Source organism: Mastigoproctus giganteus, chromosome 8 (assembly GCF_048544385.1).
Source record: "Mastigoproctus giganteus isolate SK-2022 chromosome 8, ASM4854438v1, whole genome shotgun sequence".
Classification (NCBI taxonomy): domain Eukaryota; kingdom Metazoa; phylum Arthropoda; class Arachnida; order Uropygi; family Thelyphonidae; genus Mastigoproctus; species Mastigoproctus giganteus.
Window position 1 is genome coordinate 173,854,612 of NC_143582.1, and position 122,059 is coordinate 173,976,670.

Here is a 122,059-nt window from a genome sequence, read left to right on the forward strand (position 1 = left end):
TTCAGCATTAGAGTTAATATATTCAAGGCAACAATTAGTTTTGCCTTCCTAAGTCTTAAGATATTGATACTAACAATATATCAAATGAAGTTGTGCAATTTTTTATACAATAAATATTATAATATACAGCAATGTTCAAATATACAGAACACCCACTATCTTTCAACTTTATGCTGTAAAAATATATTAATTTGCTATTTAAAAAATAATAAAAGCTGTAAAATGAAATATCATAGGAAAAAACTTCACATCTATATAAACTTTATTATTTATTTTATGTTTCATGTACTATAAGGGAATAAACTATTAATTTTCAAATGGTTTTTAATTGTCAGATTGGTGCTGTAGGTATATGGAGTTAATGCTATTGTAATAGTTATCAATTAAACATTATATGCACATTGTTTTAATTAGGGCATAATCTTATTTATTTTTGAATCTGTTTTGCTGGTGTGTTTATAACTTAGATGGAAGGCATTTAAGGCATTAAGGACTATTGGTGCTGACTAGCAATTTGGTAGCAAGTTGTTGCTGACTGGCAATTTGAATAAGAAAAAAAAAAAAAGCAAACAGATTAGAAGTAGCCAGTTCACTTTTTCTTTTTTTTTTTATTAACATTAAATCCTAATTTTACTAGTTAAATACTAAATTTGAATTTGTATCATCTTATAGCTAAATAACCACATTGAAAAACAATAAAATAAAAAAATAATAGAGCAATTTGAAAAGGAATATAAAAGGATTAGGGAGGAAATGGAAAAATTACATTCATTCACTTAGCCATCGCTCCGCTACTTCATCAGGGGCTTTGAACTGTTTTAGTTTTATGGCGCATGGGCTTTGAACAGACATGTACATATAGTTACAGCAGTCACTACCATAAGACAAAGGTTTTATTGTATTACAAAACATGGTTAGAGAAATTGCCATTATACAGTGTATCAAATAGGCTCTATAGATCTATAACTACAAATAACACTATTTGTGCTTGTTTTCAGCAAGTATGTAGATAGTTGAAACTTCATGTTGAATGCAATTCTTTAAATTTAGACTTTATAAACAAACAGGGTTATTTCTGTAAACATAGCCTTTTGAATACCTACATAGCCAAAAAAATCTGCAGAGTCAAGGTTTGGACACCGTTGAGGCCAAGCACTGGGGATATTTGTACAAATTATTTTATGAAGTGTAAATATTTCACAAGAGTAGACAATGATTAAGCAACATGTGGCAGAACTCCATAATGCATGAAGGTTGTCTTGAAGGCATTGGTGCTCTTTTAAATGTGGCATAATCCTCTCCTAACAGGATTTTATGGTGTTGTTTTGTAATAGCTATGGTTTCTATTCCATCAGATGTGAGCCTTTCAAAAACGAATGGCCCAAGGATAGATAAAGTGGTAAAATCAAACATGTGACCACATTTGGAGAATAGAGAGGGGCTTCCTGAAACTAATATGGGCGATAGACAAATGCAAAAATTGCATTCACTATCTGTATTCAATGAAAAATTGTTTGTCAGTCCAAAACACATTTTCTAACCAAGATGGTTTGGTTTCCATTTTATTAAACAACCAGTGGGTAAAGGCTGCAATTTAAGTTTACCTGTATATAAGATTTGATAAGTCTATGGTTAATGAGGATTTGTCTTGAAAACGGAAGAACTACTGGCTTTGCTGCACACCTAGTACTTTGCTGGCTTCACCTAGTACAAAACGTAAAAGGATCTTTTCTCATTTTATATGTTTGTTGTACTGTCTGAATACAGCAACTCTGCCTCTCTGGTGGTAGAACATCAAACTTTTTTTTTTTTTTTTTTTTTCAAAAAAAAAAAAAAAAAGCGTTTTATGGTTTACAGTCTATTAAGTTTTTTTCTATGATGCTTTCTTTTACAGTTTTTATTGTTTACAAATAGCAAACAGTTCTATAACTAGCCCATAATTTAACCAAAACTAAGTACATGGAGTCTGAGACTGCACACACCCTTCAGCAACATCATGTTCTTTATCTTTGGTCTACACTGCTAGAAATTCCGATACCTTACGATGAAAGCATTTTCTTTGATTTTGCCACTGAAAATTCAAGAAATCTTTGTTATTGTGCAAAATGTAAAAATGCTATACCAAGTAAACCCTATTCTTGATAATTATATGTACAGACTGAAAAACAGGAATTTAAAATTAGCACACATCTCACATACAATTATTGAAGTACATGCCCTTTACACTTTATGCCAGTGTAGTCAGTTGTTACACACACTCTCTCACTTCTTCACATTGTGGAACAGTCTGGCTACCAGCCAATTGTTGAAGTGCAGGTTTTTTCTTAAACTAACATTTCACTCGCTGTTAGTGAAAGATAAGGAAGATAGTATTCAAATAAGAGAGGATAAAAAAAAAAAAGTGTACAGCATTACAGAGGTGTTTTATTTTCAAAGAATAATTTAAAATATGCTTTTAATATAAAAAATTGATTTTTACAGTTATGTTCATAAAAGATTAAAAGTAAAGGTGGCATCAAAAAGTGGATAGTTTAGAATTATTTCTTGCTGATTTTAACTCTCTGATGGGAACACCCCCGTATAAAGTATGCCTGAGTCATTTCTTTCTAATTTAAACAAAATCTATATAAGTGACTTAAATACCAATTTATGAAATTCCTCAAGTATTGTGCTTCTGATCTACATCAAGTAACTGTTTTGTTATTGAAGACGTTTTGTCTTTAAAAAAAAATAAAACCCAAGTGTTTTCTTAAACTTATTCATGCATATTAATTGTGATAAAAAACAAGAATTTAAAATTAGCTCCATCTTTCCTGTACAATTGCTGAAGAGCATTACAGTCAGAACCTTTGATTCACGTTCTTCCCAACAGAAATGATGGCTGGCTTTAGCTGTTGTTTATGCCTCGCAGTGACAGAACATAACTGTATGGCATGGAATATTCAATTTTAATTTCTTTTGAATTTCATTCACCAACAGTAAAGATAACCCCCAAATGGAGGCTTTTATTTTAATAAGTGATAAAAACATGTCTACAGTGCATTATAAAGGATGGAAAAGGAGGTTTATTTTATATGCTTTTGATAAAAAAAAAAAAATGGATTATTCGCAACTGTGTTCATAATTGATTGAAAATAAAAGGTGGTATGAAAAACTAAACAATTTTAAATTTCTTTATCCAATTTTAAGGTTACAAAATGATATACCTGATCCCAAGGTATGCCTTGTCAATGAAAGAAAATTTGTGCACCCATCAGAGGGCCAATGTTATAAATAGGATAACTTTTTAACCCATTTTTTAGTGTGTGTGTGTGTGTGTGTGTGTGTGTGTGTGTGTGTGTGTGTGTGTGTGTAAGGAAAAGAAGATCAATCATGAACCTTTATGGGGTTAAATGCCCAGCTGTACATAATTTATATATAATATCAATGCTCTCAGTATGTGAAAAAAAGTTAGCAAACGTAAAAGTTCTGAACACTGCATGTCATTGTGAGTGAAACTTATAGACCTATTTAAAAAAAAAAAAAATTAGTAATAACTGCAACTCTTATCTATAAAACTAACATCATAAATTCTTACATTTTCTTTGACAAAGAATTAACACTTAACAGAAATATGTTTAGGTTTCCCTATGAAATCTTAGTCTTTTCTTATAGTCCTTGATACAAATGCACTAGTCTTCATAGGGAAGTCTTCATGTTATCGATATTCAACAAAAAAAAAAAAAATTGTTGATTTTTTTTTTTGAAATTTTTTTTATGATTTTAACACCAATTAACAGTTTCTTTTTCTTTGTGACACAGCAAACTGTTTAGCTGAAACAACAAATCGCTGGGTTTTCTTTTTGTGGTGCAGCAATGACAGATGGCAGAACATTTTTAATAAATAAACATAGCAATCGGCATTTATACTAACTTCACAGAGCACAACTGGTGTGAAAAGCATGTACAAATACTGATTTGGCCTCCAATGCCTTGGAGACAATTTTTTTAATTAAATGAACAATTTTGATCATGTGATTTGTGGAGCAAAAAAAAAAAAAAAAAAAAAATTTTTTTTTTCTCTCTTTTTTAATTCACAATGTGACACACTGCTATTACTTGTGCCCACCATTTAACATTCCAACCTTTATGTTTAATGCACTACTGTCAGGTGTCATTTGATTTGTGTGGAATTTCAAAACTACTTTGTAACTCTGCTGGTCTGCTGCAACAATCTGACAACTGTTGATGGTATAATGCTTTTGTTGATTGATTGTGACCATTCTTGAGCTAAATTGTGACTAATGGATGGAAAGGTTAGTGATTTTCAGTGAAAGATGTTTTGCACTGGCATGCTCAATTGACAAAAATTCACCATTTGCAACTTTTTTTTGGTGATACTTTGTACTAAATATCTCAAAAAGATAAAATAAATTTTATGCATGAATATCTACTTCAACTTGTCTTTTAACAAAGTAAAACCTCAACAGTTTTTTTCATAAAAAAATTGATTTCCTATACACAGCTGTTAATTTCCTCTGCAACAAGTGCTATTTATATAGACAGGTTATAAGATGTAAAGTCATAATCACAGCAACTAAAGTGTAGTTTTAAAAATTTACCCACAAAGATAGATATTTAAAATATAAATCTTAAAAGTACATGAACTATTTTTTTTTTTACACACTGCTCCATAAGGCTATAAATGGGGTAATGCCAAATTCGAAAATTACAGGGTACAATGTGTTAAATGAAAGCTGTGAGAGCATACATATGCAAATCATTGGTAAACATAACTTCAATTCATTAGTTCACCTACACATGTGGAAGGCTATGCGGATGTAGTTGATTGTGTACTGTTTTCAGGTGTGTTTTCATATACAGTGAATGCCACTTATTATGATCACTCTGATACACAGCTTAACTGATAACAATAATTGATGAAACAAGAATGCAGCTGTTCAGCATTATTTATTGATGCAGGGTGGAAATGTGCACATAAAACAGTGGAAGAGGACAGAAAGAAAACATGAAAATCAATAAATATATAATAGTTTAGTCTGACTGTCCACTATTTCTTCAAGAAAGTCATCAATAAAAATGAAACTGTAATAAAATTTCTGAAAATCCACATAAACCGTTAAAAACAAATAAAGAGAATATTACAATCAAGAATTAGAAAAGGGTTAATACTCTACTATAAAACAGTCAGACTGGCAGGAGTAGAGTACAAATACAGTACTTTCTTTCACAGAGTAAAATCACAACCATATGAAATGTACAACGCAATAGCAGTAACTGGACATGCAATGTGTTGGAATTTAACAAAAAATCAGAATGCTATGTAATCATCCACTACACATGCAAAAACTGCATGAGGCAAAAAAAAAACCAAAGCACTGATTAGAATAAATGCTTTTTCTGTGTATTTATATATGTCTGATTAGGACTTCAGAAAACAAATAATATTATCTGTGATCACAATAAGCAGCATGCAGTTTGTGTGTGTGTGTACCCGCGTGCACAAACAAGTGCCTATTGGCTTCGCACATCCAGCTGTATGTGTCTACATGTAACAACTAGACTCCCAATGTACGGATTTTCATGAAATTTTATATTTAGTTCTTTTAGAAAGATTTGTTGAGTCATCTCAAATCTCATTAAAATTCAATAAACAGAAATCCAGCAATTATTTCTTTTTTTAAGACAAACTGTATGGGGAAAAAAATTCGTAGATTGAATGTGGTTTTAATGCAGTATTATTAGCATTAGACAGTCTGCGCACACTTTGAACATATTATGTAAGACTTGTGAAGAGATGTATAGAGAGAAGAGTAATAAATATCATATAGTTGTAATTAACTGAATAGCTCAGTTTGGGGAATGCAAAACTAGTTTATTAAGTGTTCTATAAAGTTATAATCTTAATAATTAAATACGGTAACTGCATTTACTTTTCACTTCTATTAATCACAGTAAAAGAAAATTCAATTAAGAAAAAAGCTCAAATATGCTTAAATGTAATGCACTGCATATATTACCAACAGCAAATTCAAAATGGGAAGCATTCAAGGAACTAATCTTGGAAGCTACCAGGCTTTACATACCAACCAAGAAATATTGTTCAAGGTTCAGGCCTAAATGGTTCTCAGATGAACTAATGAGACATATGGCAGAGAAGAAAAATGCATGGGATACATACAAATTAATGGGTGACATGGAAGCCTATGATAGATATAAGTTGGTCTGTAACCAAGTCACAAAGGAGATTAGGCAGGCAAAGGCAGATTACGAGAAATCCTTGGCAAAGGACGCAAAGAAAAACAGAAAAGAGTTCTTTACCTATTTAAACTCAAGAAGGAAAGGGATGAATCAGATTGGTCCACTGGATGTTGATGGTTCAACAGTTGAGGATCCAGCTCAGGTGGCTAACAATCTAAACGAATATTTTGCATCTACATTCACACATGAGGAGTTATTCAGGAAGGGGAATGTTGTAGGTGAAGTAAACATTGGCAGTGAGCTAGATGATTTTCTAATAACTGAGAGGAAAGTGGAGGAGAAATTGTTGAGGATAAACATAAAAAAGGCACCCGGGGTGGATGGGATCTATCCAGTTATATTAAAGGAGGCAGCAAAGGAAGTAAGCAAACCCCTAGCCATAATTATGAGAGCTTCTTTGGACTCAGGGGAGGTACCCAAAATTAACCCATGGACTGGAGATGTGCAAATGTAATCCCAATTCACAAAGGAGGATCAAAGGCTGACACAAGTAATTAGAGACCTGTTAGTTTAACTTTGGTTCCAGGAAAATTAATGGAGGCACTGGTTAAAGAAGCACTGCAGGATCATCTGGACAAGAATTCAGTTATAGCTCAGACACAGCATGGGTTTGTTAAGGGCAGGTCTTGTCTGACCAATTTGATTGGATACTATGATGTGGTCACAAAAGAACTGGATGCAGGGAATAACTTTGATATTATATATTTGGATCTTAGAAAGGCTTTTGATACTGTTGCGCATGGAAGACTGCTGCACAAATTGGAGAAGTGTGGCATTGGAGGCAAATTGCTGCTATGGATAAAGGGATGGTTGAGTGGCAGAAGACAGAGAGTGGTAATCAGTGGACACTGCTCAACGTGGACTAATGTTATTAGTGGAGTTCCTCAGGGTTCAGTGTTGGGTCCATTGTTGTTTTCTGTATTTATAAATGATATTGATGATGGTGTATCAGGCTTAATGTCCAAGTTTGCAGACGATACAAAGGTTGGCAGGGTTGTTAAGGACACTACTGATACTATGCTGCTGCAACAGGATCTGGAAAGGTTGAGCAGATGGACTGAGAGGTGGCAAATGAAGTTTAACACTGACAAATGTAAAGTACTACATATGGGAAACAGTAACCCCAGATCAACGTATCAACTCTGTGGTACTACGCTGACAGTGGTAGAGAATGAAAAGGACCTGGGGGTAATTGTGCAGGCAGATATGAAGTTCTCTGAGCAGTGCAGACGAGCTGCAAGAGTAGCTCATGGTGTCTTGTCAATGATATACAGGAATTTTTCTAGCAGGGACAGGGATGTGATTATTCCCTTGTATAAGGCATTGGTCAGGCCACACCTTGAGTACTGTATACAGGTCTGGAGGCCTCATTTCAAGAAGGATGTAGAGCTGCTGGAACGAGTACAGAGAAGGGCAACAAGATTAGTGAATGGAACAAAGGGTTGCTCTTACGAAGAAAGGCTTAAGTTTTGCAAATTACAGAGCCTGGAGACTAGGCATCGGCGAGGTGATCTGATAGAGGTGTATAAGGCTTTGAATGGCTTGAGCATGCTCAATGCCAATGGGATTCTTCCTCTTGCTCAGAATAATCACCTGAGAGGGCATAAATTCAAATTGAGGAAGGACGGATGTCGGATAGATGTGCGGAAATTTGCCTTTAGCCAGCGGGCAGTTGGTTTGTGGAATAGACTTCCATCGCTTGTTGTTGAAGTTGATAGCCTAAACAAATTTAAGGCTCAGCTGGACAGGTATTTCGAACGACTGGAGGGGTGAAATGGGAGTAGTGGTTGTTTTTTTGTTTTTTTTTTTTTTTTTGGCTGATGCTGAATAAGCTTGTTTTCTTGCATCATATGCCTCTACTAATGCTAATGCTAACTTGTTTTAGTTCGGACCATTCTAGATATGCTTCATTCAAAAAAGAAATTTTTTTTTAATGAAGAAACAAACATAAGTGTCTCCCATATTTATATCCATTTTAACAGCATATTTTGCATTTTCCTTTATATATACTACCTGCACTTATCTTTGAATTACCACTTAAAAGAGCAAGTGATTTAGAAGATTGTAGTGGTTTAAAATTGTGGAAAAGGCTGCAATGTTAGAGAAACTGTTAAAAGAATGGAACTTCAGTGAAGTGATTGTTGGTTCACCAAACCATGTATGATGTGACAAAGGGAAAGTGAAGTCATTTAAAAGCTTTGCAGAGTGAACAAAGAAAGAATGACAAATGTGCTGTGTATTACTTTTCACTTGATACAGAATACAGTCACAATAACATGTACAAAAACTGCAATTATTATTTTCTTCTTTTTATTATTAATTTGATTATTATTATTATTTTTTTTTTATGTAACGATGCTAACATGAACTCCAGAAATTTAGCAAATTTCAAGATCTGGTTCAAAACCGAGATCCAAAGGATGTCAATCAGAAGTTTAAATGTGTCAAGCATTTTTTATGCTCATCGCAAGTTTCGGCTGAGGTAGGATGTTTCCATATTTATTTTTAACTAGTCACATGTTTTGAAGTCCTTTCTAAGTTAAGTAGATAATAATTACAAAAAAGCACTAGCAAAGGGGCTAAGAATTGGGAGAGGAAGTTCTTCCCATATGTGAATACAAAAAAGAAGAAAGTGAATCAAATAGATTCCTTAACTGGTTACAGCTGAATGTCCATAGAAAGTCAGGCCCAGCCCAGCAGAAATGGCAAATAAGTTAAACAAATACTTCTCAACAATATTTACAGTCAAAAGTAAGCTTAAATCTCTGGGGAATATCAAGGAGTCAGATTGTTGTAAAATAAGTGATATAATGATCTCAGAGAAGCATTTGTTAGAAAATGCTACTGAGATTAAAGGAGAGAAGGGCTCCAGGGGAGGAAGGTATATGTATATATATATATATATATATATATTCAATTAATTAAAAAATCCACATGTGAGTGTATCAAACCATTGGACATGTTAATGCAAGTATCATTAGACTCCAGGAAGATCTCCTTAACCTGGAGAAGTGGTAACATCTCCCCAATCCACAAAGGTGCTAATGTTAAAGAGGATTTGGGCAATTATAGGCCAGTGAGTTTGACTTCTGTAGTAATCATAGAACATGGTAGTAATCATAGACTCCATGTTCTTAATCACAGAACATGGAGTCTATGATTAAGATTATGATTCAGGACCATCTCAACCAGCATGGTGTCTTAAATTGATCCCAGCCTGGGTTTGTTAAGGGGAGGTCATACCTGTTCAATCTGGTAAATTGCTATGATGTAGTCATTTAACAATTGGATTCAAGTAATAATTTTGGCATTATATATCTACACTTCAGTAAGTGGAAGAAGTTGGAATTACTGGTAAGATAAACTGGATTTCAAGCTGGCTAAAAGCCTTAAGGTTGAAATATGGTTTCTCTCTAAAGAAGAATTTTTGTAAAGCTTTTGTTAAAGAAGTGAAAGCATTTTATAAAAAACTTTGTTACAGTCAGTGATGAGCTGCCAAAATCTTAACAAGTTCCCTATAAACAGTTCTGATTTAAGAGATATAACACAGTATGTATTTTTTTTGTACCTTTCTGCATAAGTGGTAATGCATCAGGCCACTCAGAATCATACTTAACAATAACAATATAAAAAACAATTTCGCATGTTTATTACAACAGAAAAAGTATTATTTAATTAAACAAATTTAAAATACATACATTTTAAACAAAGAAGATATAAAGAAGAGACGTACGAGTAAGCAAACCACAATGTTTAAGAAAAAAATGGCTATCATTCCTGTATTATGAAAGATTACGGGAGCTATTTAGGGTTATTAAAAATAAAACATATAATATAATTATATTATAATTATATTATATGTTTTATTTTGTTTATAAGCAATAAACAATATTTTAAAGAATATCAACAACTCCTGTTAGTAAAAAAGTAGACATTTGTCTTGCATCAGGAAAAACTATAATAAAACCTGCAATAAATAAGTGCATGTGCATAGTAACACAACTCTTGACCTATCTGTTATAGAAATGGCTCTTTAACTACTAGAGATTCACACTCTTTTGCACCGTATTATTTTCTACACCATTTTATAAGATTATTCAGTTTTGAGATCATGATATAACAACCGTTTGCATAAAAATTTTTAACAAAACCAGCTCATCCATTTTTTTTGTTTTGTTATTTGGCTTTTAGGAGCATTAGCAACTAAGGCCATATTGCTCCGGAGATATGCGGTGGTCATTCCCTGACCTTTCCGCATCCTCCATATTTGGTGGTCACGGGCTCGAACCCCGGTCTAATCAAGAAGTGTGTGTTAAGCACTGCTGCTCCTGCCCACCTGGCTACGGAGGTGCCTCATCATCCCTGGTTATAGCACCATCATAGTTTACTGTTAATGGTTATCTCATGCATATACAGGGTGATTCAGGAGGAATAGTAAATAGTAAAAAAGTTCATATAAATGTGTCCAATTTTCAATGGATAAGGAGATACAGCTGTTTGAAACTGTGTTAAGAATGCCACACATCTTTATACATGCTGAATATGCCGATATGGTGTTTTTGTGGTGGAAGTGCTACTGCCGCTAGAGAATACTGTCGACGGTTTCCTAACTGCAGAATACCAGATTCAAGAGTGTTTACACCAAACTGCATACTAGTGTTTACACCAAACTGCATGAGATTGGTACAGTTACTGGTGCTCATATTTCTTCTGAACGTGCAAATGAACAAAATGTGAATGAAATAGAAAACATTCTTCAGTCGGTAGAACGTAGTCTACTATTAGCACACGAAGAATTTCTATGCGTATTAGTGTTCCACAGACAAGAGTATGGCAAACATTACGGCTTGTATCCATTTCACATACATAAAGTGCAAGACCTTCAACCAGGAGCGACGCCCAGCGATTGGAATTTTGTTGGTGGGTAAATGCTAATCACTGATTAATTCCATTAATGCAGTTCAGCGATGAAGCTACTTTCACCCATGATGGTATTCAACAACCACCAGTAACTCTCATAGGTGGTCAGACAAATCCACATGCACTGTAGAAACAAATTTTCAAAATTGTCTCTCTGTAAACATGTGGTGCAGTATCATTGACAATCAGCTAATTGGGCCTGATGTTACAAAATCATCTTACAGGGCCCATTTACCTAGAATTTCTGCAAAATGAACTTCCACTACTATTGGAGGATGTTCCCTTGGCTACAAGGATTGGTATGTACTTTCAGCGTGACGGAGCTCCTGCCCAATATACTCATCTGGTGATATAATATCTAAATCGAACTTTCCCTGAACGATGGATTGGCTGCAGTAGTCCCATTCATTGGCCACCAAGGTCTCTAAGACCTCACTGCGTTATATTTTTGTTTGTGGGGATGGATGAAAATTGCAGTATACAAAGAAAAGGTGAATACAAGAGATGAATTTCGCTCGCATTTTGGATACTGCTGCCCTCATAAAGGAATGGCAAAACGACCTCAGAAGAACAACACGTCATATTACCACAAGAGTTGCATAGTGTGTTGAGGTTGGTGGTGGGACGTTCGAACATTTATTGTCAACTGTAAAAAATTTGTCAATTATTTTTGTTTTGTATCATTCAAAAAGTCAATAAATACAAACAAGTCATTTATCGTTCTTTAATACCTCTCATAATGGCTTTGTGCACGCCAGTTTCAAACAGCTGTATTTCTGTATCCATTGAGAATTGGACACGTTTATATGAACTTTTTTACTCAGAATAATCGATACTATAACCTCCCAAAATATTTACTAATCCTCCTAAGTCACCTTGTATAAGCATTACAGGAAAAAAAAAAAAAAAAAGTTCATCTCAACTATTTATTCAATCACAATCTATATATAAAAAATATTTTGCTTTTTCATGTGCACACTTTTTTGCTTTCCGCAAGGCGGAAAGCAAAAAAGTGTGCACATGAAAAAGCAAAATATTCTTTTATAAAAAATAAAATCTTAAAATTATAAAGTATACTCATTAATATCTAAAATATCCTTATGGCTTCATTTGTAGGAGGTACATGCATGTACCCATCAATATGCTAATAATCATTTAATAACAGACTTACAAGAGGCTAGTTATATAATTAACAAGAGCTTATATATGAGATGTTAAGACAGTTGCATAACACAACTGAGCATGTCTTAACATGCTCAGCCAACCATCCAAAATCTAACAATAGGTTCATGTAAACATGACTAGGCAGAATCCCCCCCCCCCCCCGACGGCATGGAAAAACATTTTGACTAAAACATTTGCATTTAAAAATCTGCATTTTTAAGAATACGTTTGCTTAATACAATATAAGGGTGGAACAGTTGAATGTAATTAAGGTCATCATTTCCTGATAATGCTGGTGCCATGGAATGATTGTGGAAATTAGTTTCAAAAGAAAAATTGGATGAGAATTTCTTTTCTTTTTTTACTCTTTCCTTCTTTCTTCCATCTCATTCTTTTAATCTAACTAAATAATGTGATGAAACTTGCATAATCTGAGCATTTGTTTTATCTAAACTAGACATTATCCAGTACACTGAGATGTCTGAATCTTCACACTCAATGAAATGGGGCCTGAAATCTGCTTCCACACTGTTTAAATCACTGTCAAGGTTTTTCTCTTCTTCCATCATAAATTTAAAAATCAAAAAACAAATAATTTGTTTCCATTTTACCAAGTGATAGTAAATTAAACGCTACATGAAAAAAAGAAATTGCTGCAATACAGTTTTAATCAATTTAAAAAATGATATGACCAGTAGAGAACAATCTAGTCTGACTAATAATTCACTGATGGACCATTAAAACTGGAAGAATATAAAAAAATATATATTACCTTTTTCATTCAATAAAAGTTCTAGTGTTTTGCAAGAAATCTGCAGTATGCATTGTGTAGCTTAAATGCAACAGCATTTCTTAACTTAATGAGTACCAGGCCCAAAATGTTACTTGCTTCTCTGGCCTAGTGAAATTCTGAAGCGTTTGCACATGCAATGCTGTGAAAAAACTAAATAAAATAATAATAAACAATTCGAAAATTGTAGATCTCTTAAAGTACCATTTATAACTGACACAATATAATAGAGTAGCTTAATTTAATTTATTATGGTACTCACCTTTTTATAATCTGCAGGAAGTAGCAGTGCACGTCTTCGTCCTTGGTTGTCAAAGTTGAAATTGGAACAACTGAAGTTATATGGTTGAAAACAGAAGGCCAATAGCCATAACAAGTGGCTTTCATTTTACACGTCTTCAATTGGCAATAGTAGAATGAGAGTGAACGCGTATATTTAAGAAGACTAAGTTCCCATGATGCTCCTGGATACATGTGGGAATCTCAGGTGCATGAGATTCCAGACCGGTGCTATGTTATAGGGTAGTTTAGAATTTAATACTTGGAGAGTGGAATGGCAGCAAAACCATTCTATAATTAGGGCTTCGTACTGGAAAATTTTAAAACTGGATTTTAATTTGATAATAGGAATGGCTGAATCTACTAAGGGGGTGTGTAGTTGTGGGATTGAACATGTGTTGCTAATTCAGTATTGGGCTGTCCCATCCTAAAGCTATTGTAGTGGCAGTACGCACGTGTGTTTGATGTTTTGATAGAACCGTGTTTTGTGGTGGTGCTACCAATGTAGAAAGCATTACAGTTATGTTGTGAATGTAGATGAATCACGGCCGTCTACATGTGCATCGTTTACCTGGGGAAGTGATGGTGCCTGGATGCACCGTGGGACAATAAAAAGCCGGTGGTGGCGATGTCCTGCTTTGGGCAATGTTCTGCTGGAATACCCTGGGTCCAGTCATCCATGTGCTGGGCACTCTGATGTCTACCACCTACCTAAACATCATTGCCGACCAGATACACCCTTTCATGGCAATGGTCTTCCCCTCTGGCAGTGACATCTTGCAGCAGGATAATGAGCCATGCCACACTCCCCGGATTGTTCAAGACTAGTTCGCGGAACATGAGGAAGACTTCCAGGTATTGCCCTGGCCTCCAAATTCCTCAGACATCAATCCCATCGAGCATCTGTGGTTTGTGTTGGAACAACAACTCCAATCTGCGGCATCTCAACCGCAGACCTTACAGGAGTTAAAGAATCTGCTGGTTACGTGTTGGTACCAGATACCACAAGACACATTTAGAAACCTTGTAGCACCCATGCCTCGCCGAGTACAAGCTGTTTTGGCTGCACATGGAGGACCAACGTCATATTAGGTAGGTGGTCATAATGTTTTGGCTCATCAGTGTATTTCATAATCTAACCTTAAAGGTTCAGTTAGGAAATAATAGGAAAATAAAGAAAGATTCTTTATACATATACGTATCATAATATCAATGAATCACTTAGCACTATGATGTTATAATCTGTCACGCCTATGTGTCAATCAATATACATATATATATTGATTGACACATAGGTGTGACACATTATCAATATTGGCAGTAGAAGTAGAGTATACGACTTCTACTGCCGATACCGATAACACGCACCATCTGTTTACCGAGAATGCAGGGAGACACTGTGGTAGTGGCAAACCAGTTTGTCCAGTAAGTTTCTAGTGAGTTTGCCATGATTCTCGTGATGGCTTTCTTCACCTTTGCTAGATATAGTTTCAATGTTCAATCAGAATCAAATAGCTTAAACATAAAATGGGATGTCAGTTATGAGCGAACACTTGAATGGTCTTTAGCATAAAGCACATACTCTTCACATGCACTTCTATGCATATGAAGAGCATGTGTTGAACCTTTTTCTTTTTCAGAGCCTTAGCAATATTAAAGAATGTAACATCATTTTATACCTTAAATAGGACAGATACCTTTACATCACATCCAACTAAGAAAATTAATTAAGGGTCACAGAATCTTAGTCTCAGAATCAAGATTCTGGAATATATTTCTGACAGCCAGGAGGGCTTAAGTAGAAATAGCAGCAAATAAATATAAGATATCTCTGAATAAAAGTTTTACCTGTAATTTATTCCAAACAATCACTAGATGGGCGATGGGCTCATAATGATGCAGTACTAATTTAAATGCAACTAATTTAGAAATATTACAACCATGAACACAGCAACTAACTTCCACAGAATATATGAAGCCATAATTGCATATAATATCTGTAAAATAAAACACATGATATGCCAGCAACAGCTTGCACTTGTAATAATACAGTTCTAAGAATAACTTCCAAGAATAAGAAACACATAGAATAAAACTCTGAATTCTCCTGAAGCTGGATGAAGCTTTCAGAAGACTCCTTTTCAAGAAAAAAGTTCTGTACTGAGAGAAGGCTAGCAGACCAGTTACATTAATATACTAAAGAACACTTCCATTATTCTCTAGGGGTAGGGATATAGGTTATATCCCTACCCCTAGAGACCTTGCAAATTCCACAAGTCTGAAATTATGAATGACAAGCATCAACAGACTTTCTAAAGACCCTCATATATAGTGTCTGCAAAGTAAGTAGTTGGATGATGGTCGTGAACTGCATTTTCATCAAATTTGTGTGTGTGTGTGTGTGTGTGTTATGGAGGTTCATAAGCTTCTGGGGCTATAGTGCACCTACAAATTTGAATGTGTAACCAATGTTTGTGAGTACGATAATAATTCTGAAACACCTGTTCTTTTTGCATTCACAGTTTTTGTGAATGCTTTATCCTATTAGTAATGTGCATGGTGGAGCCTTGATTATGCAGAATCATGTTCGATACATTCAATATTATAAACAATGCTGTGACTATTCCATACACTGCATTATTCAAGCTAGTTAAATTAACAGAAAAACATTTTCCTAAATTTTGGGTGGGCCTGAATACTGAATACTAATGAAACATCAGTATCCCAAAAAATTGGTATGGAGTTTGGATTTCCAGGATGCTGCATATGGCATGCATGATTGTGAATTGAAAACCTGTTCATTTATTTCTTGATCCAGACACAATACCTAATCTCAGTGTACAGCTGGTTATAAGCAACAGCTCTTTTCTTTAGGACAACCTTATAACCTAGCTAATTTAGTAGTCACCATCTCAACTAAACAGATTTGGCCAAATCAAGTTTTTCAGCCCTCAAGAGAATAAAGATTTACCTTTGTACTTTGCTGTAGAGGAAAGACTGAGTTGCATGTGTGCACATGCATGTGTAATTAATAGAGAAACTGATAGTTGAAGACTTGAAAAAAAAAGCCAAACTTCTATATTCTGGTCACTTAAAAGTTCACAGCAATGGAGAGAGCAGCAGGGTTCTATTTTAAATAAGGTTGTATTTAAAAGCAGGGTTCTATTTTAAATAACAAATAAATATCAGGTAACAATTACAAGATATAATTTTCTATAGATGAGTACTGATATGTATTTCGATGTGTGTACCTAGTGAAAGAATTGATTTATCAGTTACATAACACAATAACAGTAATATTATTACATCACAATGCTCAGATATTATTATGTGGACACTGCTACTGAACATCTGATACACATGTGGGGATGGGAGATTCAATAATGCTGCATTTTTATATGATCTTACTTCCCAAACAGAATTTACCACTGGCCAGGACCATTTTCTGAAGAGATTACAACTTTATCACCATTTTCTTTATATATGTAGCATGACTTTATTGTCAAAAGGTAAAGACATGATAACAACGATGCCAGATAATGTCATTTAGATAAAACAAATTCTCAAATTATGCAACATTTAGGTAGACTGATTTTTCATGTTTGACTGTAGTATGTAGTGATGACACTGTTACTGCCATCTCAATATTTACAAAATACAAGCAATAAATAAATGATATTTATTTATTATTTAAAATGGAACCCTACTGTTCTGTCCACAGCTGTGAACTTTTTACTAACTAGAATACAGAAGTTAAGTTTTTTCTTCAAATCTTCAACTTGCAGATCACCAAAGTGCAGTCATGTGAGTAATTTTAAAAAAAAATTCTCAAAACAATTTATTTAATGTAACTGTTTTCAGCAAAAAATAATAATGATCCAAATATAAAAGGCTAAGGAACACAGAAAAGCTCAATGTTACTTCTTTCACTACCCTTGAATTACTAAAATTCCTTTTTAAATGTATGTTATTATTTTTTAAAGGAATTTTCACAATCTTCACATAGAAATTATGACGCCTCAAATTTATCAAAAGGCTTAAGTTGAAAAAATCTGTTCAAGTCAATTTTTTTGTTTTTTAATATTTTCCTAATTTCACTTCACCGGCTTCATCTGCCATAGACCATCATTCAGGTAATGAACATTTTCAACTCCAATTCCCTTATTCACTTTGGCTCTGGGAGGACAGAAAAAAATATATATATAAATTAAGTACATTTGACATATACTTTTGAAATTGAATAAATTTTAAATTAAAAATTCAATTGTGAAATTGAAGCATAATGTGATTTTATGGCAAAGGGAGATTTATATTTTCACTATGCAAATGTCACATAAGCAAGAATTTCCATATAACCCTGTTCTAAAAAGATACATTTGACTTCTTGTGTTCTTTAATTATATAATTATAAAAGGAAGTTAGTTATAACTAAAACAGATAGCAAGACAAACTACAAATGAAATTGCTTTTTCTTATTTTTCAATTTAATGATGTTCTAATAAAGCATGGGTAGAAAGCACAAACAGTACAAATGGGTAGAAGATGAAATTAAAATTAATAGAAATAAATACTGGAGCCTAAAACTGGCTAAAATAATCTCATACTTTAACCCTATGTGGGCCAGCATTATTTCTGCTGTTCCCATTCTGGTCCAGCTCAAAAATGAAAATAATAAATACTGAATATGAGCTCTTCAAAAATTATTTTTGAGTTTACATGAGTTATTATATAAAACTGATTGATAAAACATTATAAAAACATTTTAGACATTTTAAATATTTGTTTTTTATATTATTTTAGTGTGTCATATTTCTTGAAACATTTGCCAGAATACAATCCTAGTGCTCTGGAGCATGTCTCACAATACCAAACTGTTTCTTTTCTTGCACTTTCTTCCTTTATGGAAGTTTTTTTCATTTAGTCCCATGTTAATAATCACACCAAAAAAAAGCCTTTAGTTTGTTTATTGAAACCAAAATCAAATCAGACCATATGGAACAATCAGGAAATAGCTTATCTGAAAGAGTTTCATTGGCATAACTATTTGTTTCATTCAAAATTTCTTCAAACAATCAGTAAACAACTTATTTCAAAACAGCTGAAAATATTCAAGTTCAGGTTTTGGAATACTTCAATTACTCAAAAGAAATCCACAGTTAGAAACAGTAAAGAACATCATTTACCTTGCTTAGTTTTCAATCTTCCACACTCATATTGTTTGATTGGTTCTCATCAATTTTTTTCATTACTGCTACAAGATATATTGTCGAGATCAAAAATAACATTATCACAATTGGATAAAAGTAAATTAAATTCTGAATCAATGTTCTAACAATTTCTCAATTTCTTTATCAGAAAGGCCTTAACAAGACGTTGACACCATGACTAAACACTAAAAATTAAGAAAAACTACAGCCACCAACTGTTAAAAACTGAATGTAAACATTGAATTAGTTCATCAAATTGTTCATATGAAATATAAATAGAAAGCAGTTCAATAATTACACCAGAAGAGTGAGAAAATAAGCTATACAACTGGCAAAACAAAAAAGGCACATCAGACACGACAATGGACTGGAAGAAAAATTTTACATGTGAGACAGTTAAGAAATGTATCTTTTTTGTCCATGGTTTGTTGATAACAAAGACAACAAATTTTAATTTTTTCTGGTAACAGGCTCTTCAGCTCTCACTGCCTTGAAATCAAAGTACATTCCAGATGGAATTCAGAAAGTTACTGAGATCAGTCAGTCAGGAAATGCAACTACAGTTTGGAAAGCCTCTTTTCATTAAAACAAACTAATTCTTCTCAATGAATGTTGTTACTATCTGGGGATAAGTATTTAGATAGTTTACCGTATTCTTCATTAATTAACATACTACATTGTGTTTTACAAAGATATTAAATAGGTTTAAATAGGTTCTTATTTTAAATTTAACTAGTGATTTTTGGAAGTTACGACTCCTGGTGTTGGTGCCAATATTGTTGAACTAGCCACCATATTGTAATCGATAAGAAATAGCACAAAGTATATATCTTGAACTGATAGCGTAAGGTATAACGTAATATGAAGCTGTTGTGTTATTTGGTTTTTAGGAGCATTAGCAACTAAGGCCATATTGCTCCGGTGGGGTGGTCATTCCCTGACCTTTCCACATCCTCTGTATTTGGTGGCGACGGGCTCGAACCCCGGTCTAATCAAGAAGCGTGTGCTATGCACTGCTGCTCCTTCCCACCTGGCTACAGAGGCGCCTGTAATATGAAGCACTGTATTAGGAATCTGTTAGCTTAGTGTAATATTATCAATTAATCAAAAATATTTATTAATCTTATTAAATTCCATTGTTAATTAAACTGTATTTAAATGGAAATTATGACCCAGACCAGAGCTGCAAAGCAAAGATCACAGACTAGCGAGAGTGCTGTGACGCGGGGGGAGAAACGAAGGGGCTCATTCTCCAATGCGTCACAGTCTTAGAAAATGTGTGAAGTGTGAGATGTTTGCTGAACTTTCTAAAACAGGACATGATCTAGCCAAGCAGAATGTTGTAGTGTGTGCTAGATACCTAGAGTGTCGAGAAATTAGGCACCAGCTCAGCGTTCTCATGGGCATCTACGAGAGCTTGATGTGTAGGATAAATGCCCTCGAAGAAATTAACGAGTGGCCCATCAAGCTCTCAGCTGCTCAGCTCTGCCGTTGAGCTGAGCAGCTGAGAGCAACTCCTGTGCATCAGGCAACACAGAGGCAATCTCCAAGGCAGAATGCACTGGTCACAAAGGAACTAGTTACTGTTGGTGACTCTATTGTCAGGGAGACGGGAAATATACTATGCAAGAAGGACAGGTGTAACAGGACCAGGGTATGTCAGGCAGGGCAAAATTTGATGATGTTGTAGAGCAGATATCATCTTTTAAGGGCACAAAAGGTGATATTGTTATACATGTTAGAACTAATGACATTAAGAGTAAGAGATCTGCAAATTTACTCAACAAGTATAGGTCAATGTTGCAATAAAAGTCACGAGTTAGGACTAAATGTGAAAGTGTCGCAATTCTATCCAGACATGATAGGTGGGAGTATATGATGAGAGCCTTGTTGATCAATTTGGGCCTGGAGAGATTGTGCAAGGCTCAAGGGGTAGAATTTTTTTCAGCCTGGTCTGTGCTTGTTGACAGGAGAGACTGCTTCTACAGGGATGGGGTACACTTAAATAGAAAGGATGCAAGAATATTTGCTGATGCTATCAAGACAGGGTTATGTGGGTCGGAAAACTGCTAGCTTGAGGGGGGGGGGAAGATACACAGACTAAAAGGTTAACAGTGGCCGCAGACAGCGGCAAAAGTGATTCTTGCATTGCTTCTATTAGAATGAGCAGCAGCATGGAAAGCATGCAATGGAGACTTCCAGGACTGTTGGGAGTCATAGTGAAACAAATAAATACATGGGCTATGTTAGGGTAACTAAGAGTAGAAACAGGTCCCAACAATATCTGCATGTATACTTGCATATACATGCAGCAATGCCAGGAGTATAGTTAATAAATTTGATGAGCTTGAAATGCTAATCAAGACATCAAAGGCAGATATTGCTGGGATATCAGAGATGTGGTGTCACACAGATATAACCAGTGGAGAATTGGAATTTGGAGACTACAATGTGTACAGAAAGGATAGACAGGAGAGGAAGGGAGGAGGGGTTATGCTGTTAGTTAAGAAAAACATAAAAACTAAGGAAATGCATCCAACTGATGTTGGTGAACAATGCAATGTTGAATCTGTTTGGTGTGACATAAACACTGGGAATGGAAAAATGAGAGTAGGTGTGTGTTATAGGCGTAATGAATCTGATGAGTATAAGGAGCAATTGTGCAGAGAAATAGTGGGCCAGTAAATCAGAATGACTTATAATGGGAAATTTTAACTTAGATATTGACTGGAACTTAAGGTTGATCACTCGCACACTAGTAAGACCTTTTTGGATGACTTTTCTACAGCAGCATGTTCGACAGGCAACCAGAGGGAGTAATACTCTTGATCTGATTATCAGCAATGATTATTCATGCATTAAGAATTTGCAGATAAAGGAACCGCTAGGTGACAGTGATCACAATGTACTGATATGGGAATTACTTAAAGATGTAACTACCATCAAGGCTAAAGGAAAGGGCTTTTGCTTTCATAAAGGTGACAACAGGGGTTTCAGACAGTTTTAAAATTCTGTACAGTGGGATGAACTGATGATATTACCAACATTGAATTCTAAATGTTGCAATAAGGACTTAATCTTGGAGCCTACTAGGCTTTCCATTCCACCTAAGAAATACTGTTCAAGGTTCAGGCCTAAATGGATGTCAGATGAATTAATGAGGCTCTTGGCAGAGAAGAAAAATGTATGGCATGCATATAAATTATCAGGGGACACAGAAGCCTATGGTAGATATAAGCTTGATTGTAATCAAGTCACAAAGGAGGTTAGGCAGGCAAATTCAGATTACGAGAAATCTTTGGCAAAGGATGCAAAGAAAACCAGCAAAGAGTTTTTTTACTTATGTAAACTCTAGAAGGAAGGGGATGAATCATATTGGACCACTTAACAGATGGGTTGACTACTGACGATGATGCTCAGGTAGCTGACAAACTGAATGAGTATTTTGCATCTACATTCACACATGAAAAGTTATTCAATGAGGGGAATGCCAGAAGTTTAAGGGAGCTAAGCAATTTTGTAATAACTGAGAGAAAAGTGGAGGAGAAATTGTTGAAGTTAAACATAAGGAAGGCACCTGGGGTGAACAGGATCTATCCAGTTATATTAAAGGAGGCAGCAAAGGAAGTTAGCAAACCCTTAGCCATCATTATGAGAGCTTCCTTAGATTCAGGGGAGGTCCCCAAGGGCTGGAGGTGTGCAAATGTATCACCAATTCACAAAGGGGGTTCACAAAAGGTGACACCAGTAACTATAGACCTGTAAGTTTAACTTGTGTTCGGGGAAAATAATGGGGTCACTGGATAAAGAAGCATTGCAGGATCATCTAGACAAGACTGCAGAAATAGTTAAGACACAGCATGGGTTTGTTAAAGGGAGGTCTTGTCTGACCAATTTGATTGGATACTATAATGTGGTCACAAAGGAACTGAATGTCAAAATTAATTTTGATATCATATACTTGGATTTCAGGAAAGCTTTTGATACTGTTGCACATAGAAGACTGCTGCAAATTGGAGAGGTATGGCATTAAGGGTAAGCTGTTACAATGGATAAAGAGATGGTTGAGTGGGAGAAGACAGAGAGTGGTAATCAATGGACACTGCTCTTCGTGGACAAATGTTATTAGTGGAGTTACCCAGGGTTCGGTACTGGGCCCATTGTTGTTTTGTGTATTCATCAATGATACTGATGATACAAAGGTTGGCAGAGTTGTTAACGACAGTAAAGACAGTGTGCTCTCCAGTATGCTAACGACAGTAAAGACAGTATGCTAATTGGATCTAGACAAATTGGGCAAATGGGCTGAGAAGTGGCAACTGAAGTTTAACATTGACAAATGCAAAGTATTGCATATGGGTAGCAATAACTCAGAGAAATGGAAAGTGAAAAAGACCTGGGGATAATTGTGCAGTCAAATATGAAGTTTGCTGAGCAGTGCAGATGGGCTGTCAGGGCAGGTCATGGAGTCTTGTCAATGAAATATAGGAATTTTGCTAGCAGGGACAGGAAGATGATTATCACACTGTACAAGGCAATGGTCAGGCCACACCTAGAGTACTGTGTACAGATCTGAAGGCCTCATTTTAGGAAGGATGTAGAGTTGCTAGAATGAGTACAAAGAAGGGCAACAAGATTGATGAGGGAAACAAAGGGATGCGCTTATCAAGAAAGGCTTAATTTCTACAAATTGCAGCACCTGGAGAGTAGTCACCTGCAAGGTGATCTAACTGAAGTTTATAAGGCCTTGAATGGGTTGAGCAAGCCGAATGCTGATGGGATTCTTCGTTTTGCTCAGATTAAGAACCTGAGGGGACATAGATTCAAATTGAAGAAAGTCAATTGTAGAATATATGTGCGGAAGTTTGCCTTTAGCCAGCAGGTGGTTGATTGGTGGAACAGACTTCCATCTTTTGTTGTGGAAGTTGATAGCCTAAGTAAATTTAAGGCTGAGCTGGACAGTCATTTGGAACGAATGGAGGGTTGAAATGGGAGGGGTTTTTTTTTTGGCTTTTGGTGCATTAGCTTGCTTTCTTGCATCGTATACCTCTGCTAATGCTAGTTCCTGTAGTGTTTGCAATGTCTATTAGTCATTGCTATATCCAAGCATCTGTTTACACACTTTGGGGGATTTATTTTTTTGTACTCTCTTTCTTAAGGTAACTTAGTTGCTTTTGTATTGTTCTAAAGTTTCTAGTTAACATGAGAGAGAATGAAATATTTACAGAATTAACATTTTATTAGTTTGATAATTCCTTCCTTTTCACATTTAGGAAAAAGCAGTTTAAGCCACGGCAAATATCATTATATATTGAGAATTCAAGGTTGGGTGGTGAAAGTAGTGAAAAGGAGGATCAAAGGCTGACACAAGTAATTATAGACCTGTTAGTTTAACTTCTGTTCCAAGTAAATTAATGGAGGCACTGGTTAAAGAAGCACTGCAGGATCATCTAGACAAGAATTCAGTTATAGCTCAGACGCAGCATGGTTTTGTTAAGGGCAGGTCTTGTCTGACCAATTTGATTGGATACTATGATGTAGTCACAAAAGAACTAGATGCAGGGAATAACTTTGATATTATATATTTGGATCTTAGAAAGGCTTTTGATACTGTTGCACATGGAAGACTGCTGCACAAATTGGAGCAGTGTGGCATTGGAGGCAAATTGCTGCTATGGATACGGGGATGGTTGAGTGGCAGAAGACAGAGAGTGGTAATCAATGGACATTGCTCAACATGGACTAATGTTATTAGTGGAGTTCCTCAGGGTTCAGTGTTGGGTCCGTTGTTGTTTTCGGTGTTTATGAATGATATTGATGATGGGATATCAAGTTTAATGTCCAAGTTTGCAGATGATACAAAGGTTGGCAGGGTTGTTAAGGACACCACTGACGCTATGCTGCTGCAACAGGATCTGGAAAGGTTGAACAGATGGGCTGAGAGGTGGCAAATGAAGTTTAACATTGACAAATGTAAAGTACTACATATGGGAAACAGTAACCCCAGAGCAACGTATCAACTCTGCGGTACTACACTGACAGTGGTGGAGAATGAAAAGGACCTGGGGGTAATTGTGCAGGCAGATATGAAGTTCTCTGAGCAGTGCAGACGAGCTGCAAGAGTAGCTCATGGTGTCTTGTTAATGATATACAGGAATTTTTCTAGCAGGGATAAGGAGGTGATTATTCCCTTGTATAAGGCAATGGTTAGGCCACATCTTGAGTACTGTATACAGGTCTGGAGGCCTCATTTCAAGAAGGATGTAGAGCTGCTGGAACGGGTACAGAGAAGGGCAACAAGATTAGTGAATGGAACAAAGGGTTGCTCTTATGAAGAAAGGCTTAAGTTTTGCAAATTACAGAGTCTGGAGACTAGGCACTGGCGAGGTGATCTGATAGAGGTGTATAAGGCTTTGAATGGTTTGAGCATGCTCAATGCCAATGGGATTCTTCACCTTGCTCAGAATAATCAGTTCAGAGGGCATAAATTCAAATTGAGGAAGGACGGATGTCGGATAGATGTGCGGAAATTTGCCTTTGGCCAGCGGGTGGTTGGTTGGTGGAACCGACTTCCATCACTTGTTGTTGAAGTTGATAGCCTAAACAAATTTAAGACTCAACTGGACAGGTATTTCGAGCGAACGGAGGGGTGAAATGGGAGTGGTGTTTTTTTTTTTTTTTTGGCTGATGCTGAATAAGCTTGCTTTCTTGCATCATATGCCTCTACTAATGCTAATGCTAAAAGTTTAAGAAACATTGGCCCAATTCATAAATGGAAATTATTTTTATGATGTTTGTTAATGAATGAATTTATTTTAGAACACAAGCAGTTTATATACAATATACACAGAGCAACATGGCCTTAGTCACAGTTGCTCCTAATAAAAAAAAAAATTATAAAGATATGGTTACTGAAGACGTTCAAGAATTACTGGTGGAAAACGAGGCTGGCGAAGCGCATTTGGTAGAAATGGCATAGGAGGTAAACCAAATCAATTCTGAGGATGACAGAGCAGATGAAAATTCTGAACTTCCAAATTTTACACTAATAAGAAATATGGGAAGGCATAAAGTTAGCTGAGCAATTAGAATCTTTATTTTTTGAATGCAGATTCTTCGACTGAAAGGAGCCCAAAGTTCAAAAGGAAGCTTCAAAAATGCTTATTTGCATATGAATTTTTTTTTTTTTTTTTATGAAAACCCCAAACACGAGAGGTATTAGAACCTATAGTACTTAGTACCATGCTTGGGTTGGAGGTTGAGAAGACGAGAGAAGATATTTGTTGACATTAGACTTGAACTTCTGTAGACTGTAATTTTCAGGAAAGACATATGAAGGAAGGTTGTTCCAGAAAACTGCAGTTGAATGAATAAACAAGGAAGATAAAAAGTTGGTTCTGTGAGTTTGAAGTTGGACAATAAATGGATGTTGGCTGGTGGCAGCACATGCTTGGACTGTTTTGAAAGAGAGAGCGGGAATTATAGAAGCCAATTCAGAACAGTGCCTATGGAAGTATCTGTAGAAAAGGCATGCGGCAGAAACAGTACATCTATGATAGCTTGAATAAATTTAAGGAGGAACTGGACAGGCATTTGGAGGGAATGGTGTGATTTTTTTTTTTTTTTTTTTTGGCTGATGCTGCATAAGCTCATACATTTGCTTTCTTGCATCACATGCCACTACTACTACTACTACTATGAGACGAGTGGAGAGAGATATCAGAGACGAGTCATTAATTAACCTAACTAACTGTTTTCTTCTGAATGGAATCTAGAAGCCTGACAGAGGTTTTGGGGGCACTGCCCCAGATGTAGGAACAATATTCCATGGTAGGGTGGATTTGCGATTTATACAGAGTGAACAGCTGTTTGGAAGAAAAGTAACACTGAGAGCAAAACAGAAAACCAAATTTATTAGATGCAGAGGAAGCAATATTTGTAATGTGCTTGTGCCAAGAGAGATTAGAAATTAGGGTAATCCCAAAAAGAGATATATCAACTTGCCTAGAAATCAGAGTGTCACCAAAGATAAGCATAGGAGCAGAAGAATCCTTTTTGCAAGATATAAGACAAAACTGACTTTTAAAAGGATTGATATCAACTAAGTTGTCTTTGCCCCACTCAAGAATTACCTAAAGATCGGCATTTAAGGAATTGGTAGTGGATATTCGATAAGTTGAAGCTGATTGAGCAGGACAAGGTGTCTCAAAATGGAAAGTGGAATGCAATGTGCTATCATCGGCAAAGCTGTGGATAGGATTTCCAGTCAATGGAAGAAGGTCATTAATATACAAGAGGAAAAGAGTGGGGGAAAGAACTGAACCTTGGGGGACACTGGCATTAGTGAAGTTAGAAGACAGAGAGCCATCTACCATCACCTTCAGTGAGCGATCAGAGAGAAAATTGGATAACCAATTACTAAAAACAGTTGGCAAACCATAAGATGGAAGCTTGTTTAGAAGACCTTCATGCCAAACACGATCGAAAGCCTTTGAGATGCCAAGAGCAACTGCTTGTGTTTCACCAAACCTTTCCATTGAATTTGTCCATAGATGAGTAACATAAGCCAGAATATCACCAGTGGATTGACACTGACGGAATCCATACTTGCGATTGTTGATCAGACGGAAGGTTTCTAGGTAGTTTAAGAGTTGGCGGTTAATTGATTTCTCCATTACTTTAGAAAGAGTAGAAGCAATTGCAATGCGACGATAATTGGATGGGAGGGATTTGTCACCCTTTTTAGGAACTGGCTGGATATAAGCAAATTTCCAAGCAGAAGGGAAAACACCTTTGGAATAAGAAAGTAAAGAAAGGTGGCAAAGAACAGGAGTAAGTTCAGGCACACAAGTTTTGAGAACAAGTGAAGAAATACCATCAGGACCTGGAGCGTTCTTAGCATCAAGATTTACCAAAATCCTTCTGACATCCTTTTGATGAAAGACCACAGGAGGCATTGAATGCAGCATGTTGGGAATGGTGGGAGGCGTTTTACCGAGATCATTAATACATGAGTTGGAAATAAAATGTGATGCTAGCAGGTCAGCTTTATCCTTGGCCGAAGTGACAACAGAACCATCTAGTTTTGACAGAGGTGGGAGCAGAGATGGGCAAAAGGTGCAGCCAATAGCTTTGGCAAGAGACCAGAATGCTCGGCTACCATTAGGGCATAACTACTTAATTATTGCGAGCTTTGGTGTAGGCAGAAAATGAAAGCCTTTTAACACTTCAGTGGGGTGTTTTTGGATGTTTTCAATGGACTGAAAATGGGTTCCCTTAAGTACACTTTTTCATTTAGGGAAGAGAAAAGTCACAAGGAGCTAGGTCTGGAAAGTAGAGTGCACATTCACCCAGGGATTTTTTTAATCAGAAAGTGGCAAACAGAGAATGCATTGTTTTGATGGAGCATCCAACTATTCTTCCACGATTCAGGTCGTTTCCTTCAAATATTTCCACACAACCTTGTCAGGATTTCAATGTACAGCCAGGCCTCGCATAACGTGAGTTCGATTAACGCGATTTGAAAAATGATAGCACTTTTCACTTTACACAATCTTTTTTTTTTTAATGCAATAATTGAAAAAGATTTGAATTGCGCGTTAAGCTTACTGCGAGTCGTACGGTCAATAAATAAATGTTTGCCTGCTGCCCACCTCAGTGTGTTCCATCAACCATCGCAAGAAGACGTGTTTGTCTCCTGCTAATAAAGTCAATGCAGACTTGCATTTAAAAATTCAAATTTTTAAATGAGCCAGATGAAAATGTTACCGCGAAGGAGATAACGGTAAAAGAATTAGATGAAATCTTTCGTATCGCATAGAACCTCAAACAAAAGGTTTGATGTTCTCTGCGATATTTATTTCGCCAGGGCCCAGAAAAGATTGTTGTCGGCTATCGGAAATTGACTGATGAAAAGAGAAAGTCAACACTGTTCAAATATTTCCGCAACAGTCATTTTCTTCTTTGTGTATTTTATGTCAGAGGTTCCCAAAGTTTCTCGGTTCACGGTGTCTTTAATGTCTCAGTAATTTTTTCAAGGTGCACCCATACCAAAAGAAATACCTAACAGTTTTGTTTAGTAGTTAGGTCCAAACTACTTAATAAGAAATGCTGAAACTGTGAACTACCTCGAGCTAGTAGTTCGCACGGTGTCCGACAGATGTCGAGTATCGCTGTGTTTCCCTAGAAAATTTAAAATATTCCGCGGCGTACAGTTTAAGAACTGCTGTTTTATGCAATAAACATTTAATTCCATAGTTATTTTCATTATCTTTTACATTATATACAGTTAAAAAGTTATTTAAAAGGTATTTTTAAAATTCTTTATGGACATTCCAGAAGGTCAAGGACCAATTATAATTTTTCCTATTGGTTATTATATTCGATTAACGCGTTTCCGCTTTGCGCTCGCAGGATGAATTAATCGCGGCCCGCCTGTAGTATATTTGATTGATAGTCTGCTCAGATATATTCAGCCAAAGTAATTCCTTTAATACTGAAGAAAACAAGAGGCATGGTTTTCATTTTTGATTTTGACAGATTTTGGTCTTGGGGATTGTTTTGTTTTTCGTTGCACTGACTGTCCTTTAGTTTCTGGGTCATACTGCAACAGCCAACTTTCGTTGCAAGTAACTACAGTAATCAGAAAGTCTGGATTTTCAATTTTTTTTAAAAAATATCTTCACGAACTTGGAGTCTTCTCATTCTTTGATATTTATTCAAAATTTTTTGGCACCATCTTGACATACTTTTCTCATACCTAAATATTCAGTTAAAATTTGTTTCTCTGTCCATATGGAGTTCTGATGCAACCATTCTAATGCTTAAACAATGATTATTTCTAATGAATGTCCTTATCCAATCCACATTTTCATCAGCTTTCATGGATACCAGATGGCCTAGTTGTTCATCATCTTCCACATTTTCTCTCCCTTCTAAAAATCTTTGTCTTTCAAACATGCGAGCTCTTGACAGTATCTTCCCCATAAAACTGACATAACAATGAATCAACCTCAAAAATTTTAGGTTGATTCATTGTTTGTCATTTTTTACAGAAAATTGCAAAGCAAAAGGTAGTGAAAACCCATCTCACTGCAAAGCAAATGTTGAAATGTGACTTGGTAGGTAACTATACAAAGTTTCAAGGTCAACTGTTGTGCCTTTGTTTCACAGTTAGTGCTTGGTGTGTAGTGGCTGTGCACACAGTCTCATTATTTAATAGTCACACCTGATATTTACATTTCGCTTCTATTAATCGCAGAAAAAGAAAAAAATTCAATTTAAGAAAAACACTTAAACATGGCCGAAATGTAATGTACTGCATACGTTAACTAATTCATTTTACTAATAATGTGGCCTGATATTAAATAAATTTTAAATATGAAAACAGTTCATACAAAAAAAAAATCATAAAAATACTTACATATCATCTGTACTCAGTGATGTTATTCCCACTGCTAGAGCATGCTGTTTGCCTTCTGCCATAATAGCCTTTGTAATAAATTAAGAACCAGAACTTCAGAATAAATATATACACTTATGAGCCAAAACATAAGGACCACCATTCTTCATGATTGAACATATCCCACATTACTGACTGGTAGCATATACAGTGATGGCATGGGTAGTGCCTGTCAGTCAGTACAAAGCTTGTGCAATGGAGAAAGAGAAGGACCTGGAGTTTGAATGGGGAATGATTTGCAGCACTAGGAATGCAGGGACCAACATCTCAACAACTGCAAGCATTGTCAGCTGTTTGAGAGCCACTGTACTGAAGGTGTGATGGGAATGGTCTCAAGAAGGCCACACAACTGCGCAACGTGCCAGAACAAGAAGACCAACAGACATATTACAATCCCTCAATTAATGGCAGACTAAAATCAGGGCGCGCGCGCACACACACACGCACACACACACACACACACACACACACACACACACACACACACACACACACACACACACACACACACAAATATTTCTGAGCACACTATCCAGCAGACACTCTTGAGGATAGGCCTATAGAGCAGGCAACCTGTTCATGTGCCTGTGTTGACTGCTGTCATCAACACCTCTGCCTGCTGCAGGCAAAGGAGCACCATTCATGGTCATTGGAAGACTAGAAAAAGAATTACTTAGCCTGATGAATATAGGTTCCAGCTGCATCATGCAGATGGATAGGTGCATATTCGTCACAGAGTATGTGAACAGCTGCAACTGGACAGCATGGTTGAACAAAAACAGGCCAGTGGCATCATGGTTTTGGGAATGCATTCATGGATATTACTGGGTCCCCTCATCCACATTGAACAGCCCCACTGCCAAATCTTACCTTGGCATTGTTTCAGACCCAAGTTTTGCCTATGTGGCGACTGTATATCCAGATGGCACTAGACTTTTTCTACAAGACAATGTCTCACATCACAAGGCCCACGTGCTGGGAATGGTTCAAGGATCGTGTAGCTGCATTTCGTGTGCTCCTCTGGCCGCCGAATTTCTCCCACATCAATGCCACCAAACATTTATGGGATGCAGTGGTATATAGCATTTGCCAGTTCATGACAGTGCCTCACTCAGTTGCTGAACACCAGGGCATCCTTCTGTCCAGCTGGTCCAGGATACCTGAATAGCCCTTACATGGTCCTGTGCAGTCAATGTTACGCTGAGTGCAAGCAAGTATCACAGCAAGAGGGGAGGGGCCCAACACATTATTAGGTAGGTGATCATAATGGTTTGGTTCATGAGTGTAAAAATAATAATAAATAAAAAGAAAAATTAAATTTAAAAAAACTGAATTGGCACTTTTTATTATGTGCTTTCCCCGGCAGTGTTCTCCCAAGAAAATTTTACCAGCCGGGTGGGGAAGTGTAATACTTCACAATATTATAAAATTTTCTGTTATTTATAAATGTGACTTAAGCAAACCAGAGCAAAAATTAATTGCATAATTTAACATTATATGCTCCTGTCGTATTGATCTTGATCAAATAGTATGTTCGCATAGTAATATTGATCAAGATCAATGAGCAGTACCACGTGGTACAGCGAGAATCGCTTAAATTTTAGCCGGGCAGTCAGTTAAATTCACTGGGCAGTGCACCCATTCGATAGGTCCTATGGAGAACTCTTGCTGGGAAAAGGTTTCAATGGAATAAATATTATTACATTTTCCATGCTTCTGGAATTTCATCCAAAATGAATTTACCAATGCAACCTTTTTAATTTTGTTTGTTTCATTTTGACCCAATGCAGCAATACATTGCATTTCATTCATTTTTAGATGATTATAATTTTAAGGCAGGATTAAAAAGTTATCAAAAATCCAGGATGGAATTTGATAATATCTGTATATCACAAATAAAGAAAAACAAAAAACAAAGTTTTTTGGTTTTCTGTATCTGTGTCAAACTATTTTTATTTGTTGCTGATGGTATGCAATTTTGTATCACTGTTTTTTTGGAAGTTGCATTTGAACAAATATCTAAATAAAATTTCCTTTTTTGAAGACATTAGTCCAAGAGACTGTAGAAATGATTGTTTAAGCATACAGTGAAAACATTTTATCAAGGTACAGGATATCTGAATGGTACAAGTGCTTCAAAGAGGAATGTGATATCGCTAAAGATGATACAATAGAGAAACCTTGTACATCAGTTGTTTCCCACATTTAAGCTAAATGTCAAATAAGTATTGAAGCCTGGGCTCTCAAACTGGAATATTTTCATATCTAATAACCATCAGATATTTTAACCTCCAGTATATAAATTTTTTTTTTCACCAAATAGTTACATACTTGGAAAAAGAGACCCAATTTTATAACCTTAAAAATCAGCAAGAAATAATCAAAACTGTTTGCTTTTTCGATCTATTACGAACACTAACTATGAAAAATCCATTTTTTTAAATATATTAAAAGTGTATTTAAGTGTTTTTAATTAATTTTCTAAAATGCCCAACCATGGGCAGAGTGCATGATTTACACATGCACTCTGCCAATGTTTTTTTTTTTTTTTAATTTAATCCACATTCGGGCATAATCTTCATTGTGATTATGTGGAGAAGAACATTTTGCTAAATGTAAACTATGAAAACAAAAACCCTGTATGCTTCAATAACTGAATGCCAAGCCAGATGCTATAGTAAAATGTGAACCCAGTGCACTTCAATAATGGGATGCAAGAAATGCTGCCAATTTAAATTCTCATTTTACAAATAATTATTGAGAATACCCTTAATAAAGCATTTTATAGCCAAGCTTCTTCAATAACAAAACAATGATGTAGATCAAAAGTAGGAAATAAATAAAAAGCACATGGTGCTTTTTATTTATTTCCTACATTACAACTCATTAAAGAAACTGATTTTCTGGTGAAGCACAGTTATGGCAGTTACAATAAATGCAATCAAGAAACATTCAAAAATGAAGTTGGAAGAAGATTTTTTTTGTAATTATATATAATATTGAAATGAAAACCAATTAAAAAAAAAAAAAAAAAAAAAAAAAAACACTGTATAAAAAGCAAAGCTCTTTATTCTGAAAAATTCAATGAGTAATTATCTGTAAACATTATATTTGTTTAATATGAGGAGCACATGCATGCTGATCAAAATATTATGCTGTATAAAATCATCTTGCCAGCTAATCATGTTGTTAATCCAAACACTCTCCTCTCACATCAGTTTTATACACTATGCTATACACAGAAATAGCTTGGTATCATGAATACTTACTTGGTGCTTGGCTGCTCCATCTGTAGCATGCTGAACAGGCTAGATACAGCGCAGCATAGGCACCACAGAGTGTTGGAAGGAGTCCGTAGAACTGATTAGCAGTGGCAGCATAGTGATTTTGAACAGGTTTAGACGGGAGACCTCGGGTCCCCTGATACCTACCAATCAGCACCTCACTGGAGTCTCATACTGAGCCATCATTTCTGACTATGTTCACCCAGTTTGGTTTCTTTGTTTGTTATCTAGTTTTTAGGGGCATTAGTAACTAAGGCCATATTGCTCTGGGATATGCGGTGGTCATTCCCTGACCCAGTTTGGTGACTCTCTTCTGGACTACCAAGGTTTGCATACCTGTGGAATGGTAAACCATGCCGACAGTTGTCAAATATTTGATAGCACTGAATTGATAAACCAGTCTTACACCACTACAGCCCTGTGATATGGGGCACATATTTTTGAAATATACTTTGATAATCCAGGAAGACAGTCACCAAAATTGGTGCCACATAATCAGAAATGATGGCTCAGTATGAGACTCCAGTGAGGTGCTGATTGGTAGGTACCGGAGGCAGTGTTCTCCCCAGCACCTATCGAATGGGCACACCACCCAGTGAATTTAACTGACTGCCTGGCTAAAATTTAAGCGATTCTGATGGGTACTGCTCACTGATCTTGATCAATATTAATTCGAACATACTATGTGATCGTGGTCAATGCAACAGGTGCATATAATGTTAAATTATGCAACCATGCAGTGGGGCTTCAGAGCCTCGTGTTGAGTACACTACATACGCACCAGTCTGTCCAACATAGTGGGTACAGCTGAAAACACAATTCACCGAACCAGGCAATCTGTTTCCAGTTGTCCACTATCCAATTGCTCCATTTCCATACCCACTGTAAGTGCATTTGCTTGTGATGGGACATCAGCTGGAGAACTCAGGTGGGCTATTGCACTTTCTGTATTAATATAAGGGTAGAACTTGATAATACAATAAATGCAAGCATTCAGCACCTCCATTCCCAAAATTGGCAACCCTCAATAGCAGGCCTTGCCTAATGAAAAGAGAGACCATGGTATCAACCATCACTGTACTATCAGATAAGATAATCCAATTATAATCAGCCTACTTTTGATAGTACATATTAGAACTTTTAATATAGCATATACATTTTGTGACCAAAAATATCTGGACACACAGAAAGTTGCAAAAAAGGGATAATTCAGAAACATAATATACAGCAGAGTACCTACTTACTACATATTTCCTATTAACACCTACTGGAAGCCCCTCATGGGTCTTTCAGAAGGCGTTAATAGGAAATATCCCCAGATGTATACCTATATTCATCCTGCAAAACAGCTAACTACTGGGTATGTGTGCAGCTGCCTTACAACTGAACACAAGGCATGCAGCTCCCTATAAAAGCTGATGTACTGGCAGACATGATGCATTAACTATGCACCTTTACAGGTAACTAAATATGTTCTATGAGTTTGCAAGACCATCCAGATCATTTTACACTCAGGAATCATCTATGGTCTTCCATCTGAACAATATCCACTACAGAGGGTTCTGGGAAGTTCAGATGAGCTGCAGTTGTGTGTGTACAAAAAGAGTTACTAGTGTGGCATCTAATATGAAAATCTAAACTTCAGATTCATAACCTATACTACTAGTCATATGGCCTCCGTAGCCGAGTGGTCAGGAGCGGGAGTGCAGTAGCACACGCTCTTTAAGTAGACCGGGGTTCAAGCCCGTAACTTCTAAATACGGTCGATCTGCTAACTCGCACTGGACCAGCGTGGCAGATTATGGTCCATTTCCCTCAGCATGAATTGATGAGGAGGCTTCCATCCTGCAGTGGGTTGATAATGGTTGTAGTTTACCTTTTTACTACTAGTCATGGTACTGCACAGGCATACCACAAGATTTATACTTGTATGTCTAAGCCAATACATATGTATGGGGATCTAGCACAGAAGACAATATTCATGAGAAGCATATGAATATTTCTGGCTATATAGTGTACAATCTGTACAAAATCTAAAAAATATGATAAAAGCAAATGTGCAGGTATACTCTACTTAAAATTGCACCACATTTTTTAAAACATAAAATGTTAAAAAAAAAAAAAAAAAAAACCACCTAAGGATACAACAACAGTTTCTTTTGGTACAGAAGTCATTTTAGCTCCTGGAGATGTCAACCCTGGACACATAATATTTGCTCCACTGAGTACGAATCGAATAGCACCTTTATCAACCTGCTCCCAAGGACAGATGAAAGGGTCTGCAAAAATGAATAATCTTAACCATAATAACAAAATTAGTTATTTGCCATAAATAATGAAAAAAATAAATAAATAAAAATACAGATATTAAAAAAAAAAGTGGTTCCCATTGGTGATAAGATTTCTGTAGTCTTTACTAATAATTCTATAATACAGAGATCACCCTATATTACAGAAAGATCATTTAAATGATCGCTCTGATTTAAAAAAATATTAACAAAACTGAGCTAAGCAAAATAACTAAAAAACATTCTAGGGAGGATACTCGCCTTAAATTTTGAAGGGGCACATGTATTTATTTTCCTGAGCTCTTCACGGTTTCTAAGTATATCTGCAGTTATCTGAATGAGTGTTTTTTTTGGTAAATTTTAATACGTAATTTTAATATTATGCATGGGGCAGTCGATAAGTATCTACTTTCAACTAGAAATATTTGAGTTAGGGTTCTGAAACTTGGCTGGCAATTTCACCCTTCTCTATGTAGCTTCTAGAGTTAAACAGTTGGTTGGTTGTTAGGAGTTTTATGGCGCATCAGCAATTAAGGCTATTGTGCACCAAGTCTAAAGGTATATAGATATAAGAATATGTAAAAAAATAACATATCTAATATATTATACACAAATATATGACATAAAAACAGTTATGACATATTAAACATTAAAGTAATCTAAATAAAATTATAGAGATTACTCAGTTGTAAAAACTTGAATACATCTGACATTGTCATGGTCAGATAAAATCTGCCTGAGTGTATAAGGCTTAGACAAATGGATAAAACATAAACAGCATTCATTACTAAAAGAAATACATTCCACTAAATTATGACGAATAGTTAAAATTACTTACAATATCTATACACAGGACAATCATCAGCCCTCAGCAAATACGAATGTGTCAGGTGACAATGTCCTCTGTGTAGCCGAGCAAGGACCGCTTCCTCCCAGCAAACCCTGCGCTGACTTGAATGCAAAATGCATTATTACAGACTTAATTTCGTGTAGTTTGTTGGTAGAGCATCCATTCCAAGATTCTTACCAACGTGTGCATAATTCTTTGTGGATAAATTGTCTGTATAGGGCACTGACAAGCAGATGTGACTTTGTGGTGTTGCTGATTTGGCTGCTGGAATCTGCCAAGTCATTGCCTCTGATACCAACGTGGCTAGGGATCCTTCAAAAGCGGAAGGCGCCTCTGTAGCCAGGTGGGAAGGAGCAGCAATGCGTAGCACATGCTTCTTGATTAGACCGGGGTTCGAGCCCGTCACCACCAAATACGGAGGATGCGGAAAGGTCAGGGAATGACTACCGCATATTCCCGGAGCAATATCGCCTTAGTTGCTAATGCTCCTAAAAACCAAACAACAACAACAACAACCTTCAAAAGAGAATTTCAAAATTTTACTCTGCGGGTGTGTAATATGTGCTGACAAAATACTGGGTGAGTGCTTCTTACACTGGATAGGGCCTGTAATATGCTTAGGGAGTCAGTATATAACATACATGCACCTTTGGTACTGGTGGAATTTTATATGATCCAAGGCTAGTTCTATTGCATGTAGCTCAGCAGTGTATATACTACATTCAAACAGAATACATTGCAGATTGTTTTGTTCTAAAGCTAAACATTTTCCCATCTGTGAATAAGCTCTTTCAATCCTGTTGAATAGAACTCCAGGCAAAAAACCAGGCTTCCACTTAATTACCTCCTTATCAGTCTGAAATCTGACAGACTGCAATGGTTGCTGCAGATTTTTAAAGCACACCTGATTGCAAAGTTTGCTATATGAATAACAGCAGCATTGTGAGCAGGAGCAATGGTGGCTGGAAGGTGGACACCTTTGGATAGCTTCCCACATCCCTTCAACTTGACAGCCTCTCCTAACTTTGCCAAGCGGTTTCTGTAGTACTACCTTGTGATGTTGTTGCCTTTTGGGAGGTAATCTGCAAGATGATGCCTTTATAGTTGCAAAAGACTGAAAATATGACCTTGCTAGCAGACAATTGAACCTGAGCTTGTTTTTTTTTTGGGGGGGGGTAAAAATGAATGTTTCCGTTGCTTGCTCATTTTGTTTTGTTTCTACGTCATAATGATGGACCCAGCATTCATTCATTTCAGTCAAAAAAAAATCATTAGCATTCTCTCTACAAAGTTCCAACAATTGTGTGGAACATTCTTTCCTGTAGGGCTTTTGAGGAGATATCAACAATCTCAGAACCGCTCTGGTTGCCACATTGTACAGGAACTTATGCATCATTATCCAGCAAGCAGACCCATGGCTAATGTTTACTTCATTTACTATAATGACTTATAGTCACACAACTGTCTTCAATGACTAGCTGTTCCATTTTAGCCATAATGACAAAGTCCCTGGCTGAGATGATCTTCTTCTTTCTCTTGGATCATTGCACACACTGTTTTGCTCACACTTGAATTGTCTTTTCCAATTTTTCAGTCTCATGATGGGTAATCCTCCCCATATACAGCCTTCCTTTCCTCACTGATATCTTTTGTCTTTTCCAATTTTTCAGTTTCATATGATGGGTAATCCTCCCCACACACAGCCTTTCTTTCCTCACTGATATCTTTTGCTTCTTTGCCTTGCAAATGACAAAATTTTATAATGGATAAGACCCTCAACATTCTTCCATTTCCTTCAAACTTATGAGACTTAGTAGTGTGTATATATACATAATATCAAATCCCTAACTGAAATATTTTGGTGAAGGTAAATACCTATTGACCACCCTTTGTAAAAGTAGCAGGGTTTATTTTTAAAAGTATATCATTATATAAGCAGTTATGAAGTCCTTTCCCACTTTTACAAATCAATCACTCAAAAATTATGTATCATTTTGTAAAAAATAAAAAAATTAATCTGAACTTCATCAGGGAATTAAGTGATTTATTCCCTCCAATAAACAAATTAGCCTTTACATTAGCTTTTTATTCATTATAAAAATAAATGTGTCTGGAATGGGCGAATTTGCTTGTCATGGTCTTATTCATTAGTCAAAATATAAAACTTGAAGTTGTATCCCTAATTTAAGAAACCATGTCCAGTCAAGCTAGAAATGGTCATCCATCACAAGAAGTGATTCAAATAATTGAAACAACAACAATGCTGTCGAATTCACTGAGTCTATCTAGTGCCCACAATACATCTCACATGACGAGTATACCCTGGAGCACAGTACGCAAAGCCTTAAAGGTAAGCATCTGCCTGCTTTCCTATAAAATCTAACATATGCATCAATAGGAACCATAAGGTTATCAAAACCATTGCGATTTTGCCCAGTGAATGATTGCCAGGGATCCAGAATGGTTATTTAACACCCTGTGGTTGGATCAAGTGCACTTTCATCCTGATGGATTTGGGATAGGTACAAATTATCAAATTTTGGCTTGAAAAACTGTTCTGGGTAAAATAATGGAGTCACTGGTTAAGGATGCATTGCAGGTTCATTTAGACAAGACTGCAGCAGTAATTCAGACACAGTATGGGTTTGTTAAGAAAAAGTCTTGTCTGACAAATTTGATTGTATACTATGATGTGGTTACGAAGGAACTGGATGCAAAAAATAATTTTGATATCATATACTTGGATTTCGGGAAAGCTTTTGACACTGTTCAGCATGGAAGACTACTGTACAAATGGGAGCAGAATGGTATTAAAGGTAATTTGCTACTATGGATAAAAGGGTGGTTGAGTGGGAGAAGACAGAGTGGTAATCAATGTATGCTGCTCTTCATGGACTAATGTTATTAGTGGAGTGCCACAGGGTTCAGTGTTGGGCCCACTGTTGTTTTATATACATTTGTATTTATCAATGGTATTGATGATGGTATATCAGGCTTAGTGTCAAAGTTTACAGATGATACAAAGATTGGCAGAGTTGTTAATGACAGTAATGGCAGTTTGCTACTGCAACAGGATCTAGAAAATTTAGGCAGATGGGCTGAGAAGTAGCAAATGAAGTTTAATGTTCACAAATGCAAAGTACTGCATATGAGCAGAAGTAACCCCAGAGGAATGTACCAACTGTGTAGTACTACACTTAGGGTGGTAGAAAATGAAAAAGACCTGGGAGTAATTGTGCAGTCAGATATGAAGTTTTCTATGCAATGCAGACAGGCTGCCAGGGCAGGTCATGGGGTTTTGTCAATGATATACAGGAATTTTGCTAGCAGGGAAAAGGAGGTGATTATCCCTTTGTATAAGGCAATGGTCAGGCCATGCCTTGAGTACTGCATACAGGCCTGGAGGCTTCATTTTAGGAAGGATGTAGATTTGCTTGAGCGTGTACAGAGAAGGGCAAAAAGACTGGTGAGGGGAACGAAGGGGTTCTCTTACCAAGAGTCTCCAGCCACTGAAATTTGCAGTGGCTGGAGACTAGGCACCTGCGAGGTGATCTGATTAAGGTTAAGTCCTTAAATAGGTTGAGCACACTGAATTTTGATAGGATTCTTCTGCTTGCTCAGAGTTATAAAACCTAAGGGGTATAAATTCAAATTGAGAAAAGACAGTTGTAGAACATATGTGCGGAACTTTGCCTTTAGCCAGTGGATGGTTAATTGCTTGAACAAACTTTCATCTGTCATTTTGAAAGCTGATAGCTTAAATATATTCAAGGAGGAACTGAACAAACACTTTTAGAGGGAATGGTTGTGTAAATTTTTTTTTTTTTTTTTTTTTTGGCTAATGCTACATAAGCTCATAACATTTGCTTTCTTGCATCACATGCATCTATTACTATTACTAAAACTCTCATATACACGTTGAGGAATAACTTCACCCATTAAAGGTTGCAGTATGATATGAATTTATAATATGTACTATTACTGGTTCTTTTTTCTTCAAAAATCATTAACAATAAAGGGCATTTTGAGACATACAAATTAACAAAACACACGATATTGTAGTACACACACAATATTGTGTGTTGTTAATGTGGTTTAAATGGAAGCACAGGTTCTCTCAACTTATGAAAATTCAACTTTACTTAAAAAATAAAAAAAATTTTTAAAAAGTACATGTGTTTTTGTGAAAAAAAATGTCCATGTGACAATCAGCTGTAACTGGCAAATTCAAAGCTACCTGCAGCCCGGTCTCCAGTGGGAATTTCCAAGAATGCTAAACAGTAACATTTCATACATACATAGCTTGCTATGACTTATTGTGTTACATACAATGACTTGTATGTGGCTAGAAAGGGAACTTCTTGTTAAACCATTTTTTCTTTCATCTCATTTTTGCACCCCATTATTTATATTACTACTCTGCCTCACAGATAACTGTTTCTGTTTTTTTATTTTTGCGAGTTATCCCAGTCAGTATGGCAGGAAAGCATGTGAGTGGACCTGGCAATGATGGCATTTCGAAAAAGCAGCATACAATAATGTTAGAGCAAAAATATTAGAAATTGTGAAAATGCATGAGACTGGAAAACAATAACAACCACTTCAAGTGATTTAAGGCTGGCAACGTCCACTGTGAATATAACAGTCAAAAATAATGAATGAATAAAATAACGTGCAAAACGTTCCACACCTTTAAAGTCTACTGTCTCAATAAAAAAAAAAAAAAAAAACACTGGACACATATATGAAATGGAAAAACAATTAAACTATGGATTGTTGATCAAACACAAGGAAATGTTCCCCTAAATCTATTAACAATTCAGGCAAAGGCTAGAAGTATTTATGAAGACTTGAAAGAAAAAAGTGGTGGAAGTGAGAAGACTTTTGTAGTCAGCCATGGCTGGTTTAGTCATCTTAAAAAACATGGAAACTTGCTTAATATAAAAATTTTTGGCAAAGCAGCTAGTGCAGATACTGGCAGCAGAGGCATTTCCAGATGTTTTCAATGACACAATAAATGAGGGAAAATATATGCCAGAACAAGGTTTTAACTAAGATTAAACTGAATTATTCTGAGAAAAAAAATGCCAAAGCATGCTTATATTGCAAGAGAAGAAAAGACAATGTCTAGTTTTAAAGAGGAAAAGGATATTGAATAGCACTCTTGGTTGGGGCAGTGCAGCAGAAAATTGCAAACCTCTGCTTGTATACCATCCACAAAATCCTCACGAATTAAAAAGTATCAACAAAACTCCCTATCTGGAAATCTAATACTAGGGGGGTACACTCTCCATATTTGAAGACTATTTCAGAGAGAATTTGGTTTCTCAGTTAAAAGAATATTGCCAGGTAAAAAATTTAGCTTTCAAAATCTTATTGGTTCTTGATAATTCTCCTGGCCATCCTTCATATCTGGATGATTTTCATCTGAACTTTCAAGTTGTCTATATGCCACCAAACACAACCTCGTTGCTGCAGTCAATGGACGAGGGCATCATAGCACCCTTTAAGGCCTATTACTTGTGCAACAGTGCCTCCGTAGCCAGGTGGGCAGGAGCAGCAGTGCATAGCACACGCTTCTTGATTAGACCGGGGTTCGAGCCCATGACCACCAAATACGGAGGATGCAGAAAGGTCAGGGAATGACCACTGTATATACCTCGAGCAATATGGCCTTAGTTGCTAATACTCCTAAAAACCAAATAACTAACTAACTTGTGCAAGACCTTTATCCGGGCAATTGCTGCTACAGATAAGGAGAATGGAATCACACTAAGAGAATTTTGGAAAAATTACACCATTTATAATGCCATTAAAAACACTGCAGAAGCGTAGGAGGAGGTGAAGGCAACAAATTTGAATTGGGTGTAGGAAAAAACGTAACCCCAATTTGTGAAAAGTTCTAAGGATTTTAAAGAGAATGCAAACATATGCATCCTTGATAATGCTTTAACAGTGGAAAAGACAGAATTGTCTTTTCCACTGGTGAAAAACAACAGTGAAAAAGAAACGACAGAAGATGTCGAAAAACACCTAGACCCTTAAAAATGAGGAACTCACAAATGAAGATTTAATAGAGCTGGAAGCACAGAAGGTTATGGAGGATGAGCCAGAGGTGGAGGAATCCCAATGTTTAACAACAAAACAAATGGCTAAAGCCTTTTCATTGATCAACACCAGTTTAGCACTGCTGGAGAAGGAGGAATTCCCCATTTAGGTTTTTCAAGGTTAACAGGGCAATTCAAACCGAGCTCTCCTCCTACAAAATTATCTATGAGGAGAAAAAGAAGGCTTTCATTCAAACCTCTTGGATAAATTCATGAGAAAGATTGAATTACCTCCTCAACTTGCAGATTCTCTGACTCCAATTTCAGCACCATATCCCATCTTCAGTGCCATTTCAGAGCCATATTCATCTTCAGAAGTGGAAGGCCCATACTTCTATGGGCCTTCCACTTCTTCATCTATTTTAGAGCAAGAAGGAGAGTCTAATATTGACAATGTGATAGCTCTTTCTTCAACCTCATCCTCCTACAACTAATATCATTAGTCACATATACTCCCCCACCCCCACATTGGAAGTACATTGACATACTTTAAAAGTTTTGTTTTTTAAACAATATTCTAATGCAATTGACTATGTAATTGTAATATAAAACACTATAAGACAAAGTGATTTTTTTAAATTACAGACATGTTTATGTATAGATTTTGGGTGGTTTCTGAGTTAGGTAAAATTGACTTAGACAGGTTTCCGAATGGAACCCTTAAATACATTATGGAATGCCTGTATAATTTCTATGTAGGATGGTGCTATGTCCCAATAGTGACAATAAGATCAAACAGCTTCTATCAGAAACCTTAAAGGAAGAGCAAGTTGCCTTTTTCCACATCCCAGGCCTGCAATATCCAGCAATCTAACTCCAGTAGACTTCATCTGAAACACTGTGTTGATAGGGATTTATCTTTAACTCATTCAGATTTGAAGGATATAATCTGTCAAGAAGTAGTGAATCTTTCATCAGAAATTTTGAAGGTAGCTGTGGAGAACATAATGCCTCATCTCGATTAGTTATTAAAAAATAACAGACAATCAAATCTCAGTGTGATTTGATCATCAATAAAGACTGGCAAAATATTTACCTGTGTTATTTTATTTATTTTTTTAAATTAATATAAGTACATGTTTTTTCCCACAGTTATTGTGAATCCTTAAAATCGTTGAGTATACAAAAATGAGTTGTTTTAACAGTTGAAAACAAATTGAATATTATTAAAATATGCAGAATGGCAAGTGTTACATTGCTTGCAGATGAATTCAGATTGGCCCAAAAACGTGGACAGAACATAATGAAAAATCAGGCCATGATAGAGGAAGATGTCTAAATGTCAAAGAAAATTGCTGAAGGGTGCTACAAATATACAATTTGAAACTGCAGTGATAAAGAGGTTTTTTTTTGAAAAAAAAAAAAAAAGGGCAGAACTACAACATCTGGACCAATGAGGAAAAATTTTTGAAGAATTAGAAATTCCTGGAATAAAATTTTATTCTGGTCGACTAAAACAATTTAAAGAAAAACATGGTATAAAGGAGTTAAGAAATAAATAATGAAAAGTTCAGTGCTAATAATGTTGTTCTATGTCAAATTAGCAAAGTTTATTATATTTGGTTCCAGCACAAATTTACAATGCAGATGAAACAGGACTTTACTGGTAATTCCCACTCATACGTTAGTTCACATATGTAAAAAAAAAAAAAAACAAGCTCTGTAAAAATAACATAAGCAAAGACAGAATTACAATTTTGTTCTGCTCAAATGGTTCAGAGGGAAGATAGGTTAAAATTAGCCATAGTGGGATTGGTTGGTTGGTTGGTTGGTTGGTTTTGTTTTTATTGGCGCATTAGCTACTAAGGCTATAATGCACCAAGACCAGGTCATATGTAAAAAAAAAAAAAAATTTTAAACTTTCAGTGACCTAATTAGTTAGGTCAATATGTCAAAATGTATAACATATGTATAAAAGAAAAATGTAAATTTTATATAAGAGCAAAAATGTTTATTGATTTTAAAAAGCTAAAAACAGCAGACACATGGTCATTGTCAGATAAAATCTGACTGAGTGTATACGGCTCAGTCAGATGATTAAAAGCAGTAAAACGGATATTGCTAAAATCTGGACAATCAATTAAAATGTGTCTAAAAGTTAAAATTGTGCCACAGGACTCACACATAGGAGGGTCATCGGCCCTCAACAAAACCGAATGTGTCAAATGACTATGTCCTATGCGGGTCCGGGCAAGAACAACTTCCTCCTTACGATTCCTGCGCAGACTAGACTGCCACGGTTCAATTACAGGCTTTATATGATATAGTTTATTCCCAGTCTGTCCATTCCACAAATCCTGCCATTGGGATTGTATCTTCTGCTGTATTGTTTGCCTGTAGTCTGTATAGGGGACTGATAGGCAGCGATTATTATTGGGGATTGCTGATTTGGCTGCAGTGTCAGCCAAATCATTTTTCCCCTAATCCCAATGTGGCTGGGAATCCAGCAGAAGCAGATATCATATTCACGTTCTCGGAGGAAGTGAATCTTCTGCTGAATGAATCGGGTGACGATTATATATCACAGATATTAAAGCCTGTAACACACTGAAGGAATCAGAATATAAAATGAACCGTTGGTATTGGCATTCACTAATGTGTTCCAAGGCTAACTCTATAGCATGCAGCTCTGCAGTAAATATGCTGCATTCAGAGGGAATCTGCTCCGATGTGCTGTCTGTAAAGACAGCAGCAGATCCTACATATGATTCCGACTTCGAACCGTCTGTGTAAACTGGCGCGAAGTCAGAATGTTCAGCTCGGTGTGCTGAATAAAGCTGCAGGTAGACAGACGATGGAGTGTCCGACCTTCCCCAATTTCTAAGGGACAAGTCACATGCCGGGAAATGAGCATGCCAGGGTGGAAGGGGTTGCTTCAATGTTTGGGTAACCTTGTCTACCTTGATATTAAGTTCTTTGAGTAGCTCTTGGAGACGAATACCAAAAGGTCGGTTGGCAGTCTTCCGGGCGTTGTACAAATTTTCCCATCGTGGCTCAAAAACGGATAGCCACGTAGGATGGTCTGGCAGGGATTTCAGTTTTAAAGCGTAGTTTAGAAACAACTGCTTATGTCGAAGCGATAACGGCGGTTCGTTTGCCTCGACGTATAAGCTCTGGACTGGAGATGTTCGATATGCTCCAATAGCGGTACAGAGAGCCAGATGATGGACAGGATCCAGCCAACGAAGTACACTGTCTCTTGCCGAATTGTATACCAGGGACCCGTAATCTATTCTGGATCGTACAAGTGCACGGTAGATGCGTAGTAGGGTGCATCGATCCGCACCCCAAGATGTAGAGGAAAGAGAGCGCAGAATATTCAGCCCTCTTGTGCACTTTGTGCAGAGTCGACGGATGTGATCCAAAAAGGTCAACTTTTTATCAAATATGAGTCCCAAAAATTTTGTGTACACCGTTACTGGAATAGCATTTTGTCCGAGCCTTAATTCAGGTTCAGGATGAAGATTACGCTTACGACAAAAGTGTACCCAAACGGTCTTCTCCGGCGAGAACCTGAAGCCATTAGCAAGTGCCCAGGAATTAAGGCTATCAATGGATTTTTGCAGTTGTCTTTCACTAACCCTCATGTTGCATGACTGACAAAATATGCTAAAGTCATCAACATAGAGGGCACTGTTTACGGTTGGAGGAAGTTGTTCTGTGATGGAATTTACTTTGATGGCGAAAAGCGTGACACTTAAAACTGATCCCTGTAGTACTCCCTCCTCTTGGCTAAAGGAACGAGAGAGTGAGGATCCCACACGAACTTGGAAAGATCGATTGGCTAAAAAGTTTTTAATAAAAATGGGGAGTCGTCCCCTAAGACCAAGGCTATGCAGATCTTTTAAGATGCCAAATCTCCAAGTTGTGTCATACGCTTTCTCCATGTCAAAGAACACTGACACCAAGTGTTCGCGTTTTAGGAAAGCATCCCGGATGGATGTTTCCAATCTAATAAGATGGTCCAAAGTGGACCGGTTCCTTCGGAAGCCGCACTGGATGTTGGAGAGAAGGTCATTTGATTCTAGATACCATATTAAATGAGAATTAACCATTCTCTCCAGGATTTTGCACAGACAGCTAGTCAGAGCAATAGGACGATAATTGGTGGTGACTTTTGGATCCTTTCCTGGCTTAGGAAAGGCAAGAACGATTGCCTTGCGCCAGGAGTCCGAAAACTGCCCTTCAATAAAGATTCTGTTATATAGAAGGAGCAGATAATCCATAGATTTTGGTGAAAGATGTTTAATCATTTCATAATGGATGCAATCTGGTCCAACAGCACTTGCTTTGGAAAGAGTGAGGGCTCTTTTCAGTTCCTCTATAGTGAATACCCCGTTGTAGGGATAGGGGCCCTTGGACTTGAAATTAAGTGCCTGTTTTTCGATTTTATGTTTCAGGACCAGGAACTCTGGGGAATATGAAGATGCTGCGGAGATGTTAGAGAATGTTTCCCCAAAAGCATTGGCTATTGCAGTTGGATTGCAATAGCGCATCCATTATAATCTAGGACTGAAGAAGGGTGGGATGTATATTTTCCCTTCACTTTCCGGATTTTATCCCAGACTACCTTAGAATTGGTAGCCTGGTTAATAGATGATGTAAAATGGATCCATGATTCCTTTTGACTCTGACGGCGAATGTAGCATGCTTTGGCTTGTGCATGCTTGAAGGCTATTAGATTAACCGTGGTAGGATATCGGCGGAATATCCCCCACACTTTGTTTTGAGCCTTTTTTGCTGCTGTGCATTGTGAATTCCGCCAAGGTTTGGGAAATGGTGGAAACCGGGCAGATGTTTTTGGAACAGCATTCGCAGCTGCTTGGACAATGATTTCTGTGATGTACGTTACTGCGTCATTGATAGGCTCCTGACTGACTGTACTGAGGTCAAAATTTGCCTGATGTTGGAAGGCATTCCAGTCAGCCTGATCAAACTTCCACCGTGGTAACCTAAAAGGAAGACATGGTCTCCCACTGTGTAACAAGGTTATCACAGGGAAGTGATCACTTCCATATGGATTCTCCTCCACTTCCCAAGTGAGTGAAGGGAGTAGAGAAGGGGAGCAGATAGAGAGATCAATGGCAGAAAAGGTACGGGTAGGCATGTGAAAGAAGGTGTTTGTTCCAGTATTTAGAAGGGAAAGGGCATTGTCATTGAGCATACGCTCTTGGGGATTTTAATGGACATAACCCCACAGGGGGTTATGTCCATTAAAATCCCCAAGAAGTAAGAAAGGGGGGGGGCAACTGCGTTACGAGATCATCAAGGTCTTCCTGGGAGATGTCAGTCCCAGGTGGCAAATAAATAGAGCACACCGTTAATAAAAATCCCACTGTAAGGCGAATTGCAACAGCCTCTATGCTGGTTTAATTAGCAAGGGCTGAACTGGGGTCTGATTACTCACAAGGATAGCCACTCCTCCATGAGCAGGACCATCCACAATTCTATCCTTACGAAAGATTGGGATGTTATACATGGTGGGATCATCATTTGCTTTTAGATAAGTCTCCTGCAAGCAAAAGCAAACTGGCTCGTGCTTTTGCAGGAGGGCCTTGATGTCATCAGTATTTCGCCAGAATCCACGACAATTCCATTGTAAGAATTTTGCCATTATTTTGGCTTGGTGGGTCCATCAGGCGGCTTCCGAGGTGCTGAGAGCTTACTTTTATCAGTCTTGGCTTTATCTTTTTTGGGGAAGAATGGACGCTGTCCCGTGTCCATTTCTTCCTCCGCAAAGAGTTCCAAGACTGATTCATCCTGTACCTCCTTTTTCTCTACATCCATTGTTTCTGTTATTACTGGAGGCTCTTTACCACTTGGTTTTGGTAGTGGTGGAGCACTAGGAAGTACGGATATAGGAGTGGCAACTGACTGTGTTTTTTTGGTGGGCTTTTGTGAACTCAATAAATAGTGTGCAATCGGGGTGAATGACTCTCTTGGTGGTATAGTCATCTCAGTTTGTGTCCCAATAGTGCACTTTGCAGAAACCTTCTGGGCATATGAAGGTTTCCCGCTATTTATTGGTTGGATACGTTTTCTGGCCCCTGGGTAGGAGATATTCAGCTCTGTTTTTAACTTTTGAATCTCTTTTTCATCCTTCCACCGCTGACATGCTCTAGAGTAGGAGGGGTGCTCTCCTTGGCAATTGACACATCGGTTTTGGAGCTGAACATTCCTTGCTCTCGTGGTCTTTAACACCACATCGAGCACAGGCAGGGTTACCACGACAAGATGTTTGTGAGTGGCCGTATTTTTGGCATCTAAAACACCGCAGTGGGTTTAGGATATAAATCCTCACTGGGCAGTTTAGATAGCCTGCCTTGATGGAACTTGGAGGCCGTGGGGTGTTAAAAGTGAGGATAAGAACTCTGGTAGGGACGAGATTCCCATCCTTCCGTATCGATATTCTCTTGACAGCTGTCACTCCTTGTTCTTTTAATTCAGAGCAGATCTCTTCTTCAGAAACATGAAGAAGATCCCACTCTGATATGACACCACGTGAAGAATTTAGAGTTTTGTGAGGGGTTACAATGATAGGTATTCCCCCTATGGATGTAGACTTTATGATTTTTTCCGCTTGCTTGGTGGTAGAAGCTTCAACCAAAAGGTCGCCAGAACGCAGTCTTTTTACAGATTTTGGTGAACCTGCCAACCCTTCTAATCCTTTCTGGACGAAGAAGGGTGACATCTTTCCAATGGACTGCTCTCCGGTAGAATGGAGAATGAGGAAAAGCGGTGTCACTGATGGTGGTGGTATTTCCTCAGTTCTGGCTCTTTTTGCAGAGGTGTTATCTGCGTTATGATCTCGATTAGGTAGGGGCCTTGTTGGGGCCCCAGAAGAAATGGGATTTAAATTACTCATAGGAGTAAAGAGAAAGTGTCTGATGCCTAAGTACCTCACCCACCATGGAGCCCTACGAGGGGGTGCCCACTCGTAAACTAGCAGGTACTGCGTACACGAATGGGACGCTGAGTTCGCTTAGAACACCATACCCACGTTACCAATAAGTCTTTATCCCGTACCAGGACCAAAGGGAGGGAGACTTATTGGAACGCAGTTGACCCTAGCAGTAAAAACCACCCGCCGATTGATCCCAGTCGGGCCGGTCCGGGACCACCCGTCTTGTCGAAGCAGGAGCCAAAGTGGTGTATTAAGGCTGGGCCCCTAAACCATCAGGATCCCCCTTTCCGCATTCCACGGGTCACGGCGCACGGCTGCACACGCCGTATTCCACAGATGTAACCCTGGAACCAAGGTATGGGCGTTAGATCCCAGTGATGCTAATCTGGAAACCCAGCAGCATCACTGGGAGGTCCCCTCACCACGTACAGGTGCCCACGTTGAGGGGCCATAGTGGGTTTTTTTTTTTTTTTTTTTGATTTGGTAGTTGTTGACGCATCGGCTTCTGTGGCCATATTGCACCTCCCAAGGTTTTTGCAGTACTTTGATCCAAGCCCGAGGCGGGAATCGAACCCGCGACCTTTGGGTTGCCGGGCAGGTACTTTACCCACCCGGCTAGCCCGGTCGGCGCCATAGTGGGAAATTTGAAATCCAGAAGTCTCAGGAACAAATGTATATTACGAGTACATTATAGTAGTAGTAGTAGTAGTGGCATGTGATGCAAGAAAGCAAGTGTATGAGCTTATTCAGCATCAGCCAAAAAAAAAAAAAAAAAAATATCACACCATTCCCTCCAAATGCCTGTCCAGTTGCTCCTTAAATTTATTTAAACTATCAACTACCACGACAGATGGAAGTTTGTTCCAGCAATTAACCACCCGCTGGCTAAAGGCAAATTTCCGCACATCTATTCTACATCTGTCTTTTCTTAATTTGAATTTATGCCCCCTTAGGTTCGTAATCTGAACAAGTGGAAGGATCCCATCAGAATTCAGCGTGCTCAACCCATTCAATCAGATCACCGCACAGGTGCCTAGTCTCCAGCCACTGAAATTTGCAGAACTTAAGCCTCTCTTGGTAAGAGGATCCCTTCATTCCCCTCACCAATCTTGTTGCCCTTCTCTGTACATGCTCAAGTAAATCTACATCCTTCCTAAAATGAGGCCTCCAGACCTGTACGCAGTACTCAAGGCGCAGCCTGACCATTGCCTTATACAGAGGGACAATCACCTCCTTCTCCCTGCTAGCAAAATTCCTATATATCATTGACAAAACCCCATGACCTGCCCTGGCAGCCTGTCTGCATTGCTCAGAAAACTTCATATCTGACTGTACAATTACTCCCTGGTCTTTTTCATTTTCTACCACCTTACGTGTAGTACCACACAGTTGGTACTTTTCTCTGGGATTACTTCTACCCATATGCAGTACTTTGCATTTGTCAAGGTTAAACTTCAGTTGCCACTTCTTAGCTCATCTGCCCAAATTATCTAGATCCTGTTGCAGTATCACACTGCCATTACTGTCATTAACAACCCTGCCAACCTTTGTATCATCTGCAAACTTCAACAGTAAGCCTGATATACCTTCATCAATATCAATGATAAATATACAAAACAACAGTGGACCCAAAACCGAACCCTGTGGGACTCCACTAATAACATTAGTCCACAAAGAGCAGCACCCATTAATTATCGCCCTCTGTCTTCTCCCACTCAACCATCCTTTTATCCATTGTAGCAACTTTACCCTTAATCCATTCTGCTCCAATTTGTACAATAGTCTTCCATGCACAACAGTGTTAAAAGCTTTCCTGAAATCCAAATATATGATATCAAAATTATTTTTTGAATCCAGTTCCTTTGTAACCACATTATAATATCCTATCAAATTTGTCAGACAAGACTTTCCCTTAACAAAACCATGCTGTGTCTGAATTATTTCTGCAGTCTTGTTAGTTAGTTAGTTAGTTAGTTATTTATTTGGTTTTTAGGAGCATTAGGAACTAAGGCCATATTGCTCCGGAGATATGCGGTGGTCATTTCCTGACCTTTCCGCATCCTCCGTATTTGGTGGTCACAGCCTCGAACCCTGGTCTAATCAAGAAGCGTGTGCTACGCACTGCTGCTCCTGCCCACCTGGCTACGGAGGCACCGCTGTAGTCTTGTCTAGATGATCCTGCAATGCATCTTTAGCCAGTGACTCCATTATTTTGCCCGGAACAAAAGTTAAACTAACTGGTCTGTAATTACTCGTGTCACCCTTTGATCCCCCTTTGTGAATTGGGGATACATCTGCACATCTCCAGTGCGTGGGGACCTCCCCTGAGTCCAAGGATGCTCTCATAATTATGGCTAAGGGCTTGCTTAGTTGCTTTGCTGCCTGCTTTAATATAACTGGATAGATCCCATCCACCCCAGGCACCTTATGTTTAACTTCAACAATTTCTCCTCCACTTCTGCTCTCAGTTATTACAAAATCATTAAGCACCCTGCTACAATTTGATAATCTTCTGCCATTTTCAAACCTTAATAACTCCTCATGTGTGAATGTAGATACAAAATACTCATTCAGTTTGTTTGCTATCTGAGCAGGATCATTAACAGCCAAACCATCGATATCCAGTGGACCAATCAAATTCATCCCCTTCCTTTTAGAGTTTATATAAGTAAAGAAATTCTTGCTGTTTTTCTTAGCATCTTTTGCCAAAGATTTCTTGTAATCTGCCTTCGCCTGCCTAACCTCCTTTGTGACCTGATTACAGACTAGCTTATATCTGCCATAGGCTTCTGAGTCACTTGATAATTTACATGCATCCCATGCATTTTTCTTCTCTGTCACGAGTCTCATTAGTTCATATGATAACCATTTAGGCCTAAACCTTGAACAATATTTCTTAATAGGTATGAAACTTTTAGTAGCATCCACGATTAATTCCTTGAATGCTTCCCACTTAGAATTTACTGTTGGTAACATCGTCAGTTGATCCCATTGTACAGAATTTAAAAACTGTCTGAGACCTCTGTATTCACCTTTACCCCTGATGGTAATTATATCTTTAAGTAAATCTCACATCAGTACACTGTGATCACTGCCACCTAGTGGTTCCTTTATCTGTAAATTCTTAATAACCATTTTAGCCATTAATTCGCTTCAATAATTACAGATATTTTCAACATGTGGTGGAAAGCTAAATTCATTCTAAAGCTAAATTTTGTCTCAGAAAAGCCTTTTTGAGAAAGAAATTCTGTTAACAGGTAATGCTCAATCCCATTCTCCTGTGAAAAAACTTAACTGCAGAAAGTGGCAACATCATTACCATCTATTTCCCACCAAACATTACATGACTGGTAACCTATGGACTAGGTTGTATTTGAGACCATGAAAAGATTGTATGATGATGGACTTTAACTGTTAGTGACCTCAAAAATAAAAGAACTATTTTATTTTGGAGACCAATAACAATTAAAGACACTTTCTACAACATTTATACAGTGTGAACAGAAGTCAAGAGAAACAATTGAAAAATCATTAAAAAAATACTGCTTGATAACTTTGGGGATGCTGAAGATAATTTGGAAGTGGGATGCTCATATGACATTGAAGAAATCATTACAACATACTGAAGGATGCAAACACTTAGTTGAAGAAAATATTAATAAGTGGTTAAATGTTAATGAATCTTAATACAAAAAAAAAACGATGATTACTTAATCGAAAGTGTGATGGCAGGCCAAGCATTTCTCCAGAAGAGGAAGACAATGAGAAACTACAATCAGCTTGTAAAGTAAGCTGTAAAGAAGTCCTAACAGTTGCAGAGATGGTACCGCATGGAAAATCAAGATGATTATAATTAAATTTTGCAAATTCGTGGTCACTTACGAAAAACAAAAAAATAAATAAATAAACCTACAAAAAAAAAAATTTACTGACCTTTTAACAAAAGAATTGTTATAAAAATGTTTCGTTCTTTTTTTATGTTTTGGAATGAGACTACATTCATTTATTGACATGATAATTTATTGATAATCTACTGTACACTTGACCTAAAAAATTTTTAAATTTTTCAGTGTATTTTCAACCACTGGAATCAACTACTTCCTTGGGTGGCAGAGAACATCTGGTGAAATTAACAGGACAACTAGATCAGTACCTTCCAAGGTTGGAAAGAATGTGATATGAGGGATGAAAGTAATAGACAAGATGGGTTTTTTTTGATGATAAACAAAAGCCAACTTTCTTGTATCTCATGACCTTTATTAACCCGAGCCTGGTCCGCCCTGTTTTTGTCTAATTTTTAACCCTAACTCGAAAGTTGCTCCCCCCGAAGAAAACTAATAATTTTCATAATTTCTACTCAATTTTCCAAATTGAAACTCTCAATATACATAAACAGAAGTATATTCTTTGATTTCCTACCTTTAGCGCTCAGCAAAAACTATTAATTCACTCTAAAACAGCAAAAATGTACGATCACATTTCAATTTATTAAATTTTGATGTCGGCAAAACAAGATCCCAGCTTTGAAAATAAAACGCGTTACTTCATTAGTTCAAAATTCGCGCGTCAGCTCGGCGCCTCTGGCTAAAACTAATCAACGCACGCAGAGAGATAATTGACTGGTCAAGCTTACGTCATTAGCGTTACCAAGGTGATCCAAGGAGAAAATGAAACTGTAAACAACTTTCGTGGAAAACAAACAGTTGAGCATCATTACTTGCGAACACTAATTTGCATGGCTCACTCACAACAGTAGCTTTATTGCTTTTCGTAATTGTTGTATGAAAGAATTGCAACGAATTGGTTTTGAAAAACTAAAATATCGCATTTCCTTTCTTCAATATGTATTATCTACTAAAAAAAAAAAATCAAGGAAATTCATCTACTGGAAGCAGAAAGAAAAAAACTGTCGTAAAACTGATCACTACAATGCGCATTTCATAAAAAAAAAAAGTTCGCTTTATTGTAATTGTTTCTAGAGGACTAAATCGGAACAGCAGTTTCATGGATGTATATTTGATCTTCTTACGAAATTTCAAGAAAGTATTTCTATTCGTAGCTGCGTTATAAACTTCGAAAACTGATGTCGAAGGAACTTCACATGCATCTCACAGGTGTACAAACGAAAAAAAAAATGCGCAGCTAGTAACAGATTGTGAGAACAATCCGTTACTCGTAGTGAGGGATTGGGAAATTGTAAGTAATTGTTATTGAATACTTCAATATTTCCTTGATATGCATTTGATATCATCAAAAAATTTCCAGAGAAAAATTGAATTTTCATTATCACACAACGCCCGAAAAATTCACCATAAAATGTCATGTGTTTCAATGTTTGAATTCCATTCTGAGCTGCAAATGTAATTTCATTTCTCTTGCGCTGACAGAGTAGCCGTTCACCGAATGAAGAAAAACAGGGTTCATTTTCATGAAATTTCCAATTCCCTTCTTTCACTTGGGGGAAAAAAAACTCCTTAGGGGAGGGAGTCCACCCTTTCTAGTCCGACCCTGGGGGGGGGGAGAGAGAGAGAGAGAGAGAGAGAGAGAGAGAAATAAAAAATACCCTTTTGGTGGGGAGAAGGCCATGAGATCGTCAAAGGTCCAGAGCGCTAACTTTCATTTATTTTATTTATTTATTTTATTTTATTATATTATTATTTTTTTTTTTTTTCTTGTGTTGTTCTAGCAATCCATCCTGGATTGGGGCTTCCCTGGGCCGGGATAGTGCTTCTCCTCTTTTCTCCTTCCCTCTCTTTATCTTATACAAGTTTTTCTTTCCTCCCTGGGAACTTTTTTTTTTGGCTGATGCTGCATAAGCTCATACACTTGCTTTCTTGCATCACATGCCACTACTACTACTACTACTACTAGTAGTTCCCCAGGGAGGAGGGCGTGCAGTTAGTAGGGGAAATTTTGCCCTCCTGCTAGGGACGAGTACCTGGAGGCAGTCGTCCAGGTGATCGCTGCTTCCAGGTAGCCAGAATGCCCAAATACAACATCACAATACAGAACACACACATAAGCTCACAAACAGTTTTTCTTTCCTGTCACTTTCTCCAGTGCGGGATGAAAAATTTTTTTCTCTCTCTCTTGCCTTCCTTTTCATCTGTCTTCATCCAACATGGGATATTCCTAAGCGGGATGATTTTTTTTTTTTTTTCACGACACACACTGGCCTTACCCTGACAATGCGTAAAAACTGAACAGAGCAACGAGGCCGAGATGAACTTTTGTTCTAGGAGCCGCCCATACAAAAACAAAAAATAAATAAAGAAAATAAATAATAATAATAATAAAAAAAAAAAAAACAGCATTGCAGCTCTAAGTCAGCTTCATCCTAGGATGCCGAAACTGCAATTGTTTTAGAGAACAATATTTCGCATTTTTACTTTCTAACATTATGACATCAAAGCGTAACAAAGTGTATTCCTAAGCGGGATGATTTTTTTTTTTTTTCACGACACACACTGGCCTTACCCTGACAATGCGTAAAAACTGAACAGAGCAACGAGGCCGAGATGAACTTTTGTTCTAGGAGCCGCCCATACAAAAACAAAAAATAAATAAAGAAAATAAATAATAATAATAATAAAAAAAAAAAAAACAGCATTGCAGCTCTAAGTCAGCTTCATCCTAGGATGCCGAAACTGCAATTGTTTTAGAGAACAATATTTCGCATTTTTACTTTCTAACATTATGACATCAAAGCGTAACAAGCAAATATCTTCTAACGATACTTTTTGAGCAGCTGTTAGTTGTAATCTGTTAGCTTTGTATTGTTACAAATATTGCAGTTCACAAATATGAACAATACACATTTCAAGAAAGAAAGAAATTCATAGCGGATGATTTTGTTTTTCTTTCTTTTGATGCACCAGTTTCGAAGTTTAGAAGTTTATAACGCAGCTATGGGTGGAAATATTTTCTCGAAATTTGGTTAGAAGATGGAAACTGCTGTTCTGATATTGTTTACTAAAAACAATTACAATAAAGCGAACTTTTTTTTTTTTTTTATCAAATGCGCATTGCAGTGTTATCTGTGATATATCAGTATAATGCAGTGAAATATCAGTTTTACACCAGTTTTTCCCGTTTCCAACAGATGAATTTCCTTGATCTTCTGTTCGTAGGAGCAATACACGTTGAAGATAGGATATACGATCTGTTCACCTTCCATAAACCGTTATTGGTACTGTATGGCTTTATTGCCTCTTATGTCAAAAACAGTAGCTCCTGTTCGTCTTTTGTTTATTTACACTTCTCCCTTACCGTCTCGATGTATTTGTACTGGTAACGTGATATATACCTCCCACGCTTCGCTCGTATTCACGCGGAGTTGTTTATCAGAACTGCTCCTCTCCGTAAAAAGAAATTCGCGCGCTTTACACCAAGAAACGAATCAAGTGTCGGGTTTCATAAGCTCTAGGCTGGTTAGGGCGGGGGTAAAAAAATTAATTGAAAAGGCCTAAAAAATTGCATACTTGATGTCACATTTTTGTCATTTGCGTGAAATTCAATAGAAGGTTTTGAAAATTTAAGTGGGAAAATTCAAGAAAACAGTTCTGGCTCCAACTATAGCGAGTTTCAGCTCTGTAATTAGAGTAAAAATTATAGAATTAACTTGCTGAACCCAGTTGGGGCTGGTACGTACCCCAGCGGACGGGGATATGGTTAATACCAACTCAAAACATTTTTATTTCAAACTATAAAAATCTGATATACAGTGGTACCTCGGTCTATGTCCGCTTTGGAATAAGTCCAACTTGATATACATCCTGTTTGGACGTGAAAAATTTTGTTTGGAATACAACTCGCGTGCTTCAAAATGAGTCACGACACTGCGCACTACCCTTGTTTAGCTCTCTCAAGACAAAGCCACGACTCAGGTGCCAGATCTTACCCCCCTCTCCAAAAACCGAATAAAAGCCGACCAAGGACAGACGCTAGCAAAGTACACGCGCCGTCCTCACTTGGCTTTCCGAATAAAACCGACCAAGGACGTATGCACGCACGGTGTGCGCTTACGTCCTCGATTGACTGAATTCGGTTTTTGGAGAGGGGGTAAGATCTGGCATCTCTGCCACAACTGCCCACAAGCATCAGTACGACAGTTTCTACCATTCAGTGAACAGCCCGCACTATAACGCTCTGTGAATTTTAACGTGATTTTGTGTTTTTTCGCATAAATGTTTTGTAAATTCATTAACCATAAGTTCTAAGAAAGTTAATGAGAACAGCCAAGCAATGAAGAAAATGGGGCAGGATCACCACGGAGGTGAAAAAAGAGATTGTTGATAAGTACGAAGGTGGCATGCGTATCCGGGACTTGGCTGCTGCATACCGTATGCCGAGAACGATGGTATCTACAATTGTGAAAAACAAAGACGTTATTAAATCTGCTAGCGTTGCGAAGGGGGTGAAATCGATTACCAAACAAAGATCAGGGACATTGTATAATATGCCAAAAACAATAGGATTTTTTCCCATGGGAACGAATTAATCATTTTCCCTTTATTTCTTATGGGAAAAATTCGTTTGGTGTAAGTCCAAGGATCTGGAATGGATTAAGGGTGTATACTGAGGTACCACTGTACATTCAGTGTACTCTTCACAGGTCAAAAGAAAAGTCAACTTCACCAAGTTACAGTACTGCTGAGACATAAACCTGATAAACATATCTTAAAAGGGGGGGGGGGACAAGAAAGGGACAAGGAAATCAATGGATGTCATTAAATATGACATCCATTGTGCTCAGGGACATTTAGACATATGGCATTCTGAAGGACACACAATTTTTAGGATAAATCATGTATAACTAACACAGTAGGTTATTTTGACACAGTTGCTCATCAGCTGGATTTAGGGAATAATTTCGACATAGTTTATTTGGATTTTAGCAAAGCATTTGATTTTGCTCATGAGACGTTGCTGTATAAGCTTGAATAGGTTGGGATTACTGGGAAGATTCTAAGATGGACTGCTGGGTGGCTGCAGGGTAGAATGCAAAGGGTTGTGATTAATGAATAATCTTCAGACTGGTGTAACATCAGGAATTGTGTCCCACAAGGATTGGTTCTTGGACCACTGTTGTTTCTCATTTTCATAAATGACATAGGCGAAGGGATAGAAGGCGTGATATCAAAATTTGCAGGGTGTAAAGATTGGCAGAGTCGTTAATGATCAGTGCCAAACAGGGCTCCTTCAGGATGACTTGAACAGATTTCAAAGATGGTCAGAGAAGTGGCAGCTATGTTTTAATGCTGCTAAATGCAAGGTCTTACACTTGGGGAATAGCAACCCACAAATAAATTATACACTTGGTAAGGTTGAATTAAAAAAAATGATGGGGGAAGGGATCTGGGAATACATACACGCAGTTATGAAGTTTTCTGAAAAGTGTAAACAGGCAGCCAGGAAAGCTTATGGTGTCCTATTGATGATTTATCGAACATTATCCTGAAGAGATGAGGAGATTGTATTCCCACCGTATAAGGCAAATGTAAGACCACATTTGAAATACTGTGTTCAAGTATGGAAACCTCATCTGAAAAAAGACAAAGCTTCTTGAAAGGGTCCAAATATGGGCAACTCAAATAGTGAGATCGACAGAAGGATAACCGTATGAGGAAAGAGACAGATTATGTGGGCTACAGAACTTGGCAACCAGATGCCTCAGAGGTGACCTGATTGAGGTTTATAAGACTCTGAGAGGATTAGTAAAATGAATGAAGGTTGAATTCTCACTATTCTAAACAATTCCAGAACTAGGGGGTCATAAATTCAAATTACAGGGCATGAGGTTTAAATTAGACTGTAGGAAGTTTTTTTTAGCCAGCACATCATTGCTAGCTGAAACAAGTTGCCCTCATGGGTGGTTGAGGCTGACAGTTTGAATAAATTCAAAGGTTAACTGGATGCATATCTGTGTGAGGAGGGAAGAGAGGAGAGGAAACATAATTTGTGTTTTCTTATCTTTTCTTTTTTTGCTAGCGCAGCAAAAGTTTGGGCTTCCTTGCACTATATGGCAAATACTATTATTATAGGAGGGCATACATGTTTAGAGCCTAGGTATTCAATTCGGCTCTGGAGAGACAGTGATGGGATACAGTTAAATAGAAGGGCTAGAAGAATATTCACTGATGCTATTGAAGCTGATTCAGGTGGGTCCAAAAACTGACAGCATAGTGGGATAACAGATTATCTAGAAACTAATCAAGTTAAAGGGATTCTTGCACTGCTTCTAATGGAACATGCAGCAGTGGCATGGAAAGCAAGGTGTTAGGGATTTCAAGCCCTGCTGTGGTTCATCATGGAACAAGTAAATACACGAGCTGTGTTAAGGTAAATAAGAGTAGGAACGGGTGTATATATAGTTGCATTTACACTAATGCACACAATGTCAGGATATTGGAGACATGGTGTCACTCAGCTAAAAGAGATACAGAATTTGAATATATGGGAGTGTACAATGTGTACAGAAAGAACAGACAGTACAGGAAGGAGGAGTTATGCTCTTAGTTAAGAAGGATATTAAATCTAAGGCATTCCATCCAGTTGACATGGGTGGCCAGCAGAATGATGAGTCAGATTAGTGTGGCATGAGCACTGGGAAAACAAAAATGAGAGCAGAAGTATATTATAGGCCAAATGACTATGAGTATAACAACCAATTTTACAGAAAAACAGTGGACCAGTAAATCAGAATGTCTCATAATGGGAATTTTAACTTTCCAGATATTGACTGGAACTTATAGGTTGGTCACTCAGCAAGTTTTGTGGATTTATTGGATGACTGTTTCTACAGCAGAATGTCAGAGAGGCAACAAGAGGAAGCAGTATGCTTCATCTGATTATCAGCAGCAATTCTTCATGCATTAAGAATTTGCAGATAAGGGAACCACTAGGTGGCAGTGATCACAGTGTACTAATTTACTTAAAGATTAATTACCATCAGGGGTAAAGGAAAGGGTTTTTGCTTCGGTAAAGGTGACTACAGTGGTCTCAGACAGTTTTCAAATTCTGTACAGTGAGACTAACTGATGATGTTACCAACAGCAAATTCTAAATGGGAAGCATTCAAGGAAATAACTGTGGAAGCTACTAGACTTTTCATACCTATTAAGAAATATTGTTCAAGGTTTAGGCCTAAATGGTTGTCAAATGAACTAATGAGACTCGTGATTGAGAAGAAAAATGCATGGGATGCATATAAATTATTAGGCAACACAGAATCATATGGCAGATATAAGCTAGTCTGTAATCAGGTCACAAAGGAGGTTAGGCAAGGGAAGGCAGATTACAAGAAATCTTTGGCAAAGGATGCTAAGAATAACAGCAAGGATTTCTTTACTTATATAAACTTTAAAAGGAAGGGAATGAATCCGATTGGTCCACTTTATATCGATGGTTCGACTGTTGATGATCCTGCTCAGATAGCAAACAAACTGAATGAGTATTTTGCATCTACATTCACTCGAGTTATTAAAGAAAGAAAATGCCAAAAGGTTATCAAATTGTAACAGGGTGCTTAAGGTTTTGTACTAAGTGAGGGCAAAGTGGAGGAGAAGTTGTTGAAGTTAAACATGAGAAAGGCACCTGAGGTGGATGGGATCTATCCAGTTATATTAAAGGAAGCAGCAAAGGAAGTAAGCAAACCCTTAGCCATAATTATGAGAGTATCCTTGGACTCAGGGGAAGTCCCCACGGACTGAAGATGTGCAAATGTATTCCCAATTCAAAAGGGGAATCGAAGGGTGACACAAGTAATTACAGACAAGTTAGTTTAACTTCTGTTCCGGGTAAACTAATGGAGTCACTGGTTAAAGATGCATTGTAGGATCATCTATACAAGACTGCAGCAATAATTCAGACACAGCATGGGTTTGTTAAGGGAAAGTCTTGTCTGACAGATTTGATTGAATACTATGATATGGTGACAAAGGAACAGGATGCAAAAAATAATTTTGATGTCATATACTTGGATTTCAGGAAAGCTTTTGACACTTTTGCACATGGAAGACTGCTGTACTAACTGGAGCAGAATGGTATTAAGGGTAAGTTGCTAAATGGATAAAAGGGTGGTTGGGTATGAGAAGACAGAGAGTGGTAATCAATGAATGCTGCTCTTTGTGGACTAAGGCTATTAGTGGAGTGGCACAGGGTTCGGTGTTGGGCCCACTGTTCTTTTGTATATTTATCAATGATATTGATTAAGGTATATTGGGCTTAGTGCCGAAGTTTGCAGATAATACAAAGGTTGGCAGGGTTGTTAATGACAGTAATGGCAGTGTGCTATTGCAACAGAATCTGGAAAATTTGGGCAGATGGACTGAGAAATGGCAACTGAAGTTTCACATTGACAGTCAGATATGAAATTTTCTGAGCAATGCAGACAGGCTGCAAGAGCAGGTCATGGGGTTTTGTCAATGATATACAGGAATTTTGCTAGCAGGGAAAAGGAGGTGATTATCCCTTTGTATAAGGCAATGGTCAGGCCATGCCTTGAGTACTGTGTACAGGTGTGGAGGCCTCATTTTAGGAAGGATGTAGATTTGCTTGAACGTGTACAGAGAAGGGCAACAAAACTGGTGAGGGAAATGAAGGGATCCTCTTACCAAGAGAGGCTTAAGTTCTGCAAATTGCAGCGGCTGGGGACTAGGCACCTGCCAGGTGATCTGATTGAGGTGTATAAGGCCTTGAATGGGTTGAGCACACTGAATTCTGATGGAATTATTCCACTTGCTCAGATTACGAACCTAAGGGAACATAAATTCAAATTGAAGAAAGACACTTGTGAAATAGATTTGTGGAAATTTGCCTTTAGCCAGTAGGTGGTTAATTGCTGGAACAAACTTCCATCTGTCATTGTGGAAGTTGACAGTTTAAATAAATTCAAGGAGGAACTGGACAAACTTTTAGAGAGAATGGTTGTGTTTTTTTTTTTTGTTTAATTTTTATTTTTTTTAAAATTAAATTTAATTTTTTTGGCTGATGCTACATAAGCTCATATGCTTGCTTTCTTGCATCACATGCCTCTATTACTATTAAAAAAGTATGACAGAACACATCTAGACAGGAATGCAATTATACTGCAGTCAGGCCATGGATTTGTTAAGAGGTAATCTTGTCTGGCCAACCTGATTGGATACTATGATGCATTAGCAAAGGAACTGGATGTAAAAAATAATTTTGATATCATATACAGTGGACCCCTACTTTACAATATTAAATCGCTCCAGAGACACCATCATATCATGAAAATATCATGTGAACCCAATAACAAATTGTTTTTTGGTAATTCGTTCCAAGATTCGGACATTGAAATTTCCTATTTATCTTTCTAACAGGCGATTTTTATAACGTAAATTGTATTAGTTTTATACAGAATACTGAATATCGTGTTCAGTAAATTTATGTCAAATAAGCACAGTACAAAAAATTACTTCAACTAAAGGATGCAAAGAAAAAAAAAAAAAAACACAGCCAACACGTTTATAAAAGCTGCTATTGGCTGACAGGACCATGTGGTACAGTCGGAGACAATCGTAAGCCCATATTGTAAAGTGAAATAAGTAGGCTGGTTAACATGACCACTGGTCAGTAGAATCAGCTGCTTTATAAAATAAAATTTCAAAAAACTAATTCAAATCATTAAAATGCATCATTATCATATGTTCAGTTATAAGAACCAAATTTGAACACCTTTGTGATATTTTTCTAAAGCACATTTCTAGAGGTCACTACCATAAAACAATAAAAACAATTTGCAGTTTTCAGTTTATTGGCCTCTTCTGTTAGTGCAATCTATTACAAACGTGTAGTAAACTCTATCTTATTGCATTTACGATAATACCGATAGCTGGAATTCTGTGGGTTTTCATGTTATTATGGCGAAATGTGTTTCCCCTTCCATGAAATCTTCAATTATATAAAAAAAAAACATAAATAAATTTTTAGAATCTTCTCTTCATCCCTATTTTTGCTTTGTAAACTTGTTACTCTGTATCTCAACATTTTCGTATCGTGTTAGTTGCAATTTACATCTGCTGTATTCTTTGTTATTGATTGCTTATCTTTTTTACTGTTTTAAATTTTATAACCCAAAAAAAAAAAAAAAAAAAAGTTAGTGAACAGAAATATCAATTAGTATGTATATACAGTATTAATTAAGCTATACACTTATGTAAGCATAAATTTATTTTTATTTTGCTAACCTATGGAAAATATTCTTCCAATTTTCATGTATCATTTAATATTTTTAATTGGTAAGGTAATAAAATGTAAATTTGTGCTTTATATCTTTACTCTTATAGCCTGTGGATAATATTCTTGCTATTAGAATCGCTGTTTAATAGATTAAAATTCAATTCGCAAACGTGATCACAATGACCAGAGCTTACTACATATCATATAGTGAATGGTATTTTATTATGGAGAGTCCATCGTAAAGTGATTTGATCATACAGTGAACTAATTGTAAAATGGGGGTCCACTGTTGTACATAAGACTGCTGTACAAATTGGGAACAGTATGGTATTAAGGGCAAGTTACTGCTCTGTATAAAGATATGGTTGAGTGGGAGAAGATAGAGTGGTTATCAATATACACTGATCTTCTTGGACTAATGTTATCAGTAGAGTTCCACAGGGTTCATGCTGGGTCCATTGTTGTTTTCTGTATTTATTAATTATAAATTGATGAGGGTATCATGCTTAAGGTCTAAGTCAGCAGGATGATTAATGACAGTAAAGAAGGTATGCAGCTGCAATAAGATATAGAAAAATTAGGCAGATGGGCTGAGAAATGGAAGTTGAAGTTTAACATTGACAAATGCAAGGTACAGCATATGGGTAGCAGTAATACCAGATTACTGTAACATCTGTGTGGTACTACACTCAGAGTAGTGGAAAATGAAAAATATCTGGAGGTAATTGTGCAATCAGATATGAAGTTCTCTGAGCAATGCAGACAGGCTGGCAAGACAGCTCATAGGTTTTTGCTAATAATATACAGGAAGTTTGCTAGCAGGGATAAGGATGTGATTATTGCATTGTACAAGGCAATGGTTAGGCTGCATCTTGAGTATTGCATACAGGTCTGGAGGCATTTTTAGGAGGGGTACAGATTTGCTGGAAAGGGTGCAAAGAAGGGCAACAAGATTAGTGAAGGGAACGAAAGGGTGGTCTTATCAAAAAAGACTTCAATTCTGAAAACTGTAGTGTCTCGAGACTAGGTACTTGATCTAGTTGAGGTGTTTATGGATTTGAATAGATTGATCAAGCTCAAATGCCGATGGCAATCTTCCTCTTGCTCAGACTACACATGTGATGGGACATAAATTCAATTCCTTATTAATAAATTCAATCATGATTGCAGTACAGATATACGGAAGTTTGCCTTTAGCCAGCAGGTGGTCAACTGTCGGAACGAACTTCCATCTGTCATTATGCAGGTGGGTAATTTGAATAAATTCAAGGAAGAACTATACAAGTTATTAGAGTGGATGAACAGGTGATGTGGGAAGTTTTTTTTTTTTGCTGATATTTTATAAGATTTATTTTTTGTATTATTTGCCACTACTAATACTAATAACAAGCAGTAACAACAGATGCATTTCAGAATGCACAGCTTGTACCTTGTCAGGTGAGATACAGCAGCCAATGACCAAACCCAGTTCCACTGCTGTAATTGAAATGCATGTAATTGAAACAGGGAAAACATGTTTCAATTACATGCATAAAAGATACTACATGCATGAAAGATTAGAAGATTTTCCACATAGAGACTTGGTCACCTGGAGGATATCATCTTCAAAAAATAAACTGCATACTATGTACTTTAAGATGGCATATTTGTAATTTGGGAAATACAAATTCTTCATTTAATTACTGAGTTTTTAAAACTGCCCATTTCCTTTCTTCACAATGTAGTAATCAGAATCAAACATGTCTCTGTGGTCCAGGTTGGTATAAATGTTATTTGGTTTTTTTTTTTTTTTTTTAAGGAGCATTAGCAACTAAGGCCATATTGCTCCGGGAATATGCGGTGATCATTCCCTGACCTTTCCGCATCCTCCGTATTTGGTGGTGACGGGCTTGAAACCCGGTCTAATCAAGAAGTGTGTGTGCTACGCACTGCTGCTCCTTCCCACCTGGCTACGGAGGTGTCCTAGGGGGTATAAATGTGCACTAATGATCAATCTCTGACTCAAATACACAATGAGGAGAGTATTTTTAGATACTATTGACAAGGAACTTATGGAATAAATGGGAAACATTACATTAGCAATATTAAAGATTTTACTGAATTATAAGTTTATATTTTAATTAGTACAATCAAAGCCAAAAGATCTTAAAAAGAGCTGATAATTATTATTTTTAACAATTACATTTATGGAGAAGCCTCAGCGTAGGAAGATATGGCCCTTCCCTTTGTCGGAAAAACAAGAGCTCACCATTAGCCCCAACAAGGATTTCAATGTGATCGTGGCTGCAATAAAAAAGACAATTTTGTGTATGTCCATTCTCATGAAATATATAAAAATGAAAAATAATAACTTATAAATAATTTAGAAGAATATCACAAAACAGTACTGTAATCAATTTTTCTCCAATTTCAATTCACTAATTTCCATAAATTAGTGCATTGAATTACTATACAAAAAATATTTAAGCTAATAAAACCATTGCAAGTCTTTGTTATTATCAGAATTCATAACCTTTAATTAACGTGAGAAATTATAAATCATTAGAGTTAAACAGAGAACAAAACTTTATTCCAAAGAACCAATTCAAAGCTGCTCAAACTCTAAAACATTTTACTAGATTTGAAGTCTGGGAACGAGACTATTGGTGTGAAGACGTAGACTTCTGAAGCTGGTGACAAAATGGATGTTTTCTTAGAAATTTTATCATATTTTTGATTAGTTAATGTATTAATTTGTGTTTTACAAATAGATTAAATAAGCTTAGTAGCATTTGTTAGCTTATATTTTAAATTTAGCTAGTGATTTTGTAAGTTATGACTCGCTACTCACACCGCTATCGTATCGATGTTTTGGAGAGAATATTGCAGCATATTCTCTAGAAGAAAGGAAAAACCTAGTGGTAACTGCACAGTCCAACATGAAGTATTACGAGTAGTGCAGACAGGCTGTAGGACAGTTCTGTCAATGATATACAGCAGGAGTGGCCTGCTTAATTTGTGATGTGATCTACTTTTTTCCTTCAAAATGTGCCGCGATCTACCATCTCAAAAATTACATTGCACAAATCGAGGGATGACTGTATATTTAAAATTCGTCATGATCGACCGAAATTAAATCCGCGATGGACTCGTTGGCCACCCCTAATAAACAGGAATTTAAGAGCAGTGGTTAGGCTGCATCTTCAGTACTGCATACAGGTTTGGAAGCCTCATTTTAGGAAGATATAAAACTATTGGAACATGTGCAGAGAAAAGTAACAAGATTAGTTAGGAGCACAAAAAGAGTACTCTTATCAAGAAAACCTGAGTTCTATAAATTCTAGGATCTAGAAACTAGGCATCCATGAAGGTACTTGACTGAAGTGTTTAAGGCTTTAAATGGGTTTAATACATAAATTTAAACTGCAAAAGGATGTTACAAGGTAAATCTGCAAAAATTTGATTTTAGGCCAGAGAATAACTAACTGGTGGAATAACTTCTATCTGGTATTGCAGAAGTGAGTAGTCTGCATAAACTTAAAAAGAAATTGGACAAATTATTGTAAAGGGTTGCACAAATCAAGTGAGCAGTTTGGTTTTTTTTTTTTTGGCTGATGCCATATAATTTTGCTTCTTTGCATCATTTTACCACTACTAATAATAATTTAAAAACATGTACTGCTTTTTAGTTTTTTTTACTGCTCAATATAACCCACAATTAGAGGTGCAGTAATAAGTTACGAATATAACAATATTCGTTAACAGCCTATGATATAAAGTCACAGAAACAAGGCTTAACGAAGTTTGCTGTTGCTTTCCATACTAAAACAACATTGGATAAAAGGCATATGCTATGCAAACCACAGTTGGAACTCTTACATGGATGGTTTAAGCTGAAATTTTCCGAAGATGCTTTAATCTCTGGTCCAATGCTAATGGAGAAGGCTACAAACTTTTTTGAGCAGTCTTTATATGCTTTTTATTGTTTGAAGTTGGATTTCAAGTGGCTGACCCTGTCCCCATCCAGAGTGGGATTATTTGCTGGAGGAATGTTCCAGATGGGAATCCCCATCAGGTGGAATGCCTAGCTATTTCTGGCATCAGTCCGAGGTGAGATCTACACTGCAGATCTCAAGCTCATGCCTTCGGTGAGATATGTACTTGCTGACTCCTTTCAGAGTGGAATTTCTAGATGGATAAATAAACAAATTTCCATTTATTCTCATTATGACCAAGGCCCCAGAAGAGCTTACATATTCACTGTGACTGCATACATACAGCATATTAATTACTGAGGGCAGTCAGACAGATTTTCAGCACCACAGTTCACAACAAGCCATGTATTTTTCATGGGAATGTATCAGCTCAAATCTGAAACTTCCTCTCTCATGGCTGCATATGCTAGTCTTGATAATTCATCATGATAACCTCTAAATGTGGGATAAGCGAAAGATGACCAACTAGGAAAGTGAATAAATATTTGGTTTCTTCTTCTCAGACTTATATTTAAATGCAGCAACACAGGACTTTACTCATCTGATCCCTAGTTTTTTCAGGTGTGGGAATTAGACACTGTTCTAGACATGCTCTACTAGTGTGGAAAGTTATCAATTAGTCTCTTGAATGTCCCAAGCTTTTTCTGGTGAGAAAGCTGAGAACTTAACTAGCCTTCCATCTTGCATTTCTCTCTTCCTTTTTCATGGGGGTGCCTCCTACTGCTTACCAACTTTCCCTTACTTTTCCCCATCCCACACTTTATCATCCCTCTCTCTGTTCCTCTTCTCAAGAGCTATGCTCTTTGTGCCTCAGAATGCACACAGAAAGCCAAGTATAGGCTTAAAGTAGGTAGCCTGCTTCCTTGTGACAAAAACAGATACCACGAAACAGCTTTTGAAGCAATTGCTGCTTCCTGGCAGCTATATGGCCAGTCATTCAACAGAATCGCTGAACCCAACACTATATCAACACACTTACATTACACATGACTGACTAGGCATTGCTAATCTTATCACTTACTCCTCCACAGAAACCTGTGGAAACACCAAATGTGAAAATTACATATACAAGTACTATATATGTACTTCAAAAAAACTGCAATGGAAAAAAAAATTTCAATAAAAAGTCTATATTTGCTGCAGCATTATAAATACAGTAAACCTCCATTATAACACTGCTGCTTGTAGCACTCTTTTCTTCTGGCCCCATCAATCTTATATGTGACATGCATTTTTTAAAATCTATTGGATACTGTTTAAAACACTACCCTACTTATATCACATTTTTTAAGGTCCCAAAAAAAGTAATAAATCAAGGTATAATAAACCTCCCCACAACCTTGTAGATTTTTGTTTTGGGAATGGGATGATACACACTAAATTCTAAAAACTCTTTTACTGTGCACTTTGTTTACTTCACAGAAATTATTTTCTAGTGTGGGTAACATTTGTTTATTTTGCATTTAACTCAAAACTTTGTAGGCATAAAGATTGCTTTATGCCTACAAAACTCAGTGTCTGGCCATTTATTGTTATTTATTGAAGCTTAAATAAAACTAAATGTAATTAGGAATGACATTTTAAGAGTTTAAAATTCTATATATCGGTGTAGATACACCATAGAAACTCTTAAAGAAAAACTACAGTAGTAGTGTAAAAGGCATCTGTATCTCATATTGTGCTCATCCTTCACAATGAGTTGATCATTATCAGCCATATAGTGCATGGAAGCCTGAGGCTTTTGCTGCACCAGGCAAAAAAAAAAAAAAAAAAATTCTGAGTTACCCTGAGTGAGAGAGAAAGAGAAGGAAATCACCAAGAAAGAGAAGAATGATGATATCCAGCTCAGGACCCTGGGTGTGCCAAGCCCATACTCACCAGATGTGAGCCCCTGGGGTATGAATTGAACTACCTCGAATAAGTAACGCTTCACTAATAGAGAACACTATTGTTACTTATTCTCAGTGGGCACCACCACCCAGATGGCACTGCTTCAAAGCTAGCTGGCTTTTCATCGGTGGGTGGGCAGGTACACTGGTATTGCAGCCATGACAATCCAGTTGTGAAGTTAATCACACAATATGAGAGATACCAAAAAGTTTATGTGATAATATTTAAATAAAACTAAATGTGACTAGGAATAACATTTTAAGAGTTTAAAATTCTATATCTATATATCGGTGTAGATACACCATAGAAAACTCTTAAAGAAAAACTATAGTAGTAGTGTGAAAGGCATCATTTAATCTGTATCTCATATTGTGCTCATCCTTCCCAATGAGTTGATCATTATCAGCCATATAGTGCACGGAAGCCTGAGGCTTTTGCTGCACCAGACAAAAAAAAAATTCTGAGTTAGAGAGAGAGAGAGAGAGAGAGAAGGAAATCACCAAGAAAGAGAAGAATGATGATATCCAGCTCAGGACCCTGGGTGTGCCAAGCCCATACTCACCAGATGTGAGCTCCTGGGGTATGAATTGAACTACCTTGAATAAGTAACACTTCACTAATAGAGAACACTATTGTTACTTATTCTCTGTGGGCACCATCACCCAGACCTAGCTTCCAAGCTAGGTCTGGGTGGTGGTGCCCACAGTTGGCTTTTTATCAGTGGATGGGCAGATACCCTGGTACTGCAGACAGAAATTTCATTGTTACTGATAACCAGCAACAATGAAAACTTAAAATTCTGAAACCTAAATAGTCACAAATAGACTTTAAACAAAATCATATATTTAAACAAAATCACAAATAGACTTTAAACAAAATCGATCTTCAAGACCTTCAATTGTGGTAGGAAAAAAATAATAATAAAATTATTTTTTTTTTATCACAGTTGAAGAGTTTGAAGAACAGATTAAAACATATGATTTTGTTTAGTGTCTACTTGTGACTGTTGAAATTTTAAAATTTAATAAATTTAAATTAATTACATGCCATGAAATGTTTTCCTTTGTTTATTAACTAATGCAACCTTCATTTAGAAACAAATAACTGCAATACACAATGAACCACCTGATAACTAGTAACAATGTTCTACTAAACACCACAAGTCATCAATGCTACCTACAAAAAAAAAAAAATAATAATAAAAATAACATGCATTAAAATTAAGATATTAAAAGTTAAATTTTTATTATCAATGTCAAATATGTAAATATTTGACTTTCAAAACACATAATAAAATTTTGGGCATATTAGCAAACAGTAATAATTCATGATTTATAACAAAAATAGAACAAAAAATGAATTTTTATGCATAAGTCAAGGGCATTTCATCCTGTACATGCCACATTACCCATTAATTCCCCCAATCAGTGCAGGGCAACAAACATATCCAAAGCTTCAGTTAAAATATATGGTATATGAATTGCTAATATGATGTGTACACAAAAAGAAATAATTGCTGGATTTGTATTGGCATAATTTTAATGAAATTTCAGATGGCTTGAAAAAGTGTTCTAAAAGAGCCAGATATAAAATTTCACGAAAATTGATCCACTGAGAGTTGAATAATTACATACAGGTGGATGATCAAAGAAATGCTAATTGCTAGATTTATACTGGTTTGATTTTAATAAAATTTTGGATTGCTTCACAAATCCCTCTAAAAGAACTAAATATAAAATTTCATCAAAATCCATCCGCTGCAAATCGAGTCATCACACAAGAAAGGATGGACAAAGAAATAATGGTAAAACTCCATATCTTGGATACTAGTCCGTATTTCAACAACCGGACAGGAACAAAGCAGTGGTTGGCAGGTGCCACTCACTGCTATCCCCCCACTGTCCTCCTAGGTTGATGTGCCCAGGGTGTTTTTCTCCCCACTTACAGCTGTTTTTAAATTGGGACTCTTTTTCAGATTTTAAAACAGCAGGATGGGGGAGATGAACACCCTACCTAAACTAAGCATACACCCCCCCTCCTCGATGACACAACAATCAGAAAGAAAACGCCTTCACAATAATCACACAACCACAGAACTCGACCGTACAATCACTCCATTCTATGACCACACCCACTATGCGGAGACAAGTGGTACCCAAATAATGGACCTTAGCCGAAATAATAATTGTAAAATTTCTAATTTGTCTGATATTAATGAAATTTAGGATGGCTTGACAAATTTTTCTTAAAGAGTAAATATATAAAATTCCATCTATTTGGAGTTATTACTTGCAGATGAATAGACAGAAAGACATGAAGATAACAGGAGCTTTATCCATATATGCTAAGACACCTAACCAGTTCTGGATATATTTTTTCATCTAATGCTGTAAAAACATAAGTATACCAGCATGAACAGATCCAAACTTCTAAGTGAATATGAATCAAAAAATTACATAACAATATTTGAAAAATAACGAACTTTACTAAAAACTGGAAGAAAACTAAACTTATCAGAAAACTGAAAGGCATACCAGTTTATCAGAAAGCTTCTAAATCATAGGAGCTGGCAGGTATGCATATGTTATACAATTTATTATATTCAAATTATTTTCATGTTACTCACCACTTAACAACTCTTAATGACTCTTTTTTTGGCAAAATTTGTGAAATATAATCTTCTAAATAAGGAAACTGCTCTACAAGCTTGGCTTTGATTACTTTCTGAACAGATGATTTCAACTGTGTCACACCAGACACATGTTCTTTCTCATCAAATCTGAAATTATGAAATATAATAATTAACAAATATACAAAACCAAAAAAGAAAATCCTCACATTTTTTTGTTTCCCAATAGAAATATCCTATTACCACTAAAGTGAAGACTGATTAGTTAAATTATTATCCCAATAACAAAGAACTAAATAAATATGTAGAGTTAAAGAAACATTCCCATTCCTTATACCTTGGGAAAAAAAAAACAGACAAATCTCTCTAAACATGGTCTTAGTGCTATCATCTAGAGCAGGGGGTGGGCAACAGCCGGCCCGCAACGATGTTGAATCCGGCCCCCTCGGTAAATGCATAAATATAGAAAATCCATACCTGACTACACTCGCCGTAAACGTTCGGCTTAATTCAGTTCAATCGGGAATCGCGGCCAGTACAACAGTAACCAAGTGATTCTACGCAGCGTCAAAGAGTTAAGTCCTAATTATTATTGTAGCATCGATCGAACAAAGTTCCTTTGGGTTTGACTTCTTATTGAAAAAAATAATATTGGTGCGAGATATTTTATGTTTTATGCCTTTTCTAATTATTACAATTTTTAATTTAATATAATTTATAGCCCATAAAATAAGCCAATTAAAAAAAAAGAAAAATTGATGCCGAATGCCGCATTTTCAATGATAATTGGACATTCAGATATTTTTTTTAAAAATACATTAATAATTTGGTAATTCAAGTAATATAACATTTTTTAGGTTCTGATTTTTTTTATTAAATCATTCAATCTATTCCGGCCCGCATCATGATGCGAAAATTTCATTCGGCCCGCATCATGATACAACAATTTCATTCGGCCCGCTGACGAAAAAAGTTGCCCACCTTCATCTTTTAAACAAATTGTCCTACTGCATACTACTTTTAGCTACTCTTACAGCTCTTTCAAATGTACACCTTGAACAAAACCAAAAGTTGAGATCTGTCTTGCATATTGGAATAAGAAATATGACTTATCCCTTTATACTAAACAAACCATTCTGAAGTATTTTACCATCTATGTCCTTACACTCCTTCTGAACCTCCTTACTGTGACTCTTTCTTAATACCCACAGCTGCTATTCAGGGTGTCACCACTGCCAAATATTTTATACTCTGCTTGACATGTGACAAGATGGGACTTCCCCAATGTCTGCACTAAATATCAAATATATGCCCAACCGTTTTATGACATTTACATATATTCTGAGCTTACAACTCTAAATATGTGACATTTATGATTCCAGAATATATATATAAATGTCATAAAATGGTTACTATTAAGTCATGCATTAAAATGTTTATCACTGTATACTGTATTTTGTTTAATATGCATTTGTAAACCCCTTTATATTCTCTTTTTTTTTTTTTTAGGACATTGCTTTCCCCCCTCTCCAACTTCTTTTTTTAAACAAGCAGCAAAGCAGTGCTTACATATATATGGTACATATCAAGTATTTGTAATTAATGGAATATCCTCCAGAGCTCAAGATCAATTTGATAGTGTTGTACAATTTCTTACACAAATATTGAAAAGATAGGTTTCTTCTAGTTTGGATAAATGGTTTGGTTAAAGCTGTACCAAAAGCTTTAACAGCTTGGAAAGCAAGTTGGTGAGGATTTCAAGAACTGCTGGGAGTCATCAGGGAACAAGTAAATACATGGGCTATGTTAGGGTAACTTAAGAGTAAGAACAAGTGCATGTACACCAATGCTAGGAGTATAGTAAATAAATTTGATGAATTTGAAGTGCTGGTCATTCAAAGGCGGATATTGTTGGGATATCAGAGATGTGGTACCACACAGATATAAGGAATGAGGAATTGGAATTTAGGGAGTACAATATGTACTTTCTGTATTTATAGAAAGGATAGCAAGGGAGGAGGGACTATGCTGTTAGTTAAGAAACACAAAATCTAAGGCAGTGCATCCAGTTAACAATGGAGGACAGTGCAATGTTGAGTCAGTTTGCACTGGGAAAGCAAAAAGGAGAGTAGGTGTGTGTTATAAGCCTAATGACTCTGATAAGTACAATGAACAACTATACAGGGAACTCTGATTTACAACCAGTAAATCAGAATGTCTTATAATAGGGGATTTTAACTTTCCAGATATTGACTGGAACTTGTGGTTGGTCACTCGCACACTAGCAAGACTTTTGTGGATTTACTGGATGATTGATTTCTACAGCAGCATATTCATGAGACTAAATCAGAGAGAGTAATACGCTTGATCTGATTACACTGGTCAACATGTAAAATGTTACGAAAACGAAAATACCCAATCTTGACTAATTTTATGCTGCTGAACATGAAAATTGCATTAAAATTTGTTGATTGGCTCTTTTTTTTGAATTACAGTTGGAGTCTCATATTAGCAAGTTACTCTACATTATCAACTACGGTTCTCAGCAAAATGCATTGCAACACTGCAGTTTCAGTACCACCACGCTCTTATCACATGATCAGCAACTGTTGCCTCGCTCTGCATCACGTTATAAGTTATTGTCACCTCAAATGCATCTTCAACTCTGTTGCAGTAATCCTCGAATACAGTTAGGTAATGGGTGATTTGTTCTTAATTAACGATTGTTCTCTGTAAGATTCCTACTTTTTGCACAGTATTTGTGTCATGTAAGATTAATATGCCCCATAATTGTGTGAATAGTCTGGATGACTTCTGTTACGTAGGTTAAGTCACATTAGCTTCAAGAAAGCATCCCTTAACTCGAGCCATAAAAAAGGCATATTTCTTGTACTTTGGGTGTAAAGTAGGTGACCAGGACAAGAACTGTGCTCCACACATATGCTGCACTACCTGTTCATCAAAACTCAATGCATGGGTGAATCAAAAGGGACGTTTTATGCCTTTTGCAGTGTCCATGATATGGAGGGAGCTAACAAATCACGTCACAGACTGATACTTCTGTATGGTGCTGCCTATTAGAAAAGGGATGACAATGAAGAAAAAGGGGACAGTGACATACCTAAATATACCATCTGCAATTCATCCCATGCCTCACAGTGAAATACTACCTATTCCTGAACCACCCGACTGTTTTTCTGTACACTCTGATGAAGGCACTGATGAATGTCAAATTGCTATACATGAAGATGTACAGCAGCCATCTACATCAAGGGATCCACCATTTTGTCCAAACCTTTATCCTTCTGCACATAAGATCACAGAAAGCGAGCTTGATGACCTCATCGGGGATCTTGAACTGCCGAAGAATAAGGCAGAGCTTTTGGCCTCAAGGCTACAGCAGTGGAATCTTCTAGCTCATTCTGTAAAAGTGAAAGTGACAACATTTCATACTCAAAATAAAGACTATGATAAATTTTATCAAACAGGTGGTGAACTCACTGTTTGTAAGGATGTTGATGGTCTAATGGCAGCAATGAACATGAGGGGCATTCCCGAAGAATGGCGACTATTTATAGATGCTTCTAAGGTTAGCCTTAAGACTGTGTTTTTACACAATGGAAATATGCTGATTCAATACCTCTTGCGTATGCTGTCCACAAAAAAGAAAGATACACAAACTTGGAGAACATCCTCTTAGGTGTACATCATCAGAAGTACTAGTGGCAGATATATGGTGATTTAAAAGGTAATTGGCATTTTATTAGGACTATAAACTGGTTACACTAAGTATTGTTGCTTTCTCTGCGAGTAGGATAGTCGTGCCAGTGATATGCACTACGAGAACACGAGTTGGCCTCAACAAAAATCATTAACATCTGAAATGAAGAATGCAACATTTGAACCTCTGGTAGACCCAAATGAAATTTTGCTTCCAGCACTCCACATCAAACTGGGGCTCATGAAATATTTTATAAAGGCTTTGGAAGTGGTCCTGCAGTCACATACTTGCAAAAGAAATTCCCAAGACTTGGTACAGAAAAAATTAAGACAGTCATTTTCATTGGTCCACAAATAAGGCAACTTTTCAAAAACAAACAGTTTGGACTTGGCCTTAGTGATAGCAAGAAATCAGTATGGAAAGCCTTTCAAATGTTTTGAATGTAGAGCTGGTTTCTAGAAAATGTTAAAGCTGGCAACTACAGGCAGCTTGTGGAAGATCTCATTACTTCTTATGAAAAACTGGGATGCAACATGTTATTGAAGATGCATTTCTTGCACTCACACCTGGATTTCTTCCCGCCAAACTGTGGGGGCCGTCACAGTCGAACATGGCAGGCACTTCCATCAACATATCACAGCGATAGAACAAAGATACAAAAGCAAATGGAGTGCCGCCATGTTAGCCAATTATTGTTGAATGGTGAATACAAGCAAAAAGTTCCCGCGTCTGATAAAGGTACGTTCACAGCTATATCTTTCTGCCATAAAAATTAAAAAAAAAAAAAAAAACTTTTTTTCAAAAACAAGAGCCAATCTGCCATTTTAAGCACTAATTCCGCATTTAGCACCCCAAAATCTATAAAGTAAACTTACTCTCATGATGGTAACAAGATATGACCCAAAATTTGTTGGTCAGTGTTACTAGCAGTGATTATTCATGCATTAAGAATCTGCAGATAAAGGAACCACTAGGTGGCAGTGATCACAGTATACTTATGTGGGATTAACTTAAAGATGCAACTACCATCTGTGATAAAGGGAAGAATTTTTGCTTTTGTAAAGGTAACTACAGTGGTCGCAGACAGTTTTTAAATTCTATACAGTGGGACCAAATGATATTACCAACAGCAGATTCTAAATGGGAAGCATTCAAAGAATTTATCTTGGAAGCTACTAATCTCTTCACACCAACTAAGAAATATTGTTCAAGGTTTAGGCCTATTGGATGTCAGATGAACTAATGAGACATGTGGCAGAGAAGAAAAATGCATTGGATACATATAAATTATCAGGTGACACAGAATCCTATACTAGATATATGCTGGTTAGTAATCATGTCACAAAGGAGGTGGTTAGGCAGGCAAAGGCAGATTACAAAAAATCTTTGGCTAAGGATGTAAAGAGTTCTTTACTTATTCTAGAAGGAAGGGGATGAATCAGATTGATCCACTGGATATTGATAGTTCAACTGTTGATGATCCTGCTCAGGTAGCTAACAAACTGAATGAGTGTTTTGCATCTACATTCATACATGAGAAGTTGGTTCATTCTACATTCATACAGAGAGGGGAATGCCAGAGGTGTATTAAACTCTGGCAGTGAGCTAAATGATTTTTTAATAATTGAAAAAAAGTGGAGGAGAAATTGTTGAAATTAATCATAAGAAAAGCACCTGGGGCAGTTGGGATTTATCCAGTTAAATTAAAAGAGGTGGCAAAAGTAAGTAAGAAAGCTCTTACCCATAAATTATGAGAGCTTAACTGGACTCAGGGAAGGTCCCCATGTACTGGAGATGTGCAAATGTGACCCCAATTCATAAAGGGGATCTAAGGGTCACATGGGTAATTACCATTTAGTTTAACTTCTGTTATGGGGAAATTAATGGCTGGTCAAAGAAGCACTGCAGGATCATCTAGACAAGACTTCAGTTATAGTTCAGACACAGCATGGGTTTGTTAAGGGGAAATCTTGTCTGACCAATTTGATTGGATCCTATGATGTGGTCACAAAGGAACTGGATGCAAAAAATAATTTTGATAGCATACACTTGGATTTCAGGACAGTTTTTTGATACTGTTGCACACGGAAGATTACTATACAAATTGAAGAAGTATTCCATTAAGGGCAAGTTGCTGCTATGGATAAAGGGATGTTGAGTGGAAGAAGACAGAATGATAATCAATGGACAATGCTCTTTATGAACTTATGTTATTGGTGGTGTCCCTCAGGGTTTGGTGTTGGGGCCATTGTTGTTTTCTATATTTATCAATGATATTGATGAAGATATATCAGGCTTAACATCCATGTTTGCAGACTATGCGAAGGTTGGCAGGGTTGCTAATGACAGTATACTACTGCAACAGGATTTAGAAAGGTTGGGCAGATGTGTTGATTTTTTTTTTTTTTTTTTTTGATTTGGTAGTTATTGGCGCATCGGCTTCTGTGGCCATATTGCACCTCCCAAGGTTTTTGCAGTACTTTGATCCAAGCCCGAGGCGGGAATCGAACCCGCGACCTTTGGGTTGCCGGGCAGGTACTTTACCCACTCGGCTAGCCCGGTCGGCTCAGATGTGTTGAGAGATAGCAACTGAAGCTTAACATTGACAAGTGTAAGGTATTGCATATAGGTAGCAGTAACCCCAGATTAATTTTCCAACTGTGCAGTACTACACTCAGGATAGTGGAGAATGAAAAACACATTTGAAAAACACAAAGGCCGTACATTGAGTACTGCATCCAGGTCTGGAGGCCTCACTTTAAGAAGGATGTAGAGCTGCTGAAATGAGTACAGAGAAGGGAAACGAGATTGGTGAGGGAAACAAGGGGTTGCTCTTACCAAGAAAGGCTTAAATTCTGCAAATTGCAGTGACTAGGCACCTGCAAGGTGATCTGATTGAGGTGTATAAGGCCTTGAATGGTTTGAGCAAGCTCAATGCTGATAGGATTCTTTCCTTTAGATTACACACCTGAGGGGGCATAAATTCAAATTGAGGAAAGACAGTACAATTGATGCGTAGAAAGTTGCCTTTAGTCAATGGGGGTTGATTGCTGGAACAAACTTCCATCTGTCATTATGGAAATTGATAGCTTAAATAAATGCATCTGTATTGGGAGACTTTACTGGCTCTGAAATAGATAAATGATGACAATTAATAAAAAAAAATTAAATGATCTGTATGAGCATTTTGTCTGTAGTTGTGTGTGAGAGAGAGATCCGGTTTTCGGGTTGCAAAGGGCTGAAAAATCCAGAATAACTCATGGGGAAACCTGCTGAAAATTAGTTAACTACAGCCTCAATGGAAAGAGGACTTTAGAAATTCTTGTAATCATTAGTTATTGACAGTAATCAAATATAAAACTCTCCAGACAAGGCAGAGTATATCATTCTCACTATGCTGCTATGGATGTGAGTTGATTTTTGGAACAAACTTCAACTGTCATTTGGAAGTTGACATCTTAAATAAATTCAAGAAGTACTGGACAAACTTTTGGAGTCAATGGATGGGTGAAGTGGGAAGTGTAGTTTTTTTTTTTTTTTTTTTTTTTGGCTGATGGTATAAGCATTCTTCCTTGCATCATATGCCTCTACTAATAAGAATCAAATGAGATTTCTTCTCCTCATTGGTCAGAAAATTGACCAATTTAGCCAGACAAAAAAAAAATCACTAGTGAGCTGATACAAGGTTATTCATTAACTATTGATAATCATGTAAGACTGACAAACAATAAATATTTTGCACCTACATTGACCTATGAAGACGTTTTTAGGGATGGGAATAGCAAAAATACAGAGTTATAAATGTAAACTATGATTTTTTTTTTTTTTGGTAACTGAAAAGAAAGTGGAAGAGAAATTGTTGAGGCTAAAAGTAAGGAAATTGGAGCTGATGGGATCTATTCAATTATTTTAAAAGAAATAGCAAAAGAAGTAAGCAAACACACACAGCCATAATTATGAGAGCATCCTTGAATTCAGGGGTAGTCCCTATAGACTAGAGAAGGGCAAATGTCTCCCCAATCCACATATGGGAATCAAAAGGTGAAGTGAGTAATTAGATATAATTATTATAACTCTGACTTCTTTTCCTGGAAAAAATAACGGAGTGATTAGAAGTAGTGCAGGACCATCTATAGAGAGGAATACAGTTATATGGTAGTCACAGCATGTATTTTTTTAGGGGCAGCTTTTTCTGACCAATCTAATTGGATACTGTAATGCAATAACAAGTAACTGGATGCAAAAGTAATTCTGACATCATAAACTTAGATTTCAGAAAATATTTTGATACCATTCCACATGAAAGTCTGCTATATAAATTGGAGCAGTTTGGCATTAGGAGCAACTTACCATTAGGGATAAACGTTTGGTTGGGTGGGAGAAGACAAGAAGAGTGGGCATTGCTCTTCTTGGATTACTATTAGTGAAGTGACCCAGGGTTCTCTGTTGGGCCTATTGTTGTTTTCAGTATTTACTAATGATACTGATGAAGGCTTATCAGGGGCTTAATGTCAAAATTTGCTGATGACAAAGGTTAGCGGGATGTTTATGACAGTAATCAGGGCAACTGTAACAAGATCTAGATAATACTACAACAAGACCTATAAAAATTAGGCAGATAGACTGAGAAGTGGCAATTGAAGTTTGGCTTGAAAATAGAAGGTACTGCATGTATGTACCAGCAATTCCAGAATAACATACCAATTGTGTGATACTACGCTCACACTAGTGGAGAATGAAAAAGACATGGAGGTAATTGTGCAGTTAGATATGAAGTTGTATGAGCAGTGGAGAAAGACTAGCAGGACAGCTAAGGGGGTTTTGCCAATGAAATACAGGAATTTTGTTAGCAAGGATAATCAATCCACTACATAAGACAATCATAAAGCCATATCTTGGATTGTTGTTGTTGTTTTGGTTTTTAAGAGCATTAGCAACTAAGGCCATATTGCTCCGGGGATATGCGGTGGTCATTCTCTGACCTCTCCGCATCCTCTGTATTTGGTGGTCACAGGCTTGGACCCCGGTCGAATCAAGAAGCGTGTGCTACGCACTGCTGCTGCTGCTGCTGCCCACCTGGCTAAGGAGGCACCACATATATGTCTGGAAGTATCATTTTAGGATGTACAGCAGACTCTTGATTTACCGGGACACTTCAAGACTACAAATTAAAAAAAAAAAAAAAAAAAAAAAACCAACCAGAAATCATAAAATTCAAGTAATAACTAGAATAGATATAAACAGATGTTTTGCAAGTCATAAGTGACAAGAAGTGGCGTTATAGTCATTGGGAGATTAGTGTATCTATTATCTTGCAATCCCCGCTGTCTTCACATCCGCCACGGAAAAAAAAAAAAAAAAAAGAGAAAGAGAGAGAGATCAAATGTTTAGTTTGATTTAGTGCGTCGCGTCAATTATTGTGTTCAATTAGCACAACAAAAGACAAATTTTGTTTCATTATTTATGTCAGGGATATCGGAATTTTTATTATTTTATTTTATCTTTTTTCTTTTGTTCAGAAATAGCGAAAATGATGGGCAAATGCAAGAGTTGTTCTTTCAATTAAACAAAAACTTGAAATTATTCAAAAGTTTGAAAACGGTACATCTGTTAAATCTCTAATGAACCATTATAATGCTGGTGATCAAACCATACGTGCCACAAGGGTAACTTGGGAATTTTTTTTTTTTTTTTGGCTGGTGCAGCACAAGCCTGAGGCTTCCTTGCACCATATGGCCAATAATAATAATAATGTAAAGAACTAAAAAATAAAGGGAAGCATCATATCGGACACGCGAGTAGTACTTGGTAAGTTTTTTTGGTTTTTTTTTTTATCTATCGCCATACTTTTTATGTAGGTTGCTGAACATTTTTCGATACAGTAAGCCCCCGACTTACATTATTTACATATTTTTTTTATATGACTAAAGATTTCAGTGAAGGGGACACACATTTCACTATAATACTATAACTTAAAAACCCACAGAATTCCAGCTATCAGTATTATCGCAAATACAATAAAGTCGACTTTACTACCCATTTATAATGAATTGCAGTAACAGAAAAGCCCTGTAACCCGGAAAGTGCAAATTGTTTTTATTGTTTTATGGTAGTCTTTTTCTTCAAGAGGAGTGTTTCCATTTACAATGGATTTCCTCAGCCTACAAGTTATTTTTTGGTAGGAATTTTTTCCCACCATAAAGTGTGGTTCAAGGTGTCTTAGTTGGTAAACCTCGGGTTGTCATGCACTCCTGTACACCATCCAGCCATGTCCTCCTAGGTCTTCCTCTTCTCTTTCCAGGAGGTATCCATTCCAGGATAGCCTTTGGATGGTAGTGACCTCCAGAAATGTGCTTTAGTAAAATGTGAGCTCGCATGGGGTGATAATAGTAAGTTTTTGCCTTAACCCTGCGAAGTTATTTTCAGAAAATTTAATCTTGACTGTTATCATGGTGTCGACTAAGAGAATAAGTGACAGCGGTATTAGTAAACCTATCAAGAAAAGGAAAGCGATCAAGTTGAATCAAAAAATTAAAATAATAAGGATGTACGAAAAAGGCCAATGTTAACAAGTACTGCGGAGAATTCAGATTTGTCAGTGGCAACGGTGAACACCGTTGCCACTGACAACGGACAATTAGCATTAGCATTAGTAGAGGCATTTGATGCAAGAAAGCAAGCTTATGCAGCATCAGCCAAAAAAAAAAAAACCACTTCCACTTCACCCCTCTGTTCGTTCAAAATACCTGTCCAGCTGAGCCTTAAACTTATTTAGGCTATCAACCTCCACCACAAGGGATGGAAGTCTGTTCCACCAACCAACCACCCGCTGGCTAAAGGCAAATTTCCGCACGTCTATCCTACATCTGTCTTTCCTCAATTTGAATTTATGCCCTCTCAGGTGATTATTCTGAGCTAGAGGAAGAATCCCATCAGCATTGAGCATGCTTAAACCATTCAAGGCTTTATACACCTCTATCAGATCACCTCGCTGGTGCCTAGTCTTCAGACACTGTAATTTGCAAAACTTAAGCCTTTCTTCGTAAGAGCACCCCTTTGTTCCATTCACTAATCTTGTTGCCCTTCTCTGTACTCGTTCCAGCAGCTCTACATCCTTCTTGAAATGAGGCCTCCAGACCTGTATACAGTACTCTAGGTGTGGCCTGACCATCGCCTTATACAATGGAATAATCACCTCCTTATCCCTGCTGGAAAAATTCCTGTATATCATTGACAATACTCCATGAGCTACTCTTGCAGCCCGTCTGCACTGCTCAGAGAACTTCATATCTGCCTGCACAACCACTCCTAAGTCCCTTTCATTCTCTACCACTGTCAGTGTTGTACCATAGAGTTGATACGTTGCTCTGGGGTTGCTGTTTCCCATGTGTAGTACTTTACATTTGTCAATGTTAAACTTCACTTGCCACCTCTCAGCCCATCTGCTCAACCTTTCCAGATCCTGTTGCAGAAGCATAGTGTCAGTAGTGTCCTTGACAACCCTGCCAACCTTTGTATCGTCCAGGAAAATTAATTCTGCAAACTTGGACATTAATCCCGATATACCATCATCAATATCATTTATAAATACAGAAAACAATAATGGACCCAACACTGAGCCCTGAGGGACTCCACTAATAACATCAGTCCACGATGAGCAGTGTCCATTGATTACCACTCTCTGTCTTCTCCCCCTCAACCACCCCTTTATCCATAGCAGCAATTTGCCTCCAATGTCACATTGCTCCAATTTGTGTAGCAGTCTTCCATGTGCAACAGTATCAAAAGCCTTTCTAAGATCCAAGTATATAATATCAAAGTTATTCCCTGCATCCAGTTCTTTTGTGACTGCATCATAGTATCCAATCAAGTTGGTCAGGCAAGACTTCCCCTTAACAAAACCATGCTGTGTCTGAGCTATAACTGAAGTCTTGTCTAAATGATCCTGCAGTGCGTCTTTAACCAGTGCCTCCATTAATTTTCCTGGAACAGAAGTCAAGCTCACAGGTCTATAATTACTTGTGTCAGCCTTTGATCCTCCTTTGTGAATTGGGGTCACATTTGCACATTTCCAGTCTATGGGTACCTCCCCTGAGTCCAAGGAAGCTCTCATAATTATGGCTAAGGGTTTGCTTACTTCCTTTGCTGCCTCCTTTAATATAACTGGATAGATCCCATCCACCCCGGGTGCCTTTCTTGTGTTTATCTTCAACAGTTTCTCCTCCACTTTACTCCCAGTTATTTCAAGATTCTGTAACTTACTGCTAGAGATGAATACGCCTCTGGCATTCCCCTCGCTGAATAACTCCTCATGTGTGAATGTCGATGCAAAATATTCATTTAGTTTGTTAGCCACCTGAGCAGGATCATCAACACTTGACCCATCAATATCAAGTGGACCAATCTGATTCATCCCTTTCCTTCTAGAGTTTACATAAGTAAAGAACTCTTTGCTGTTTTTCTTTGCATCCCTTGCCAAGGATTTCTCGTAATCTGCCTTCGCCTGCCTAACCTCCTTTGTAACTTGGTTACAGATCAACTTGTATCTATCATAGGCTTCTGTGTCATGTGTTAATTTGTAAGTATCCCATGCATTTTTCTTCTCTGCCATATGCCTCATTAGTTCATCTGACATCCATTTTGGCCGAAACCTTGAACAATATTTCTTAGTTGGTATGTAAAGCCTAGTAGCTTCCAAGATAAGTTCTTTGAATGCTTCCCATTTTGAATTTGCTGTTGGTAACATCATCAGTTGGTCCCACTGTACAGAATTTAAATACTGTCTCAGTCCATCGTAGTCGCCTTTACGGAAGCAATAACCCTTCCCTTTACCCCTAATGGTAGTTACCTCTTTGAGTAAATCCCACTTCAGCACACTGTGATCACTGCCACCTAGTGGTTCATTTATCTGCAGATTCTTAATGCATGAAGAATCACTGCTGATAATCAAATCAAGAGTATTACTCCCTCTAGTTGCCTCCCGAACATGCTGATGTAGAAAACAATCATCCAATAAATCCACAAAAGCCCTGCTAGTGTGTGAGTATCCAGCCCCCAAATTCCAGTCAATATCTGGGAAATTAAAATCTCCCATTATAAGACACTCTGATTTACTGGCCCACTCTATTTCCCTGTACAGTTCCTTATTATACTCATCAGAGTCATTAGGCCTATAGCACACTCCTACTCTCAATTTTGATCTCCCAATGTTTATGTCACACCAAACTGACTCCACACTGCACTGTCCAGCGATGTCGACTGGCTTCACTTCCTTGGTTTTTATGTGTGTCTTAACTAATAGCATAACACCTCCCCCCTTCCTATCCTGTCTATCCTTTCTGTAGACGTTGTACTCCCCAAATTGCAGTTCCGCATCCCTTATATCTGTGTGACACCACGTCTCTGATATCCCAACAATATCTGCCTTCGATGTTTTGAGCAATACCTCAAATTCATCAAATTTATTTACTAAACTCCTAGCATTGGTGTACACGCAAGTATACCTGCACCTGTTTCTATTCTTAGCTACCCTAACACAACCCATGTGTTTACTTGTACCACAATGGCTCCCAGCAGTCTCTGAAATACCATGCATCTTGTTTTTCAGGCTTCTGCTCATTCTAATAGAAGCAGTGCAAGAATCTCTTTCACCTCTGCCAGTGGCTACTGTCAATCTATTGGTCTTTGTCTCCCCCCAAGCTAGCAGTTTTCCGACCCACCTAACACTGCCTCGATAGCATCAGCAAATATTCTTGCACCCTTTCTATTTAAGTGTATCCCATCGCTGTAGAAGCAATCTCTCCTGTTAACAAGTACAGTCCAGGCTGAAAAAAATTCTACCCCTTGAGCCTTGCACAATCTTTCCAGGGCCGAATTGATCGACAAGGCTCTCATCATATACTCCCTCCTATCGTGTCTGGGCAGAATTGCAGACACTTTCAAATTCAACCCTAATTCTCGGCTTTTGTTCAACAGTGACCTGTACTTGTTAAGTAATTCTGCCGGTCTCCTACTCTTAATATTATTAGTGCCAACGTGTACAACTATATCACCTTTTGTGCCCTTAAAAGATGATATTCGCTCTACAACGTCATCAACCTTTGCCCCTGGCAGACATACCCTGGTCCTGTTCCACCTATCTTTTTTACAAAGCATGTTCCCCGTTTCCCTGACAATAGAGTCACCAACAACTACTAGTTCCTTCGGGACCAGCGCATTCTGCCTTGGGGGTTGTCTCTGTGTCACGCGATGCCCAAGTGCAAGCTCTGGCGTTGATGTGGGCAGCTGAGAGCTTGATGGGCCCCTCAATTTAGTTTCTTCGAGGGCATCCACCCTGTCCTTCAAGCTCTCATATAGGCCCAAAAGAACGCCGAGTTGTTGCCTGATATCGATACACTCCTTGCATCGTGCACACACAAAGACATCCCCCTTGGCAGTATCATGTCCCGTACCCGATTGCTCTGCAAACATCAAGCAAACAGTGCATTTTATAAGGCTGTGAGTCAGAGGACAACTGTCCCCCTCAGTTCTGCTCTGAGCCACAGCACTTCCATTAGCTTGAGCCTTTTGCTTTGCTGCTCTGGTCTGAGTCATGATTCTATTAATTTATTAATTAATTATGTTATGTTATTAATTATATTACGTTTGTAATCTAAGTCGTTATATGTATTTATTTAAACGTACAATTTAACTGCTAACGAAGTTCAACTAACGCTATCGGTATATCTAGTACGGTATCACAATGACGGGAAAGTTAATAACGGTAGCGGTAGTTACGAACACGTGGAAACCCTTACCGATACTTTTACAAGGCCGAGTAAAGAATAAATACACCAAATTAATCAAAAAATCACAAAATAATGTTATACTACTAAATTTAAATCAAAAGTTTTAGAAAAACAATAATTTCAAATCAATAAATAAGAAAAATCCACTTAGCGGCTTGGAACACGACCACTAGTAGCCTCGTCAGCCCATCTACATCCTTCCTAAAATGAGGCCTGTACGCAGTACAGAGGGACAATCACCTCCTTCTCCCTGCTAGTAAAATTCCTATATATCATTGACAAAACCCTATGACCTGCCCTGGCAGCCTGTCTGCATTGCTCAGAAAACTTCATATTTGACTGCACAATTACTCCCAGGTCTTTTTCATTTTCTACTACCTTAAGTGTAGTACCACACAGTTGGTACGTTTCTCTGGGGTTACTTCTACCCATACTCAGTACTTTGCATTTGTCAAGGTTAAACTTCAGTTGCCACTTCTTAGCCCATCTGCCCAAGTTATCTAGATCCTGTTGCAGTAGCACACTGCCATTACTGTCATTAACAACCCTACCAACCTTTGTATCATCTGCAAACTTTGACATTAAGCCTGTTATATCTTCAATATCATTTATAAATATACAAAACAACAGTGGACTCAACACCGAACCTCGTCATCAATAAAGGAGAAAGACAGAATATGAAAAGCAGTGAAAGAATTGGTACCAACGAAGTCAACTATAACCAAAGCTACGAAACACATATCAGTTTTTACAGTATTAACATGCATTTTTTCTTCCTTTTATGTTTTATTTTCTTATGTGCCACTCTGGCTATTTCACTGCCGTCCCCAGATAAAGTTTTTAATTGAACTAATTAAAAATATATAACTACTTTTCTTCATTCTTCTGAGGATATTATGTGGTTTTTGTAATTTTGGCACATCAGGGATATAGTAGCAATATTTTATTAGTCATTACCGAGTCACGTCCTGGAAAGTATCTCTTACGTATGTTGAGGACTTTCTGTATTTTTGGATTAACTGGGAAATCCAGGAATTTTTTTTTTTTACCATCTATCCCTGAAAATCAAAAGTCTACTGTATTTAAATAGTAGTAGCGGCATGCGATGCAAGAAAGCAAGTGTATGAGCTTATGCAGCATCAGCCAAAAAAAAAAAAATCACACCACTCCCTCCAAATGCCTGTCCAGTTCCTCCTTAAATTTATTCAACCTATCAACTTCCACGACAGATGGAAGTTTGTTCCAGCAATTAACCACCCGCTGGTTAAAGGCAAATTTCCGCACATCTATTCTACATCTGTCTTTTCTTAATTTGAATTTATGCCCCCTTAGGTTCGTAATCTGAACAAGTAGAAGGATCCCATCAGAATTCAGCGTGCTCAACCCATTCAAGGCCTTATACACCTCAATCAGATCACCGCGCAGGTGCCTAGTCTCCAGCCACTGCAATTTGCAGAACTTAAGCCTCTCTCTTGGTAAGAGGATCCCTTCATTCCCCTCACCAATCTTGTTGCCCTTCTCTGTACACGCTCAAGTAAATCTACATCCTTCCTAAAATGAGGCCTGTACGCAGTACAGAGGGACAATCACCTCCTTCTCCCTGCTAGTAAAATTCCTATATATCACTGACAAAACCCTATGACCTGCCCTGGCAGCCTGTCTGCATTGCTCAGAAAACTTCATATTTGACTGCACAATTACTCCCAGGTCTTTTTCATTTTCTACTACCTTACCTTGACAAGTACAGGTCACTGATGAAAAAAAGCCGTGAATTAGGGTTGAAATTGAAAGTGTCTGCAATTCTGCCCAGACACGATAGGAGGGAGTATATGATGAGAGCCCTGTCAATCAATTCGGCCCTGGAAAGATTGTGCAGGGCTCAAGGGGTAGAATTTTTTTCAGCCTGGTCTGTACTTGTTAACAGGAGAGACTGCTTCTACAGGGATGGGATACACTTAAATAGAAAGGGTGCAAGAATGTTTGCTGATGCTATCGAGGCAATGTTAGGTGGGTCGGAAAACTGCTAGATTGGGGGGATACAAGGACTAATAGATTAACAGTAGCCACTGGCAGAGGTGAAAGTGATTCTTGCACTGCTTCTATTGGAATGAGCCGCAGCCTGGAAAATAAGATGCAGGATATTTCAGAGACTGCTGGGAATCATTGGGGTACAAGTAAACACATGGGTTGTGTTAGGGTAGCTAAGAAAAAGAACAGGTGCATGTATACTTGTGTGTACACCAATGCTAGGAGTTTAGTAAATAAATTTGATGAATTTGAGGTATTGCTCAAAACATCAAAGGCAGATATTGTGGGGATTTCAGAGACGTGGTGTCACACAGATATAAGAAATGCAGAACTGGAATTTGGGGAGTACAATGTCTACAGAAAGGATAGACAGGATAGGAAGGGAGGAGGGGTTATGCTATTAGTTAAAAAACACATAAAATCCAAGGAAGTGAAGCCAGTCGACATTGCTGGACAGTGCAGTGTCGAGTCAGTTTGGTGTGACATAAGCATTGGGAGATCAAAATTGAGAGTAGGAGTGTGCTATAGGCCTAATGACTCTGATGAGTATAATAAGAAACTGTTCGGAGAAATAGAGTGGGCCAGTAAATCAGAGAGTCTTATAATGGGGGATTTTAATTTCCCAGATATTGACTGGAATTCGGGGGCTGGTCACTCACACAGTAGCAAGGCTTTTGTGGATTTATTGGATGATTGTTTTCTACATCAGCATGTTCGGGAGGCAACTAGAGGGAGTAATACTCTTGATTTGATTATCAGTAGTGATTCTTCATGCATTAAGAATCTGAGATAAATGAACCACTTGGTGGCAGTGATCACAGTGTGCTGAAGTGGGAGTTACTCAAAGAGGTAACTACCATTAGGGGTAAAGGGAAGGGGTATTGCTTTCGTAAAGGCGACTACAATGGACTGAGACAGTATTTAAATTCTATACAGTGGGATCAACTGATGATATTGCCAACAGCAAATTCAAAATGGGAAGCATTCAAAGAACTTATCGTGGAAGCTACTAGGCTTTACATACCAACTAAGAAATATTGTTCAAGGTTTAGGCCTAAATGGTTGTCAGATGAACTAATGAGGCATATGGCAGAGAAGAAAAATGCATGGGATACATACAAATTAACACGTGACACGGACGCCTATGATAGATACAAGTTGATCTGTAACCAAGTTACAAAGGAGGTTAGGCAGGCGAAGGCAGATTACGAGAGATCCTTGGCAAGGGATGCGAAGAAAAACAGCAAAGAGTTCTTTACTTATGTAAACTCTAGAAGGAAGGGGATGAATCAGATTGGTCCACTTGAGATCGATGGGTCAACTGTTGATGACCCTGCTCGGGTAGCTAACAAACTAAATGAATATTTTGCATCGACATTCACACATGAGGAGTTATTCAGCGAGGGGAATGCCAGAGGTGTATTCAATTCTAGCAGTAAGCTAGAGAATCTTGTAATAACTGAGAGCAAAGTGGAGGAGAAATTGTTGAAGATAAACACAAGAAAGGCACCTGGGGTGGATGGGATCTATCCAGTTATATTAAAGGAGGCAGCAAAGGAGGTAAGCAAACCCTTAGCCATAATTATGAGAGCTTCCTTGGACTCAGGGGAGGTACCCATTGACTGGAGATGTGCAAATGTGACCCCAATTCACAAAGGGGGATCAAAGGCTGACACAAGTAATTATAGACCTGTGAGTTTAACTTCTGTTCCCGGAAAATTAATGGAGGCACTGGTGAAAGAAGCACTGCAGGATCATCTAGACAAGACTTCAGTTATAGCTAGGACACAGCATGGTTTTGTTAAGGGGAAGTCTTGCCTGACCAATTTGATTGGATACTATGATGCAGTCACAAAAGAACTGGATGCAGGGAATAACTTTGATATTATATACTTGGATCTTAGAAAGGCTTTTGATACTGTTGCACATGGAAAACTGCTGCACAAATTGGAGCAGTGTGGCATTGGAGGCAAGTTGCTGCTATGGATAAAGGGGTGGTTGAGGGGGAGAAGACAGAGAGTGGTAATCAATGGACACTGCTCATCGTGGACTAATGTTATTAGTGGAGTCCCTCAGGGTTCAGTATTGGGGCCTTTATTGTTTTCTGTATTTATAAATGATATTGATGATGGTATATCAGGCTTAATGTCCAAGTTTGCAGACGATACGAAGGTTGGCAGGGTTGTCAAGGACACTACTGACACTATGCTGCTGCAACAGGATTTGGAAAGGTTGAGCAGATGGGTATGGGAAACAGCAACCCCAGAGCAGCGTATCAACTCTGTGGTACTACACTGACAGTGGTAGAGAATGAAAGGGACCTGGGGGTGGTGGTGCAGGCAGATATGAAGTTCTCTGAGCAGTGCAGACGAGCTGCAAGAGTAGCTCATGGTGTATTGTCAATGATATATAGGAATTTTTCTAGCAGGGATAAGGAGGTGATTATTCGCTTGTATAAGGCAATGGTCAGGCCACACCTAGAGTACTGTATACAGGCCTGGAGGCCTCATTTCAGGAAGGATGTAGAGCTGCTGGAAAGAGTACAGAGAAGGGCAACTAGATTGGTGAATGGGACAAAGGGGTTCTCTTACAAAGAAAGGCTTAAGTTTTGCAAATTACAGTGTCTGGAAACTAGGCACCAGCGGGGTGATCTGATAGAGGTGTACAAAGCCTTGAATGGTTTGAGCATGCTCAATGCTGATGAGATTCTTCCTCTAGCTCAGAAAAATCACCTGAGGGGGCATAAATTCAAATTGAGGAAAGACAGATGTAGGATAGATGTGCGGAAATTTGCCTTTAGCCAGCGGGTGGTTGGTGGGTGGAACAGACTTCCATCCCTTGTCGTGGAAGTTGATAGCCTAAATAAGTTTAAGGCTCAGCTGGACAGGTATTTCGAACGAACAGAGGGGTGAAGTGGAAGTGGTTATTTTTATTTAATTATGTTACTTTTTTTTTTTTTTTTTTTTTTTGGCTGATGCTGCATAAGCTTGCTTTCTTGCATCAAATGCCTCTACTAATGCTAATGCTAATGCTAAGTGTAGTACCACACAGTTGGTACGTTTCTCTGGGGTTACTTCTACCCATATTCAGTACTTTGCATTTGTCAAGGTTAAACTTCGGTTGCCACTTCTTAGCCCATCTGCCCAAGTTATCTAGATCCTGTTGCAGTAGCACACTGCCATTACTGTCATTAACAACCCTACCAACCTTTGTATCATCTGCAAACTTCGACATTAAGCCTGTTATATCTTCAATATCATTTATAAATATACAAAACAACAGTGGACTCAACACCGAACCCTGTGGGACTCCACTAATAACATTAGTCCACGAAGAGCAGCACCCATTGATTACCACCCTCTGTCTTCTCCCAATTAACCATCCTTTTATCCATTGTAGCAACTTACCCTTAATACCATTCTGCTCCAATTTGTACAATAGTCTTCCATGCACAACAGTGTCAAAAGCTTTCCTGAAATCCAAATATATGATATCAAAATTATTTTTTGCATCCAGTTCCTTTGTAACCACATCATAATATCCTATCAAATTTATCAGACAAGACTTTCCCTTAACAAACCCATGCTGTGTCTGAATTATTGCTGTAGTCTTGTCTAGATGATCCTGCAATGCATCTTTAACCAGTGACTCTATTATTTTACCCGGAACAGAAGTTAAACTAACTGGTCTATAATTACTCGTGTCACCTTTCGATCCCCCTTTGTGAACTGGGGATACATTTGCACATCTCCAGTCCGTGGGAACCTCCCCTGAGTCCAAGGATGCTCTCATAATTATGGCTAAGGGTTTGCTTAGTTGCTTTGCCGTCTCCTTTAATATAACTAGATAGATCTATAGGAGGAGGTGCAGAGGAGGGAAACAAGATTAGTGAACAAAAGGGTACTCTTCCAAAAGACTTCATCTCTGAAAATTGATGCTTCTGGAAACTAGGCACCTACATGGAGATCTGACTGTGGTGTTTATGGCGTCAATGGATTGAGTAAGTTATAAATGTTGATGGCATTCTTACTCTAACCTAAATGTCACACATAAGGGGGCACAAATTTAAATTGTGGAAAGATGGTTGCATGACAAATGTGTAGAAATTTACTTTCAACCAGAAGGTGGAGACCGTTGGAATAAACATTCATCCCGTTGTGGAAGTGTGTAGTGCGAATAAATAAATTTAAGGAAGTATTAGACAAATTATTAGAGGTAACAGATTGATAATGTGGGGAGATTTTTTTTTTTTTTTTTGACTGATGCTGTATTAAGCTTGCTTCCTTGCATCTTTGGCCATTACTAATACTAAAAGAAGGGTAGAAATTTTGTTTTTATAGTTTATGAAATATTAATGAAAAGCAATTTATTTTACTATAAAAACAAAACTTGCAGTAACCATTAACATGTTGAAAAAAGGAGATTAATATATTTTTTAACCTTCGGGTGATTAACATTAGGGGCCACTTAATATTTTTTTTCAAAAATATAATTACATCATCAGGCAAATATTATGACAAATATATCATGATCTACACACAAAAAATCAAATTTACATCTGCCAGGTCATATAGAGTCATTTTATGTTAAAGAATATGTATCTGTGGTGCTAGTCATGCTGCTTGAACAGTAAAATTAACTGTGACATACATTTTGTTCATGTGGCCTAAGGGCCAAAAAAAAAAGTATAAAAATAATATATAAAATAATAAAATTTAATATATAAAGTGTACACAAACACTGTACAATTCTATAAATGGTGGCTCTGTTCCTGTAAACCAATTTCACTACAAGTCATATAATGTACAAAGTTCATTAATTTAATTAAATTTTTTGTTTCTGTATTAATGGAAGGAAAAGGTAAATAACTAATTATCTTGTTACCAACTAACTAATATATAAAAGTAATCAACCACCTGCTGTCTGAAGCCAAACTTCTGCACATCTATCCTGCAACCATACTTCCTCAATTTGAATTTATGTCCCCTCATGTGTGCAGTCTGAGCAAGAGAAGGAATGTTATCAGCACTGAGCTTGCTCAACATATTCAAAGTCAAACATCTCGATCAGATCACATCGCAAGTACCAAGTCTCCATATGCTGCAATTTGCAGAACTGAAGCTTGGTCTTACTAAGCCTTTCTTAGTAAGGCCACCCCTTTTGTTCCCTTCACTAATCTCACTGCACCCATTCCAGACTTGTATGCAGTACTTTGGGATGCAGCCTAACCATTGCCATGCACAATGGGATAATCACCTTATCCCCACTAGCAAAAACCCCATGAACTGTCCAGACAAGTCTGTCTGTCTGCATTGATCAAAGAACTCCAGATCTGACTGCATAGGTCGTTTTCATTTTCACTTCCCTCAGTGTAGTACCACACAGTTGGTACATTAATTTCAGATTATTGCTACCCATATGCAGTACCTTGCATTTGTCAATGTATGTTAAACTTCATTTCTCAGCCCATCTGCCTAATTTCTCTAGATCTTTTTGCAGTAACTTACCCTGATTAATGTCTTTATATCATCTGCCAACCTTTATATCATCTGAAAACTTAAACATTAAGCCTGATGTACCTTCATCAATATCATTAATAAACATAGAAAACAACAATGGGCCCCACACTAAACTCTGGGGAAGCTCCACTAATAACATTAGTTCACGAAGAGCAGTGTCCATTAACTATTACTACTAATAATAATATGCACCGATTTCTGCGGAGAACTATTTTTACTGACTACTATTCACCACATATTGCTGATTTACACAAACAGCCGGCTTGTATTGATAGTGCAAGTGTGCCAGCATTTTACCGGTGAAGAGAATCATTTCAGCATTTTAAATGTTATTGGGAAATTACAACCCCGTTACGATGAGTTACATAAACATTACAGTAGTTACAAATAAATTAAACAGAAGCAATATATATGTAATATGCTTACTTCTTAAACATTTTTATCCTATACCTGGTTGTACAATACCAAAGCAGTCACAGCTGACACACGATGGCGCTCTTTTAGGGCAAAGCACAGAATAGCGTATAGGGCACACAGTATTGCCAACTCTTAATAATATTTCCAACTAGCCGCATTCTCAAAATCCGCTATTTTTAACACTTAACCCACCAAATTTTTTAAATTTTCATTTGTTTGTACTTTGTAGGAATTAAAAAACAAACAAACAAATAATATATATAAATACTTATTTATTTTCTGTTTTTAATATAAAATCAATATCTAAAAATCTAAATTAATTTCGAAATTCAATACCTCCTCATCATATTTATTTATTTATTTATATGCTTCTTGCGTACCTATACAACACTTTTCAACTCTTTTGAGCTCGTATCGTACTGATATGATTGCATTAACCATGCCAACACTCATCCTGTTGCGTGTTTTGTTTTTTACTAGATTTAAGTTGCTGAATATTCTTTCCACATCTGAATTGGATAATGGCAAAATTAAAATACCCACTGCAAACTGGCTAATTTCTTTAAATGGATTTTCACCGCTTGCATCTCGATAATTCGAAACTTCTGACCAAAACTTCATTATATTGTTGATGTTTTCCCATTTAACAAAAGTAATGTTTATATACTGTTGCTCATTTTTTTCAATTTATACTAAAGACAATTTAAATGTTTTTAATAAATTTATCGGTGGTTCTTTTTGTTGCTTTAATATATTGTTAACTGAGATTAATGATATTTTTTCTAATTCTTTTATGTTGTCCGGAAGGCGTTTTAATTGTTGATACAGATACAAATTAATCAAGAAATTATGACATCTCTCTCTCTTATTGCTATTTCATCTATTGTTGTGACAAGTTTATTCATTATTAATTCATTTATTTTCCTTTCAAATTGGTAACCTAAATATGGCTTAGGGTCTAAATAATTATTAATGTCCTCTTCTATCCTTTCAATATAGTGTATTTGGTAAAAAAAATTTATTGGCGATCATCGACAATAGCATGTTTAAATCATATAGTAATAAAGTTGGATCAGCAGTATTTGATTCAAAAGATTTGTTTACTCTTTGTATTTCAGATAAGATAGGTTTTAAAAATAAAAGATATGCTAAATTACCTTCATCTTTGAACATTGAATAAAGAAGTTCTGCGGTATAACATTTGTCAGTCAAACGAGTTATTTCAAAATGGGCTTTTAATTCAATATACTGTTCTAAAATTCTTGTCATAGCAACTTCAGTGGATAACCACCTTGTTTGACACGAATGAACTATCTTTTTCGGATCTGCTCCATCGTTTATGGCACTGTATAAATATTTGAATTGATTTTGTCGGCTAGTGGATTTACTAAACCAATTATAGGCTTCACCGATCATGAATTCTAGACTTCTAGGGAATGAGATACTGCTAATTGCAAAGAATGACATACGCATTTAATTAATATCAAGTTCGGTACATCGGACTTCAAATGTGTATAGACGCTGCTATTAACTCCAGTCATAATAGTGCATCTTGTAAGATGCACTATTTGCTTGATGTTTGCGGAGCAGTCAAGTATGGGACATGATACTGCCATGGGGGATGTCTTTGTGTGTGTGCGATGCAAGGAGTGTAAGGAGATAAGGCGACAACTCAGCATTGTTATGGGCCTATATGAGAGCTTGAAGGATAGGGTGGATGCCCTCGAAGGATTACAAGTGAGGGGCCCATCAAGCTCTCAGCTGCCCACACCAATGCCAGAGCTTGCACTTGGTCATCGCGGAACACAGCGGCAACCCCCAAGGCAGAATGCGCTGGTCCCAAAGGAACTAGTAGTTGTTGGTGACTCTATTGTCAGGGAAACGGGAAACATGCTTTGTAAAAAGGATAGGTGGAATAGGACCAGGGTATGTCTGCCAGGGGCAAAAGTTGATGACGTTGTAGAGCGGATATCATCCTTTAAGGGCACAAAGGGTGATATAGTTGTACAGGTTGGCACCAATGACATTAAGAGTAGGAGACCGGCGGAATTACTTGACAAGTACAGGTCACTGATGAAAAAAAGCCGTGAATTAGGGTTGAAATTGAAAGTGTCTGCAATTCTGCCCAGACACGATAGGAGGGAGTATATGATGAGAGCCCTGTCAATCAATTCGGCCCTGGAAAGATTGTGCAGGGCTCAAGGGGTAGAATTTTTTTCAGCCTGGACTGTACTTGTTAACAGGAGAGACTGCTTCTACAGGGATGGGATACACTTAAATAGAAAGGGTGCAAGAATGTTTGCTGATGCTATCGAGGCAATGTTAGGTGGGTCGGAAAACTGCTAGATTGGGGGGATACAAGGACTAATAGATTAACAGTAGCCACTGGCAGAGGTGAAAGTGATTCTTGCACTGCTTCTATTGGAATGAGCCGCAGCCTGGAAAATAAGATGCAGGATATTTCAGAGACTGCTGGGAATCATTGGGGTACAAGTAAACACATGGGTTGTGTTAGGGTAGCTAAGAAAAAGAACAGGTGCATGTATACTTGTGTGTACACCAATGCTAGGAGTTTAGTAAATAAATTTGATGAATTTGAGGTGTTGCTCAAAACATCAAAGGCAGATATTGTGGGGATTTCAGAGACGTGGTGTCACACAGATATAAGAAATGCAGAACTGGAATTTGGGGAGTACAATGTCTACAGAAAGGATAGACAGGATAGGAAGGGAGGAGGGGTTATGCTATTAGTTAAAAAACACATAAAATCCAAGGAAGTGAAGCCAGTCGACATCGCTGGACAGTGCAGTGTCGAGTCAGTTTGGTGTGACATAAGCATTGGGAGATCAAAATTGAGAGTAGGAGTGTGCTATAGGCCTAATGACTCTGATGAGTATAATAAGAAACTGTTCGGAGAAATAGAGTGGGCCAGTAAATCAGAGAGTCTTATAATGGGGGATTTTAATTTCCCAGATATTGACTGGAATTTGGGGGCTGGTCACTCACACAGTAGCAAGGCTTTTGTGGATTTATTGGATGATTGTTTTCTACATCAGCATGTTCGGGAGGCAACTAGAGGGAGTAATACTCTTGATTTGATTATCAGTAGTGATTCTTCATGCATTAAGAATCTGCAGATAAATGAACCACTTGGTGGCAGTGATCACAGTGTGCTGAAGTGGGAGTTACTCAAAGAGGTAACTACCATTAGGGGTAAAGGGAAGGGGTATTGCTTTCGTAAAGGCGACTACAATGGACTGAGACAGTATTTAAATTCTATACAGTGGGATCAACTGATGATATTGCCAACAGCAAATTCAAAATGGGAAGCATTCAAAGAACTTATCGTGGAAGCTACTAGGCTTTACATACCAACTAAGAAATATTGTTCAAGGTTTAGGCCTAAATGGTTGTCAGATGAACTAATGAGGCATATGGCAGAGAAGAAAAATGCATGGGATACATACAAATTAACACGTGACACGGACGCCTATGATAGATACAAGTTGATCTGTAACCAAGTTACAAAGGAGGTTAGGCAGGCGAAGGCAGATTACGAGAGATCCTTGGCAAGGGATGCGAAGAAAAACAGCAAAGAGTTCTTTACTTATGTAAACTCTAGAAGGAAGGGGATGAATCAGATTGGTCCACTTGAGATCGATGGGTCAACTGTTGAAGACCCTGCTCGGGTAGCTAACAAACTAAATGAATATTTTGCATCGACATTCACACATGAGGAGTTATTCAGCGAGGGGAATGCCAGAGGTGTATTCAACTCTTGCAGTAAGCTAGAGAATCTTGTAATAACTGAGAGCAAAGTGGAGGAGAAATTGTTGAAGATAAACACAAGAAAGGCACCTGGGGTGGATGGGATCTATCCAGTTATATTAAAGGAGGCAGCAAAGGAGGTAAGCAAACCCTTAGCCATAATTATGAGAGCTTCCTTGGACTCAGGGGAGGTACCCATTGACTGGAGATGTGCAAATGTGACCCCAATTCACAAAGGGGGATCAAAGGCTGACACAAGTAATTATAGACCTGTGAGTTTAACTTCTGTTCCCGGAAAATTAATGGAGGCACTGGTGAAAGAAGCACTGCAGGATCATCTAGACAAGACTTCAGTTATAGCTAGGACACAGCATGGTTTTGTTAAGGGGAAGTCTTGCCTGACCAATTTGATTGGATACTATGATGCAGTCACAAAAGAACTGGATGCAGGGAATAACTTTGATATTATATACTTGGATCTTAGAAAGGCTTTTGATACTGTTGCACATGGAAGACTGCTGCACAAATTGGAGCAGTGTGGCATTGGAGGCAAGTTGCTGCTATGGATAAAGGGGTGGTTGAGGGGGAGAAGACAGAGAGTGGTAATCAATGGACACTGCTCATCGTGGACTAATGTTATTAGTGGAGTCCCTCAGGGTTCAGTATTGGGGCCTTTATTGTTTTCTGTATTTATAAATGATATTGATGATGGTATATCAGGCTTAATGTCCAAGTTTGCAGACGATACGAAGGTTGGCAGGGTTGTCAAGGACACTACTGACACTATGCTGCTGCAACAGGATTTGGAAAGGTTGAGCAGATGGGCTTCGAGGTGGCAAATGAAGTTTAACATTGACAAATGTAAAGTACTACATATGGGAAACAGCAACCCCAGAGCAACGTATCAACTCTGTGGTACTACACTGACAGTGGTAGAGAATGAAAGGGACCTGGGGGTGGTGGTGCAGGCAGATATGAAGTTCTCTGAGCAGTGCAGACGAGCTGCAAGAGTAGCTCATGGTGTATTGTCAATGATATATAGGAATTTTTCTAGCAGGGATAAGGAGGTGATTATTCCCTTGTATAAGGCAATGGTCAGGCCACACCTAGAGTACTGTATACAGGCCTGGAGGCCTCATTTCAGGAAGGATGTAGAGCTGCTGGAAAGAGTACAGAGAAGGGCAACTAGATTGGTGAATGGGACAAAGGGGTTCTCTTACGAAGAAAGGCTTCAGTTTTGCAAATTACAGTGTCTGGAAACTAGGCACCAGCGGGGTGATCTGATAGAGGTGTACAAAGCCTTGAATGGTTTGAGCATACTCAATGCTGATGGGATTCTTCCTCTAGCTCAGAAAAATCACCTGAGAGGGCATAAATTCAAATTGAGGAAAGACAGATGTAGGATAGATGTGCGGAAATTTGCCTTTAGCCAACGGGTGGTTGGTGGGTGGAACAGACTTCCATCCCTTGTCGTGGAAGTTGATAGCCTAAATAAGTTTAAGGCTCAGCTGGACAGGTATTTCGAACGAACAGAGGGGTGAAGTGGAAGTGGTTATTTTTATTTATTTATGTTACTTTTTTTTTTTTTTTTTTTTTTTGGCTGATGCTGCATAAGCTTGCTTTCTTGCATCAAATGCCTCTACTAATGCTAATGCTAATGCTAATAACGCTAGCATTATCCGTCCCAATGCCCACTAAATTATTTAAAGGAAGTTTAAAATTTTCCAGCGTTATTTTAATTGAATTTGAAATATTTTCAGCGTTACATTGATCTAATTCTACAAGAGCTAAGAATGTAGAAACTATTTTATCGAATTGCTCATCATAATACACAATTGCAATAAGTATTGGTTTTGTTACACTAATGTCGTTTGATTCATCTAGTAACAAACTATAATTTGAAAAACCATTGAGCACTGACTTCAATAAATCTTTCTGAAAGTGGGGGTGTCGGATATATTTTATAATGCCGCTGCATTTTGTTCAATGAATTTTTAAAGTTTTAGCATTAGCATTAGCATTAGCATTAGCATTAGTAGAGGCATATGATGCAAGAAAGCAAGCTTATTCAGCATCAGCCAAAAAAAAAAAAAAAAAAAAAAAAAAAACAACCACTACTCCCATTTCACCCCTCCGTTCGTTCGAAATACCTGTCCAGCTGAGCCTTAAATTTATTTAGGCTATCAACTTCAACAAGAAGCGATGGGAGTCTATTCCACAAACCAACTGCCCGCTGGCTAAAGGCAAATTTCCGCACATCTATCCGACATCCGTCCTTCCTCAATTTGAATTTATGCCCTCTCAGGTGATTATTCTGAGCAAGAGGAAGAATCCCATCGGCATTGAGCATGCTCAAGCCATTCAAAGCCTTATACACCTCTATCAGATCACCTCGCCGATGCCTAGTCTCCAGGCTCTGTAATTTGCAAAACTTAAGCCTTTCTTCGTAAGAGCAACCCTTTGTTCCATTCACTAATCTTGTTGCCCTTCTCTGTACCCGTTCCAGCAGCTCTACATCCTTCTTGAAATGAGGCCTCCAGACCTGTATACAGTACTCAAGGTGTGGCCTGACCAATGCCTTATACAAGGGAATAATCACATCCTTATCCCTGCTAGAAAAATTCCTGTATATCATTGACAAGACACCATGAGCTACTCTTGCAGCTCGTCTGCACTGCTCAGAGAACTTCATATCTGCCTGCACAATTACCCCCAGGTCCTTTTCATTCTCTACCACTGCCAGCGTAGTACCACAGAGTTGATACGTTGATCTGGGGTTACTGTTTCCCATATGTAGTACTTTACATTTGTCAATGTTAAACTTCATTTGCCACCTCTCAGCCCATCTGCTCAACCTTTCCAGATCCTGTTGCAGCAGCATAGTATCAGTAGTGTCCTTAACAACCCTGCCAACCTTGGTATCGTCTGCAAACTTGGACATTAAGCCTGATACACCATCATCAATATCATTTATAAATACAGAAAACAACAATGGACCCAACACTGAACCCTGAGGAACTCCACTAATAACATTAGTCCACGTTGAGCAGTGTCCATTGATTACCACTCTCTGTCTTCTGCCACTCAACCATCCCTTTATCCATAGCAGCAGTTTGCCTCCAATGCCACACTTCTCCAATTTGTGCAGCAGTCTTCCATGCGCAACAGTATCAAAAGCCATTCTAAGATCCAAATATATAATATCAAAGTTATTCCCTGCATCCAGTTCTTTTGTGACTACATCATAGTATCCAATCAAATTGGTCAGACAAGACCTGCCCTTAACAAAACCATGCTGTGTCTGAGCTATAACTGAATTCTTGTCCAGATGATCCTGCAGTGCTTCTTTAACCAGTGCCTCCATTAATTTTCCTGGAACCGAAGTTAAACTAACAGGTCTATAATTACTTGTGTCAGCCTTTGATCCTCCTTTGTGAATTGGGGTTACATTTGCACATCTCCAGTCCATGGGTACCTCCCCTGAGTCCAAAGAAGCTCTCATAATTATGGCTAGGGGTTTGCTTACTTCCTTTGCTGCCTCCTTTAATATAACTGGATAGATCCCATCCACCCCTGGTGCCTTTTTTATGTTTATCCTCAGCAATTTCTCCTCCACTTTCCTCTCAGTTATTAGAAATAATCTAGCTCACTGCCAATGTTTACTTCACCTACGACATTCCCCTTCCTGAATAACTCCTCATAGTAGATGCAAAATACTCATTTAGATTGTCAGCCACCTGAGCAGGATCCTCAACTGTTGAACCATCAACATCCAGTGGACCAATCTGATTCATCCCTTTCCTTCTTGAGTTTAAATAGGTAAAGAACTCTTTTCTGTTTTTCTTTGCGTCCTTTGCCAAGAATTTCTCATAATCTGCCTTTGCCTGCCTAACCTCCTTTGTGACTTGGTTACAGACCAACTTATATCTATCATAGGCCTCCATGTCACCCATTAATTTGTATGTATCCCATGCATTTTTCTTCTCTGCCATATGTCTCATTAGTTCATCTGACAACCATTTAGGCCTGAACCTTGAACAATATTTCTTGGTTGGTATGTAAAGCCTGGTAGCTTCCAAGAGTCTTCTCCCACTTAACCATCCTTTCATCCATTGTAGCAACTTACCCTTAATACCATTCTGCTCCAATTTGTACAATAGTCTTCCATGCGCAACAGTGTCAAAAGCTTTCCTGAAATCCAAATATATAATATCAAAATTATTTTTTGCATCCAGTTCCTTTCTAACCACATCATAATATCCTATCAAATTTGTCATACAAGACTTTCCCTTAACAAACCCATGCTGTGTCTGAATTATAGCTGCAGTCTAGTCTAGATGATCCTGCAATGCATCTTTAACCAGTGGCTCCATTATTTCACACGGAACAGAAGTTAAGCTAACTGGTCTGTAATTACTTGTGTCACCCTTCGATCCCCCTTTGTGAATTGGGGATACATTTGCACATCTCCAGTCCGTGGGAACCTCCCCTGAATCCACGGATGCTCTCATAATTATGGCTAAGGGTTTGCTTAGTTGCTTTGCCGCCTCCTTTAATATAACTGGATAGATCCCATCCACCCCAGGTGCCCTTTCTTATGTTTAACTTCAACAATTTCTCCTCCACTTTGCTTTCAGTTATTAGAAAATCATTAAGTATCCTGCTACGATTTGATAACCTTCTGCCATTTTCACACCTTAATAATTCCTCATGTGTGAATGTAGATGCAAAATACTCATTCAGTTTGTTTGCTATCTGAGCAGGATCATCAACAGTCGAACCATCGATGTCAAGTGGACCAATCAGATTCATCCCCTTCCTTTTAGAGTTTATATAAGTAAAGAAATCTTTGCTGTTTTTCTTAGCAACTTTTGCCATGGATTTCTCGTAATCTGCCTTCACCTGCCTAACCTCCTTTATGACCTGACCACAGACTAGCTTATATCTGCCATAGGCTTCTGAGTAGCTTGATAATTTATATGCATCCCATGCATTTTTCTTCCCTGTTACGAGTCTCATTAGTTCATTAGATAACCATTTAGGCCTAAACCTTGAACAATATTTCTTAATAGGTATGAAACTTTTAGTAGCATCCACGATTAATTCCTTGAATGCTTCCCACTTAGAATTTACTGTTGGTAACATCGTCAGTTGATCCCACTGTACAGAATTTAAAAACTGTCGGAGACCACTGTACTCACCTTTACGGAAGCAAAAACCCTTTCCTTTACCCCTGATGGTAATTAAATCTTTAAGTAAATCCCACATCAGTACACTGTGATCACTGCCACCTAGTGGTTCCTTTATCTGCAAATTCTTAATACACGAATGATCACTGCTGATAACCAGATCAAGAGTATTACTTTCTCTGGTTGCCTCTGGAACATGCTGCTGCAGAAAACAATCATCCAATAAATCCACAAAAGTCTGACTAGTGTGTAAGTGACCAACCCACAAGTTCCAGTCAATATCTAGGAAGTTAAAATCCCCCATTATAAGACATTCCGATTTACTAGCCTACTCTATTTCTCTGTACAATTGTTCATTGTACTCATTCGAGTCATTAGGCCTATAACACACTCCTACTCTTATTTTTGCTTTCGCAGTGCTTACGTCACACCAAATTGACTCAACAGTGCACTGCTCATCTATATCAACTGGATGCACTTCTTTTGATTTTATGTTTTTCTTAATTAACAGCATAGCACCTCCTCCCTTTTTATCCTGTCTATCCTTTCTGTACACATTGTACTCCCCAAATTCCAGTTCAGCATTCCTTATATCTGTGTGACACCACGTCTCTGTTATCCCAGCTTTGACTAAATGCAAATCACCTGTAATATTTGATATTCCATTGTATATGTTGTATTATATCCCATTTATTTATTGACTGTAAATGAATCTGTATTTTTATTGTTATATTCCTCTTCTGTAAGGCTTCGGCTGTTCTGGAGTAATAATAAAAAATAAATAAAAAATAAATAAAAAATTTAAAAAAAAACAGAATGCACCCACTCTATTTGATTATACGATTGAATTTTGAAAAATAATCAAATTATTTGAATTTGATTATTTTTTTTTTTTAATTTTTGCTTGTGTGCAAGGAGATTTAGCAGCTCCTCAGAATTACTTGTTGCCGTTTACAAATATTTTTTATGCAGTAGAATAGTGTTTAACTTTGGAAATCACTAAAGTTTTAAGTCATAAAAAGGGTTAATAATTTTAAGTCATAAAGGGTTAATGGGTTAATAATCCATTTCTCAATAAACTGAACCTTTTTAAAAATAACCAAAAAACATTCTAGCAAAATAAAGTAGAAAAAGTTGTAAAACTGAACTTCTAATTTTAAAAAAAATTAAGGAAGATTAGAGCAATGTACAAAGAAGCAAAGGTTATAAAATTAATGTAAGCAGCAACATTATATTCACAGTAATGTACCATTTTCCCTTTACATACAATAAGTGCACAAAACAAAACCAGGAAGAAAGAGGCCTGAAATTAACAAATTTTCCTACTAAAACCTGACTGAGATTTACACAGTTTCCTCTTTAAGAAGACCTATTCAGAAGTTTCCATATGAGCTGTTCATTTGAGAAAGGTCAATTTGTAATTAAGAGGAAGTGTAAAAGTAATGTTCTTCAAACCATATAATCAATATACTACCCACTGTAAGTCACAGTTTCGGTTTTTACATCATAGATATTAATGAAAAATGGTAACGTTCTTCATAAAAATCTGGTAAAGGTTTTTTTATGGAAGGGGGAAGCTTTACAGATATTTGTAGAGCAGCTAAAACAACTTGTAAAAGTTACAAAACTCTTTGAAACTTTTATCAGAAGGAAAGAATTAGGACCATCAAGAAACTTGTCTAGTCATGTCTGACCAATCTGAATAGATACTATGACACAATGACAAAGTAACTGGATGCCAAAGATAATTTTGATAATTTAATTACAAATTATTTAATTATTTTTAATTACAAAAAAAATTACAAAGTTTGGAAGGGCAGTTAATGACAGTAATCAGAGTATGTGAGTTCAACAAGATCTAGATAAATAAAACTTTACAAGGGCATAACAGAGATTATAAAAGCAGCCGAGTTGCTGAAGGAGAAGATTATGCAGGAAGTCCTGACTTTCATTGGAGTATGAAAGTTAAGAGAAACATTTACAATATTATGGTTTCTCAAGATGACATGAGAAAGATTGTGACAAATCAGTGACAGACAAATTATGGATTTTGTAAATTAACTTCCAACTTCAAAAGAATGTTCACCGTCTGCTAGCAGTTTCATCAATTGAATGTTTCTTCATATGTGCTGGTAAGTCATGGTCAATTAAAAGTTTTATTTCATTATTTTATTTTTTTTTCAGCATGCAGTTTTATTTTAAATCTAGGTAGGAATTCATTTCAATTCCATAATGGAAGCATATACCCAAATAAGTTGCTGTTGTTTCCATAATTTAGTTTTGATTTTTTGGGGCTTTAGTTTTCTTTCATTGTTTTCTTCTAACATAGGGGCCCTTTACATTTATGTTAGGGGCACGAACTTGCTGTCACTCAATTGGATCAATGGAACGAGAGATGAAAAATTATGGAGGAAGTCAGTCTCGCCGTTCATTTTTGAAACCCCCATTCCAGCAAAAATTAGCATAGAAAAATATTACTTTCATATATTTTATGATGTTTTTAGTTGGAATACATTTTAAATTATAAAGTGAATTTGTTAATTTCTTTTAAAAATAAATTGTGCGATTTGCAACACAGATTATGGTTTTAATTTCTCATATAAAAAGTTTCAGAACCTAATCCCCGTTTTTCCATAACAATAGTACCCTGTTGAATGTGGAATCACCGTGCATGGCTGTGGGTCAGAATGCAACCCCTGCACTCGGTGAGGGTCACCTGCACTTAATATGGGTAGCAGCAGTCCCAGATTAAATACCAACTGTGTGATACCACACTCAGGTTAGTGGAAAAGGAAAAAGACCAGGGGACAACTGTGAAATCAGACATGAAGTTCTCTGAGCAGCGCAGACAGGCTGTTAGGACAGCCCATGGGAGTCTTGGCAATGATAAACAGGAACCCCTCCAGCAGGGATAAGGAGATGATTATTTGCAGAAGGATGTGGATCTGTTGGATTAGATGCACATAAGAGTAACATGATTAGTATGGGCAACAAAAGGTGTTTACCAGGAAGGGCCCCAGTTCTGCAAATTGCAGCATCCGGAGACCAGACACCTGTGAGGAGATCCAATCGAGGCATTCAAGGCCCCGAATGGATCGAGAAAGCTCAATGCTGATGGAATCCTCCTCCCGCTCAGACTACACACGAGGGAGCATAAATTAAAACTAAGGAAGGACGATTGCAGAACCGATGTGAAGAAGTTCCCCCCCAGCCAACGGGTGGCTGGTTGCTGGAACAAACCTCTGTATGACACTGCGGAAGTGGACAGCCCGAATAAATTCAAGGAAGAAATAGACAAACTGTTGGAGTGGACGGATAGGTGAAATGGCTGATTAGCATTAGCAAAGGCACATAATGCAAGAAGCAAGCTTATATAACATCAGCCAAAAAAAAAAAAAATCCCTTATTTCACTCATCCACTCCCTCCAAATGCTTGTCAAGTTCTACCTTGAATCCACTCCAGCTATCAACCCCCACAACGGCAGCTGGAAGTTCGTTCCAGCAACCAACCACCCGCTGACCAAAAGCAAACCTCCACACACCCATCCTACAACCACCCCTCCCCGATTTGAATTTATGCACTCTCAGACGATTATTCTGAGCATGTGGAAGAATCCCATCCGCATTGAGCATGATCAAACCATTCAAGGCCTCATACACCCCAATCAGATCACCCCAGGTGCCCAGTCTCCAGACACCGCAATTCGCAAAACCTAAGCCTTTCTTCGTAAGAGAAAGTCTAGATTAGTGAATGGAACCATTTGTTCCATTCACTAATCTTGTTGCCCTTCTTAAAATGAGGCCTCCAGACCTGTATACAATACTCAAGGTGTGGCCTAACCATTGCCTTATACAAGGGGATAATCACCTCCTTATCCCTGCTAGAAAAATTCCTGCATACCACTGACAAGATACCACGAGCTATTCTTGTCGCCCGTCTGCACCGCTCAGAAAACCCCACATCCGCCAGCACAACCACCCCCAGGTCCCCCTCATTCTCCACCACTGTCAGTGTGGTACCACAGAGCTGATATGTTACTCTGGGATCACTGCTTCCCATATGTAGTACTTTACATTTGTCAATGTTAAACTTCATTTGCCACCTTTCAGCCCATCTGCTCAACCTTTCCAGCTCCTGTTGCAGCAGCATAGCATCAGTAGTGACCTTAACAACCCTGCCAACCTTTGTATCGTCTGCAAACTTGGACATTAAGCTTGATATACCATCATCAATATCATTTATAAATACAGAAAACAACAATTGACCCAACACTGAACCCTGAGGGACTCGACTAATCACATTAGTCCACGAAGAGCAGTTTCCATTGATTACCACGCTCTGTCTTCTCCCACTCAACCATCCCTTTACCCATAGCAGCAATTTGCCTCCAATGCCTCCGATACTGCATAAGCTCGCTTTCTTGCATCATTTGCCACTACTAATACTAAATCATTTTACAAAATGAAAAATTTTGGCATAAAACAATGTTGTATATAACCACTTTCTGTGCCTTGTCAGAACAAGCTTTAGTGGCAGAGGGAGGCCACGATGTATATCTCTGTAAATAGGTATGTGTATGAAGAGCTTTTTATACAAGAAATAACTTATTAAATTTGCTAAACTTTTTCTAAATTGTTTCTGTATGCCTATATAAGCCATGGGCTAAGCAAGTAATGTGGAATAGGTCTGAGATGGAAAATATGTACATATGAAATAGCATCATTAACAAAGATACAAACTTTTTTGTCATGTAGTAGTAGTAGTAGTAATAGAGGCATATGTGATGCAAGAAAGCAAGCATAGATTCTAGATCCTGTTGTATCAGCCAAAAAAATAAAATAAATAAAATAAAAAATTCACACAACCATTACCTCTAAAAGTTTGTCCAGTTCCTCTGTGAATTTATTTACAGAGGAACTGGACACACTTTCGACTTCCACAAGATGGAAGATGGATGGAACGACAAATGGAAGTTTGTTCCAGCAATTAACCACCTGCTGGCTAAAGACAAATTTTCACACATCTATTCTACAACTGTCTTTCCTCTATTGAATTTATGCCCCTCAGGTTCATAATCTGCACAAGCAGAAGAATCCCATCAGAATTCAGCATGCTCAACCCATTCAAGACCTTATACACCTCAATCAGATCACCTTTCAGGTGCCTAGTCTCCAGCCACTGCAATTTGCAGAACTTAGGCCTCTTGAGATACATGGTTAAGTTAAAAGCAAACTAACATGAACATTTTTTGCTCTCTTTATGTTTTTTTAGCTGCTTTCACATGTTTATCTATCTGAAAATTTTTTTTCTTCATGGCAAAATCTAGCACTAGATTTGAAAGTTACAATTGCCTATTCTATAATTTTTTTTTTTATAACAAACTGAACTGTTATGTAATACATTAAAAGAATGCACTCTCATCCAACATATACTTATGCAAATAAATGCATATAATCAAATGTCTACTTGTTAGTCCTCTGGGCATGTGGCTCCAGGTGTAGTAAACCAGTGTCCCTAGCCAGAGGAAGACTCTAAATGCCAATGATATTCTCCTATAAAACCAGTAAAAGAGCATCAACAAAAATGCAGAATATACTTTTTGAAAGCTAATCACACTTTCAGAGACCCAACTCTGTTTAAAATGTGCCTTAAATAACATTTGGAAGATGATGCAAGCATTTTCCCAACATAATATTGCTATACACATCCCCAACAATCCCATTTTCAAAAATTCATTGTGACCTTTTCCTGGGCTGCAAAGTTAAATTCAAGACTACTAAAAGTGTCCTAAAATCAAACTCTGCATTGGGAGTACACAATAGTTTGCTATATTACTGCATGTGACTGACCATCAATACTATAAACTGATTGAAATTATTAAAGGTAGTGACTTTCTTACTTTTGAATGAATAACTGCTATATGCTGGGGATCAGAATTCATCCACGTGTCCAGTGACTTACAGATGCTGCATAATCTCTCTAGAGGAGGAGCACGATACTGTGGCCATCCAAACTCTAACACCTGAGGGTTTAATTTAGTTAAGTCATGGCGTCTTTCTGACAAATTAAAAACCATGTAATTGTCTGTTTGATCTTGGAATGCATAATTCACCAAGGTAGTCTAGTGCCAGTATTGACGAGTGAGCACAAACAAACTTAACTTTGCTTCAGCTTCCACTCTTTGTAAATTCTTAGTGGGAAATTTTAATTTAGATTAGTTGCTTGATCTATTAGGTGAAAATGGTTCTGCTGACTTAATGTTTGAAAGTTTTTAAATGATTTTTAATGTCCGAAATTTTAGCAGTAAAATCCGACTTGCAATATTTATATCTTGCTCAAGTTAGATGTCCTGGAATCTCTACTAAACAGTCTTTGAAGTGTGGAAAAGCTAACCATTCCTTCCGAAAATTTTGGGTATATTTCGTTTTGCTTTTGTCCGCCATCCCTAGAAAAAAATTTTATCTATATTTTAATAGTAACCCGGATAAAAATTATTATTACTATTTTAAAGTCATATTAGATATACAAAATTCTTTGAAAAATATGATAAAAACAGTAAAGAATTATATATTCTTTATAATATTCTTACTTTAGTTTTTGAACAGCATATTATTTAAATTTAATGAATATATTTTTAAGTAGTATTAAAACTCACCTGTGAATAGTTATTAGAAGCGTTGAACTTAGTTATTAGCACAGAGTAGTAAGATATTATTACTCGGTGGATATTAGAAATAACCACAGAGAAAGGCATATCAGGCGTCTAGATACACCAATCACCTCCGTATCAGCATTGCTGGACGCATTAGGAAACGCAGTCCTTGATACATGGTCAGGAGTAGTCCCCTGAAGAAATGCCTGACCTGTTGAAAAAAAGCCGTGAATTAGGGTTGAATTTGAAAGTGTCTGCAATTCTGCCTAGACATGATAAGAGGGAATATATGATGAGAGCCTTGTCGATCAATTCGGCCCTGGAAAGATTATGCAAGGCTCAAGGGGTAGAATTTTTTTCAGCCTGGTCTGTACTGTTAACAGGAGAGACTGCTTCTACAGGGATGGGATACACTTAAATAGAAAGGGTGCAAGAATTTTTGCTGATGCTGTCGAGGCAGTGTTAGGTGGGTCGGAAAACTGCTAGTTGGGGGGGGGGGGGGATACAAGGACTAATAGATTAACAGTAGCCACTGGCAGAGGTGGAAGTGATTCTTGCACTGCTTCTATTGAAACGAGCAGAAGCCTGAAAAACAAGATGCAGGATATTTCAGAGACTGCTGGGAGTCATTGCGGTACAAGTAAACACATGGGTTGTGTTAGGGTAGCTAAGAATAGAAACAGGTGCATGCATACTTGCGTGTACACCAATGCTAGGAGTTTGGTAAATAAATTTGATGAATTTGAGGTATTGCTCAAAACATCAAAGGCAGATATTGTTGGGATATCAGAGACGTGGTGTCACACAGATATAAGGAATGCGGAACTGGAATTTGGGAAATACAATGTGTATAGACAGGACAGGAGGGGAGGAGGGGTTATGCTATTAGTTAAGAAACACATAAAATCCAAGGAAGTGAAGCCAGTCGACATCGATGGACAGGGCAGTGTCGAGTCAGATTGGTGTGATATAAGCATACGGAAATCAAAATTGAGAGTAGGAATGTGCTATAGGCCTAATGACTCTGATGAGTATAATAAGATATTGTACAGGGAAATGGAGTGGGCCAGTAAATCAGAGAGTCTTATAATGGGGGATTTTAATTTCCCAGATATTGACTAGCCAGGCTTTTGTGGATTTATTGGATGATTGTTTTCTACATCAGCATGTTCGTGAGCCAACAAGAGGGAGCATTACTCTTGATCTGATTATCAGTAGTGATTCTTCATACATTAAGAATCTGCAGATAAATGAACCACTAGGTGGCAGTGATCACAGTGTGTTGAAGTGGGATTTACTCAAGGAGGTAACTACCATCAGAGGTAAAGGGAAGGGTTTTTGTTTTCGTAAAGGCGACTATGATGGTCTGAGACAGTATTTAAATTCTATACAGTGGGACCAACTGATGATGTTACCAACAGCAAACTCAAAATAGGAAGCATTCAAGGAACTAATCTTGGAAGCTACCAGGCTTTACATACCAACTAAGAAATATTGTTCAAGGTTTAGGCCTAAATGGTTGTCAGATGAACTAATGAGACATGTGGCAGAGAAGAAAAATGCATGGGATACATACAAATTAATGGGCGACATGGAAGCCTATGATAGATATAAGTTGGTCTGTAACCAAGTCACAAAGGAGATTATTCAGGCAAAGGCAGACTACGAAAAATCTTTGGCATATGATGCAAAGAAAAACAGAAAAGAGTTCTTTACCTATTTAAACTCAAGAAGGAAAGGGATGAATCAGATTGGTCCACTGGATATTGATGGTTCAACAGTTGAGGATCCTGCTCAGGTGGCGAACAATCTAAACGAGTATTTTGCATCTACATTCACACATGAGGAGTTATTAAGAAGGAGAATGACGTAGGTAAAGTAAACATTGGCAGTGAGCTAGATGATTTTGTAATAACTGAGAGGAAAGTGTAGGAGAGATTGTTGAGGATAAACATAAAAAACGCACCTGGGGTGGATGGGATCTATCCACTTATATTAAAGGAGGCAGCAAAGGAAGTAAGCAAACCCATAGCCATAATTATGAGAGCTTCGTTGGACTCAGGGGAGGTACCCATAGACTGGAGATGTGCAAATGTAACCCCAATTCACAAAGGAGGATCAAAGACTGACACAAGTAATTATAGACCTGTTAGTTTAACTTCTGTTCCAGGAAAATTAATGGAGGCACTGGTTAAAGAAGTACTGCAGGATCATCTAGACAAGAATTCAGTTATAGTTCAGACGCAGCATGGTTTTGTTAAGGGCAGGTCTTGCCTGACCAATTTGATTGGATACTATGATGTAGTCACAAAAGAACTGGATGCAGGGAATAACTTTGATATTATATATTTGGATCTTAGAATGGCTTTTGATACTGGTGCACATGGAAGACTGCTGCACAAATTGGAGCAGTGTGGCATTGGAGGCAAATTGCTGCTATGGATAAGGGGATGGTTGAGTGGCAGAAGACAGAGAGTGGTAATCAATGGACACTGCTCAACGTGGACTAATGTTATTAGTGGAGTTCCTCAGGGTTCAGTGTTGGGTCCGTTGTTGTTTTCGGTGTTTATGAATGATATTGATGATGGTATATCAAGTTAATGTCCAGGTTTGCTGATGATACAAAGGTTGGCAGGGTTGTTAAGGACACTACTGATGCTATGCTGCTGCAACAGGATCTGGAAAGGTTGAGCAGATGGGCTGAGAGGTGGCAAATGAAGTTTAACATTGACAAATGTAAAGTACTACATATGGGAAACAGTAACCCCAGAGCAATGTATCAACTCTGCGGTACTACACTGACAGTGGTGGAGAATGAAAAGGACCAGGGGATAATTGTGCAGGCAGATATGAAATTCTCTGAGCAGTGCAGACGAGCTGCAAGAGTAGCTCATGGTGCCTTGTCAATGATATACAGGAATTTTTCTAGCAGGGATAAGGAGGTGATTATTCCCTTGTATAAGGCAATGGTTAGGCCACATCTTGAGTACTGTATACAGGTCTGGAGGCCTCATTTCAAGAAGGATGTAGAGCTGCTGGAACGGGTACAGAGAAGGGCAACAAGATTAGTGAATGGAACAAAGGGTTGCTCTTACGAAGAAAGGCTTTAATTTTGCAAATTACAGAGTCTGGAGACTAGGCAGCGAGGTGATCTGATAGAGGTGTATAAGGCTTTGAAGGGTTTGAGCATGCTCAATGCCAATGGGATTCTTCCTCTTGCTCAGAATAATCACCTCAGAGGACATAAATTCAAATTGAGGAAGGACGGATGTCGGATAGATGTGCGGAATGCCTTTGGCCAGCGGGTGGTTGGTTGGTTGGTTGGTGGAATCGACTTCCATCACTTGTTGTTGAAGTTGATAGCCTAAACAAATTTAAGGCTCAACTGGACAGGTATTTCGAACGAACGGAGTGGTGAAATGGGAGTGGTGTGTTTTTTTTTTTTTTTTTGGCTGATGCTGAATAAGCTTGCTTTCTTGCATCATATTCCTCTACTAATGCTAATGCTAATGCTAATTTCTTCAGGGGACCATACAGTGATAACTCAGTATGATTTTTTCTTTCTAACTGTCTTCAGATTTTGCATATTTGCCATCCCTATATTCGACCTTCTTTCTAAAATTGCCCACCCATATCTGAATGCAGTTATATCCCTTTATAATTTATTTTATAAACCCCTTTGTAATTTATTTTGTAAACCCCTTTGTAATATTTGTATATCCCATTGTAATTTATTTTATTTATTTTATTTTCCCACAGTTCCATTTCTTCCTATTGGCTTTTTAATTATATCATTAATAATCTTAATTCATAATCGTATTAGGATTTTAACATTCTTTCACTTTTTCATTTCTTTTTTCTGCTATCTTTTACACCCTTTTAGTTCAGGCACTATGTGTACTTTTCATATCCATCTTTGCAGAACCTGTATTAACGTTTCTTACTGCACATTTGTATATTCTTTTGCTTCCTTTACTGCTGCCCTTCGCGTTTTGTAGCATTTGACATACGATACGTTTCAAAAATTTCTCTATTTTTTCTCATCTGTTTAGTTTGCTTATTGAACTTATAATTTTACTATATATATATATAGAAATTTAAGATTTAAAATTTGCTTGCACTAAATTTTAAATCTTAAATTTTATATACATATTCTCATTCTAAATTGTCTCATTCGCTTACAACCACTTATTTTTGCACCTAGTTTGCAATATAAACACCTATTATTTTTTTTTATTTTTCTATTTTTATTTTATTTCCACCATACTTCTTAATTCACCTTAATTTATTTTGTTATAAGGCATGCACTGCGTTGGGACCACCTTGTCCATATTTTCTGAGAGTTATACTATTTTACCCTTCTTTTGTTATCACTCAGTTTTATTCTTAAATTTGCTTATCATCCACAGGTATGAACAAGTATAGAAACGCAGTCCTTGATACATGATCGGGTGTAGTCCCCTGATGAAGTGCCTGATCATATATCAAATTTTACTTTTCTCTAACATTAGATTTGAATCTTATATTTGCTCTACCCCTTTTCAGACCTATAATCAAAATTACCGACCCATATCTGATGCTGGCTATTATTCTTTATTTTAGTTATCACTTTTTGCTTTACACTTACCTTCTCTCTAATTGGTTTTCAATTCGGCCTATAATTTTGCTTAATTCATTATAACAAATACGATTTTCACATTCTTTCTCTTTTTCACGCCTACAGTACTTCCTTTTTCTGCTATCCTTCTCCTATTAGTTATTGCATTTTATCTATATAATATTGGTGTAAACATACCATAGACAACTCTTAAAGGAAAATACTACGATAGTAGTGTAAAGGTCATCATTTCAACTGTATCTTTTATTGTAATCATCCTTCACAGTGTTCAGTGTGTTGAGGGTCAAATGGTACCAGGGGTTTCTCCCATCACGGCGAGTTTACATTGTCGTGTGATACAGTACACTGTAAATGCCAGAGATTTAAAAGTGTATGGGTATTGTACCGATATTCAATTGGTCATTTAGCCGCTAAGCCCCTAATGCAGAGGTTCCCAAACTTTCTCGGTTCACGGAGCCCTTAGTGTCCCAGTACTTTTTTCACGGCACCTCTAAGCCAAAATAAATACCTAACACACTGGTTTTCTACCTTTTAATATATACCTATATAATAATTTTATTCTTTATATAGAGGTACTAAATAAAGATCAATTATAGATCACCACAAAATTAAAAAGATACAGTACAATGGATAACGTACACCTTTTTCATAATGAAAGAAATGTATAAATTAAAAAAAAAAAATAATAATAATAATAATAACTTTAAGTAACTAAACCCAAATTACATGGTACCATGTAATTTCAACTGGTCCCATTAGGGCAGCAGTTGAAAACCGCTGCCCTAATGGGACCCAACGTTGCCCACACTTTGCCCCATGGAGGCAGACCAAGTACACCAGTGCATAATTTGAACTCTGGCAGGCCCTGCCACCTAATTTCCTGGGGTTTCAATGGCATGGGCCTAAAAAAAAAAATAAATAAATAAATAAAAAAATAAAAAATAACGACTCTGTAGGGGTTATACGCAGAAAGGTGTATAAGGCCGAAAAATTGGGCGAACAGAATTTTAGTACTTTTAAGTTTCGACTGTGTGGGGTATATGCTGTGAGAAGTATACAGGTGGGTGGGGAGAATTTGGAAGTAAGGGGTCGATAGAGAGATTGACCCCTGCAATTAACTGTGGGACAGGTCTATGTCCCACCAGAAGGAAGAGTGGGGAGGCGAGGAGGGGACGGATGGGGACTGTCCCCTCCCCTCTCCCTAGAAGTGGTAAAGAAGGCACCGTATAAGGGAGCACTGGTGTAGTTTGCCAAAAGGCCTTTGGTGTTGTCATTCCAGTTGGTAAAGTCCAAATTAGTGGTTGTCGATTTCAGCAGGTTTGTCTGGAGGGGGTGTCAAGAATTGTCCTTCTCATCCTTGGCTCATCCTTCACAATGAGTTACCATGTATTGCACTACCTAGAATAAGTAACGCTTCATTAATAGAGACTATTGTTACTTATTCTCAGTGAGCATTACCACCCAGACAGTACCGGTTCAAGGCTTGTTGGCCTTTCATCGGTGGGTGGGCAAGCACCCTGGTATTGCAAACATGACAACCCAGTTGTGAAGATAATCCCACAACTCCAGGGGAGGGAGGTCACTTGCCAGGACCTGGAACACCGGAGTGCTCATAGTGCAGCAGGCCCTGGTGATTGAAAGGAGGATGTATTTTGAATGGTCTCAAGCTTCTTTAGATTTCGGATGAAAAGTGCCTTGGAGAACCACACTCTAGCGCCAAAAATTATGATGGCAAGAGCGCAAACTTGTATAGGGGTGCTAGGGTACAGCGATCAAATCCGCAGTCACACCTACTAATAGGGGCAACCATGGGTGTAGTTACATACGTTAGTATGGAGGTATGCCAGGTGTGACTGACAGAAGTTTAGTTTGCTGTGAATGATGATCCCTGTGTGTGTGCTTAATTTCTTTGACGAGTTTGATGATTCTGCCTGCCAATTTTATCTGCGGCGGTCTACTGATGTTGAAAGTGCCTTTTAGTAAGATGGATTTTGATTTAGTCTGTGAAATCTTTAATTTTAATTTCAGTCAGCTAAGTCCTGTAGGATTAGTCTCCGCGAGTAGCACAATAGTATTGTCACCGTCCTCCCCATGCCGGGTTAAAATCCCGTCGATGACGCGAGGAACTTGAATGGCCTTTTTTCACTCTGTGGCTATATAATCGGTCTCAGGCGTAGATATCAAGGTTTTTTTACCCCATAAACTGGGTTTTTTTGTCCAGCAAAACAAGCAAATAGACCAGCGAATATACGCAATTTAGAGACACAATACACAAGGGTAGTTGAATTAACATTCTGGGTGACCCTAATAAAAGTTAGTCCTGTAGAATTTGGAGAGCATGGTTGGCTAAGGCTTCGACGGATGCTCTGATTTCAGTTGATATGGTCACAATGAGGTCATCAGAAAATGATTGGCTGTGATGGGACTCAGGTACAAATTGAGCAGCTCATCTAAAACAGTGTTCCACAGGAAGGGGCACAGAACGGATCCCTGAGGGCACCCTTTATGGACTGGCTGGAGAACACTGAGGTGGGTTGTGGTGACAATTATTCTTCTCTTTGTGAGATAATCCTCTAGACATTTGTATAAGTTCTGTGTGATTTGGGCTGTCGGAGGCGCCTCAGAATACTTGGCCACCAGAGTAAATCAAAAGTTCCAGCCAAGTCGATAGAAATGGCCAGAAAACATTTATTGGTTGCATTAGTGGCTGCTGAGATGATTTGCTGCAGAGCATCTTCAGTGCAGTGTCCACGGTTGGTAGTTAGAATATTCTAACAACCAATATGAATTGGTTGTTAGAAGAACATTGGCGTTGGAAGAGCGGAGTTCCCGTATGGGTAGAAGGAAGTGCTCCAGCAGTTTGCCAATTACTGAAAGCAGCACGATTGGCTGGCAGGACAGGTGGCCTAGTGGCGCTTTTGACGATGAGATTGATATTCGCCAGCTTCCAGTCGTCTGGGAATTTATTGGTCCAAGTCATTTGTTGAATAATTCCTAGAGAAGATGTGGATTAACTTGGGCGACTTTCTTTAGGGTCTCCGTTTCGATCAGGTCTGCTCCTGAATATTTCTTATCTTTCATTCTAAGCAGGGCCTACTGCAGCTCGTCAATGGTAAATGATGTTTCCATGTGGTTAGTAGAGCAGTCATCATTTTGTTGACATATTTCTCTTTGGCTGGCTGTTTGTGGGTCAGCCCCTTCCAGGAAGAGGGCGTTTAAAATATTGTTGATGGAGTGATCTCAGGTAGTGGTATAGTGTCTTGAGGGCTAATGTTTGTGCTGACAACTACCCCACTGAGAAGTTTGTTGGTGGTAATGCGATATATTACTCCCCAAGGGTCAGTGTTTCCAGTGGTGGTGAGAACATTTTCCCAGGTAGCTTTTTTTCGAGAGCGGTATACCTGTTTCTAACTTGGTGATAATTTTCTCTTGGGTATCAACTTCGGCTTGGGGTCAGGAGGTGCAGGCACGCTGAAGCGATTTCCTAGCAGGTCTAGCTGAACAGTCAGATGGGCTGAGAACTGGCAACTGGGGTTCATTAATAGTAGTGGAAATAATGCAAGAAAGCTAACTTATACAGCACCAACAAAAAAAAAGTACTTCTCATATTAGCTGTCCTTTCCCTCAAATAGTTTGTCTAGGTCTTCCTTGAATTTATTCAAACTACCACTGCCACATCATACAGAAGAAGTTTGTTTCAACAATCAACTACCCACTGACTATAGGCAATTTCCGCACATCTATCTCTCAACCATCCTTCCTCAATATTAAACTTCAATTTCCACTTCTCATCTCAGATGGCTAATTTTCCTAGATCAATTGCAAGAGCATACACTGATTACGGTCATAAATCAACCTGAAAACCTTTGTTTGCAAAACTTATCATTTGCAAACTTAGACACATTAAGTCAGATATGACTTCATCAGTATCACGTGTTACCGGGTACACGTATGCAGGCAATTGCTAGTGGCCAATGTAGCCAAAGTTATATATTCATGGTAACCAAATCTGTCTTCGGTTACAATTTGTATGAAAACCGCAAACACCGAGGGGAAAAAAAAAAGAAGTTTTTGTTTCAAATTATCGATTTCCAAACGATTAGCCACTGTAGGTTATTAAGTCAGGGGTATCCAACCTGCAGCCCACATGTCACATTTGGTTCACTCCATCATATTGTGAGGTCCGCCGCCTGCAAGCAGCGTTTAAGTGATAACCCTATAATAGCCATAACTGGTCCACGAGGCCAAACCTAGTAAAGGATGATCATTGGTCAAAGTAAAAGTAAAAATAAAACAAATAATATTATATATTTTTTGTATAGTTTAAGTACAATTAGTAAAATAGGTAAAATATATTTCATATTGGATAAGCTGGTAGCTATGGTAGATGGCATTAATTAGTTCTTGTTTTGTTTAGTTTACTTTACATAAGTTATTTATTTATTAATTTTCTATATTTTATATATATATATATATATATATATATATATATATATATATATATTTATTCTTTATAGAGGTACTAAATAAGCATCATGACCACAAAATTAAAAAGATACCGTACACCTTTTTATAATGAAATAAATATATAAATTAAAAAAAAAAAAACAAGTTTAAGTAACTTAAACCCAAATTATATGGAACCCCCTGGAACATTGTTGCGGCATTCTAGGATGCCGCGGCATCCCGAATGAAAACCGCTAGACTAGCGAGACGCATGGTATTCGTTACAAGTAAACGGTGATTTAGCAGCAGATAGTTTTCACCAGTGTTGCCATTTTAGCGGTTTTCCCGCTAGATTTAGCGGAATTGCTTCAGGTTTAGCGGATTAAAATATGAAATAGCGGATAGCGGATTTTTTAGCGGGAAGAGTATAAATGTTTAGCATTTTATATATTTTGGCAATGTAACATTTAAATTAAGAAATATTTATTTAACAAATATTAAATTAATTGTTCAAGTAATTATTTAATTAACAATAAAAATATTTCATAATTGAAATGTTTTATCGATATACATCGTAAACATAGTAGGGATATCATATTTCATAGTTTTTTTTTGTTTTTTTTTTTTTTAAGCGAAGAATCGGTTTTATATTATTCTGGAATTTCCCTGAGGAGAACCCCAACAATTTTACGTAGTTACGCCCGCGGTCAAACGACCTGACTGTTGGGTCATAGCTTTAATTGTTGAATCAAATCTAAAAATGTGGGAAAAATTCTAATGACGCCTTTTTTTGAAACCGCGAAGAAATGGCATTGAATAATTTTTATTCGTCGTATTTGATTGGCTTCCAAGAAATGCGATCCGAATTACCGACATAACATTAAAAGTCATTTAAAAACTTTCAAACATATTAAGTCAGTAGAAGAACCATTTTCACCTAATAGATCAGGCAACCAATCTAAATTAAATTTTCCCACCAAGAATTTACAAACAGTGGAAGCTGAAGCAAAGTGAAGTTTGTTTGTTTGTGCTCACCCGTCAATACTGGCAATAGACCACCTTGGTGAATTATGTAAGAATGCATTCCAAGATCAAACAGCCAAAACTTTAAAAATTCATCGAACAAAATGCAACGGCGTTATAAAATATATCCTACACCCCCACTTTCAGAAAGATTTATTATAGTCAGTGCTCAATGGCTTTTCAAATTATAGTTTGTTACTAGATGAATCAAACGATATTAGTGTAACAAAACTATTAGGTATTGCAATTGTGTATTATGATGAGCAATTCGATAAAAGAGTTTCTACATTCTTAGCTCTTGTAGAATTAGATCAATGTAACGCTGAAAATATTTCAAATTCAATTAAAAAAAAAATAACGCTGGAAAATTTTAAACTTCCTTTAATAAATTTTCTGTGTATATATCCGGGACGACCAAACGGTCAGAGGAGTTTACAAGATACACAGAATACAAGAAACAGTACCGTATTCAGCAGTCACGGGCTTGAACCCCGGTCACTCAAGGCACGTGTACTTATGCACCCGAGCGCCTGACCACTAGGCTACGGCATCAGAGCCAGTCTGTTTTCAGTATCATTTAATCTACCTTCCATAATTACAATATACCAAAAATAATATTAAGAATTAGCTGAAACGATTTAAACCAGAATTTAAATAATTTGTGGGCATTGGGACAGATAATGCTAGCGTTATGATTGGAGTTAATAACAGCGTTTATACACATTTGAAGTCCGATGTACCGAAATTGATATTAATTAAATGCGTATGTCATTCTTTGCAATTAGCAGTATCTCATGCAACCCTCGAAATATTCCCTAGAAGTCTAGAATTCATGATAGCTGAAACTTATAATTGGTTTAGTAAATCCACTAGCTGACAAAATCAATTTAAATATTTATAAAGGGCCATAAACGATGGTGCAGATCCGAAAAAGATAGTTCATTCGTGTCAAACAAGGTGATTATCCATTGAAGTTGCTATAACAAGAATTTTAGAACAGTATATTGAAATAAAAGCCCATTTTGAAATAACTCGTTTGACTGACAAACGTTATACTGCACAACTTCTTTATTCAATGTTCAAAGATGAAAGTAATTTAGCGTATATTTTATTTTTAAAACCTATCTTATCTGAAGTACAAAGAGTAAACAAATCTTTTGAATCAAATTGAAAAAAAAATGAGCCACAGTATATAAACATTACTCTTGTTAAATGAGAAAACATCAACAATACAATGAAGTTTTGGTCAGAAGTTTAGAAATATCCAGATGCAAGCGGTGAAAATCCATTTAAAGAAATTAGCTAATTTGCATTGGGTATTTTAATTTTGCCATTATCCAATGCAGATGTGGAAAGAATATTCAGCAACTTAAATCTAGTAAAAAACAAAACACGCAACAGAATGAGTGTTGGCATCGTTAATGCAATCTTATCAGTACGATACGGGCTCAAAAGAGTTGAAAAGTGTTGTAAAAATTGTTTTACCTGAAGAAGTGCTTCGCAAAATAGGTACACAAGAAGCATATGATGAGGAGATATTGAATTTCGAAATTAATTTAGATTTTTAGATATTGATTTTATATTAAAAACAGAAAATAAATAACTATTTATATATACTATTTGTTTGTTTGTTTTTATTCACTACAAAGTACAAACAAATGAAAATTTAAAAAATTT

At 37.5% G+C, this 122,059-nt stretch overlaps 1 protein-coding gene across 1 annotated transcript; it reads right to left on the reverse strand.

Moving 5' to 3' along the window:
- Positions 1-17,333: 17,333 nt before the first annotated feature.
- MCTS1 (malignant T-cell-amplified sequence 1 homolog) lies at positions 17,334-94,809 on the reverse strand. Its single transcript, XM_090379909.1, has 6 exons — positions 94,695-94,809; positions 72,211-72,363; positions 65,903-66,003; positions 35,512-35,645; positions 30,044-30,111; positions 17,334-17,590 (listed from the first exon to the last, which is right to left on the reverse strand). Exons 1-6 carry the CDS (start codon positions 94,703-94,705, stop codon positions 17,509-17,511), a joined length of 549 nt encoding a protein of 182 aa, XP_090236035.1. The 5' UTR covers positions 94,706-94,809; the 3' UTR covers positions 17,334-17,508.
- Between the last annotated feature and the right edge of the window lie 27,250 nt (positions 94,810-122,059).

What these genes read in the sequence shown, in the direction of transcription:
- MCTS1 (XM_090379909.1), bottom strand. An exon ending in TCATTAAGAGTTGTTAAGTG is followed by an intron (nt 66,004 to 72,210) that starts GTGAGTAACATG and finishes TTTTTATTGCAG; the next exon opens with CCACGATCACATTGAAATCC. An exon ending in GCTGAGGCTTCTCCATAAAT is followed by an intron (nt 35,646 to 65,902) that starts GTAATTGTTAAA and finishes TCATTTTTGCAG; the next exon opens with ACCCTTTCATCTGTCCTTGG.